This window comes from Peromyscus californicus, unplaced genomic scaffold (genome assembly GCF_007827085.1).
Source record: "Peromyscus californicus insignis strain IS unplaced genomic scaffold, ASM782708v3 Scaffold_9__1_contigs__length_137607984, whole genome shotgun sequence".
Taxonomy (NCBI): domain Eukaryota; kingdom Metazoa; phylum Chordata; class Mammalia; order Rodentia; family Cricetidae; genus Peromyscus; species Peromyscus californicus.
Window position 1 is genome coordinate 37,006,023 of NW_026294617.1, and position 124,453 is coordinate 37,130,475.

Below are 124,453 nucleotides of genomic sequence, written 5' to 3' on the forward strand. Positions count from 1 at the left end.
AAGCAACAAAGTGGCAACACCTGCAACAGCTGGGCAGCCAGCACATCAAGCCACAGAAGTGACTGAGCAGTCTGATGATCGACAGCCGAGGAGGGAGAGCTGAGAGGCAAGAATGGTAAAATGGCTGGTTTCCTAACAGCTGAAGAGGGAGCCGGGCAGTGGTGGCGCACGCCTTTAATCCCAGCACTCGGGAGGCAGAGACAGGAGGATCTCTGTGAGTTCGAGGCCAGCCTGGTCTCCAAAGCGAGTTCCAGGAAAGGCGCAAAGCTACCCTGTCTCGAAAAACAAAACAAACAAACAAACAAAAACCTGAAGAGGGATAGAAGAGTGTAAAGAACCAAACAGAATGGCTGAGTGAGATGGCTCAGTAGGTAAAAGGTGCTTGCAACGAAGGCTGAAGACCAGAGTTCAATCCCTGTGACCCACATGGTAGAAAACTGACTCCTATAAGTTCTTCTCTGACATCTCAAAGCACACTGTGGCACATGTGTTCACACACACATAAACACACTCTCCCCCCCCCTTTTCAGCTCTCCTAATGTAATAAAAATTATTTTTAAAAAGAACCAAAGGGTAGCTGCAGGCCCTGGTTGCTGAAAGAGTTCTTCAGTTCTAGGGAGCCAATTGTCTCCCAGGAGCTGCAAAATTGGCAATCACCAAAGGGTAAGGAACCGGACACCTGCCTACTTAGAATCTTCAGTGCTATTTACTGTCCAAGACGAAGGAATTTTGATTTCCCAGGCCTATAAAAGAGTTGTAATCCTTATAGCATCAAGGATCCTGGTACTGTAGACCTACACCAGATCTGTGAAACTTGTAGAAGTAAAGATTCCACTACCTATTGTTAAATTTCTGAGGCAGCTTAGAGACACAGACAGGAAGAAGAAAAGAGACCAGTGTGACCTCAACAGATGGAACTGTTTATTTCAGTGAGGGGCAAGCACAGCAGGGAAGTAGTGTCTTCAAGAAAAAGAAGGAGAAGGAGAAGGAGGAGGAGGAGGAGGAGGAGGAGGAGGAGGAGGAGGAGGAGGAGGTAGAAGAGGAAGAAGAGGGGAAGAAGAAGAGGAGAAGGAGGAGAAGAAGAGAGAAAAAGAAGAAGAAGAAAAAGAAGAAGAAGAAGAAGAAGAAGAAGAAGAAGAAGAAGAAGAAGAAGAAGAAGAGGAAGAAGAAGGGAATATTTGGGGTTTATATAGAAGATTTGGGGAATGCAACTTCTGGGGCTACATGAAAACCTGTATTTTCTCCCTCCTGGAACTGTTTATCCAGACAAGCCTGGTTTATCTTTAGAAGCTCCCTTGCCTAGGCTATTAGGATACAGGGTCACAGTGAGCAACTGAGTTTGGTAATGCTAGGGAGGGGGATGGGACTGGAGGGTTTTCATTTGTTTTGTTTTTGTGGTTTTTTGAGATAGGATTTCTCTGCATAGCTCTGGCAGTCCTGGAACTTGCCCTGTAGAAAAACTGGCCTCAAACTCAGAGGTCTGCCTGCCTCTGTCTCCTGAGTGCTGGGATCAAAGGCATGCGCCATCATGCCTGGCAACAGACTGGAGTCTAAACATAGGGGCAGGGAATTTCAGCAAGCTTAATGGAGAAAAATTCCTAGAGTCTTGCAATGTTTGTTCAAAGTTTATTCCAACACCTAAGGGCTGCCCAAGGATCATAACACTGGCAAGGCTAGAAGTCTTGATACCGGAGACCTGAACAAGAGTTGTACCAGAGAGGGCTATCTGTAGCAAGTCTTTCTCTGTACTGCCAGCCAGCTCCCAAATAACGACATGGAGACTTCTTATTTATTATGAAAGTTTGGCCTTAGCTTAACCTCGTCCCACTAGCTCTTATAACTTAAATCAACGCATTTATATTAATCTCTATCTTGCCCTGTAGCTTTTTACCTTTCTTTCATTCTGTATATCTGACTCCCTCCATGTCTCCTTGGCACCTAGAATCATCTCCTATTCCGTTCTTTCTGCCCGAAAGTCCCGCCTATACCTCCTGCCTAGCTATTGGACATTCAGCTATTCATTAAACCAATCACAGTAATATATCTTCACACAGTGTACACATAGCCCACAACAGCTCCCACCTGCTACTGAGCCATCTGCTGCTGCCTTCTGCTGTCAAGGGTTACAGAAACTGCCAAAGGTTAGCACTGGAACAATTGCTTCTTGCCCACCTGTGGTTTCTGAGTGCAGCAAAAAGAACTCTGGCCAGCTGCTTGGAAACATTTGAGGTTGTTTGCTAGGCCTTGAAGCAAGTATTAGGGAAGCATGTTGCCGGTGGAAGTGTGAAATTGCAAAGGTACCCTAAGAACTCTTACACAATTTCTTACAGTGATAATTTTGTACTCACTTTATCAACAGATAATTCCGTTCCTAGGTATTTACTTAAAAGAAAGGAAAAACAGATATCTAGAAAACACTTTGATGATAGTGTCCATAAATGCTTTATACATAATATCTCAGAAATAGTGACAGTCTAAATCTCTATGCATTTCAATAGATAATATGATACATCCATAAATAGAACCCTAACTACCAAGGAAGTAATAAAAAACAAACAAACCTAGTACTGGATGGAATGTGGCAACTCATGCCTGTAATTCCTAGCACTTGGGAGGCTGAGGCAGGAGGATTGCCACAGCTTTTAGACTAACTTGGACTACAAAATTAGGTCTAGGTCAGTCAGAACTACATTTTACTCCATGTCTCATAAAACCAAACTAAGCCCAAACAAAAGGGGCAATATAAAATAATCATAAAACATCAGAGCCCATGTGAACAATAGTGTCCCAAACATTTTTCAAATCTTCTTCCTAGAATTTTATGTCAGGACGGCACTGTCTTTCAATGGTTTCGATTTATTCAACCACGTGAAGAAACTTCCTAGAGGTAACTAAGCTGTTCTACATGTTTACTGTGGTACTGTTCACACAGACACGTGCTTGTGAAATCCACTACATGGAAATGTAACATCCATGTAGTTACTTCAGTTTGAAAAAATAGTAGCAAGAAGTTAAAATGATGTCTGAACCTAGCAACTCTTGGTAACTCTTGCAGGGACCTTGTTATACAGAATTTTATTTAAAAGTTATCTTACTATTTCTTCATTTATGTGATGCTTAAACTCCAGAGCATTAAAACAAACCCAGGGGAAAAAAACAAAAGTAAGAAATACAATCAAAATTATAGCTCCTGTTCCTATATCCTCCTTAGTTTCCCAATCCCACAGGCATCTTCGGGTGTCAGCTTTTGTTTTTGTTTGTTTGTTTTCCTGTGAGTTCTTTCTGAGATTCAGAGGTGGGGGGGGGGGCGTGTTCTTAAAATTTGACAGCGCTGTCCTTTAAGGGTTTAAGTGCCACTTGGATGTCTGTATCCCTGATGGCTAACCTTGGATGTCCACTTGACTGGGTCTGGAATTGACTAAGAGATAAGCCTCCAATGTATAACTGTGAGGGGTTATCTAGATAAAGGCTAGCCTCTGAGAATGTGTGTGAGGGGTTATCTGGATAAAGGTGAGCCCCTGAGAAAGTGCGTGAGGGATTATCTGGATAAAGGTGAGCTCCTGATGTGTGTGAGGAGGTTTTTTTGTTTTTGTTTTTTTGATTGGGTTATTTAAAAGTGGGGTAGATCCACCTTAAATGGCATCTAATAGCAGCTGTCATAGTCACTGCTCTATTGCTGTGAAGAGACACCATGACCAAGGCAACTTATGTAAGAAAACATTCAACTGCGTTCGAGCTTACAGTTTCAGGGGTTCAGTCCATTATTATCATGGTGGGGAGCATGGCAGTGTGCAGACAGGTGCTGGAGCAGTAGCTGAGAGCTACATCCTGATCCGTAGGCAGAGAGAGAAACTGGGCCTGGCATAGGCTTTTGAAACCTCAAAACATCCCCAGTAAAACACAAAAAAACCTAAGAATTCAAATATATAAGCCTGGGGGTTTGTGGGGGAGCAGCACTCTTGTTCACACCTCCACAGCAGCCACATGTAAGGAGTTCCTAGGGAAAAGCTTTGCTTCTTGCCTGCTTGCCTTTGTGTCTCAATTTCCCCTGTTGTTGCTGCTGCTGCTGCATTTCTTTCCTGATAGAAAAAAATCCACTTTCTTCTGGCTACTGATGTGAAGACCAGGAATCCTTCCTTCACACCTTCAGCACCAGGGTGGGATTGTGGAACTATCCAGCCTCCTGGGTGAGCAGGTCCCAGTTTCTCCAGTGTGAAGGCAGCCGTTGTTGGACCATCCAAATGACACCATGTAAGCCAACCCTTTTAATGCATACTCATTCTATGGGTTCTGCTTCTCTAGAGAACTTTGAATAATACAGTATCTGAGAAAGCTTGCTGTTAAACATCCAACATCTGTTGGAATCATGTAGCATTAGAACGGTTATTAGATATGTTCATATTAGAATTGGAGATTCTATTTGACCATATCTCTGTCCAAGCCAGAGCTGCTGTGAATTTTCAAAGCATAATTTCTGGAAGGTTTTCACACTTTGCTGGACCTCCTTCGACAGTCAGTTAGAAATGCTCTTTGTGGCCAGGACTCTTGCTATTGCTAATTGCTGTTGCCATCACTTCTCTTTAAAGGCTTTTTGTAAAAAACAAAACACCCAAACAAACAAGAAATGCAAAGACATAATTCACAAGGAGGCCCAATCTCTTCCCTGTACATTGCTGAATATCAAGGGTGGTTTAGTAACTGTTTAGTTTACTTGTCACATAGGTTGGAGGAGAAACAGAAACAACAGTCTTTCTAAAGCCAATGTCTTACAATGAGGCAGGAAAGATATTCTCCCTAGTTAGTGCTAGAAGTTTACAGCCCACCACTAGAAACTGAAAGCCACACAAGGTTGTGTAGTTTTCTGGGTTCTAACATTTTCTATCTGAACTTCCTAGGAAATTCTGTGTAGCACATCCACCCTTACTACTCTTCCTTCCTGACCCGTGTAGGATTCTTAAATTTAAAAACAAGTTTGCTTTTGATAGCCTTTAACTGAAATGCTAGGGAACTACTTTTTTTTTTTTTTTTTTGCTACAGTTGCTCCATCTATACTAAGGAAGACTTGTAGATTTCAATGCAGCTGCTGCCACTTTGTACAATGAAAATGTGATTTATTAAAGAAGGAGCTTACAGACTGGAGAGATGGCTCAGTAGTTCAAAGCACTGGCTACTCTTGCAGAGGACCCTGACTCAATTCCCAGCCCCACATGGCAGCTCACAGCTACCTGTAACTCTAGTTCCAGAGGATCAGATGCCCCACTCTGGTCTCTACAGTAGGAATATTTCTCTCTTATATACTTACAATTTACCATATCTTTTGTGGCCTCCCTAAATTTGTTCCCTTCAAGACACCTTTGTTCTCCTCTCCACCTACAAAGGCAGAAACAAACCCCAGTTCCTTCTTTCTCTGCTCACACAGCATCACACACCATCAGGCCATCACATACCACCAGGCCATCACACAGCATCACACAGCATCACACAGCATCACACAGCATCACACACTATCACACACCATCAGGACAGTACACAGCATCACACACCATCGCACACTATCACACACCACCAGGCCATCGCACAGCATCACACAGCATCACACAGCATCACACACTATCACACACCATCACACACCACCAGGCCATCACACAGCATCACACACCATTGCACACCATCAGGCCACCACACAGCATCAGACACCATCGCACACTATCACACAGCATCACACACTATCGCACACTATCACACACCATCACACACCACCAGGCCATCACACAGCATCACACACCATCACACACTATCACACACCATCACACACCACCAGGCCATCACACAACATCACACAGCATCACACAGCATCACACACCTTCACACACCATCACACACCATCACACATCATCAGGCCATCACACACCATTAGGCCATCACACAGCATCACACACCATCACACACTATCACACAGCATCAGGCCATCGCACACCATCAGGCCATCACACAGCATCACACAGCATCACACACCATCGCACACTATCACACACCATCACACACCACCAGGCCATCACACAACATCACACAGCATCACACAGCATCACACACCTTCACACACCATCACACACCATCACACATCATCAGGCCATCACACACCATTAGGCCATCACACAGCATCACACACTATCACACAGCATCAGGCCATCACACACCATCAGGCCATCACACAGCATCACACAGCATCACACACCATCGCACACTATCACACACCATCACACACCATCAGGCCATCACACACCATTAGGCCATCACACAGCATCACACACCATCACACAGCATCGCACACCATCACACACCATCACACAGCATCGCACACCATCATACGCTATCACACACCATCAGGCCATCACACAGCATCGCACACCATCACACACCATCACACGCCATCAGGCCATCACACAGCATCAGGCCATCACACACCATCAGGCCATCACACAGCATCAGGCCATCACACACCATCACACAGCATCGCACACCATCATACACTATCACACACCATCAGGCCATCACACAGCATCGCACACCATCACACACCATCACACGCCATCAGGCCATCACACAGCATCACACAGCATCACACGGCATCAGTGAGGGGTTTGCAGCCTCTGGCTCAGAAGCATTTCTTCATGGTTGGCAGTCCCTCTTCACTAACTTTTGCTGTTCTCTGTACTGTCTCTTGTTTGTCGCATTGCTGCTTCCTTCCTCTACTGGGGTCTTGCTTTTCACAGCTCTCTACCAGATTTGTCTTTAAAAGCAAACGTTCCTCATTATTCCATTTCTTCCTTGCCTGTTCACAAAGCAATGTAGTCAGCCATGTCATCTACCTCCTTGCCTGGATCCTCCCCTTAATTATTCCTCTAGTCTGGGGAAGTCCTGCAGGCCTTTTTATTGTTATTGGTTTAAAATTGTATTTTATTTTATGTTTCTGAGTGTGGTAGTTTGATTGTTATTGCCCCCCCATAATCTCATAGGGAGTGGCACTATTAGGAGGTGGGGCTTTGTTGGAGTGGGTGTGGGTTTGTTGGAGGAAGTGTGCTACTGTGGGGGTGGGCTTTGAGGTTTCCTATGCTCAGAATACCATCCAGTGTTTCAGTTGACTTCCTGTTGCCTGTAAGATGAGGAACTCTCAGCTCCAGCACCATGTCTGCCTGCACACTGCCATGCTCCCCACCATAATGATAATGGACTGAATTTCTGCAACTATAAGTAAGTGGCTCCAATTAAATGTTTTCTTTATAAGATTTGCTGTGGTCATGGTGTCTCTTCACAGCAATAAGAACCCTAACTAAGACAACGAGTATTTTACTTGCATGTATCTATGAGTACCACATGTATGCTTTGTGCCCCCAGAGGTCAGAAGAGGGCACTGGATTCCCTGGAACTGGAGTGAGAGATGGTTTTAACTGCCACATGGACCCTTGGGTCATCTGCAGGAATGGTAAGTTCTCTTAACCACTGAGCCATGGATCTAGTCCTTCCTTTTAAGTTAAAATGCTGTGTCTATTAGGAGTGGTCCCCAGGTATATGTCTACCAAATTGTGTGTGTGTGTGTGTGTGTGTGTGTGTGTGTGTGTGTGTGTGTGTGTGTGTGTGTCTTGGGCTAACTTCTTGCTTTATCTCAGTGGTTATGTCCCTCTGAACCCTCTAAGTGGATTAACCCATCTATGCTGCCCATAACTCTTAAACCTGGGAACAGCTACTCATACTTAGTTAGCTTTTCCCCATATCCCACCTGACTTAATTTGAGGACCTCTCTCCTTCATTCTGATGCATATCCCCACTCCTCCCCTGTTCAGAGCTCATCCTATTTGTACCCTGGTATCTGAACTCTGGTTCTTCAGCAGTCACTCACAAATTGTGTATTGTGTACCATCTATATACCCAGAACTGTTCTATGCACTGGAGACACAAAATAATGAACAAAACACATAAAGTATGCCTTTTAAAACTACAAACAAAACAGAATAGAGAGCTCTGCTTGCATCCAGAGCACAGAGCCTGTCAGAGTGCACATGTAGGTTGCTGTCTGTTCTTTGTGTGCTCTAACACAGCCTTCTGAACCAGTCTTCCACATTTGAATCATCACTAACCTGGACTTTGGGTCACATGAACCTCATTGGAATCTGTTGATAAGCAACAAGAAGGCTGGTTTTGCCGTAGTCAGAAGGTTTCTCGGGTCCTGCCCAGCTCTGAGGTCAGGATGAATCTCTCCCATCCACATCCCACAGCTGCTTATAAAATAATCACTCAGAGGCTTAATATTATTTACAAACTTATGGCCATGGCCTATGACTCAAGCTTCTTGATAGCTAGCTCTTATAACTAAACCCAGCCCATTTCTATTAGTCTATATGTCACCACATGTTCTGTGGCTTTACCTGTGTACCATTACATGCTGCTCCCTGGATGGCGGGATGGTGTCTCCTCTGCCTCTGCCTTTCTTCTTCCTGTGTATCTGCTTGGATTTCCTGTCTGCATCTAAGCTGCCTTGCCATAGGCCAAACAGCTTTATTTATCAACCAATCAGAGCAACACATATTCACAGCATACAGAAAGACATCCCATAGTACACTACAGACATATAATTTGGCCTGTGTTGATCCTACACTGTCTTCTATGCCAAGGATCAAGATTCCATGATCTCTGGTCTCAGTCACTCTCATCCCTGCAAAAGCCACATGTACTCACAAAATTAATTCATATTAGCACATTTTCTGTGCTTATTGCAGCAATGTGATCTTTAATTCAACTTTAGAAGCTTCATTTTCATTAATTCAAATATAGAGTTTGTTAGTGACAGATGGTCCAACCAGTACTTCTACATGGTGTTAGGTGAGTTGTTTGGAGTCCTGGTTTGTGAGACTAGCTTTCCTATACAAGTGGGAGTGACTAGTGGATAGTTTGGCTGACCTGACCCATGATGGACTGTGAGGTTCTTGCCCAATTTCTACCTATAACAGCAGCTCTGTGTTAGTGAATGCTGCTGGAAAGGAGGTGTCTGCTGCTCACATGTGTGTGTCCTCTTGACCAAGAGCTGCAGTGGTCATTTAGAGATAATTACTCTGAGAGACCCCTAGTGTCTTCATTGACTGGATAATTCAAACAGACCCCAGTACTTCTGTGACTGCCATGAAGCATGTGAACCAGACCAAGAAGCTGGTACAGGTATGAGTGGAAATAGATCCTTTATAAATGTGACAGACATCATGAGACAGAAAATATTGAACAGAGCAGTGCTTGACATGGTTAAGAGAATTAGAGTACCAGGTCCCCATATAAACATATTTCCTTTTCATTATAAATGTCAATTATGGAATGGGAAATATTTATGTTAATACTATGCTAGACCTGTGAAGTAATATTCTAATGATGTAAAAATCTTGATATCAAGGCAGAAACCAGCAGGCCTTAAAACGGTCACAGGGGAGCACAGCAAAAGTCCCCCTAAACAGTACACTGATGGACCTATGTTCTTCAAACAAAGTGACAAGTTGAAAGTTTTCTGTTTTTAGAGTTCTTGGCTTACACATCCTTACCTCATCAGAGTGTTCCAGGGAGGCTCCTGATGCTCCAGGGTGTACAGTCTACTTGGTCCAGAAACACAAGGAGAAATCCAATATAACAGGGCATGCTAAAGCACATTGGCAGGTTTGCTCACATTCATTACCCTTAGTTTCAACTCACATTCGTATTTTCTTCTCATAGGGCATGAGCATCCCTATGACACTATAATGAGAAACATTCAAAATACTGTCAATCGATGATGGGAATCAAGAAATTGCACAGCTTTTCCTGTCCTGCCTGGGCTGTATGTGCAACAACCAGATATACAGGGGCGATTCATCCTAAGGCCCAGAGACCCAGCAAGAAGCCAAAAGCAGAGCAGTGAGTCCCTGACCTTCCTTCAAGTGGCCTTTCTCAATTCCAATTTCTGTTCTGCATAAAATATCAATGCATAGTGTCATTTCTTGCTTGGAAAGGGGCATCGTAAGGCACAAAATAAAAAACCAAACAACATGCCCCGGTTTAGACTCGAGAATTCGAAGTGCTGTGAGACTCAGTTTGTCCATAGTGAGAGCATTTCATTCTTCCAGGCAGATTGTCACTATAAGCTGGTATGCCAAGATACTGCCCACACATAACCATGTGTGCATACACCTTTGGTCCCATTAGAATATGATTTCTAAGACCTGGATCCTCATATGTTCCCCATTATGTGGTTTTATGATCAGAGCAAAACATGGCCTAATCACTGCACTTAGACAAACCTGTAATGAAAGTTACACAGAAAAGTTATATGTATGGAAGGGGAGATCATCTGTTCTGGGCTTGAGTAGAAATGGCCTTAGGATTGGATCCCAGTCTCTAGTCTCATTTCAATTCACAAAACAACTGTGTTTTATGTGTGCCTTTAGATCTGAGTCTGAGCTAGAAATGGACCTAATATTTATATACGGGGCCTTTGAATTTATTTAAATCTTTTTTCAGATTATACTATACTTTCATTATTTTTGCCTTTCCTCTCCTTTCTACAAAACCTCTCATGAATCACTTTGATTGCTTTCGAATTCTTGTCTTTTTAAAAAATTACCAATATACATATATAAACACATGTGCACATGAGCATACACATACTCACTCACTCACACATCTTACTCAATCTGAATGATATTACTTGTGTTTTAAGGTCTGACTATTTGGTATTGGAAAGCCAACCAGTATATTGTACGCTGAAAAAGACTGTTTATTTTGTGTTTTGTTCTGCGACTCCTTTGTTTACTGTTAATGAATTTGTTGTAATTTTTTGGGTTTTTGTTTTGTTTTGTTTTGTTTTGAGATAGGGTTTCTCTGTGTAGTTTTGGTGCCTGTCCTGGATCTTGCTCTGTAGACCAGGCTGGCCTTGAACTCAAAGAGATCTGCCTGGCTCTGCCTCCCAAGTGCTGAGATTAAAGGCGTGTATCACCACTGCCTGGCTGTTGTAGCAACTTTTTAAAGATTTCATTATGGTCCAATATTCTAAAAGCAATCTTAGAAGAAAAAAGAAACTTTGATCTCAGCTGTGAACTAACACACTGGGGGCATGGGCCCAGAGTCTGTCTGACAAACATAGTCATGTACACTTTCTCATGAGGGCATCTGCTGATGAAATTTGACAGTGGTTCTTCCAAAAGCTCAGCAAGAAAGCTCAGAATGGGAAGAGACACACTCTGACATTGGAGCACATCAAGCAGTGAATACCAGTGAGGGTGGCTATGAAAAGGGGTATGACACTGAGGCCTCTGATGGGACATAACTCACGAATCATGTTAACTAGGTATCAAGTACCTCATGATGTAATGTGGGGGTTAAACAGCATTGTGTAGTGAGAATTCCCACAGAAGAACACTCAGATTAGGTCTCCATGATGAACAGTGTAGAGTATAGGGAAGAAGACTATACATATACACACACAACAGGATGAGTAACCAATTTAAGAATGTGGGGAATTTTATATCAGAAATGATAACCTCGTTGTATGCATTATAACATGTACATTATGCAATTGGAAATCTGTGACAAAGGTTGCATAAATTAAACTACTCCATGTAATGATCTCATCTCCTCTTTAGATACAGAGGAGCCAACAGTTAAGATGGCCTTGCATATCTTCGTTGTTCCAAAAGGGCTCTGTGCCCCACCAGGATCAAGTGTGCACAATCTTGCCAGTTGTGAAAACAGGAAAACTCTTTGGAAAAGATCTGACTGCCATTTGTGAGGATGGCAATCTATCCACAGCAATTCTGGTAGGTCTCACATGGTTCTTCTCTGGCTGTCCTAAGGACCAAATCCTGCTTCCAAATACCCCCCTTCGATTCTATCATCAAGTGGAGAAACAAGTGTGCATCAAATCATTGGCTTAAGAATAGAAAGGTAAGCGAGGGCTATTCACCAGAAACCATGTATTGGAAAAGTTGGATTAAATCACTTTACTGTAGTGGAAAATCCAATTATAAATAAACATTGCCTGAGGTTTCAGGGTTAACATTAGGGTGGGATGGGTACAACAGGAGATAGAAACACCAAAACCAGTTCAGGTCCTCTTCATCCATGCTGGCATTGCACCTGTGCACACCATTAGCCTGGTTCTCGAGAAGAAGGAAACCCTGCTCTGTGCTGCAGGTAGAGTGACAGGTGCCTTTCTTTCTTTCTCTCAGGACATGCTATCATTTATTAGTGAAAAGGGGCCAATCACTGAAGGTATCTTCAGAACATCTGCGGATATAAGGTTATTCTGAGCCCTAAAAGAAAGGCTGGATTCCGGGACAGAAGTGAACTTGAACAACGAAAGTGTCCCTGTTGTGGCATCTAAAAGATAGGGAGAGTCCTCTTATCCTCTACACTCAGGATTCCTCTCAATCTGTGTGAGTAGTTTCCCTCATCACATTTACTCTTGAAGGATAGTAGACAGGAATGATAGAAATCTGATAAGCCAAAAGGTCCCTCTGATGCTTACAACACAAGGGTTCAAGCATAAACCAGTCACAGTGAATGGTAATGTAATGAAGCATCTTTTATTTGATTCCTCTGTGTTCCTCATGCAACACAGGTTTCAAGATAATCATAGGGTATGGATGTTTCTCGGGTCCTGCCCCGCCCCCTTAGTCCAGACAAATGTCTCTCACCCTCTGTTCTGCAGTTGCTCAGACCCAAGTAAACACACAGAGGCTTGTATTACTTACAAACTGTATGGCCTATCACTTTAGCTGCTTGCCAGCTAGCTCTTTCATCTTAAATAAACCCTTTTCTATAAATCTATATGTTGCCATGTGGCTGTGGTGTTACCCATCTGCTGACATCTTGTTGCTCCTCATCAGCAGGCAGTGTCTCTCTGCCTCTGCCTTTCTCCTTTCCTGTCTCTCTTCTTGGATTTCCCACCTGCCTCTAAGCTGCCTTGCCATAGGCCAAAGCAGCCCATTTATTAACCAATGGGAACAACATATATTCACAGTGTGCAGAAAGACATCCCCCAGACCTTCCCCTTTTTTATCTAATCAAAAAGGAAAGTTCTAGCTTTAACATAGTAAAATTATATATAACAAACAGTTGTCAAGCAAGAATTACAGTTGCAATATCTAGTCTATGTGTATTTGGGAAAATTAAAGAGATAATCTATCATCTATCCCATATTTGTGAGTCTAAAGTTTCATGTCTAATTTATCTTTTATCATAACCAAGGAGAATTATACCTACTACTATTTAGTCTTCAACTACATCAAAGACCCCAGAAGGATATAATATTACCTAAGTAAATAGGAAGTGTGTTATAAGCAACTTCCAAAAATCTAGAATGACAGAGACAGCCAGCTGCTCGGACAGTCACCCAAAGTTCCTCTGCAATGTTGGGGCATCCATCTTCAGCCAATAGGCCTAGAGCTTTTTAGTCACTTCTCCCCATGTCCTGTAGAATGTCTGGCACTCTCCTCTGTGAAGCAGGAACTTGAAGGACCATCTTGCTTTGTTTTTGCAAAATTTAGTGGTCATTTTTCATAGGTCCTGCATGTCCAGTATATATAACATTTTGTCAATCATTCCAGGCAAGAATAGTTTCTTGTCCAAATGGCAGTTCTACCAAGAAGAAGATAAACTCCATATGGAGTGTCTTCGATGCCCCTCTTCCTCTTTGAAGTAAATTGGTACTACCAGGAGCAGACATGTCTCATTGTTCAGGAAAGTCTAAGTTTTTAAAACATTTAAATGCCATATTCTGTAGGTCTTTAAAGTGTTTGAAGATTACCTACCTAATTGAAATATATCTATGTATACCTAGAAAACTTAACTAGCATGACTATATATTTGATTATCATGGATGACTAATTGTTAATCTGTATACTTTGCAATTTCAAACGAGCTGCACAAACATAATTCTTAAACAAGAACAGAAATATACATACAGTATAACAAAAGTAACTTTAAATTTGTATCAATAAACTAAAATCCATAGTAATGTAAAACATTTTAAACAAGTTGTTGATCTTTATAAGTAGATTCAATAATCTACCCTTTTATCCTATCATATCTATACTATCCCCTTTTCTTTTTTTAGAAAGATTGCAATTATAATTAACCCCATTTAAATAAAAATAAACATTTATAAACAATATTTTGGGAATTTGGGCGTAGCTTCTCATACTACTTCCTGCTGGTTGGGGGTGCTGGCAATCTTATGGGGATTCTGAGAAAATTAAGAATTATGGTCAAGTCCTGACTAGAGTAGTCTGTGAGACTGGATAGTCTGAGCCAGTTTCCTTGAAGCTGATCTGGATGTTGGAACATCTGGCGACCTCTCAGGGGGTCTTCCTTGATCAAACCATCTTAGCTTGGCAGCAATCCATACATTCTCATCTTCTGTGGAAACAAAAGCAGAACCTCTTTTCCAAAGCAATATAGTCTTAGACAAAAATTTTGAAGTCAAGACACCCTTAAATATATATATAGGCTTAATTCAGCAGCCTTTACAATCAAATATCTTTCTGCAGTTAAAAATCCCAAAGACAATATAATCCAGACTCTCTGGGTAATTTCCATCTTTACATGGCTTATTTTTTATATTACTTTTACTGTCTCTTTAAACACTTTATTTTTTAAAACTATCTATTTCTTTATATAACTGTTTATCCTTTTTCCTCTCTCTTCCAAGCCTATGTGCATTTTTACACATAACATAAAGCATTTAGGGGTTTATTCCATCTGAATATGTCTTTTTGTCAATCTATTGCTTTAAACTGCAGCACAGATAAGACTGAAATGGCAGCTTTGGCTGCTGGCTCTGCCCACTTCAGGTTCCCAACATGGTGGAGGTAATTCATCACCAGCTCTGGGAGCCATGCTCTCTGCCAACTCATGGAGGCAGTGGGTCTATGCCTCTATCAAGGAGTGTGTAGCTCAGAACCCCTTTTTTTTTTTTGTCTGCACTAGCAAAACCTAAATCCACCATGCAGTATGCTACATGGCTCAGAGACACCTCTGTGTACTACAGCAGGAATCTGCCATGCTATAGGTCAAGACCACATGCTGCGAACCCGCCATACTGTAGCTCATGGTTTGCCTGAGAGACACAACTAGGAAGCTGCTTTTGGCTCCATTTTAGAACCCTTTTTAAAATTCTCTCAGGGTTTAGGTGGAAACTCCTTGCTCCATGTTGGGCAGCCAAATGTAGCCAGAAGTTTTCTCCAGTCCTGCCTGGTCCCCTGCAGTCCAGACAAATCTCTCTCACCTGTGGTCCTGCAGCCACTCAGAACCAAATAAACACACAGAGGCTTATATTATTTACAAACTATATGGCCCATGGCTTTAGCCACTTGCCAGCTAGCTCTTTCATCTTAAATCAACCCATTTCTATGAATATGTATGTTGCCACGTGGCCGTGGTGTTACCCATCTGCTGACATCTTGTTGCTCCCTCGGCAGCAGGCTTGCGTCCCTCTGCCTTTGCCTTTCTTCTTTCCTGTCTCTCTCCTTAGATTTCCCACCTGCCTCTAAGCTGCCTTGCCATAGGCCAAAGCAGCTTATTTATTAACCATTTGAAATAGGAACAACATATATTCACTGCATATAGAAATATGTAGATGTAACCAACAGTCTTATTAAATAAGAAACACAGAGACAATTCAGAGAAGAAAGCCAAGAGGTCAGAGCTAAGAGCCTCACCCTTCCTGCTTCAGCGATCCTTTTCAGCCAAGAGAGATCTCCGAAAGGGACCTACTTCCTGTGTGTCTTTATAAAAACTTTCGGTTCTGCCTTCTCATTGGTTGTAAACCCATGCCTCATCACTGCCTGTCTGTAAAGACTTCCAGGTCTTATGGTTGGGATTGAGATTAAAGGCATGTGTCTCCAATGCTGGCTGTATCTTTTTACACACAGAGAGCTTCCTAGCTCTGTCTACCAAGTGCTGGGATTAAAGGTGTGCGCCACCACCGCCACACTCTTGCTATGGCTCTAATAGCTCTGACCCCCAGGCAACTTTATTTATTAATATACAATTAAAATCACATTTCAGTACAAATAAAATACCACCATAATATCCCCCAGCATATGGAGGGTCATTTTTTACAGGCATATGAGTGTACACGTTGTGTACATGCCTAATTAGGTCTGTTTTGTACCAGTTTTCATCATTCTCTGTCACTCTCTATGTTTTTTTCTGAGAGGCAGGTTTTCCTTCCTTAGAACATATATCTCCTCCACATATACTTTGGCTAAACATACTCAGTAAGATTGCAAGATCTTCCTGTCTCCTTCTCATCCAAATGCAGGTTCTCATGGCTTTGAAGCAGGCATTCTTAATCATTGAGCCATCTCTTCAGCCCCATAGAATGATACTTTTATGTTACAATTAAAATTAAAATTAAATCACTCATTTCACTCCTTTCCTTTCCTTACTGTAAGTCCTCTTGTTTCCTATCAATTTCCCACTTCCTCTCAAATGCAGGGTCCATTTTTTTTTAATTTTTGTTATTACATACATATATACATATACATCCATAAAAATGTTAAAATCATGTGATGAGTCCACTTATGGTTAGCAGTATATGCACTATTTCTTAGCCACCAGTTGGTATTGGATTACCAATTAGGGGGTTCATCTTTGAGGAAGACTTATTTTTCTACTCTCAGTAGTATTTATGTGTCTATAGTTCTACATCTAGAAATTTGGTTTCATAAGATTTCTGCATTTCAAATTAATGCTACTAAGGATGATATTTTTGTTCAGGTATTGTTTAAGCAACCATATTGTTGCCCAGTTTTGTGATATTTATTTGACAATCAATATAAAAAGACGCACATTCCATTTCCTCCACCACTTACAGGATGTTATGTTGTTGTTTGGTTTTGCTCTTTTGAGGGGCCCACCACCCACCTCCCAAATAAATCACACATGGAGCCTTATTCTTAATTATAAATGCCCAGCCTTAGCTTGGCTTCTTTCTTGCCAGCTTTTCTTATCTTTAAATTATGCCATCTATCTTTTGCCTCTGGGATTTTTCATTTACTTACTTCTGTATATTTACTTTCACTCTTGTTCTGTGGCTTGCTGTGTAGCTGGGTGACTGGCCCCTGGAAACCTCCTCCTTCTCTGGTTCCTTGATCTCCCCCTTCCCAGATTTCTTCTTCTATTTATTCTCTCTGCCTGCCAGCCCCACCTATTTCTCTCTCCTGTCTCAACACTGGCTGTTCAGCTCTTTATTAGACCATCAGGTGTTTTAGACAGGCACAGTAACACAGCTTCACAGAGTTAAACAAATGCAACATAAACAAAAGTAACACATCTTAAAATAATATTCTACAACATTTTCCCCATTTTGCCTGAATAAAAATGAAAGGTTTTAACTTTAACATAGTAAAACTTCATAAAATAAAAACAATTCAAGTAAGAATTACATTTGCAATATTCTGTCCATTTGTAGTTAGCATATTCAGAGAAAATAATGCATTATCTATCCTATCGTAGTAAGTCCAAAGTTTTACACCTAACTTACAATCAAACTAAGGAAAATTGGAACTATAACTACCTAGTCTTTAACTCCATCAAAGACCCAGAAGGATATAATGTTATCTAACAACAGAGACATTTGTCTGCCTGGACAGTCAACTAAAGTTCCTCTGCAATGTTGGAGCATCTATCTTCAGCCTATAGGCTGAGAATATCTGGAAAATTTTTCAATGAAGCAGAAAATTTGAAGGACTGTTCTGCCTTGTATTGGCAAAGTTCATCAATAGTTTTCCTCCATGTCTTGCAAAATATCTGACAGACTTTTCTGTGAAGCAGGAATTTTGAAGGACTGTCCTGCCTTGTTTTGTCAAAGTTGAGTAGTTTTTTTTCCTGTGTGTCTTGCATGTGCAGTCTGCACAGCACATTGTCAGCAGTCAAAGTCAAGAGCAGTTTCTTTGCCCAGTGGCTAACCTTGCCACAATGAAAGCAAACTCTTTAAGGAGTTTCTTCAATGCCCATCATCTCTGAAGTAAATTGGTGCTGGCAAGAGCAGACTTGTCTCATTGTCATAAAAAACCTTAGGTTAACAAAATCTTATAAGTGCCATATTTTGTTTTTGAAGACCATATATCTAAAATATAACTCTATATGATCCTGAAAGCAAACCTAACATATCTACATATTTGATTGTTAAGGATGACTAACTACTAACCTGTGTTTCTTGATTATCCTAAATAGTTCATAATAATAACTTTCAAAAATAGAATGTTACCTTATATTTTAAAAGAACTCCATAGGTACAATACCTTAAACAAGAGTAGAAACATATATACAATATGTTGTAAGAAAAATAACCTTAAATTTGTATCAATATACAAAAATCCTTTAAACAAGACTAGGAACATATAAACAGTTTAACAAAAATGGCCTTAAATTTGTATCAATATACAAGTCTTTTAAACAAGAATAGAAACATATGTACTGTGTGTTGTAACAAAAAATACCTTAAATTTGTATCAATATATAAAAATCCTTGCAAATACAAAATATTTTAAATTAATAGTTGTTTTTTAGTTTATAGTAGACTCAATAATCTATCTTATTATTTAAAGTAGATTCAATAATATATAATTCTATCTTATCATTCCTATATTCCCCTAAATGATAGCAAACATCCATAACCCACCAAAAAACCAAAAGCCTCCCACAACCCATCTTTTGGGAATGTGGACTTCGTTTTCTTCAAACTGCTTCCTGCTGTCTGTGGACGAAGGGATCCCCAGAGGTCCCTGAGAAAAATTTGAGAGAATGACCAAGTCGAGGGAAGACCAGCAGTAACCTTTGCTGATAGATATCACCTGTCAAGGTTCAGGAGGTCTCTCTTGATCAAACCTGATCCACATTAACCTGGGACGAATCCACAGCCTCTCATCTTCTGTGGAAACAAAAGCAAAACCGCTTCTCCAAAGCAATGCATCTTTTAAGTTCCATTATATACATGTGTTTTTTGACTTCTGTTTTAGTTAAGGCATTCTTACAATATCAAGGCTGGTGTGTGTCCTCAGTCCCTCTGTCAATCCATGTCTCTCTTACAATATCAAGGCTGGGGTGTGTCATCAGTCCCTCTTTCAATCCCATGTCTCTCAGTAGCTGTTGTTTGGTTGTCAACATTCAAAAAATTTAAAATCACCACAATACTACACAAGATCCAGACTCCCAGGGTTTTCCCCATCTTACATGGTGGCTTTTTTTTACTTTGTTTTATAAACTATTCATTTTTTATGACTATATCCTTTTTTTCTTTCTGAAGCCTACATATATTGTAAAACACACTGGAACTTGTTTAGCAGTATTTCCATTTTGGACCTCTTTTACTGAGCATCTCTATTCTTATTTGACCTTGTGAGCAAACTTTAGAGCTACTAAGCTGCACCTGAATCCTCTGCAGCATTCCTCAGCTGACTCTGTCCAATTCTTGAGTCATGAAAGCCAAGCCTAGAAAGCCAAAGGCCTGTTTGGAAGGAGATGGCCAAGAACTGCATTCAACCTTCCTGGGTCTCTAGAATGCTGATGCTTGCACTGTGGCAGGCATTTTATACTTAGTGTTTTGTTCCTACTTAACATACTAGCTGCCCAAGGGCTCACCAGCTGGGATAAATTCTTAAAGAAGCTGTATCCTGTTTTGTTTTTTCAAGCATTCTCAGGCCCTATGGAATATCAAGCCTTATATTGGTATGTCAAAATGTTGGTTTTTGTTTTTTCTCTTTTGGGGATTCTGCCACCCAGCTCCCAAATAAATCATACATGAAGGCTTATTCTTAATTATAAATGCCCAGCTAACTCATTCTGTAGAGCATGACACTGTTAATCTCAGGGTCGTGGATTTGAGCCCCACATTGTGCACCAAAATGTTGGTTTTGTTCTTTTGAGGGGCCCAGCTCTCAAATCACACACAGAGGCTTATTCTTAATTATAAATGCCCAGCCTTAGCTTGGCTTCTTTCTTGCCAGCTTTTCTTATCTTTTTATTATCACACCTACCTTTTGCCTCTGAACTTTTTCCTTTTCTTACTTCTGCATATCTTACTTTCACTCTTATTTTGTAGCTTGTTGTGTAGCTGGGTGGCTGGCCCCTGGAGTCTTCCTCCTCCTCTGGCTCCTTGACCTCCCCTTCCCAGATTTCTCGTATTTATTCTCTCTGCCTGACAGCCCCAACTATTTTTCTCTCCTGCCTTGGCACTGGCAGGTTCAGCACTATATTAGACCATCAGGTGTTTTAGACAGGCACAGTAACACAGCTATACAATTAAACAAATGCAACATATACAAAAGTAACACATCTTAATATAATATTCCACAACAATGTTACTAGAAGCATTTTTTCTCAGAACGCAGCACTTGAAAGAAAGTCTTTTGCTTATGAGCACATGGGTCTATGCAGTTAGATCACTTGTTTCAGAGCCATTAGGGTGAAAAGCAAAAAGCCCTTGACTGTGAAGAAATCACCATACCATGTATGTTTGCCATTTAAAAATAGAATTTGAGTGGGCTGGAGAGATGACTGAGAGGTTAAGAGCACTGGCTGCTCTTCCAAAGGTCATGAGTTCAATTCCCAGCAACCACATGGTGGCTCACTACCATCTGTAATGAAATCTGTTGCCCTCTTCTGGCCTGCAGGGATGCGTACAGGCAGAACACTGTACACATAATAAATAAATTAAAAAAAATAGAATTTGAAATGAGGTATTGATCTCTTAAGTGTGTGCTAGATTGCTCTACTCAAAATCTTGTCTTAGGTTTCTAGTTTTGATGGACAAAATTTAATGAATCTACATGTAAGACTAGGTTCTAACTACGGGACAGAGTGGGAACTATGAACAAAGTTTTAACTAAACTGAATTTTACAGTTGAAAGTATTTTTAGCAATTCCTGTAATTATATTTTCTACAAAAAAATGTTTTCTATGGATGGAAGGAGTTTCTTCCATAGTGTGCTGATGTCTAGACTATATGATGAATGGCTTGGTGTCCTTGACCAAGTGTATGAAGAAAACAAAGTAGCTGCAGTGCGGAGGTAATGATTCACTAATTTTTTGAGCAACACCAACAAAAATAGGAATAATGTTTGCTTAGATACATTAGATCATATACCACAGAATCACTTACTAAACCTATTGACTGACAACAAAAGGTTTCAATTGTTCACAAACATAGAAGACATTTTGAAAGGAGAAGTATGACTTGGGGAGTCACAGTGGCCCATGCTTTTAATCTCAGCATTTATGTAACATACATATCAATTATATTTATCCTTTTTCTGACTTTTGGGAGATATTTCAAGCAATATTTATAGGACATATTACTCATTTTATTCTCAGAGGACCATGAATAAGATACAGTTACTCTGTTCCCTTTCTTCATATTTACAATTTCATGAGTAAAATTTATTGTTTTAAAATAACTTGTCTCTGTTTTCAGTCTTTTAGAGCAACTACCCCAACTGAATGTCACTCTTTTGAAACAACTTTTCGGAATATTCTACAAAATTGAGAAAAATTCTGAAGTCAACCATATGACATCTTCTAATTTAGCCATTTGCATAGCCCTGAGTATTTTATGCCTGCCTAGTTCCTGCAACTCAGGATTGACATATAACTCCAAAAAGGTAATAAGGCATATATTTTATTCCTAGAATAAACAAGTCTTCACAATGAGACAGGAATACAAGATTGTCCTGGAGGGGAAAAATCGCTTGTGGATTTTGAGTTACTAGAGTTTAAATGGGTATTTGAGCTCAGTGACTCAGTCCTTTGTCGATTGCAATTTAGAATATTGCTAGACTAACCCACTGAGAGCTAGTATTGTGAAATGATAAGAAAACATGGGTGCTGGGTTAGAAAATCAAGACTGAACCCTTGATGTCATCACTGAGGGATGTGTGAATTTCTACTTGTTTTCAAGGTAGTTTCCCAACTAAACAAAGACAATATGGATTGTTCATCAGATATGTTGTTCTGAGGCCTGGTTAGTGTGATTAAATATATCCTTGGCCTCTTGTTGCTGATTATGGGTGGATTAGAGACACTTTCCTATGGCAGGCACATTTCAAGTACTATAATAAAGCACCAGAATTTATTCAGTATAAAGACCCTAGTATTTGAGTTTCTGATTAACTATTTATTGAGCAATTGCTCTTGGACCTGTAAGAAGTACATCACAGGAAGTTCTGACTCAGGACATCTTTTCCTCATATCATGTAGAATCAACGAATGGAAAAGAAAGCTAGGGTTCCAAACAACCTGTCATTGCAGATCCAGTTCCCTCCAAATAGGCCTCACTTCAAATATCTCCCAATATAATGAACCCATGGGCCAAGCTGTTAACATGGGCTCTGAACTGAGAAATCAGAGACACATGAATGCTGCTGCTCAGTTGCCTTTGCCTGTCTCTTCATTTTTAGTCACCCAATGGGAACTTTCAGTAGGATGGAGCCCATGTTCAGGGGTAGTCTTCCCTCCTTAATTGTACCTTTCCGTAAGCATCTTTACAAACATGCTCAGTCATGTCTCCACAAATGGAACAAAAGTTTTTCATGTTAACAGTATATATTAGCCTTCCCATGGGGAGCACTAGAAATCATCCTCTTACGGAGTATTGCACTGTGATGATCACATTTTATCATCTGATATCAAAAATCTTCTTTCAAATTTCTAACAGAAAACTCCCCTATATTTCATAGAAGCTGACTTTTTCCCTGAATTTTGAACTACACACTTTTAGCCTCAAGGCTCATATATCAAATGTGATTTACAACCATGCAAAATGACAGAGACCTTTTGTGTTTGCCTTGTTTAGTCACAGATTTCTCTTGGCAAATTCCTTATTGAGAATTATCCAAAAATATTTGGAGAAGAGCTCATTTATGAGAGCTCATTGCTTTGCTCTGATGGGGAGAAGGCTTACAATTTCCTGAACACTCCAACCACCAACAGTGTTGAGACAGAGGAAAAGAAACAAGAAGAAGCCCCTGTCCCAGTGGGAGGACATGCCCCACAGGCAATGATGCAGTGCCCAGAAGTCCAACTGCTCCTCTCCACAGTGAGGGAATTATGGGTAAGTATAGATGCTCTATTAGCTTAACCTATGAGTTAGACTCATAGCACCTGAAAACATCATTTACAACAAACAGCCATTGGGAGTGTACTAAAACCATTTGGAAGTGAAACTTCACCTGTACATGATACGTGTTTTCCTGTTGTCAGAAATTGCCTGTGAATTGTCATTCCTTCTTCAGAGTGGTCCTGAATTTATGTAGGAAGTAAATCCTAGCAGTGCCACATATACAATAAATTAAGACTATGTGGAGAAATGTCACTTACTGTTATATTTTGACTCCTGAGTGATTTTTATAATACTCAGAATAGTCACTCAATTTTGCCAGTCAGGGTTTCTCTCTCTTTTTTTTTTTTTTTCATTTTTCGAGGCAGGGTTTCTCTGTGTAGCTTTGCGCCTTTCCTGGGACTCGCTTGGTAGTCCAGGCTGGCCTCGAACTCACAGAGATCCACCTGGCTCTGCCTCCCGAGTGCTGGGATTAAAGGCGTGTGCCACCACCGCCCGGCCGGGTTTCTCTCTTTAACAGTCCTGACTGTCTTAGAACTAGCTTTGTATAGCAGGGTGGTCACAAGCTCAGAGAGATCCTCTTGGCTCTACTTCCTGAGAACTGGGATTAAAGGTGTGCACCACCATGCCTGTCTCTTTTGGAAGTCTTCATATAGTATAATACACCCATAGGGGAGAACTGTGCTGTGATCTCAGATTTGAGCTCGTAGTTCGGGGGGGGGGGGGGGGGCGGAGCTAAAGGCGGTCAGAGAAATGCATCAGGCAAGACCTGTGATGAAGTGCAGATACTGTGGTTACATTATAGCGCCCAATGCTGTTCAGTCAAGAATTCCCACAGGAGGACTCAGATTGTATACTGCATCACTGCTTGACCTAATACCAATATGCATAGTGTCCAAGACAAACACCAGAATTTACTGATTAACCTACAAGTATGGGTCATAAGCCAATAGATATCATGTCCCTCATAATGCAGACTCATATTATAAATGCCATAATATTTGTTATTTTCTGTGTATTATGTTTATGCAGGTGATGTGTAAACTATAAAATTTTAGTGAGTTGAATGACAACATACAGTGATCTCCTTTCTTTTTTTTTACATTCTGAGAAACAAATCAAAACATCATTTTAAATCTGATGATTACACGGAGCTCTGATACCAGCCAAGACAACATGTGCTTAACTCCACCAGTGCCAAAGAAAAACAACCCACTGGAAATTTTCACACCCCACCAGCACCAAACAAGGAAAATCTGGTTGGAAATCCTGACATCTCACCAGCACCAAAAGAAGAAAACCTGGTAGGAAATTCTTATCCCCACCAGCACCAAACAAGGAACACCTCATTGGAAATTCTTACATCCCACCAGTACCAAAGAAGGAAATACTGGTTAGAAATTCTCACAACCCACCAGCACCAAATAAGGATCACCTCCTTGGAAATTCTCAAAACCCACTAGCACCAAACAAGGAACACCTGGTTTGAAAAATCACAAGCACCAGCAACAAAGGAGGAACATCTGGTTGGAAATTCTCACACCTCACCAGCACCAAAAGCAGAAAACCTGGTGGGAAATTCTGATATCCCACCAGCACCAAACAGGAACACTTCTTTAGACATTCTCACACCCATCCAGCAACAAATGAGGAACACCTCATTGGAAATTCTCACACCCCACCAGGACCAAATGATGAACATCTAGTTGGAAATTCTCACAACCCACCAGCACCAAAGGAGCAACATCTGGCTGGAAATTCTTGTACCCCACCAGCACCAAAAGATGAAAACCAGGTGGGAAATTATGACACACCACCTGCACCAAACCAGGACCACCTCATTGGAAATTCTCACACCCACCAGCACCAAAGGAGGAAAATCCTGTTGGAAATTCTCACACTCCACCAGCACCAAACAAGGAACATGGTTGGAAATTCTCACACCCACCAGCACCAAATAAGGAACATGATTGGAAATTCTCACACCCACCAGCACCAAACAAGGAACATGGTTGGAAATTCTCACACCCACCAGCACTAAATGAGGAAAACCTGGTGGGAAATTATGACACCCCACCAGCACCAAAAGAAGAACACCTGGTTGGAAATTCTCACAGCAACCAGCACGAAAAGAAGAAAACCTTGTTAGAAATTCTGAAAACCCACCAGCACCAAACAAGGAACACCTCGTTGGAAATTGTGACACCCACCAGAACCAAAGGAAGAACATCTGGTTGGAAATTGTGACATTCCACCAGCACCAAACAAAGAAATACTGGTTGAGAATTCTCACACCCCACCAGCACCAAACAAGGAACACTTTTATGGAAATTATCACACCCCACCAGCAAAAAATGAGGAACATCTGGTAAGAAACTCTGACACCCCACCAACACCAAAGAGGAAAAACCTGGTAAGAAATTCTGATCACCCACCAGCACCAAAGGAAGAACAACTTGTTGGAAATTCTCACACCCCACCAGCACCCAATGAGGAACTCCTGGTTGGAAATTTTTATTTTTATTTATTTATTTATTTATTTATTGGTTTTTTGAGACAGGGTTTCTCTGTGTAGCTTTGCGCCTTTCCTGGAACTCACTTGGTAGCCCAGGCTGGCCTCGAACTCACAGAGATCCTCCTGGCTCTGCCTCCCGAGTGCTGCAAATAAGGGTGTGTCCCACCACTGCCCAGCTGGTTGGAAATTCTGACACCCCACCAGTACCAAATGAGGACCATTCATTGGAAATTCTGACATCCCTCACCACCAATCAAGAGACAACTCTTCGGGATCTCTCCTGAGTGTGTGTGAGGATGGCAATCTGTTTACTCCAACACTGGTGAGTTTCACTCTGGGTGTCTACAGCTCTCCTTTTCAACATATTTTCTGGGAACCTCTGTCTTCAGTGAATTGTAAAATTGATGACTATTTAGATAATCTGCCCAGAGAGTGAGATCTTTTTAATATAGTGCCTCAAAGAAATTAATAGCACTGAAGTTAGAGTCATATAATTCAAGGAAACTGAAAAAACAAAATAAAACAAACAAAAGCATAATAACAAAAACTTACAATGTTTCCATGTCTTCCACTATTTTCCACAAAGACCCAAACCCACCAGTTTATTAGAGGAAATAGGTCTATGGGTGAGACCCTCTGAGTCCCCAAACCTCAACTCTTCCATCTTCTTTCATGACTGCACATTACTCAGGGGTCTTCCTTAATATCACTGTCTCTGAGATTATTCCATCTTATAATTCAAAATATCTAGAGTGTCATGTTTTGTATTTTAAAGGAATTATATATAAGCAGTTATGTGTTATATATTAACCCTTTCACCCTAGTAGAATGTATTTACAAGCCACCAAATATGGTATGAGCTATTTTAAATATTACTAAATTGCCATTGAAAATACATATTTATTGTGCGGTATCTATTTTTTTTCTGGCTGGGCGGGTGGTGGCACACACCTTTAATCCCACCACTAAGGAGGCAGAGGCAGGTGGATCTCTTTGAGTATGAGGCCAGTCTGGTCTACAAAGTGAGTTCCAGGAAAGGCGCAAAATTACACAGAGAAACCCTGTCTCAAAAAACAAACAAGCAAAAAACAAAAAACAAACAAAAAAAAGGATCAGGGTCTGTATTAGTTAATTTCTGTTGATGTGGTAACATTTCATGACCAAAGTTGAATAAGGAAGAAAGGTCTATCTTGACTTATGGCTCCAGAAGGGATGAGAGTCCATCATGGCAGAGAAGACAGGGCAGCAAGCAGCAGCTATGGAGACAGGAATAGGAAGCTGAAAGCTCACATCTTCAAAGGCAGCCATGAAGCAGAGAGAGCAATCTGGAAATGGGACAAGTCTTCCTACTCTTAAATCCTGCCACTAATAGCATTTTATTCCCAACTAATCTGAAACACCTAAAGCTTCCCACAGAGCATCAACAAATGAATTTTTTAAATATCTGAACCTATGTGGGCATTCTCATTCCAAACACTACAAGGTTTCTATCATCAGTGACTTAGGAAGCAAATGAAGGAAATGGCTAAGTGAAGAGTAGGACAGAGGGCTGTGGTGTGGCTTCTTTAATAACTCAAGACAGCAGAATGTGTAGAAACTCAAGGCATGGAGATAACCCAGAATAGACCTTCTACAGAAGATCTTTAAGCTGAATTTTGAGACTCAGCTGGGTAGGAAGGCTCCATTCTGAAAGAGGGAATACCAGAGGAAAGATAGTAAGGTCACCTTGGTTGTAAAGCAGCATGGCACATGCCCATGAGGAATCAAAAGCATTTGGATGCACTGAACTGTCTGGATGTGAGAAGGCATAGCACCAGCAGCTTTACAAACCATAGAAGTTCCTTTTGTAAATGAAACATAATGAAGTCCAAGAGTAGATATCTCAGTGCTTTTGTAGAAGTTAAAAGAAGAAAGCTTACTGTATTGCATTTTTAGAAAAGTTGAAAATTATGAGCATAACTAAGTGGAAAGAATGCAAACCCTTCATTATCATTGATGTCATGAAAGGCATCTGTTTATCTTTTCTTTATATTCTCTTCACTGTGTACTCACTGGTTGCTGAATAGCAGATTGGTAGTTTCAAAATAAGCTTATATAAAGATTCAAAAAACTATGCAGTCCTTCTAATCTCTCTTCCTCTCCCTTTCTTCCTTCATAAAAAATTTTGCCAAGCAACTCACAGCATTCAAATTTTTATAAAAATGTGTTTAAGCCTCATAATATTTCATCTGGAGCACATTCCAGAGTTCTGTGTCTCTGGGGTCCTGGCATGTTGGCTTGGTGTTTGAAGGTGTCATAACACTCTGTGGAGGATGATGTGACCTGGGAACACTCTGACTCTCAGAGAGCTACACTGGTAAAAATGTCTTTCAGCTTCTTGTAAATTTGCTTTAATTATAGTAGATAAACTCTGACTCAAAAGAAATGTGTGTTGTTCATGGATGTGTGCATCGTAGACACTATGATTTAGGGGCCACAGTCATAATCCACAGACCTGTTTGCAGACATCCTATGGGAATTTTTCTTTTTTTTTTTTTTAACTTTGAATTTTCTTTTTTTTTTTTATTTTGCAATATCATTCAGTTCTACATATCAGCCACGGATTCCCTTGTTCTCCCCCCTCCCGTCCCCCTCACCTTCCCCCCAGCCCCCCCCCCTCCATTCCCATCTCCTCCAGGGCAAAGCCTTCCCCACAGACTGAGGTCAACCTGGTAGACTCAGTCCAGGTAGCTCTAGTCCCCTCCTCCCAGGCCGAGCCAAGCGACCCTGCATAGGCCCCAGGTTTCAAACAGCCAACTCATGCAATGAGCACAGGACCTGGTCCCACTGCCTGGATGCCTCCCAAACAGATCAAGCCAATCACCTGTCTCACCCATTCGGAGGGCCTGATCCAGTGGGGATCCCTCAGCCATTGGTTCATAGTTCATGTGTTTCCATTCATTTGGCTATTTGTCCCTGTGCTTTATCCAACCTTGGTCTCAACAATTCTCGCTCATATAAACCCTCCTCATTCTCGCTAATTGGACTCCCAGAGATCCACCCAGGGCCTAGTCATGGATCTCTGCATCCAGATCCCTCAGTAGTTGGATGAGGTTTCTGGCTCAACAATTAGGGTGTTTGACCATCCCATCACCAGAGTAGGTCAGTTCGGACTGTCTCTCGACCATTGCCAGCAGTCTGTTGTGGGGGTATCTTTGTGGATTTCTGTGGGCCTCTCTAGCACTTTGCTTCTTCCTATTCTCATGTGGTCTTCTGCGGTATCTATTTTAGCACTATACTTAGTTTCAGGAATTTATGCTGCATATGAACAAGTTTATCATGTCAGAGACATGATAATTACTGCCCACACCTTGTGTATTTTACAAAATTTTCTGGTAACCATGATTATGATCATCCCAAATTTGATAATAGAGAAAATATTCAGTAAAGGTTATGTATGGTAGTCATTTTAACATACTGAAAACATGGAAGACAAATTGATATTCCTTTGGGTCCTTGACTGTGACAGCATCTTATGACATTGATAGTTGAAAAGTCACAGATGAAGGAAATGAAAGTCTGTCAAAGGAAGGGTAATAAGATATAGCTTTCTTAAAAACACAGATTTTAAGACTCATAACAGAGTCCAGGACAGACAGGAAGTAATAGCAGCTGGGACACCAGAAGGGAAATATACCAATAGTAACTGAGAATGGCAGGCTTGGGAAAGATATTCATAGAAGAGAAGGCAAAAGTAAGATGGGACCATTCACCAAAATGCTAGGGGAACAGAAGTGTGATTCAATGCCGAGGAATAACTGATTCCAACAAAACCCCAAGGTTTCAAATTAGGAAAAAGTAATTAGGGGAGAAGACATACCTTGAAGCTATAAAAAGAAACAAAAAATGAAAGAAAAATTCAAAATCTTCATTTCTCCCAGGTGTAGCTCTGCACCCGTGCCTGCCCTTGCTCTGGTTCTCAGTAAGAGACACACTGGTGCTTCAAAAGCGCGGATCTATAATAACACAAGCTTTCCTTTACCTCACACAGGACACGTGCTCTATTATTGAGGAAAAGGGGCCATATACAGAGAAAATCTTTAGAACAATAGCCAACAAATCCTTCCAAACTCTTAAAGAAAAGCTTGATGATGGGGAGGAAGTCAGCTTGACTGAGGAATCTGTCCTTGTTGTTGCATCTGTCTTAAAGGTGAAGAAAGTTTAGCATCCTCCACACTCAGCATCCCTCCAGAGATAATTAAGTACTTTCCTTCCTTGAGATAAACTGATGATGATAGTTTCCTTCATACAATGACCTCAGGATAAGAGGCCTGGTAGATAAAAGTCTGATAAGCTAAAGGATTTATCACAAAGACACAGTTGAAGAGCCTTCTGTTAGAAGATAACTTCCCCATATGTTACGTTTGCCTAACATATGCAAAGGACTCCATTGATTCACTTCTGACCACACCATGTGAGGAAATAACAAAACAAACATTAATAGTGGGAAAAGTGTGATTTGCAAATCTCATCTTAAATCCTGCTTACCAAATATATATATGACTAGAACACCAATGACCGGTAACAGGTTCACAAAGAATTGGATGTTGCACTCTGTCAAGTATATACATGAAATTGTTTCCTTCTCTACCAAAAATAAACAAGTACTTTCACATTTACCAGATGTTGCCATCCTAATCCCATGTCACATAATCAAGAATTAGCCTATCCTACTCATGAAGAGTCTACTACATTGAACTTGCCATGGAGCTGTCTATAAGCAGTGGCTCTAGAGCAAACACCATTGGTTTATTTTAACTGGGGTTTGCTCTGAGTTCACCTCTCTGTAGACTCTGGACCTGTGACTCAGACATCAAGGGGAGAGATAATGACCTGAGAGTAGGCAAGCTTAGTAATATCAGGCAAAGGTACCGCTTGATCCCTCCTTCACCCCAGAGATTGCCAGGTGTGACTTGCTCTCATTGCCAGAAAGTTGAGACCACACCATAGGGAAGAAAGTGAAGATCAGTGACTACCAAGGCAGTCCTGTGCACTCAGCCCATTAAAGGTACAAGAAGACTTGGGATTTGTCCATTTTTCTCATTTTTCTATCCTTAGTGCTTCTACCCATGCTTGACCCTTTACAGATCAGGAACATTGAAATGAGTCAACCTTTCCTGAATCATGAACATGAAAGTTGATGGTGGTGTTTCCTGAACTGTTCTTGGCTATTTAGTGAGAAAAGTGGATATGTGCATGTTAAGCTATTTTTAGGTAATTTGATATCTGGCTCTTTTTTTTTTTTTTTTTACCAAAAATATTTAGAGATTCCTCCCATTTTATTTTAGTTTGGTCATTTATTTATTTAGAGATTCATCTGTCTTTGAAACCCACTCTAACCCCTAACCTAAGATCTCACTGCATTATTCTGAGCTCTGAGATTTTAAGTGTGTAATACCATGCCCACCTAAGCCTCACACATCAGTGTACCCAGCCTTTTAAAAGTGAAGTATATACACAATCAAACCCTGGGTTTGGAAGGAATCAGATAAAGGGACTTTGCTGTCCATCACACAAGCTGCTGCTTACAATTTAAAGAGTTGAATTTTTGCACAGTAAAGGGAATGCATGTGAAACTGAGAAATCCTCACATGGGACACAAGGAGGTCAGGTGAGAAAGTTCAGCCCTACTCCAAGTGTGCCTGTAAGCAGAGTTCTACACGCACATTAGAACTTTTCTTACCATGATATGAATTAAAAGCTCTGATTTATCACATTGTAGAATCAGGATGAGGTGTTACTGACCCTGCCCGTTTTTCTGGGTGCTTATATCCAGGAAGAACACTTTTAGCCGAGAGTAGGTTTATTTCATTGCCACCACATCCAGACTCTGCTCCTTTGACTCCAGTCTTAGGTGAGAAAACCCAAGCTCCTGCTACTGGGTTCCACAGTTGAGCTGAGATTCTGGGTAGATGACATGTTGGGAATCCCTTAAGGAAATGGGGTCTAATCCAGTGGTTCTCAACCTTCCTAATTCTCTGACCCTTTAATACAGTTCCTCATGTTGTGGCAACCCTTAGCCATAAAATTATTTTGTTGCTAATTTCTATCTGTAATTTTCTACTGTTATGAATTACAACTTAAATGTCTGATATGCAAACTCCAAAGGATTCAGAACCTACAGATCATGAACCACTGTTCTAAACTGATATTTTTCAACAAAAATGTTTCTCAATAATTTCTCCAATGTATATTGACTATTATGATTCTTGTTTTTCTTTTTTTATACATATAAAGAATGTGTTGGATGTGTACAAGAAAGTTTACTTTGTTCTGACCTATACAAAAAAAATGGCTTGAAGTCCCTGATAAAGGATTTCTGAATCAAAATACTGCTGCTATCCAAAGGTAACAATACATTAATCACTTGGGGGAACAACACAAAAGAGAAGCGATATATTCTTAGAGGTATATTAACTTGTATTTACAAGATTATCCACTGAAATGATGTCCCATGCCAAGAGGTTTCTTTTGCTCACACATGTAGAGTCACTTTATAAACAGATGCATTTCTCAGTCATGTGTGTTGCGTCATGCCTGTAATCTTACCATCTGGGAGGCTGCAACATTATAACTGTCATGGTATGGCAGACAGTCTCGGCTAGATAGTTGGGTCCAGACCAATCTTGAATGCAGTTTTGAGTTCCTGCATAAGACAAATGAAAAGGGTGTGTATGTGAGTGTGTGTGTGTGTGTGTATGTGTGCGTGTGTGTGCATGCCTATGTGTGTGTGATGCCTGTGAGTTTTTTCTGTACTAATATTACTATAAAATATTTAATGATATTTCACATGCTGAATATCTGACATTGATTGGTATATAAAGCGTTCTTGAATTCAATGTTCTCAACTATAGAAAGCTAGAGAAGTCTAGGTCAGGTTCAACTTCAACTTCTTTGAAACATTTTCCTGTACAATACTCCATAGAATGACTTCTTAGGTAACAGAGGAGCTTTGAGCTCCCATTACCAGCCAGGACTCCAGCATCCCAGCCTTATCTGTAGAAGCAGCTTTTATAAGTGCATGGCTTAGTTTCATCAGTCCTATTCAGCTCATCACATTCCAAAATGACAAGCAAGTATTACATGTGTTTGTATTAAGTTACATATTACTTGTGTCTGTCTCCATGGTGTCTGGAGAGGACAGATGGTTCCGTGTTTAATATCTCTGGATGTTTCCATTTCCAGCACCCACATGGCGGTTTGCAACCAGCACACATGTGGTGCACAGATGTACATACATAATTTTCAAAAACTTCCCATGATTCTATACACAGAAGTGATTTGCAGAAAATATTTTAGCTATATTCTTGACTTCTTTTGAATTCTGATAATACCATAAACTAGTCTACAAAAGATTTACCCTTCTTTTTCTTAGTATTTACAGATTCATAAGTAACATTACTTGTAGGACAAACAAACATAACTTCCCCATTTTCCTCTGTTTAGTCTTTTATCACAGATGCCAAAAACTTATTTCATCCTCTTGAGACACCTTGTGAGTGTATTATACAAGATTAAAAGGCATTCTTCCATTAATCACATGGATGCTTATGGATTGTCAGTTCACATAGCCCCTAATCTTCTATGGAGGCTTACTTCTTGCAACTCGGGATTTGGAGATGATCTCTCAAAAAAGGTAAGAGTACTTGTTCTCTGCCTTTGGGAACAAAGTCCCCACTGTGATCCAGTAATTGGGCATAACTCGGACAAGATCATTGCTGTTTAAGGACACCCTTGAACTGCATTCTTGTGAGGTGGAAGGGGAATTGGTCTATTTCAGGGAGCTTTGGGAAGGGAAATTGTTAACGTGGATTGGAAGTGAATCATTCCTTTCTTAATTGAGATTGAGAATCCAATGTGCCTGAACCATAGAGATGAGAGATGAGAAAAGAGATAAGTGCTGAGGCTCAACAAACTAATATTCAGGACCGTGGACAAACATGGAAATTATATAGACTTGGACAAATATTTCAAAGTAGTTTTCTTATCCTTAGGAATGACATTTACTCCCAGCTACTCTGGTCTTCAGTCACATCACTATGGATTGAGCATATGGGCACCAAGGCACTATACAGTGTATTCCATTGGCCGTTTACGGCTCAGTCAGCAAAATCTTGTCTATCAGCTTCTATGCCAGGCAGCTTTTCATTTGGATAACAACATACCTGTAAAGATCCACTTATAAAAGTTAAACATTGGTATTATTAAAGTATTTAAAATTATTTTTGTGTTATTAATGGTCTGATTGAATGTAAGTTTGTATATTCCAACCTTGCCTAGTACCCCTGGATGTCTGAAGAAAGCTTTGGATTCCTTGGAATTAAAGTTACATACAGCTGTGAGCTACCATGAGGTGCTGAGAATCCAACCCGGATCCTCTAGACTTGCAACCAGTGTTCTTATCTACTGAGCCATAATTCTAGCACAAAAATGTTTATTTTAATTTGTATGAAGCATGAATGAAATATTTATTTTTTTACTCTGAAGTAAGTTTTATGCTGCCTACATGTAAGTTTGGGCCCTTGAAAGCAGGATGCCCTTGGAAGCAAGATGACATTGGATCCCATGAAACTGGAGTTCTAGATGGTCGTGATCCAAAATATGGGTGCTGGGAGCAAGAGCTGGGTCCTCTGAGACAGCTGCCAATCGTCACGACTGCTGAGCCAGCGCTCCACACAACAGTTTATGTTAACTTATGTTCCATATTATTGGAACACAATTGATGTTCCAGATTATCATTGATATGCTTTCTTTATATAGAGCCTGAGAGTAATACTTCATGTGTGGGGGAAAATTCCTGAGAACAAACATACTCATCTGATAGGTAAAAAGCAGAAGGAGAGACAGCCAGAGAGAAAGATGGGGTCTTATATTCCCTCTAATGTCACAGCACCATGATCCATTTGCCTCACTGTTTGGCTTATCTATTAAAACTTAATTCCCAGTAGAAGAGCCTGAAAGATTAAGACATTAATATATAAATCTCCTGAGAAAATCTGTAACTAACAAATTGGACATGATGGGTTTAAACAAAGGAAGGGTACAAAGTTCAGTATGAATAGGTTTATGGGAAGAGTTCTGGGAGTTGAATATGATCAAAACATTTTGGACTAAGTTCAAAAAACTGATAAAATCAAAAAATAAACAGTTAAACCCATAATGTACAAATGCAGACTTATATGTCAATTTCTCTTGTTTTGTGTCAAAATGACAGACAAAACTTTTTTAAGGGAACAAGGGTATATTTCAGCTAGTAGATTCCAGGAATAAGGCCCATAGGAAGGAAGTCATGGTCATATGACTCACAATGGGGCAGTATAGCACAAGGAATAGCTTACTCATCTAGGACTCTAGTTGGCTTGGGCTATGTAAATCCATCTCCCCCCTTTAAACTATTCAACTACCAATCTACTGGCAATATAAAATCCAAGCCTATATCAAGCTGCATGTTCAATCCAAATGGAGCAATAAAATGTGTTTTTTTCACTCATAACAATTATTAATGCTTCCTCCATATGGACAATTCTATTCAAATACGTTCCTATGTATGTTCAGGTATGAAAACAGAAAGCAAAACCATTCTGAACTATTTGCATATGAAATACAGCAATCATCTGAGTGTGATCTTCCTGATAATCATTTCTTTCCTATCTTGTGCAAGACTGGTCAAACATAAAATTAGGTGTATCCTGGGAAGGAATATAAGTGATTAGTAAAGTTGACTTAACTCCACCAACTCAATCAAAAGACAATTAATTTTCAGTATTGTTCAACTTAGCAAGTGCCTTACTTTGCGACTATTGCTGTGATGAAACACTAACAAAAATAAGTTTATGGAGGAAAGGATTCCCTTCATGTTAGCAGTCAATTACTTCCAGTGAGCAGTCAATTACTGAGAAATGGCACGGCTCCCACCGAAGCAGAGCAGGACCCTGGAGGCTATAGCTGAAGTAGAAGACAAGCAGGAGTTCTGCTTACTGCCTTGCACCTATTTCTCTTTCTCATATAACCCAGGGTCAATAGCTCAGGGACGGCACCATCCGGGCGATCTACAAATTCATCTGTTAATCAGGACAGTGTCCCATAGACTTCCCAATGCTATAGGCCAATCTATGGAGGCATTTTCTCAATTCAGATTCTCTCTTCTCAGATATCTCTACATGATTTGATACCCCTGGAACCAACTTCTCTTAGTTACTTTCTATTGCTTTGGTATAAAACCATGACTACGGCAACTTCTAGAAGCATGTGTTTATTTGGGGCTTCAAGATTAGAATCCTCACAATCACAGCAGAGGAACATGGCTGCAGGCAGACAGAGCAACTCGAACAGGAAGCTGAGAGCTGAAGGCTCTTGTCTTGGACAGCAAACATGAAGTAGAGAGAGTGCACTGGAAATGCTCAGGGCTTTTGAAACCCTAAATTCCAACCAATGACATACTTCCTCCAGGAACCCAAATCACCCAATCCACCCAACTGGTGTCAAAAAGAGAATATCAAGTTTTGAGATACCTGAAATTAGAGGGGCATCCCATTTAAACCACTACAACAAAACTCCTCCTCCTTTTCATCTCAAAACAAACAAATAAACAAAAACAAGGGATAATCACGATACCTGTAAAGTCACTAATTCAATTCATTCCCAGTTCCTCTTGGCAGCATATTAGTTCTGGAAGGTCTGTTTGCTTTCTAGTAGTTACTTTTTCTTTGCAATATGTATCAAATTTTAACAAAATATTTTAGTAAGATGCAAAGACCCTAGAATTTCCATTCCAGACAGAGACCTTGGAGAACAGCAGTGTGCTTGCAAAAAGAAATGAAAGCTGGTGCTTAGGTGATTTCAGCATTATGTAATCTTTTTGGCCAATCTGGGACATCATCAATGGATTTGGGAAGACTTACCTCACTTAAGGCTGTCTGGAAATACACACAGACATACCTGGAGGTTTTGTGTGTGTATGTGTGTGTGTGTGTGCAAGGTAGATCACAATTTAGTCAGGTTAACAGTCAGAAATTTCCAGGGGGAGAGATACATGTCTCAGGTGTCAATAGGACTCTTGTAGGGGACCTGAGTTGGGTCTCTATCACCCAAGTCTTTGTTGCTCTACAACTGCCTGAAATCTCAGCCTCAAGCCTCTGACCACTTTTTCTAGTTTCCATGGCCACAAGCACTCACAGGGGGCATATAACTACAAACACACACACACATGCACATACAGACTCACACATACACAGGCATGCATGTGCACACACACATACATCCATTAAGAAGGAAAAATAAAATATTAGTCATTGCAATGATATTGAAATTTTTTGAAATATTGAAGCTTTTCCTATTTTATAATAATGTATTGTACTGATTTTATAATTAAATACATGCCCACAATATTCTTAGTTGTTTCATGGGTTCATATCTGTTTGTAGTAACTGCTATTCTCCTTATAATTCTGGCTTTCTAGTTTTTCTTCATTTCAAGACTCTGATGTCAAATTTGATTGTAAACTATGTGGATTGACAGAGGATCCTGTTTTTGCCTTGTGGTGTTACAGATCTCCATTGTAGAAATCCTTATTGAGAATTTTCAAGAGATATTTGGAGAAGATATCATTGTATTTCCTGATGACATCAGAAAGAGTTATGATGACATAGAAATATCTTCAGATTCGATGTATAATGGTGAATCTGACGACTGAAGGATGCCAGTGATGACCACAGTGGCTATCCTGCGAAAGGACCTGTCCTAATGGTAATGATAAAGTATTCAAGAGTCCATCTGCTCCTCCTCAGGAGGACTATCCTGCATGTAAGGGAAAGTTTTAAATTGTCATCAAATGAATGGTAGGATGACACCATTCCCTGATTCCATAAAGTTGTAAATGACATCTTAGCAGCATTGGGGCACATCATGATGTCACAGCATGGGGAAAGTTTTTGAAATGACACTTTAACTGAATTACATACATATATATGCATATATACACATTTATACACACATATAAATACATATGCATACTTATATACACACATAAATGTATGTATATATAAATATGTGACTATGTGACAGATGAATTCCTAATTTAGCCATTGTAAGGACCCCAGAATATTGCTTGCTATATTTTTCACCTTCCTTTACCATGGTCCATGAGTCATGTAGGATATCTTGGATATTGAAATTATTAGTTTTGAAAATATCATTTACAATAATTTGTTTAAAAATCTGTCAAACATTCTAGAAGATAAAGCCCTCTGCTACTGTCTATGAACTGTGCTATCCTTGTGCAAAAACAATATTGTTAGTTTGATTTCATAACAGAGATCAATCTTATCAAATACTTAGCATTGGTGTAAATATTAAATGACACAGAATTCACTATAATAGATATGTGAAGAATGATCAAGAGGCTAAAATTTACCAGAATCAACAGTTACTGCCATTCAAAATCAGGTAGATTGTTAACACAAGTAATTCACTGTGTAGAGTTGAGATGAGGTACATAGTTGATTTTCTTGGCTTGATAATATTTATCTCATTGACTTGAGGAAGTGTACATAAAAACTCATTTTATCTGAATTGATGTGAATCTATAATCTAACAATGTTTGGATCAAGATGACATTTTATGTTTCAATTAGGAATGAACAATGGAACAACTTCTGCATCCAGTACCATCGAAGGTCATAGTGTTCTACAGAACCAACAACTGGAGGATGATGACTGAGTCAGCATCTGGATTGGCCAAGCTATCTTCCTGCCCATGATTTTCTCAGTAACTGGAGACATGAGTCCCCAGAACTCCATTGGGCTACATCCTTTACTTTCTATATTATTCCACTGAAAACTAGTTTTGGAAGCCACTTACAGCATTTAACAGAATTTGTTTGAATCTTCTGGTTTTGTCCAAAAATGAGAATTCCTTTAAAAGATATTGAGCATGACACCATCAACCAGTGGAGAAACCCAAAGTGATGCTTCTAGAGTATGGAGTTTAACCTTGATTAAGAACTTCTCAGGTTCCAACTCATTCCATTTGAGGGTTTCCTTCTACCTCCCACTTACCCATAGTTCAGAAAACCTTATTATATGACATTCCTTCTGTTCTTCTATTTTATCATATTAGTTACAAATTAGCTTCACTTATTACATTTATTTTATACTGTATATTATACATTCTTTATTGTTATAATAACTTGACTGCCTAGACTCCAATGTGTCTTTTTCATGATCCTCCATAGTCTTTGGAAGATGTCATCTGGCAGTCTTCTCCTCTACCTCGTTACTCAGGGACCTGCAGTTATGTGGCGGAGTCACTAGAATCACTTTATTAGTCTTTTCTTCTGAACTCTCATCACATGAAGGTATTTCTGAAAATGTATTTATCTATAATTCCTTCAAGTTTCATACTTAGTTTAGTAGCTTTGACAACACTGTTTGCAAAATATCCTGGTATTTTTTTTTAAAGAATTACTTATTTATTATGTATACAGAAGAGGGTGCCAGATCTCATTACAGATAGTTGTGAGCTACCATGTGGGTGCAGGGAATTGAACTCAGGACCTCTGGACAAGCAGTCAGTGCTCTTAAACTCTGAGCCATCTCTCCAGCCCATATCCTGGTATTTTTAACTGAAGACAATCATATATTTTATGCTTGAATGAGTTCATAATGGAAATATTTCCAGTCTATGAGCTCAATGCTTCAAATATTTAATACAAGTACTTATTTGTATTGTTAGTATCTCCAGCCTCCTTACAACTTCATCAAGTAGGTGTAATTTAATAGTTTTTGAAAGATCACCACTAATTATTTCACAGAATTTACCCTGAGATACTCATCAATACCACTTTTGCCGGATACTTTTTACCTCTTTGAAAGTCAGTGCATGGTGATCACACAAGCGTGAAGATAAATGGAGATGATGGAGCCCGTGGATCTGAAAATTACAAAGCAGACAGCTCAGAGGTTGAACAAGGAGCACATGGCTGTAGAGGTACAAACACAAAGAGTTCTTAGTGTTCTGTTGCCAGCAAAGAGAAATACCATCAACAGGGATTAGAGAGCCAGTGTCTCCAACAGCAAGGAGGGTCCAGCTACTGTTTCCAAGAGCAGGAAATGCTGCAGAATAAGCAGGGTTCTGAAATCTCCAGATATTCAGAGATGTTCTCAGAAGATGAGCCTTGAATTGTTAAATCACGATGCTCATTATCATCACAGTTATCAAAGTCATCATCATCATCATCACCATCATCATCACCACCACCATCATCATCACTATCACCATCATCACCACCACCACCACCACCACCATCATCATCATCATCATCATCACCATTATCACCACCACCACCACCACCACCACCACCACCACCACCACCACCACCATCATCATCATCATCTGCACTCACACTTGTGTCTCACTGCACACTGGCATTTAGTTCTTCCACTGATTACATCTTTTCTCAAGTGTGAGGCCCATTGTTAGGTACTTTTCATAGAACATTTCATTTGGTAAGTTTTTAACCTAATTTTATAGATAGGAAAATTAGCTCTTTTGAGTCATAAGTAACGATCTTCAGCACAACTGGAATTTAAGGTATTGTGTAAATAGCAGTCCATTCAACTTTGTATTTTTTTTCACTAAATACTTGCTTAAAAATGAATAAATACTGGGTTGGGGATTTAGCTCAGTGGTAGAGCGCTTGTCTAGCAAGCACAAGGCCCTGGGTTTGGTCCTCAGCTCCGGAAAATAAAAATTAAAAAAAAATGAATAAATTCTCAGATATTAGCTAATCTCAGAAATTATATTACTGTAAAATTCAAGAATATCTGTTTAACAAAAGAGTATGTATAGAAAAAGTAGGAATGCAGACACTGACCACCCAAATTACAGTTCATTTGTGGTCCAGAGCCTTGACAAACAAATGTAGATTAGACAACTAAATGACCATTCTGATGACTGTCACGTATTATGAGAGATTATTGTCATGACCCTGGATACACTAATCAATAGATAGAACCCTGAGCAGCATTAAAGACAGTACTTGGCAAAGCAGGCTTCTGGCTCCAGAATGAACCAACACAGTGGTCTAGGGGAAGCTCTCAGGCTTCCACTGCTCTGCACCATATACCGTGTTCAAGAACGCTGGTTTTAAATTATGTCTTTTGCTCACCTAGAAATCTGGGGGGGGGGGGGGAAGTCAGGATGAAAGTTTTAATTTATTTGGAGAAATCATTCATGCTCTATTATTTTTTAATGTTTGACGTTACAATTTAATAACAACATTTCTCCCACTTCATTTCTCCAAATCCTCACATATACCCCTCACCACTCACTTTAACATTCATGGCCCTTTTTTTCACTAAGTGTTATTCTATGCATATATGTATACATACATACATATATATATATATATATTCCTAAATATTCACTGTTAAGTCAGAATAGTTATTTGTATATATGCTATCAGGGATGATTGTTTGGTACAGGACAACCAACTGGTGTGTTCTTCCCTAGGGATGACCACCTATCCCCTCTCAGCTTTCCTCAGCTGTCTATGTTTCTTTGTGTAGAGATCGGGCCTCAGGGACTTTTCCCCATTCAGTTTCTCGTGTACATGGGTGTTATCCTTGTTCAGCTAACATGTGGGCAGTCATGTCGATGAGGCTTTATGGGTAAGGCTCAGGGAACATTGCAGAAGAGAGGGAGAAGAGTGTAAAAACCAAAGCATCAGGTAGTGTTCTGTGAGACTTCCTAGTAATAGCAGAAAACTTATGTTTTATTTTGCTGAAAAAGGGTAGAATCAAAAGGATATTTTATAGGCTGTTCATTTTTACTACATTAATCCTACCAATTCTTGAGCATAGGATAATCTTTTCATCTTCTGTTATCTTCTTCAATTTTGTGACAAGATGCTGGTGAATACAGAGGAATGACAAGACACCGTATTAGAGATGGTGCAAAATCTCCCTCTAGACATTCCTCTGACACTACCCCTTGACTCAAGGCCCATGCAACTGTGTGTGTCTCAGAAATGAGTCTTAAAACATGGAGGAGGGTTATGAATACTCAGGATAAAGCATGGAATCAGGGACCAAACACTTGTTTTTATTTCTGTGGAAAGTTTCCTTATTTGTTTTTAGTTCAATTATACGCTTTTAGGAATGACTTCATTTTATCATATTGTATTTATTTCAATGAGTGACTGATTGGGGAGGCAGTGACATGTGTGCCAACATTCCCTTTGTTGGTCAGAGGACAACTTGCAGGAGTCATTTCTGTCCCTCTGCCTAGGGTTCCTAGGGTTAGAACTCAGGGCTGCAGGCCTGGCAGCAGGTGCCTTCATTTGCTAAGCCATCTTGCAAGTCCTAGTTTTGGTGCTGTGTGAATTGACACTGTTCACTGATGGAGACTCCACTGTAACTTAAGAAAATATTTTCAGAATGTTTATAATTTCCCTGTTACATAAAATTAAAAGCTGTGTTGGTTGACATAAGGGAGAATGCAAACAATTTTTCTGTTCCTTTACTGCAGCAAAAATAATATCTAGCATAATATTTAGTTGTCATTTATTTTTAAGATTATAATATAATCCATCAATCGTTACTTCTTCCCTTCCTTTTCTACAAATGCACCAGTAGATCCCTCCTTCTTGCTCTCTTTCAAAGTCATGGCCTCTTTTTTTATTAAATGTTGTCACATCTTTATATATATGCATATAAACATACATATATACATATATTCACAAATATAACCTGCTTGGTTTGCATAAAGTTATTGTATGTATGTTTTCAGGAGATTTATTTTAGGTAAAGAAAATGTTTTCTCCAGGTATGTTCCTGGGCACTCTGGTGTAGTTAATGTCTATTTATCTAATCATCTATTGATACATACTATCCAAATGACTGTACTTTGCAATGAGACCTAGTCCTCAAGTTTGAGATTAGTTTGTGCTGCAAGCACAGAAATATGAGATAGGAATTCAGCTAAAACCTGGTATAGCCAAGGGCCCTGCCAGAGGGAAGCCAAAACTCTGAGTCCTCAATGACCATCCAATTTAAGCTAACTTATACCGTTAACACATGCCTTTTCTTTAATCAGATATAACTTGCCAAAAGGGAACCTCCCCAAAGTTAGTCTTGGGGAAAGGTTTTTGTTTTTATCTTTTAGGAGAATGAAGGCTAAGGAATCTGAAGAACACTGGTCAAATGAGACATCTGAAGAAAAAGGACAAATTATCTAGAAAAAAATGTCCCAAGGAAAAGAGTAAATTGGCCTATTGGTATATCTATCATCTATAAAATTTCGCAAGTCTTCCTAAATGTTTGTTTCTGCTCTTCTCTAAAGACATTTAACACAAATAGTCTTTTTGTAGTCCCAGTTCAGTTAAAAATTAAAGCTGGCTTTGGAGTTGGAGAATGGCTCTCTCCTTCTTTAAACCCAAGCATGTTGTTAAAAGGAAAATGCAAACTCCTTGTATCATGCCAGAAGAAAGAGCCATCTTCTGATATGGGACAGGAGAAAACAAAACAACAACAAAAAAAAATTAAGGGACTATTCTATTACTACTAATCTCAATTCTTTGATTCTATTCTGATTCTTTAAACTTTTCTTAGAGTATGAATTTTATATCAAAATTTACAAGATATATATATTTTAAACTTTTTAAGATATTAATGGTCATATTGAATGCTAGCTAATTCTAGAAAAAAAGACTTCAATAAGCTGCCTATACATGTCTTTGTGTTTGAGTCTTTATCAGTTTTCTGCAGGAAATCATGACCCAGCCTAACATCAAATTAGAAGTCTCCAGAAAGATGATGGGACCCCACAACAATGATTCCATGTGGACAACAATAATAATGCTACTAAACTGACAAACATCATCTACAGATCAACTCTGGACTACAAACTTCTCAGAGCAATTTTGAGATGGCTAGCTGATATGATCCAGTTTCACAGAATACTCGAACAAGGACTTGAGATAAGCCCTGAACTTTGATATTATGCAGAGACTGGACAACAAATGATATAGCTACCTTTCCTAGAATTTGACAATTAACCCAAAATTTTTCTTTTCAGAATAAACATACCTTTGCCCATAATCAGCATGAAGCAATTTTAAGAATATGACATCCACATTCCCAAAAGGTGGGATGGGTGGATTTTGGTCGTTTTGAGTTATGGGTATTGTCATTGTTTATGATGGTTAGTTACAAGTTGTTAATTGTTAATGGTCAGGGAAAAAGCTAAACAAAGAGATTAGATTCAGAGTTTTTGTTTAAAAAAGACAAAGAAAAAAGAGAATATAGATATGAGGTAGATCGTTGAATTACTCTGAGAAAAAAGATAAAGAAATAATAGGATAAATGGGTAGATCATTGAATCTACTCTAAAAAGAAAAAGGGAAAGATATAAAAGTGACAGATTATTGAATCTATTATGAAAAGAAAAAAGAGAGAATATGGATATGATAAAAGGTCAATTATTGAATCTACTTTTAAAAAGGAACTACTTGTTTTAAATAAGTAATGAAAAAAATTTTTTTGGTTTTTTTGAGACAGGGTTTCTCTGTGTAGCTTTGTACCTTTCCTGGAACTCACTCTGTAGCCCAGGCTGGCCTCACATTCACAGAGATCTGCCTGGCTCTGCCTCCCGAGTGCTGGGATTAAAGGCGTGCGCCACCACCGCCCAGCAATGAGAATTTTTTTATCTGAATTTGTCAGATGTTAATAGACTGGACATTGTTAATATATATAATAGAATTTTTTGTCTGAATTTGTCAAATGTTAATGGCCTAGACATTGTTAATGTAATTCTTGACTGTATATATTGTGTATACTTATTGGATATAGTTTTTTTGTATTAGTTGTAAGCTTTATAAATTTTAGACAAAAAGGGGAAATGTGGTGATATTGTGTTCCCCAATATATTATGCATCCTAATAAATTTATCTGGGGTCAGAGAACAGAACAGCCACTAGATATAGAGGCCACACACACACACACACACGTTTAATCCTAGCATTCCAAAGGCAGAGATGCATTTGGATCTCTGTGATTTGAAAGCCACACTGGAAACAGCCAGGCATGGTGACACACGTGCCTTTAATCCCAGGAAGTGATGGCAGGAAGCATGTGTCCTCCCCAAGCAAAGACATGAAATCTCAAGTGCTGGGATTAAAGGTGTGTGTCACCATGCCTGGCTCTGATCCCAGTGAGGCCTTAAATTTACAGAGATCCAGATGGATTTCTGCCTCCCAAATGACAGGATTAAAGGCGTGTGTGCCACCACTGTCTGGTGTAGATGTAACCAACCGTCTTATTAAATTAAGAAACACAGAGCTGATTCAGAGAAGAAAGCCAAGAGGTTAGAGCTAAGAGCCTTACCCTTCCTGCTTCAGCCAAGAGAGCTCTCCAAAAGGGGCCTACTTCCTGTGTGTATGTCTTTATATAGTCTAGCTGTTCTGCCTTCTCATTGGTTGTAAACCCAAACATGTGACTGCCTCGTCACTGCCTGTATGTACAGCCCTGCAGGTCCTCTATGGTATTGAGATTAAAGGCGTGTGTCTCCAATGTTGGCTGTAACCTTGAACACACAGAGATCTACCTAGCTCTGTCTATCAAGTGCTGGGATTAAAGGCATGCGCCACCACTGCCACGCTCTTGCTATGGCTCTAATAGTTCTGACCCCCGGGCAACTTTATTTATTAACATACAATTAAAATCACATTTCAGTACAAATAAAATACCACCATAGTCTGGCATCTATGTCTAATCTAGTGGCTGTTCTGTTCTCTGATCCCCAGATAAATTTGTTAGAGCACAAATAAAATATCACCACAAAGACCCCTTCCCTATAATCAGGCCTTTGTTCTTCTTATTCTAGCATAGACTTAGAGTCTGTCTTTCTGCAATCATCTTCATTAGCAGACATCTGGCCAATGCCATCTCCAGACAAAAGTATTTCAACTGAAACACTTTCCAAACATCTAAGGACAGACCGCAGATAGATGAGCTCTAGTATGCCCTGATTTCATCTCACCTACAGATAAGAGAAGCTAACCTCACTAACCTTAAATCCTTAACTCCTTACCTTCACCCTGGTTTATTAACACAAGACCCTAATTTAGCAGATTTACTGCTTACAATTACCAGGATGGCCATCTGCTAGTTACTGAGATAAGGTAAATACTTCCACTGACCCAATGAGACAACCGCCAAGGCCAGGCAGATGATAGGTGCCAAGCTTTGTTTCTTGTGCAAATTAAGCTTAAATCCTCCTCTTTAATTCCATAGCCCAGGTGTTATCCTTAGTTCTAAAGATTTCACCCTTTAGCCATGACTCAGAGTGAAAATTCTTTTATGAACCAAATGCTACATGTTGTTACACAGGGCACATGCCTAGTAACTGAGAACACATCCCCCGCCATGCCAGAAAATGGTGCTGCCAAGATACCTGACCTAATAGAGGCACCGGAACTAAAAAAAAAAAAAAAGACAATTTTACTTTACTCGTGACTTATATTAACATATAGACTCCTAACCTTTTACCTAGCCACTTCTAAGAATAAAGTCTGAGCACATAAATTCCTCTTTAGATCCGCTAATTAATTTTAGCCTTTAGTTGACCCTGCCAGAGAACTTCCATTAGTCACTCCCCCTTTGGGTTGTAAATGAAAGCTGACAATTACTGCTCTATGTTTGGATCTTATCAACTCTCTCTATGACCCTGAAAACTTCAATCCTCACATTGCATTGCCAAAGAATTACTGCTTGTAAGTGTATACAGACCGGTACCCCCCGTGACACTGGTAGGATTGACTTAGAAGAATAAAGTGAATGGACTAAAAAAGCTCAGTGTATGTAGATTCATTCGATATCCCTCAGATTAGATCCCAGCTGCCTGTAGCATCTCTTTTGGACTTGGGGAAGAAAACCTCACTGGGCAGGTACCCAGGGGTCTTTCAATACATTTGCTTTGTTTCTCCAGTATCACTGTGACTATGTTTGGTTCTTTACATTTGTGCATGCATATGTGCATGTGTACACATACACATACTGATTTTTTAATATTTTCTTTTCGCTTATAGCAGTTCATTAATAAGAACTGCACGGGACATAGAATATTAAGTAGATATCAAAAATTGTTTGTTTTGGAGCTCGAGAGAAGGCTCAGTGATTAAGGGCACTGGCTGTTTTGCAGCAGTCCTGGATTCTATTCCCAGCACCCACACTGTGATGCACAGATATCTACAACTCCAGCTCCAGGGATCTAGTGCCCTCTTTTCTTTTGTAAGAGTCAGTCATGCATGCAGGACACAGACATGCACACAGGCAGAACGTTCATATACATAAAATAAAGATAAAAAAATCTTATAAAAAGGCTTATTTCTGAAAAATGAGTGTCTAGGGAAACTCATGCTGGAGTCCCTTCCAGCTGCAAGAGCTGTCTCCCTGCTTCCCAGTGAAGTCTGCTGCCTTGCCCTTCAACAAAGGAGTCTGGTTTCCACTCTCATGAGGGTTTGCAACTTTGCTGTCCCTGTCTTGATAGAGTTTAAACTCTCGTCCTACCTCATTTCAGAATCATGGAGGGAGACGTTCAATTTTATTTTAATAACTGGAGAAGAAAAGTGCACAAAGGTGGCCTGTGGCCTGCTGCAAAGGCAGGCCCTGGTCTCACCCTAGAGTCTGACGCAGTGATGGACTGGCTGCAGTTACACACTATAAATCCCTCCCCAGGGAATTCAGCCACACACTGACCCTGGCTCTTCTCTGCTCTCGGTGAAGAACCACTGTGAACATGACGGTTACTGGACTTCACCCTCAAGATCTCCATTTGAAAGAGAAAACCCTGACTGCGACTTCTAACACACACACACACACACACACACACACACACACACACACACACACACACACACACACAGAGTTCCTCACCGAAATGTTTTATCCTGTGAGTTGCTCTGGCTTTTTTAGCATGATCTACAGAAGAGCAGCCTCCACCTGCAGTCTTTGGTGACATGTATCTTTGTAAAAGGAATTGTCATGAGCCTGACAATCCGCAGTTAAGTGGTTTCTTTAGAGACATGAAACGAGAAATATTTAATCTCTGAACAAAACTCAAAATACACTCTGAATAGAGCTTATCATAAACACTTGGGACTAGAAATATTTCAGCGTTTGTACTTTTTTCATAATTTAGAATATTTTATACACACACACACACACACCCAAGGCAGTTAGGGGAAAGGGAAGAGTCTAAATGTGAAATCCATGTTTCATTTCCACCTTAGATATACAGAAGGTTATTTTAAAGGTATTCTGTATTTGGGGCATACTCCCCTTCATGACATCATGTTGGTCTTCAAAATTTTGGATTTTGTATCAGGAATGCACAACACAGGGGTCACTGATATGCGCCAGTATAACAAACCCTGAGGGCAATCGGGCAGGCTAAAAACAGACACAGAGCTAGAGGGATGACTCAGTGCCTAAGAGCATACATTGCTCTTCTGTAGGACCTGGGTTCAGATCCTAGCACCAACTTGGGGGTGGACTCTCAAGCTCTGGAGATCTGACATTCTCTTCTAGCCTTTATGGGTGCCCCCCTCACACACACACACAAGAAGAGGGAGGGAGGGAGGGAGGGAAGGAGGGAGAGAGAGAGAGAGAGAGAGAGAGAGAGAGAGAGAGAGAGAGAGAGAGAGAGAGAGAATCTTAAAAAAATAAATTTTTGTTGAGAAAAGTCTGTCTTGATCAAATGATCATCTCTGTATCTTAGAAACAATTCTGAGAAAGCTTACATTGTAAGGTAAGGCCTCACGCGTCCTGTGTACACTTATGCTAATCTTCCATAAATTCAATGAAGTTGAAGGGAAGCTCATTTTTGAGAGAAAACACAGGAACCCGTATCTGACAAGATGTACATGTGTACGTAAAAGGGGGTTAAAGGTTAACAAGCTACTGTCCACGGCAGCTCGGGAAGCCTCACCTGAGCAATCGATTCTTTCTCCAGATGAGCTTGAGACCCACAAGCGATGGCCTTTTGATCCTGAGGAAAAAGCAACACCATCATTCTTTTTAATATTTAAGTATCACACATCAATACATCCATTTTCAATGTGAATGTCTCACCTTTAGAAACACTTTGAAAATAATAATATTTACAAATATGTTACTATAGTATTTGCAAAGTCTATTGAGGGGTTCAGAATATGCATAGCTTGCAGACAGCTAGTCATGCTTATTAAGAGGACACACCTTTAATCCCAGCACTTGGGAGGCAGAGGCAGTTGGATCTCTGTGGGTTCAAGGCCAGCCTGCTCTACATAGTGAGAACCTGTTTCTAAACAAATAGAAAGTTCAACTTTAGGTAAATTCTGACTTCACTTTTGAGCCCTGTGCTCCTGACTGTCCCGTGCAGTGAGTTCTTATACTCACAGGCCTTTTCTAGTTTCTCAACATCTGGAAACTTTGCGGCTCCATCAGCATCAGCCGTGAGGATCTTCTCTCCTCGGGAACTGAATACACCCTGTATTCACAAATTCCAGGAGAAAGAGAGCTGCTTAGAACTAAGTTCAAACTCAATGGCACTTCAGTCCACTCTGTTCTAAGACACCCAAGAGTGAAGTATTAGGAATAATAGGGCAGAGGAGGCCAAAGTTCACAGCTAAGCAGATAGGAAGTCCCCACATGAATCTACTGTCCATTCCATTGTTGCAAATGTTTCAGACTCCTCCTCCTAATGCCCTGGAAAGTATCAAGTCTGAATACAGTCAACTAGGAGGAAGAAAGGAAGTCCTCAGCACTAACACAGAAAGCAGGACACACGTCATACCATCTAAGTGCCCCATGTTAGTGAGTCACAGTGCTCACGTGACTCAAGGCAACTTGAGCAGTACAGGAAAGAACCTGTCCCCAAACAGAAATAACATGCTCTGGGTGTGACTCTGCATCTGTAATCCCCACTTAGGAGGTGGAAGCAGGAGGATTTCCAGTCTGAGGCCTCATATTCTTGAGAAGTGCACAGTGAAACATGAGTTTCCTTTATAATGGGGCCTCAAGTATTTTAAATGAGTTGCTGAACAGGGCAAAGGTGGTGTTACTAACTTCAGGTCCAACACTGTCCATTACTGTCCTTTGGGGCAAATGACACTTGGTAAAATCAGTTTGGTCCTTAGTACAAACCATAACTACACATGCATGTATTTACCAGGACGCTAATTTCCGTGTGTGCCGGAGTGATCCAGCGGCTTTGTCAGCACTCAACACTGACTGCGGAAATGACTCATCCACGTCTGCACAGACTCTCATCATCGACCCTTGGCTAGGGCATCCTCAGGATGCCTCCATCTCCCTCAGACCCACCCCACTGCCTGTGGCATCTCCCCTGCATCCCCCCTTCTCGGTCTTCTCACCCCCATTGTACAAATAAACTAAACCTTACACAACACTACCCTGGAGGAGGACTTTTCTCAAGTCTTACTCTGCGTTAAGTCTAAAGACACCCAGGAAAAAAAGAAAAACTGAAAATAAAGAAAACAGTCCTCGCTCTCTCTAGGAATTGGGAAGGCCTGTGGCACTTTCCTGGCCCCCCAGATGTAACAAGTTATCGGGAAGAAAATTTTGGAAAGTACTTTATAGGGGGCAAAGCAGCCAGCAGCACCTTTCCCCTTCTGTATGACATGTGGAGGTGACAGAAACGCTCCCAGAGTCACTTTGTGTTCCTGAGGAAAAGGAAGTGAAAGGTGAGAGCCAGGGCCTCTGCTGACAACCAGGAGAGCTGAGGAGAGTCCGTACTGCTGACTTGGGGACTCTTTTATAAACCACTAAGTCATCTTAGGGTGTTGTCTGGATTTCCTTCCACACGCACTGGATCTTTGTCCATTTTTCCGTTTAACTCGTTTTTTTACCTCACAGGCCTTGGCCCTGGGCTCGGGCCTTGTAGGCTCCTCCCAGGAGCCTCTCCTCCATCTGTCTAGCCATCTCCACTCCACTGTGCAGAGGCCTGTCTTCCCTGCTGCACAGGGCTCCACGTCAGCAGACCCAGGAGTCACCTGACTTCACCAGGCTCTGTGGTGCCTCCGCAGGGAAAACGCAACACACGAGAGCGTGCTGTCCTCTGTGAGCTGTCACTCCGGCCTCAGCAAAGGTGACAATGACACTCTACACAAACACAACGTTCTCTGTGTGATCTAGTGTGTTACAGACAGAGGATGAAGCTTACACTTTACCAAATCAAATATGTAATTATTAAAGTTGTTGATAACTTCCAACACTGCTATTGATACGAAGCATTATAGGCTGAAAAGGAGGTGATCAGAACACCTTATATTTTAAACAAAAACGAGAATTATTACCATCCTCACAGCGCCACCCTTCCCGCGATTCTGCACCAGCGTTATCACTCGCACTTTGTCACTTCCGTATTTCTGGCAGTATTTTAAAGCGACCTGTTGGTGACATAAAGTCAGAATACAGTTAGCTTGGGGAACTGATGTCATGGATATGAGCTATCCCGATGTGATCAGAACATGTTACATGCATGTACTGAAATGCCACATTGTGCCCCATACACATGTACAATTACATCTGTCAGTCAGGATGCACATCGTCAATATAAACAGAAAGGTGAGCAATAACTCAGATTCCACAATCAGACTCAGGATTTTTTATTTGGGCACAGACACCACCTCTACAGCTCTTGTGATAGCTTGGTTTTGGCACTTCAATGAGGGATTGTGTTGAGTGTTAACTGACATTGGAAGACACAGCCCACTGTGGGTGGCACCATTCTCTAGGCCTGAACACTGTGCGACTGAAGGAAGTTAGCAAGCAGGCAGGCAGTGTGGGTGGACTTGTTTCTCTCTGCCTCTGGCTGTGGATATGATGTGACCAGCTGACTCACGCTCCTGCCTCTGTGACTTCCCTGCAGTGATGAACCCCTTCTCCCTGAAGTTGCTTCTTTGGTCAGGGCATTTTATGAACAACAGAAGTGAAAATGGGACAGGAAGAAGTGAGCACAGCTTTGGATTCCTCCAGCAAGTGGAAATAGCCACATGTCCTAAACGACTCCAAGTCTCCTATCGACCAGCGGTTCTAAAAGCACACATATTTACCTTTGAAGTCTGGTCTCCACTGCCATCATCAACTACTATCACCTCGTAAGTGAACCTAGGGTCCTGTTCCTGCAAGAAGCAAAAGTAACAAATCAAAATTTGGAGAAATTATGATAGAGATTAGTAAAGATATAACAGTATTCTTAAATTGTCTTTAACATTTGTGTATGTATGTGTGTGTGGGGATGACTGTGGTGCATATATGCAGGTCAGAGGACAGCTTGTGGGGGTCGGCTCTCTCCTACCATGTGACTCACAGGGATCAGACTCAGATGGTCAGGCTTGGCAGCAGGGGTCTTTACCCAGTGAGCCACTTGCCAGCCTGTAAAACTGTAATTTAAAAAACACTTTTCTTCTCAAATTGATTTTTAATAGTGGTGTGTGTGTGTGTGTGTGTGTGTGTGTGTGTGTGTGTGTGCACGCATGGAGGTTAGAGGACAACTTGCAGGAGTTTCAGACATGAATCTTTTTTTCCCCCCTTTGGGAAACAGCTTTATTTACAAAACAAGTCTAAAATAAGAACAGGAAACGACAAGCCTAGGGAAGTACAGGGCTAGCTTTGGGGACCCACATATAAAGCCCAGACATACAGACAAAGGGCCAAAAGGAAAGCCAGCTATGTGAGAGGGACCTAAAATTTGAATTCCTTGTATTTCTTGCTGCCCCCACGACTGTCCTGGGGCTGAGCTTTCCGTTTCTTTTGCTTCTGTTTAGCAGCATGCTCGGCCACCATGTCACTGAAATCGTCTTTCTCTACTTGTGCCTGCTGCTCCCGCACACGGTCCTCATACTTCTGGGTCATGGCCATGGGGTCCAGCTCCAACTCCTCAGGTGCCAACGCTACTTCCACACCTTGCAGCTCAGGGGCTGGACCCTTCCGACTCATAACCATTGACATGTCATAAATGTGGGTGGATCCCATCATGGCTCCCCCAACAGTGGCTGTTCTCTTCTCTGGCAATACAGTGAACCACTGAGGTGTCTCACTGCCATCCATTGCTTCCTCAATCTTCTTCTTCCTCAGCTCAATGAGTTCAGGGGTCTCCATTCCAGCTGGCACAGATGAGAATCCTCCAGGAGTGATGAGGCCGCTGTCTGCAGGTATAATAAAGCCAGTCTCATCTGGCTTGTCTTCATCATTTTCGTCCTCTTCCTCTTCTTCTGAGGACTCTTCATCAGATGGTTCCAGTTCTCCCCAAAGGGTCCGATCAATCTCTTCTTCTTCAGTTTTGGTCTGAAACTCAGCAGCATTGGCTCCAAACACATCCCCATAAAGTGGCTTCCCAGTTTCATCTACGGGGGCTTTGCCCCACCCACCAGCATGGTATCCAAAGGAACAGCTCTCAGGGATAGGTGAATTCAGCCCAGGGATTTTCAGGTTCGGGTAGGATGGAGGTGGCCCATATCGCTGCATGGCAATCAGCCACGGCGGAGGGACTTTGTGGGCATTGGGTCCTACTGGCATCCCTAAGGAAATCCTTAATTCATCAGATAGATCTCCGGGCTTCTTCTCCTTCAGCCATGTCTCAGACTCCTTCCCCTCGTAATATAGGTCTCCATGGATGGATGGTCAGCTTTGGTTTGGTCTGCCACTTGAAGAAAGCATAATGCAGTTTCTGGTAGTCAATATCAATCTTCCCCATCTTGGGCCGAACCTTCTCTCTCATTTTTGACTTCACGGTCTTTTGTTCTTCCTTCTCCCGCAGGGCCTCTCGCATCTCCTGAATGCCTGTGAGTTTGATGAAGTCTGGCAGCTCAAAGGGGGGCTTTTCAATGCCTCGTTTGCCTTGCAGGTATTTGCGCTTAAAACACCAGTGGCGTGGCACAGGGACGGAGTTCCGGGTGGCCTTGAGGTGAACCAAGAGCTTAGGGTCCTGTGCCGTCAGTCACATCATGCATCTCCACAACATCAGGCCGAGCCACCAGCTGCTTGAGTTCTGCCACAGTAAAGCGATTCATTTGGCGCAACTTCTTCTTGGACAGCTTAGGGGCTTCTGGCTTCTTTTCCTGTTTATCATCACTGCTGTCATCATCACTGTCCTTGTGCTCCTCCACAAAGCCCTTCTTAGGGACTGCAGCGTTCTCCATTTTGTCAAGTTTTTCTGACTCCTTTTCTTTTTCCTTCTTCACATCATCAGTGAGCTTGAAAGCCTCAAAAATCCTCTTGAAAAAGATGAAGCTGGGCTCATAGATTTTAGGCTCTTCAGTCACATATTCAATCTCGAAATCAGGAGCAGGGGAGTCAGAGCCCCGAGATGGAGCTGAGTCTTTCTCTCGGTCCCCAGAGCTCTCTGAAGATGCTGGCCGCACCCGCTGGGGCCTTTTCTTCTTCTTTCGGTTCCGACGCTTCCGGTTTTTCTCTTTTTTTTTTTTTTTGGATATGGACGCGGTGTCCTCCTCAGTCTCGGATGCTGACTGTCCTAGAGATGAACGAGTGTCTGTCTCCATTTCTTCTTCCTCCTGCTGAGAATTCATCTCTTCCTGACGGCTCTCCTTCAGCTGCAGAATCTTTTCCAAAGCCTGGGGGATCTTGGGGCCCACAGAGGGATCATCCACCTCTCTGTTCTCATCTCCAGGGGGTGGGGGGAGACCCCAAGGGCGAGGAACAGGGGCCCTCAGGAGCAAAACAGTGGGAGTGGGAACCACAGGACCTACTGGAGCAGCTACTCGAGGTCCCAGGGGAGTACAAACACCCAGCTGACCCATATCTTGAGGAGGCCTAGGGATAGCAGTGCCCATCTTGGCAATCTCCTGCTGTCGTTCCTGCTCCATTAACACAGCTGCCTGTTGCTGTGCCAGCTTCAGCCGTTCCTCTTCTGATAACGCCACAAGCTCACCAACACGGAGAGGAGACGGGGGTCCCAAATTTGGTGGGTCAGTCATGGGAAAGCCAAGGCCAAGGCCTGGTGGAGGTGGTGGAGGTGGTTGTAGAGGTGGGAATCCCATTGGTGGTGGTGGCATAGGAATCCCGGACATCTGCGCTGACATAGGAGAAGCGGCTTTGTCCCCATCCTCTCCTCTTAAAACGGGTCGATTCAGCATGATGCCAGTCTGGCGGGTGTAGGTCTGTAACCGCTCAACCAGCTCCTCGCGACTCCCTTGGATCGGAGCTCCTATTTCCGCCAATTTGGCCTGAAGCTCCTGGGCAGCCCAGGCGCCATAGTGGCCTGGAGGTGATGGCGGCTGCAATTGTAGCATGAATCTTAAACAGTCTTATTAATTAAAAACAAACCTGGGCCAGGTATTGGGGTGAATGCTGGAAGATCAGAGAAGCAGAACAAGACACAGCCACCTCACCTTGCCAGTTCCTCAGCTGATCCTGTTTCCTCAGACTGGAAGCCTCTGAGTTCTCATCCAAATTGTTCTCAGTTGAACTGCTGCTAGAAGCCTAAAAGCTTAACAGACTCTAGCTCCTGGTTTTCACGCCTTCTATACCTTTCTGCTTTCTGACATCACTTCCTGGGATTAAAGGTGTGTGTCACCACGCCTGGCTGTTTCCGGTATGGCTCTGAACTCACAGAGATCCAGATGGATCTCTGCCTTTGGAATACTAGGATTAAACGTGTGAGTGCCACCATTTTCTGGCCTCCATATCTAGTGGCTGTTCTGTTCTCTGATCCCAGATAAGTTTATTAGGGTGCACAATATATTGGGGAACACAATATCACCACAGGAGTTGGTTCTCTCCTTCCACTGTGGGGTCTCAGGAATGAACACAGGTCACCAGACTTTACAGCAAGCACCTTCACCTGCTAAGACATCTCCCCAGCCCTAACAAGGTTCTAATTTAAGCAACAGGTGTTCTAGTGTTGCTAGGGACAAATACAGACAGTAGTAACAAACCACATGAAATACAAAAGGCTCAGAAGGAACAGGACAGATGATGGGTAGACATCTGCCCCGTACCACACGAGTGGAGGAAGCATGTATCTGTGATGCTAAGGCAGACTGGGGAGGAGAGCCATGTATAAGAAGTTCCTGAGGTCTAGGGCAGAGGGAAATTCAACATGTGCGCCAATCCTCAGCCTTACAGGAGGAGCCCAGTTCACCTCTGCTTTATCTCACACAAGTTCAAGTCTCTAATAGTCCTTTTCAGTCAAGAAATCTGTCTTACAACCCAAAGCAAAGCAAAGTAATATAAGGAAAGTTCTAGACAGAGATAGAAAGAGATGAGGTATAAAGCTTACTCCATCTTTAACTGTCCCGAGACAACTCCAAAGAGAGATATGAAGTACTGTGTTTCTGAATATAAAAAATGCAAGCGTTTAAAAAATAGACATCTTGCCGGGCGGTGGTGGCGCACGCCTTTAATCCCAGCACTCGGGAGGCAGAGCCAGACGGATCTCTGTGAGTTCGAGGCTGATCTAGAGAGACCCAGGACAGGCACCAAAACTACACAGAGAAACCCTGTCTTGAAAAACAAAAAACAAAAAACCAAAACCAAACCAAACCAAAACAAAACAAAAGACAGCCTAGGATGTTGGAGTGCCTGCACGCAGGTTTGGATGTTACTAAGCTCAATATTGGGATTGTTTTTGAGGGAAGGTTGTACTAAAATATTTTATTTTTGTGTGATTAATTTATAATTAAAAAATTTTAAGACTATAACTTTGTATCATATGGTGATATTTTATTTGTGCTGAAATGTGATTTTATTTGTATGTTAATAAATAAAGTTGCAAGCCATTTAGCAGAAGTCTGGCAGTGGTAGCACACACCCTTAATTCGATCACATGGCAGGCAGAGTCTGTATGTTAATGGACATAGCCAGCTTGGTGACACATGCCTTTAATCCCAGTACCAACCACAGAGACCTGGAGGTCTGTATAGACAGGCAATGACAAGGAAGTCATGTGGTTGGGTTTAGAACCAATGAGAAGGCAGAACAGAAAGGCAATAAAAAGACGGGTCACATACGAGAAGGTCTCTCACGCAGGGGAAGGACGGTAGTGACTAGTAAGCTAAAGGCTATTCGCTAGTGCTCTGACCTCTTGGGCTTTTAACTCTTTATTTGGCTCTGTGTTTCTTATTTAATAAGACTGTTTAGAATTACATCTACATTTACGATGTGATTTCATTTGAGAAACAAAGTTATACAGAGTATGTTATAAAGACTCCAATGGATCTCTATACATGAATATATGCACACACACATATATATCTTTCTAAAGACGTCACAGAAGTGAGCCTGCACACATTCACTGGCACACAATCTACAATATATCACCAGGCAAGAGAGAATTAGGAGGTGGGGGAGGGTACATCAGAGAAATGCCAGCTTCCTGGTTTGTCTGCCTCTGGAGGGAGCATGCTGCATGCTGGGCCTGCCTCCCACAGCGCTCCTAGCTCAGGGTCTACAATTGGTGACCTGCTTTAGTTTTAACTGGAGGTGTGACATTGAAAGTGAAGTGTGATAACTGTCTCTTTTCTAGGTAGTTCAGGGCTTCATCCATCATCACAGGCACTAAAGGGAAAAATATTTTAGAGATTGCTTTTGAATATGAGTTAGCTAGCCCAGCGTACTCCATTCACACAGGGAAGGTGTGCCTGTCACCTACCAAGACCCTCTGGGATGTCACTCAGGCCATTCTCACCCAGAACGTCTCTTGTTCTCATCCTAGGACTTCTCTAGAAAACCTCAATCCTGCAATCTCACTTTCCCTCTTCCCAACCCCAGCTGCCAACCACACACAGTGTGAACACTGCATGATTCCTTTTCTTCCCCAAGGACCCATTAGGAAGCAGAAGTTATACAGTTCAAGTCATGACAGCAGACAGCTGTTTGGTAGGTGAGTCCCAGATGCTGGGTAAAGTTTCCATCTGGCCTTTGGCCTTGAGGAAGAATTTCTCTTTCTTCATGTTGGTGACATGGTAGCATTTTTTGTAGCAATTATAAATGCAGCTATAGGAACCTAAAGGCAGACGTGGAAAGCAAGTTACATTGACCTCTTTTAATATTTGCTGTGCAGATATTATTTAATATTAATATTATTGTGCTGATACCTTAATGTTGGCGGGGCATGGTGTGGAATCGCCCAGCCCTACACAAGAGGCCTTGCTGGCCCAATGCCTCCACCCGCAGCGCCACCCCGCGGCCGTGCCTCGCCACGGCAGGTATCCGAGGCCACCCGCAGTACCTGTGGCTCCACAAAGGATTGGGGGGCAGGTCCTGGAGTGCAAGGCACTGGGCATCTGAGAACTGACAGCGCTACCAGCCTCACACCCATGCCATCTAAGGATGCCGGGAGCCTTGGACTGTTACAGTCTCCCCGTTTATTTCGCGCGTGTATGTGTGTGTGTGCACGTGCGCACAGGCCCGTGGGGGTTCTGAGCCGCACCGACCCGGCCGTCCCCAACAGGCCTGGTCTTAAGCAGGTGCTCGTGGGGCGCTGGAGCTGGAGTTCACGCCGCGTACCCCGGGAACACGGCAGCCTCCACGGAAGGAGGTGCTTCTCTCACCCAGGACTCCTCCAAGTCCCCCGGGCTGGAGACACGCCTGCAGAGGGAAGGGCGCAGGCGCGGCGCAGGCGGGAAGATGGTGGCCGGGTTCAAATGAGTGGCGGCTCGCACAGAAGCGCGGTTGTGGCGCTTGGCATGACTTCAGATGCTGCAAACTCGTGTGTCTGCGAATACATACACCCATACCTGCTGTAACTTTTGGCTGCGTGTAGTTGATGAGGCCGAATATAACCTGTAACTGTGAGAACACACTCCTCCGTGGTCTTAAATTACAGGGACTGCCAATACATCTCACTGCGGGACTTCAGATGCTGCATTCTCTGCCTCAGAACTAGAGTCACATGACTGACACACAAGTTCATCCTCTTCTAAGTGTGGACTCCAGTCCTCTTGACTAGGGCACAGTTAAGGTGACCGATGAAGACTGGTTACTACTATAAGGCCTTTTTATAAATATGGTTAAAACCTGAGCATGTGGAGATTGATGCCTCAGCACCACACTCTTAGGTTCTGGGTTCAGGCTCTAGGATGCACTGACTTACTTTAACATATTTTTTTAAAAACATATTTGAGAACTGTGGAACCACAGGCGATTTCTGGGGAGTAAAGGGTTTTTGATAAAAATGCCATGCTTCGGGCGTAGTTTTTCAATTCATTTTAACTAGTAGAGCTTAATGTGTTTTCCCCTTCATAAGTGAAATACATGTGCAATCTATTTCCTTATAAACATTTAGGAAGAAAACTGCCGTCCCCATGGAAGAGAACTTGGTGAATTCAGAACCACAATTGTCAACATAGGTGAAGATACACTTCATTTCAGCTGGTGGGACACCCCTCTTCCCATCCTGTGTGTGTGTGTGTGTGTGTGTGTGTGTGTGTGTGTGTGTGTGTGTGTGTGTGTGGTGATATTTTAATTGTGCTGAAATGTGATTTTATTTGTATGTTAATAAATAAAGTTTGCCTGGCAATCAGAGGTCACATAGCGAGCTATAAATAGAAGTCAGGCGGTGGTAGCACACGCCCTTAATCTGATCACATGACAGGCAGAGTCTCTGTGTGATCAAGGACACTGCCAAGCATGGTGACATGAGCCTTTAATCCAGTACCAACCATGGAGACCTGGAGGTCTGTATAGACAGGCAGCGATGAGGAAGTGATGTGGCTGGGCTTAGAGCCAATGAGAAGGCAGAACAGGAAGGCAATAAAAGCACATTTTAGACAGGAAGAAGCTTTCTCTCTCTCTGTGAAAGCTACAGCATGGTGGTAAGTTAAGGCTAGTCGTGGCTATTCGCTGTTTCTCTGATATCTTTGGCTATTTCCTCAGTATTTGGCTCTGTGTTTCTTATTTAATAAGACTGTTTAGAAATTCGTCTACATGTGTGCCACTTTTTCCTCCAGCCAGTTCTACTATGCCTAAGGCATTTAAAGATGTTAAGAGATTTTTATCATTACACCAGCTTTGTAGTTGATCAAAACATGATTAGCTCAAATTGGGGGACAGAAGAAAAGAAATTGAGACATTTTTTAGTATTACCATTTGACCTGAACCTGTCAAAAGTTTAGAGGTCACTGCAGCTTGAAAGACCAGCTGTCAGGTCTGCATGCAGGGTAGCAGAAAAGAATGGTTTTCAGAGTAGAGGGGACTGGGAAATTTTTTTTTTATCTATAATAACTTCACACATGAACTGTTTGTCATGCTCTCTTATTCTTCTGCTCTAACTTCAACTTTCCATAGCTTATATACACATACAATGGTAAACTTCGACAATAAAAAAGGTTACAGAATCTTCTTCTCAGGGTCACACAGAGTTCCTTTGTAAGCGACAAGGGGCAGCTGCAGCTGTGGTTGAAAAAATTTACCTTGTAACATTATCTCTTAAGGGGACAGCTACAAGGCTTACAAAGGAGAAAGGCTGAACCATAGGGAAATCAAGGAAGGAATAAAGGAATTATGAACTAACCTACATTTCTAGGGAGAAATTAACATTATAGGCTAACATTTTGTGATCAGCACAACATAAAAGTGCCTGGGAAGTGCAGCCATGGTTGAAAGTTTTCCCCACAACAAACTATGAGTAACCATGGCAACCCTCACAAAGCAAGGGGGAAGTGAACAGTACCAAGTCTTATCAGCACTTTCAACAAAAGCTGGCTGGCGCTAAAAACAAGCCAAGTCTAAAGAAATCTTTTCTCATCCTGCATACAGCCCGGAGCATAAGAGGGGAAGGTGTAACTTTTTTATTCAAGTCTATGGGACCAGATCATTCCCTGCAGTTGTGACCATTTGTGGAGCCTCTCCCATGGGAACTGGGTGTAAAGCTGATTCCCTCAGGACTTGATTAATTGATTAACTGCTTAATTTCCTGCTGTCCACATAAAATCCAGGACATAAACATAAACAGTTAGTTAAGCCTAAAATCTTGTACCATAAATTGAGGTTACAAGTATGTGCAAAGTGTTAATTGCTTAGGGAATTCCACCAGTTGCAGGTTCACATGTTATCAACTGGACCTGGCAGGGGAACGGAGAGCAATTTAGGTCACTTTTGTGCCCCAAAAGACTTTGATTCAACAAAACAGACATCTGCACTTTCGTCCTTGAATAATATTTGTAAAAGTCTGACTTGGGATCCTTACACAGAGACACTCAGTCTGGCTAACTTGCCTTGTCAACTTAGTTAAAGATGGAAAACAGGCTTCAAAGTTTCTCACCATTTTGTGGAACAAAGGCTGAACTATGAGGGCTTGTTTAACTTACCAGAATTACAGTTTTGGAAGAAGTCATCCTTCTGACAATGCACAGGAATAACAGTGCCCTATAAATGAGGAACACACTGCTAATGTTGTAGGACAAGTCCCATAGCTGTTTTGGGAAGGATTATGGTATCACACAAGAGAATTACAGACAGAAGCAGTCAGTATTTATAAGCAATATTTCTCATAGGCCTAGCCCATGAGTTTTCTCCATCAGATAGGTGTTTCTCTGGTGGGTTGGCCTTTTAAATATCAGCTGTCATCTATTGTATATCTTTGCAGACTAAGGCAAGAGACAACTTAAAAGTCTAGCCAGATATCTATAAACACTAAAGCATTTAAATTAATTTGTAGGAAACTTTGTGGTTATTTATTTCCCTTTGCTTTTTTAGGGATTTTGTATAAGTATCGTGTTTCCCTTTGTGGGTTCAATCAGTATGGAGAACAGTTCTGCTCTAGTGAAGCTGGGGAACACCACAGTCATTTGTGGAGTTAAAGCAGTAGGTTCAGTGTATGTCTGTTGATGGCTGAATTCCAAATTAGCTTCATGCTTACAGGGTTGTAATTAATTCGGGGTCATAATTTAGAATTGTAATCCACCACCCAATTTTTTTTTAACCCACGAGTGTAACCTTTTCCAAGGCAAATAACTGAATCTCAGCACCTCATACTTTAAATATTTTAGCAATATTGTTTTTGGAATTGAGATTGTTACTGTGATACCTTTTAGCCATCCACAGTTTTTAACTGTTAGTCACAAAGAAACAGTAGCTATCTGCTGGCTGCCTGCTGTTGGAGCATCTTATTAGGCACTTTCAGAATTACCATTCTCCACCCCCTGCTCAGCCCATGAAGCTCAGTAGCTTCCCAAGGTGTGTATTATATATATATATATATATATATATATATATACTGTTCTCCATGCTTCCACCTCTGGAGTTCCAGGAATATTGACATATACTACTCCATACACTTTCTTAATCACTTCTATTTATAAACAATTGTGAACTAAATTTAATGCCAGATTTAGTCTTTGGGATTCTGTTGACTCTTACTTTTTGTTTTGTTTTGTTTTCTCATGAAGTTTTGAATTCCTTTCCTGATACCTGCAAAATATCTTAAGATTTTGATTAATGTTGTACTGAATATATATAATTTGAGAAAAGTTGCCATCAACAGTTTGGAGTATTCTGTGAAGAGAAAGGATCTCTATGAAAAGAAATAGTGTTTAAATTCTTATATGACATTCATTTCATTGTAAAAGTCAAATACAGCATATTCTACTAGTGAATAATCTGTGTTTTCCCTGTTTTCTAATAAGAAAACTAAAGATACTAGGAAAATTCCTGTACATATTTTGGTGAACACAGACACATATTTGATTGGTTATATGCCAAGAAGAGAATGTGCTGGTTTAATATTATGATATAATAATCTTTACTTCAGGCTGCTAAACATTTTGTAAAATAATAAATGTTCAAATATGTGATTCTAAATATAACTGAGTGTGTCTGTCCTACACTCTCCTCAGTGTTTGTAAGGACTATCTTTTTACTTTTAGCTGTTTTGATGGTTTTGTATTAATAGTTTGTTACACCCTGAAAATTTGCTGATGAAAATACAAATATTCACATTTTTTATTGGTTTTCAAGAGGTTGTTTATTTTCTGGGTATGATTATTTTATCATCAGCATACAAAGAAAATAACTCAAGGCTTATATTTAATATATTATGCTTCAAGTTCTGGTTAATTCTTTTTTCTCTTTTCTTTTGATTCTGTTCTAAGATTAGGAAAACATGCAAGGAAATTACATAGAAACTTAACTGATTATGATCACACATCCAGACTTGTGAATATTTTGAATCACAATTTCTTTTCTTTTTTTTTTTTTACTTTATAAGATAATTGACTCTGATTTTTTTTGTTGAGAGTGTTAACTATTAAATTTATACAGTAAATTGACATTGTTAACTTCTGGAGACTCCACTGTAACTTAGTAAAATATTTTTCAGATACATTTATAATCTCCTTTTACGCATAATCAAAAGCTGTGTTGATTGACATAAGGGAGAATGCAAATATTTTTTCTATTACTTTACTGAAGCAAAAATATATATTAATATCTATTTAATTTTTTATTTGTTTTTTCAAGACAGGGTTTCTCTGTGTAGCCATAGATGTCCTGGAACTTGTTCTGTAGACGAGGCTGACCTTTAAATCACAGAGCTCTGCTTTCCTCTGCCTCCTTAGTGTTGGGATGAAGTCATGCTCTACCAACATCCTGCCATGTATGCCTTTTTAAATGAAGTATTGACAACACTCTGCCCACCTATTGACTGAAATATTTAACCTTAATATTTAGTTGTATGTAGTTTGCTGTCATAAAACACCCACAAATAGACATAGAGTCTAGAATGATCAAAAACCAACAAAATTTAAAACACACAAAGAGATTATGCCTTGAAATGCTGAAATCTCCCTATTTGGAGAGTTTCTGAGCTAAATAATGTGACTTTTGAATTTACAGGTTAAAAACATGTCTCTGTATGATGATAGCATCTTCTAGTTATAAGGAATCACACTCATGATTTCCCACAGTTCCCTTGATTTGCAGGAGAAACACTAATTCAAAGAGGGTGAATAAATTCACAGCAGTGAGATGTAGAACAGGCTCAGTGGACAGGAAATTATGAGAGGACAAGATCATCTGAACAGTTAATCAGTAGCATCTACTCTGAAAAAAGTAATTTAGTTGAGTTATTAAGATCAGGTAATAAGTTTAAGTGTATTCAAGATTTTTTACCTTAAAATACTTAAAACCAATTGAACACCATGTCAATCATTTTTGCAAGACAATCATATAGACATGCCACCAAGCACTTATTGATTAAAAATAGTGATATAAGCAAAATGGGAATTTGTAGTGGGTAGCCATTCCAGCTTTGACCTGGAAGCTCCAACCCCCATTGAGGCTTCTGTAACGGTCACGCCTACAAGGCGGGGCTGAGAGAGGCCACTGAAGACCCTGGCTCCAGATGCATGGGCTCTCTTAGTTCCTGGACCCTGGATGCTGAAGGTAGACCGAGCAGAGTTCTCCAGAGAACACCGCCGGACTGTACCACGCCTTTCCCAGACACTGTAACTATCCCTTGACTTGTAAGTTACCCCACAAAATAAACCTCCCTTTTAACTACATGGAGTGGCCTTAATAATTTCACCAATAGGGACTGTATACATATACAATTTATTAGAGGTTGGAGGTTGTATATCATTTACAATAGATTATGTATTGGAAAAATACATAATCCACAAAGGATTTGGAAGCTACAATTATTTTCTCGTTGGTTGGGTTTGTAAGTAAAATCACTATTAGTGGAATGTTGGTGGGAAGATTGCCTAAGGTGCCTAGTGTGATTGTGTTTTAGACAAATGGACACAGCTTATGTTATATCCACATACATACAAAGAGGATGAGTCCATGCTGTGTCTGAAAGAACTTTCCTCTTAAAAAACCTTGCAATGGAAAGCTCACCAACTGACATGATTGAAATCAATTATGAGAATACAGACATAAGAGATATCATGTTAATTTTCATCTAAGATATTTTCTCTATGTAGCTGGAGTTTTCTGTTTTCTCTCTGGATCCCGCCAAGCCCCAGCAGTCCCTTAGCCAACTTATACAATAAACATACAGACACTTATATTATTGAAACTGCTTGGCCATTAGCTCAGGCCTGTCATTGTCTAGCTCTTACTCTTATATTTAGCCTATTTCTATTAATCTATATTTTGCCGTGGCTTGTGGCTTATTGATACCTTACATCTTCCTTGTCCTGGCGGCGGGTCCAGCAGTCTCTCCCTCTGCCTTCCTGTTCCCTCAATTTTCTTCTCTATTAGTCCCACCTGTACTTCCTGTCTGGCTACTGGCCAATCAGTGTTTATTTATGCAGAGCGATAGCCACAGCACTTCCCCTTTTCTTCTTTTTCAAAAAGGAAGGTTTTAACTTTAACATAATAAAATTACATATAACAAAACAATTATCGAGCAAGAATTACAGTTACAATATTAAAGAAGATATCCTATCTATCTTATATTTGTGAGTTTAAGGTTTTATATCTAACTTATCTTTTATCATAACTAAGGAAAATTGTAAGTATCTAGTCTTCAACCACATCAAAGATCTCAGAAGGATATAATACTACTTGAGAAATGGGAGAAGGATGCAAGCAACTTTCAGGAGTCTTGCAGGGTAGACAGAGATAGCTGGCAGCCTGGACAGTCATGCAAAGTTCTCTTGTAAAGTTGGGGCATCTGTCTTTAGCCCACAGGCCTAGAGTCTCTCAGTCACTTTTCTCTGTGTCCTGCAGAATGTCTGGCAGTTTCCTCTGCAAAGCAGGAACCTGAAGGACCATTTTGTCAAGCAAAGCTCAGTGGTCACCTTCCTATGGGTCCTGCATGTCCAGTTGATCAAGCAGTCTAGGCAAGAACAGTTTCTTGTCCAAATGGCTATTTTTGCCAAGGTGAAGATAAACTCCATATGGAGTGTCTTTGATGTCCATCCTCCTCTCTGAAGTAAATCGGTGCTGCCAGGAGCAGACATGTCTCATTGTCCAGAAAGTCTAAATTTTTAAAACATTTTAAATGCCATATTCTGTAGGTCTTTGAAGTGTTTGAAGATTACCTATCTATCTGAAATATATTTATGCATACCTAGAAGACTTAACTAACATGGCTACAAATATGATTATCAGAGATGACTAATTATTAATCTATTTTTTAATTATCCATTACAATTTTAAATGAGTTACATAAACATAATACCTCAAACAAGAATAGAAATATATATACAGTATAACAAAATTAAGTTTAAACTTGTATCAATAAACTAAAATCCATAGCAATATAAAACATTTTAAACAAGTTGTTACTCTTTAAAAGTAGTTCATTAATCTACCCTTTTATCCTATCATATCTATATCATATCCCCTTTTGTTCTTTAGAAAGACTTTGCATTATAATCAACCTGTTTTAAATAAAAATATTGGTTTTTTTCTGTCCCACACCAGAGGGCTCTTTTGATTTGGGACATAAGAATCTCTTAACCTTTTTTTTTTTTTTTTAGCAATATGCCTGGGTTTAGAGAGAAAGTGAGCCAATTCCATCTCCAAAGCCAGCTTGGTATATTTGGGAATTTGGGTGTAGTTTCTCTTACTACTTCCTGCTGGAAGGGGGTGCTGTATCTTATGGGGACACAAAGAAAATTTTAGGATTATGGAGTAGTCCATGAGGGTGTATCGTCTGAGCCAGTTCCCTTGAAATGGTTCTGGATGTTGGCTCATCTGGGCCATGGTGTCATTGGAGACCTTTCAGGTGGTCTTGGCTGGTCAAACCTGATGTATCTTAATCTGGAACAAATCCATAGCCTCTAGCTTTCTGTGGAAACAAAAGCAGAGCCTCCTTTCCAAAGTGACATATCCTTATATTCAAATTTTGAAGTCAAGGTACCTTTAAAGCATACATTTTGGCATAACTCAACAGCTTTTACAATCAAATGGTTTACTTCAGTTACGAATATCAAAGACAACATAATCCAGATTTTCTGTGTGATAGCCATCTTTACGTGGCTTATTACTTTTACTGTTTCTTTAAAGACTTTATTTTTAAAAACTATTTATTTATATAACTGTATATATTCCTTTTTCTCTCTCTTTCAAGCCTATGTACATTTTTACATTCCATCTGAATCAGTCTTATTGTGAACCTATTGTTTTAAACTGTAGCATTCTAAGACTGAAATGGCGTTGTGGCTGCTGGCTCCACCCACTTCAGCTTTCCAACATGGCGGTGGTATGTTTTCCACCAGCTCTAGGAGCCATCAGTTCTCAGAAATAGTGGGTCTATCAAAGCAGTGTATAGCCCAGAAACCTCTTTTTGTTTTGTACTAGCAAAGGCTAAATCCATCATTTAATGTGCCACTTGTAGAGGCCTCATTCCCACCATACTGCAGGTCAAGCGCGTACGCCAGGAACCCGCCATAGTAGATAGTAGCTCAAACATGCAGGCTGCCGCTAACTTGAAAGAGACAATTTGGAACTGTTTTTAGGTCCGTTTTAGAATCTTTTTACTCAGGTTTTAGGTAGAAACTCTTGCCAACACGTTTCGTGCCATTTATAGCTGGAGCTTTCTCCCCGGGTCCTACCAAGCCCCGGCAGTTCCTTAGCCCACTTATAAAATAAAAATAGAGATGCTTATATTATTTAAACTCCTTGTCCATTAGCTCAGGCCTATAATTGTCTAGCTCTTACTCTTATATTTAGCCCATTTCTATTAATCTATATTTTGCCACGTGGCTCATGGCTTATTGGTACCTTACATCTTCCTTGTCCTGGCTGCGGGTCCAGCAGTCTCTCCCTCTGCCTTTCTGTTCCCTTAATTTTCTTCTCTGTTAGTCCTGCCTATACTTCCTGTCTGGCTACTGGCCAATCAGTGTTTATTTATATAGAGCGATATCCACAGCATCTCTAATTATCTTAGTCCAGTTGAAATATTTCAATATATAAAATATGAACTGTAAATATGAAAGAGAAAAGCAATTATAATACACACACTAGTTATCATCCTTATTGGGGTAGAGTTTAAAAATTAAATTCTCATGCCCTTTAAAAGATTCTTTACAAATGATTTTAACAATTGTATTTCCAAAATGGATGCAACCATGAATCTCTCAATAGTGCAATGATTTAAAAAGAAGTACCATAGGTGTTACTCAGGAATGTCCTTAAACATACTACTTATATGACTGAACCTCCAATAACATGCAAGAATATGAATGATTGAATGAGCCTCCAGTTATGCTAGTTGAAATAAAAGAAAAAATACTGAATATTCCATATATTTCTAAATATATATCTTTCTTTAAAATACAACAAAAACAAGCAAACAAACCAAATAAGAAAAAAATTAAAGAATTTTAAAGTACTTGATTGCCACTTAAAAGATGCTCCACAGGAAGGTATCAACTGGTGTGTCTAGTGAAGAATAATATTAAGGAACCATATTTTAGTGGGAATGTCCCAAGATTGATACAAATCTTCATTGTATGAACCAAGATTCACACCATGGTTCTTTGGTTCAATGTGATTTGGCCCTTATGGGCTTATCTTCTCTAAATTTAGTCTCAAATGTGACAGTGTTGGTAGGTAGTGTCACTTTTAAGAGTCAAAGCCTGCCATTGGAAGTGCTGCCTTCTGAAGAGATTAATGCTGTTCTGGAATCCTTTAGTCCTTGCATCAGGACTATTGCCAGAGAGCAAGACAGCATCCTTGTCACTCTGTCTCAGACCATGTGTTCTCTCCTAAATGCCCCATCCGTGAAGCCATTTGCTATGATGTGACATTATCAGGATGCCATGAGTAAAGGACAAACAGTTGAAACTAGGCCATTTGTCCTTTCAAAACAGTGAGCAACAGAAAATAGTCCTGCATGTCTGATTATGGTAGTACACAAGAGTTTGGGGAGCCACATTGCCATTGTTTTCAATCTCTCTACTATCTTCTATCTATCTATTATCATTGTCTATTTGTCTATCTACCTATCATCTATCTATCATCATCTATCTATCTATCTATCTATCTATCTATCTATCTATCTATATTGCTATCATCTATCAGTCTACCTATCAATCTATGCTTATGAAAATCTGTTGTTCTTTACAAACACTTGTGGTTCAAGAGTTGTTCAAAAATAATTTTTTCAAAGCCAAAAGGTGGAAGGAAATGAATATGTCACTTTGTCAGTTATGGCATGAGCTTTAGAATGTTGACATCAGTGGTCTGTCACCCTGACTACCTAGAGTCCTCAGACTTCGGTAGTTGGTCTCTAACTGCTGTGGCCATCTTTGGTGTTTAGTGCCAAGAAAGGAAAAGATAATTTCAATTTCATTGAAAGGTTCTCCATTCTAGGCTCTACTGTAAAGGTATTTTTTAATTACTAGTTTTGATTCTCATGATAGACTAATTGCATCAGGAAGTATTCTATATGTATTTATCTATTTATCTATTATCTATTTATGTATATATCTATATTTATGTCTGTCTATCATTTATCTATCTGTCTATAATTGTCTGTCAGATCTATCTATGTCTGCCTGTCATCTGTCTATCTATCTATCTATCTATCTATCTATCTATCTATCTATCTATCTATTTATTTCTATCTATCAATCTACCCATCAAACTAAGGTTGTGAAAATCTGTTGTTCCTCACAAACACTTGTGGTTCAAAAATAATTTTTCAAAGCCAAAAGGTGGAAGGAAATGAATATGTCACTTTGTCAGTTATGGCATGAGTCTTAGAATGTTGACATCAGTGATCTGTCACCCTGACTACTACAGAGTGCTCAGACCTCAGTAGTTGGTCTACCAACTGCTGTGGTCATCTTTGGTGCTTAGTGCCAAGAAGGGAAAAGATAATTTCACATTCATTGAAAAGTTCTCCATTCCAGGCTCCACTGTAAAGGTATTTTTAATAAGTAGTTCTGATTTTTCATGATAACTAATATTATGAAGAAGTATTCTGTCTTGATTCCTGCAGATCATGTGAGCCAATTCTTAACTCAGCCATGGCTTCATGAAAAGCTACCCATATTAGTAATATTCACTACCAATCCCCTAAATAAATATGGTTATCATGTCAGGGGAGGTATGCTCTAGGCTACACAGGAGAATAGTATCTGTAAATCTACAAAATTATCTGTCCAAGTTATGAGAGATGGTTATTTTCTGCTCCTTCTAATTGTTTTACCCACTATGACCACAAAGTTTTGTTGGAAATGATCAGATTTCAACCTAAAATATAAAAACTCTCTGCTTTTCAGCAAATTGTTATGTTTTCCAACATATATTGTGATCTTTAGAATCTATTTCCCTATATTTTAACATTGATTCAGATTAGACAGGAATGACTTTGTAAACATGTCATTTACTTTCAAATTTGTTTATCATGAAGCTGAGTTGGTATTATTTTTAACATATCTTTACATGTGTGAGGGCATGTGCTTGACATGTGTGAGGTCAACCATTGGCTGTTTGGTTCTCTCTTTGATGCTTTAATTCACAGGTATCTTAAAGCTAAATGAAAGCTATGGTGTTTCTGTGCATATTCCTTGAAAGATATAGCATATGTGTCTTGGGAAGAGTAATATTCACCTGAAGAACTCTATATTTTGAATATTTAACTGTATGAGCATGGCACAGTAAAGAGACCACTGAAAATGCTGCTCCATAATTACAGGGAAGAATTTTATTGGGGATAAGAGAGAATGTTCAGAGGCATCTGGAAGAGTTCAGAGCAGAAATAAAAAGAAACAGACTTGATGTAACCAAAACAGTCTGTGAGAGAAGGGAGAATAGCAAAAGAGAATAATGGAGATGGCTGGGGCAGGGGGAATACCTCGACTTCATAAAGAGAGCAAGGGGGGTTCTAGAACACTTTGGGAGTTTGCATAGTGCAGGAGGTGGGGTGGTTGTGAAGGGACAGGAAAGTAGATGGGGCTGTGAGATACATAGCAAGTACTTTTGAATAGAGACACGGGGGGCCTGGAAGGCAGCATGGGTATTGATAGCAGTCACTGGAGAGTCGCATGTCCCTCTTGCCAGAGGCAAGGGAAATGACTCTTTTGATGTTCAAGAACCATTTTACAAATTTACAAATGAATGCTATTTTTTTGTTTTTTGTTTGGTTGGTTTTGTTTTGTTTGTTTTCTAAGTACCAGAGATCCTTCTATTGTCCATCTTGTGCTGGACAAAGACTGACATGTCTAGATATGTGTGCTCCCTGAGAACTGACTTGTTTAAATCATTAGGAAACCCCCCCTTTTTTATTTCTTTGACATTTATTTATGACAGCCTACAAAGGAATGGGTTAATTATGGCATTGTAATACACAGATTACTTTCTTGTTTGTTTTCTTTACCACACTCCAATGTATCAGTCATTTTAAAACAGAATTATATACTACATAATGAACTATGAGATTTACACAGCATCTTCCAGGTTGTTTCAGTCACAATCCTTTGTGCCTCTAGGCTTTACTTCTAAGCATGTACCTCTCCTCCATAGTCTCCAAAGCTACCTGACCTACCTGTGCATGCAGCTTTCTGACTGTCTCACCAAGGCACATTTGTCTTTAAATCTCCTGTGATTCTTGCGTCTGTTAGACTCTAAGGTTCACAGTGTTAACGATGTCTGCATGCTGCTTTTATCACACGGACCTTTGATAGACTGAAAGAATTAGGAACTAAGAGATTTTGGGGATAAATCTGCATTTCACAAGGTTTTGCACAAGCATTCCTCCTATTATTGCACACACATTATTGCAGTTAGGGTGAGCAATGACATCCAAGTTGCTGCTCCAATGGCCAATTTTCAGGAGTCGCCTACTTTGGCCCTCATTTAATGTTAGCCGTTGAGCTCGCCTTTCCTGTGAATCCCTCTAGTGTGTGAATATTTCTTCTCTCCAACAGGATACCTTGCAATGTGTTACTACTTTTATTCCTAAATCATGAATAATGTTAATAAATCTGAATTCTTTTTTAAAAAATTGATATTTTTTATTGTTCAATTTTTAAAAATGATTTAAAATGAGATAGAATTACATCACTCAACCCTTTCCTCACTCTAGACTAGTGGTTCTCAACCTGTGGGTGTAGGGAAAAGGGGCTGGCTAAAGAAACCCACCATGACCCTGGAGCCCAGAACTAGGGAAAGATGGCTCAGATCAAGGCAGAAAGAAACACAGTTTGGCTCAGTCAGATCAGAGCCATCTTTGCCCCTGGCCAACTGACTTGTGAAACCAACCTATCACAGAGCAGGATAGTAAAACCCTGGGCCCAGGGTTGACTCCAGGCCCCAAGACTTGCTGTGAAAACTGCCCTGCCTAGTCAGTTAGAAAAAAAGGCTGTTCTCTCCACTCTGGGAAAGGCAGCTACTCTCCTGGACTCCTCCTTCCCAAATAAATCTCTTTCTCAAAAGAGTTTTGGGTTTGAAGACCTTCCTTCACTGGTGCACGGAAGAACCTTGCTGAGACGTCCCATAGTGGATTGATCAAGGGGGAGCTGAACAGAAGAACCCTGCTAAGACATTCCATAGTGGATTGATCAAGGGGGAGCTGAACAGAAGAACCTTGCTAAGACATCCCATAATGAATTGAGCAAGGGGGAGGTGAACAGAAGAATCTTGCTAAGACATCCCATAGAGGATTGAGCAAGGGGGAGCTGAACAGAAGATCCTTGCTGAGATGTCCCTCAGTGGACAGAGCAAAAGAGAGCTGGTAACACTGAGCACTGAAGATTGTGGCTCTCCAGGAGAGGAGCAGGATTGCTATATCCTGCAGGAAGATCATCCCCCCAACACACAAGGTATAGCCTGACTTTCCTGAACAGTCAGGATACCCTTCCCTGCTGAAGCAGTTCCAGGCCTGACTCTCCCAAGAAGTCAGAAAAATTTCCCTTCCAGGTTGGGCTACTTCTTTGCAGTTCCAGCCGTCAGAGCTGTGCTAAACAGTTCCAGGTGTCCGGGACATCTTCAGGGCAGAGCTGTTGTTCTGAGCAGCTCAAGGTGTCCGGGATACCTCACCTTCCAGGGATGAACTGTCTCCTTGCAGTTCCAGCCATCAGAGCTGTCCTAAGCAGCTCAAGGTGTTGCCTGACTCCCCAGGTAGTCAGGACACCAAAGCCACAGAGTTGCAAAACTCACCTTTTGCAACCAATTTACCTACAGTGGGTAGGGATCTCTTTGGGGTCCCTTATCAGATATTCTGCATATCAGATATTCACATTAGGATTCATAACAGTAGCAAAATTATAGTGACAAAGCAGTAATGAAATAATTTTACAGTTGGGTGTCCCCACAACATGAAGAACTGTACTAAAGAGTTGCATCATTAGAAAGGTAGAGAACCACTTCTCTAGACCCTACCAGCTACCCTTGTTCAAACTTTTCCCAGGCCCCTAAGTTGATACCTTCTGAAAGAGGGTCCACTCCTGCAATCTGTTCCCAATGCTTCCTTTCCTAAGCACCCTCTTCTTTTTTTGTTACATTTTAAAACTTGATAACTCAACAGAGTCCTGTTGGAGAACTGAGCCTGTGTTTTAATATCATTCGCCCTTTAAAATTAGGTATCAGTTAACAACCACTGAATACCTGTTCTGTTAGTTGGAGACCTGGACAAGGAGAAGACTTTTTTTCTTACATGGAAACCCTTCAGGAGAAAGCCACAGAAAGGATACTTCAAACCTTGCTGTTCCAAAGCTCCGTGGAACTCAGAAGAGGCTGGAGAAGGAAGAAACAACATCTCTCCTTGTTCAGTGGTGTTTTGATTGCATCTAATAACCTGTGAGTATGTGCATTATGCCTTCCTTTTTTTTTATTAGACCAATCAGGTATTTAGACAGGCCAAGCAACACTGCTTCCTTACTATGAGAGGCTACGCTTTGTTTAGGCCTTAGTGTTCAAAACCACAAAAGTTTTTTTTATTTCTTTTATTTTTTGAGATTATAAATACTTCATTATCATTTCCCCTTTCCCTTTCCACTTGACAAGTCCTCCCATATTCCCCCTCTTGCTCTTTTTGAAAATCATGGCTTCTTTTTTATTAATTGTTGTTCTCTATATATGTACATTAATATATATATATATATATAATACATATGTATTTTTAACTTTACATATATTAGACACTTGTATATATGTTTTCAGGGCTGTCTATATGCTATTGGGTAACCAATTGTTCTGCTGTTTGATCCTGGGGAAAGAATAGCAACAAATTTGAAAAGGAGGCAGGTGTGGTAGCACATGTCAGCAATTCCTGCGTTTCGGAAGCTGATTTAAGAGTATTGCAAATTTGTGGTCTTATGGATACATCTTATCAAAGTAAAATATTAAAAACATGATAATCAGGAGCCCTCTTGCTTGGTGTTTGCAGGTAGATTGTAGAAGCAAGAGGGGAAATCCCAGACTATGATAGTTGCTCATAAGAGGCCACACATGTGAACCTCTGTGAGCTCATAACTTCCAAAGTAGTGTGAAGAGATGAGAAGCAGCTACTATCCCCAAATCAATCAGGGGAAACTGCAGATATCAACTAGGTCCAGCTTGGTGATCATGTGGATGACATAGGAAACTGCTGTGATTGAAGCTTTATCCATGGTGATATTTTGTCACATAGAACCATGGTGGTATTTTCTGGGATCACCTCTCCAGAGGATCATAGCCTTCATATACTCTGAAAGGTATGAAATAGGTACTGGCCTTATCAAGTGAATATTTTAAGGGTATGTTCTCATAAATACATAAGTAGACTGGAGGACAGGCATCAATAGAACAGTTCATTCAGTTTTGGGGGTAAACTTTCTAGTCATCAGTGATTAATATTGCTGAAGATCTACTTCACAAATGGTGAGAAGAATGAAGGGTTCAGGAGAGAGTTCTACTCTATATTCTAGAATTAACCAACTAGGTCATTTTCCTTTCAACCCTGAACAGTCCCCCAAAGTTCCCAGTCTAGACGCTGATGGTCAGTTAGTGTCTGACAGCGGCAAGAATGAAACGATTGAATGGCCTGGCTGTCCACCAACCTGTCCATCTTCCTTGTCATTTCTCCTCAGCACCCCTTCATGCCATGGTTGGAAATCCTCATATTTTAATTTGAAAAGATAGTAATAAACTCATTTGAAATAAATAAAACATACTGATAATTTGCCATGTGAGTGTAGTTTGTGAATGTAAGTGAAATTCACTGTGTTTTTTGAGAATAAATGAAAGTGAAATGGTTGACTTTCCTAAAAGACAAAGTTTTTGTTCCCCTTCTGTTGTGTTACAATGGTAATTAAAACTATTTGAGATTGTCGTTTATATTAAGGAAAGAGGATTATCAAACTTATAAGAGGTGATTTTCATTATTTACATTTTCAAGGCAGATTATCCCTTAACACAAGCATTGGAATTAGAGGTTTCCAATTTAAGCATTTCATATTATATATGTGTATGTATATATACATATATAATTGTGTATTAACATATATGCAATTAGATGTCTTGAGGGTGAAAAGCAAATGGAAATACAGATGTTTTATATATTTGAGACATGTGTGTGTCTGTGAATCCTGAAACAAATATTACATGCTATGCTTGCATTTTGACTAGAGCATGTTCCATTAGATGTGGTGGACAATCTTTCATGGGAGTATCATGTTAGTCTTCAGATGTTTTTGATTTGAGAAGATTTACATGTAGGATTTTTGAACCAGAAGTTATACTTATGACATAGTATCTTCTGAATCTGAGAGAGAGCGAATCATTGTCTTCAGTTATGTAGCCACCTATTAGCTCACTAGTCTACAATGGAGAGAGAGTTCCATGCCCAGGTTCATACAACAAATGCCCCGAGTAAAACACAGTCAATCATAAAAAAAAAAAAAAAATACAAAAAAGTATGGGTGTGGGAAGGAGAGTGGTCAAGAGATAGAAGGGAAAGAAGATAGAGTAATAGATAATAATCAGAACACATTGACTACGCATGTGAAATTATCAAAGAACAAGCTCCATATAAAAAGAGCAAAGAAAGAAAGAAAATTAGTGCTCCCAAGACAGTTGTTTCTCAAGAACACTTTTGACAGCATCAGAATACTTGATAGGAAGGCATATTTGTAACCATTTGACTAGGTTACTGGAGAACAGAATCCTGTTTGTGGTTAGTTGTATGAGGAGCACATCGTGGGTTTACTGAAGGAGCAGTTGTACTGAGCTCAGACTCTCCTGAGCAATTGCTCACATGACTTGCTAGGACAGGGAGAGGGGCAACAGAATATGAATTTTATTAAGTTAGGCAATATTTCTATATTATTTACTTGGAAAAGATCATTAAATGTGATTATTCGAGTAAAATATCAAGCATTTAACTAATTTTCTTGGTACTGAAGCTATGGAAGTAAACAAGCAGAAAAGTTTAGCACTTAACTAAATAAAGGGGAGAAATATTGAAGCACATGATTTTCTAAAAATGCCACGTCTTTAAAATACACAGTATGGTCATTCTAAACACTCATCAATCAGAAAAAAAGACCAGACTATGGCCATTCTTGGCCATTGAAAAGTGTGAGCCTCATAACTTCCTTCAGCACAGGCTTTGCTGAGGTGCATCTACCATGGCATGAGCCCTGCCTGCATGAGAGAAATGGATGAGTCTTCTTCTGCTCTGGGCAGGAAGAACTAGGGCTTACCACAAGTACTTCCAACACAATCAAAAGCAAACTGATTGCCTTGATCCTCTCTCTAGGTGTAAGAGAAACTTTAAGATAAAATATGTCATCCCACTGGGTTATCTGTGGATGGCTGACTATGTGGACATAGTCGGGACAGACAATGTCCCGCTCTGCTTGCAGGTTGACTCTCCTGTTCTGGCCCGTTGGAAATTTTGTGGCTACCTTTCAGTAGGACCTACAGCTTGGACTTGTATTCATAAGAGGCTGGCTGTGGAAATTGTGGGTCAACTTAATGCTGTCCAATTCACAGGGGAAAAAAAAAAACAAATCAATGAACCAGAATGTTTACAGATTAAGAAACCATGTTAGGGGGTTGGGGATTTAGCTCAGTGGTAGAGTCCTTGCCTAGCAAGCTCAAGGCCCTGGGTTCAGTCCTCAGCTCTGACAAAAAAAAAAAAAAAAAGGAAAGAAAGAAACCATGTTAGTCTGATTGTATACTCCCATGATAACCCTAGTTTGTACTTTCCACCACACACATTTCTTCATGTAACTAGACTCCTTAGATTTTTACCTATGATGCTCATCAGGACTCCACAAGATCCTTGGGACAGAAATGAAATGCAATCTGTTCTTTGAAGGATATGGACAGAACAAGGCCTAATTCCATTCCCCACATTCTTCTTTCCAAAATGTTCTGGTATTCTCTGGATTTTAAAAGTACACAAATTGCTGTCACTCCAATGGTATTGTGTAGTATAAATTTGAAAATTACCTCCTACAGTCCTAAGTTAATTTTCTAAAAAAAAATTATAGTATTTAACCATACAGATAAACTCATTAAAAGCTCAGGTTCTTGAACGTTTGTGTAGTGGAAAATCATTGGTGTCTATAGTCAACACATGAGGACCAGTGTCATTAGACCATCAGAGTCAGAGTTAATTTGTGGAATGAAGGTAAATGTCAAATTCACATTCTTATCTTTCATGAGAGAATCTGATCATGGTGTACCAAGAATACCTTGAGTGCAATCGTTGGAATCACAGGGATAGTGTAGCATACACCTGCTGTGGGAAAGCATACATCAGCATTCATCTTTCTTTTCCACATGAAGAATTCATCATATACAACCCCACAATTTGGACTCTCCTCATTCCTCTATCTAAACTTCTAGCCTCATTCCAGAGTTTATTCAACTAATAAACACTTGCAGGTTTTATAAACTTTCTAGGTTCTGTGAGTTTGCTCTTTACCCGAGAAAAACATTTCCACAGAAATCTTTGAGAAAGAAAATCATCTTTGTGTCTTTCTCTAAATACACTCTTTTCCCTTGTTAATATTCCTGAAGATTATCTATAGTTAATACTTAATGTTTCTCCCACATTGAATATGAGAGGAAGTACTGTATTTAGGGATTTATGAAGAGTTTCATGACACCATTGCTATTAAACTTTTCTTTTTATGAAGGAGTGAAATTTGGAATCATATTTAGACTAGTTCACATTCAATTGAATATGTATCAGTGTCTTCAACCATGCCTATCACTAAGTGTCTTTAAAGTTTCCTGCTATGTCACTTTTGCATTTGGTGATATTAGATGATTACATAGACAACAGTCTATGTACATGTGAAGGTTGGGAATCACAGGCATAATCCACCCTTCTCATGAAACTGGTTGCCGGCAGAACATAAAGTGGATGAGCAGGTAATTGTAGAAACATGAAATGTGCTGGTCTCTGGGCAAAAATCAGTCCATAGTTCCATAGGAAGTTACATAGAATTTCCATGTGGCTATGCAGCTCCAAACATGGATGTAGAACCATGGGAAAGGGGAGAAGAAAAGTCTGTGCACAAATGTTCTTCACAGCAAGGATCATTATTTTCAGAATGTGGAAACTACTCACATATTAAACTTATGAATGGAAAAACAATACCTGGTACAGGGTTGTGGGCAAGGGGAAATAAAAATAGTGAAATGCATGGCCAGCCTCCACACTATAGTGAACTTTTTATCATGGAAGATTTCCAGTGAAATAACAGGTCAATCAGAATCCAGTCATGTGGAGAATGCCACCTAACCCTGCATCCTCATTGATGACAACTGGCTTATAATATTTTTATGAAGGATAGTCTTAAAAATTTTAGCGTAAATGTTTCAAGAGTCTAATTTGTTTTTCACTTTTAATATTACAGTTCCATGGAACAGAAAGATCAGTGGTATTTTTATCTCCAAAGGTGTTTTACTAGCATTTGTATTTTAATTCCTTGGTAGTATAGGAATGGTTGTAAAATACCTTTGGAGATAAAATGATATATCTGATATAATCTGACAGATTGTCTCCAAATGTGGTGTTGATTAGATGATGCCTGACTACTGTTTCATTTTCTTCTGTTAATATGCATATTTTGTTTAATTTTGAGAAAGTCCTGCTTGCCATGCTCTTCGTCATCTCCTCTTTAATCTGTATATTGGGATAAACTGTACTTCCAGACTTATTTTAAACTCCCATCAATACAGGTACCTCTACCATCCACATTCAAACCAATCACTACTTCCTAGTTTGCTATCAAGCAGGTTCCTGCCCTTCCCTGTCACACAAAACATTTTGAGGATTGGATATGCTTCCAAAATCACATCTTAGGGCAATGTACTATTACCTATGGGAGGCTAGCTTCCACCTTTTAAAGGGTTCCTGTGAAGAGGAGAAAGGGATAAGAAAATATTAAATAGAAAGATAGCAAAGAGGAGAAAGACAGAAACACAGGATATTTTCTGGAGGACCTGGATCAAAACCCACCAGCCCCTTCTGTCTCTTCAAAAGGGATTTTTATAATGACGTCAAGGGGTAGGGCAAAAGACCTCCTCCTTGCTAGATCAAAGTACACTGCACAGCCAAGTGTAGACCCTTCCAAATACCTGATAACCACACCTGTGGTCAAATCATCCCCTTATGTAGCCCTGCTGGGTAAAGCAAGCTCAAATTCTTGGACTCTGAGTAAGTTCTTACTAGGAAACTATTGGTGAAATTATTAAGGCCACTCCACATAGTTAAAAGGGAGGTTTATTTAGTGGCATAACTTACAAATGAAGGGATAGGTAGGTTGCAGGGTCTGGGGAAGACGTAGCACAGTCCAGCAGTGTTCTCTGGAGAACTCTGCTCGGTCTACCTCTGTGGGTCTCTACTGCTCCCACTTTTTAAAGGGCCCTCAGACCCCTCAGATGGACTGTGCCTGCCTTAGGTCATCCTTCTTTACTAATCTTTACCCATCGTGGAGATACACTTTCTATCAAGCGTACTCTGTCACAGGTTGGCAGCTAGCAAGAACTTTACCCATCCCTGACTACCAGTGTCTGGCAGGGGCAAGTACAGAGCTTACCTCAGCTCTGACTCAGGTCCCTACTAAGAGTAGTTTGAATAATCACAGCAATCCCTATAGCTACCACCTCCCCACCCAGTAAAGGAGTAGAGGATGATCAAGATGGAATGTCCTTTTTGTATGGGTCTAAGATGTCTATAACAGTCTTAGCTGTGCCAAGCCCTTTTTTAAATCAATAAACTCTTGATGTAAAGGCATCAAATAAATCAATAAACTCCTGATGCAACTGCATCAAACCTAAAGACTCCCTTAGATTCAGCAAACCATGGTGCATTAATATTATGGGTGGTTTTGCCATTCTGATAGACGACCCCCCACTTCAGAAGTTCCTTTCTGAGAAGGAGAGACCTGAAGAGCTTCCAGTTTTTGAGAAAGAGGAATTACTAAGTTTTCCAAGCACTTTAGGTCCTCCCTTGTCTAATCCCAAGACTTCTGTTCCTTAAACTGGGCTTCATGGCCAAGAGGGAACTGACCTTGATTGAATGATGTTGTAAAAGCATTCTCATCAACCAGCAGCTCTGGCAGAGCAGAGGGTTTTGTATCTGCCTGTATCTACCTCAGGGAAAATCCTCCCCTGCTGCTCAGGATTTAGATCTAAGCTGGCCTGAATTAATGCCCACAGGCTAAAAGCTTCCACTGGAAATTTTTCCAGCCCATGTTCCTCGTAATATTTTTGCATTTTGACTCCAATTCTTCCCTATGAGTCTGTATCCAGAGTCCCATAGTCAGAAAAGCAAGGACACAGCTCCTCTACGAACTCCAAGAACCTCTGTACTTGTTGCTGTTCTACCTTAACTCCCCTAGTTTTCAAACTCTCTACAAGAGAATATATAAACATCTGCTTACTATTTCCCTGCCCCATAGCAGCTTTTCTTTCTCAGACTGCTAAGTCCACAGTGGCTGCTTGTTCCTGTACACTGTTTTCAGGTCCAGCACTAGGGAAATTCTACTCTTACCCTAAGTTTCTTCCTATACAATATTCCTATACCTAAACCCTACATTTTTTTTCTTAATTTAATAGATAGAAATTGAGAGAGAGAGAGAGAGAGAGAGAGAGAGAGAGAGAGAGAGAGAGAGAGAGAGAGAGAGAGAAAAACCTAGAGAGAGAGAGAGAGATACTTGCTGTGGCCTAACTTTTTTATATACAGGTTTTGCTCCTGAAGAATAAAATATCATCACCTTAACCTTAATACAAAACCGGACATGTCCAACTGCTTCCACGGTACTTCCTCCCCTACTTACTTATTCTGCACCCAAGTTCCTAGTTCTGGCACCAATCTGTGAGCGCCAGCTCCCACCTTTTAAAGGGTTCCTATGAGGAGGAGAGAGGGATAAGAAACTTATAGATAGAAAGATAGCCAAGAGGAGAAAGACAGAATAGCTTCGGGAGGACCTGGATCAAAACCCACCGGCCCCTTCTGCCTCTTCAAAAATGCTTTTTATAACAATACCAATGGTCAGGGCAAAAGACCTCCCCCTTTCTAGATCAAAGCACAACACACAGCCAATTGTAGACCCTTCCAAACATCTGGTAACCATACCCATGGTCAAATCATCCCCTTATGCAGCCCTGCTGGGTAAAGCAAGCTCAGATTCTCAGACACTGCATAAGTTCTTAATAGGAAACCTCTGTGGGTCTCTACAATTACCTAAACATGTCTTTGTTGCTGAATTATTTTTGAACATTCCCTAATCTATAATGCATATTGCTGAACTGATAGTCTTTTATTTAAAAGCAACATGATATTGATAAAATATTAACAATGACTAGTGCAAAATAAGATATCGGCAAATTCATTACTGTATTGTTTGTTTCAATGCATTTGAACAGATCCATTAATGAAGCCACAAAGGGCTACAGGAAGCATGTTAAACTCCCGATATTCACTGAGGACATCCCAAGCTGTGCCAGTGTATGTGAATATAAAACCAAAAATGACATCCCAAGTTCATGACTAGGAGAGAGACAGGTAGTTTGTAGAGCAATGGAAGATGGGGACCTAAGAAGAGCATGGAGGCGGGAGAGAATTTGAGATTTAGGTAGTATTTTGTTGAAAAGGTATATGTGTATGCCATGCATACAAGTCTTTCATATGTGATATGTAGAAAGCAACATGAAGCAAGATTGATCCCCATTAGCTACAGTGCTAAAACAAAAGAAATAATTTTTGGTTAAATGACTGAAGACTGAGTCAGGTAGTTCCAACCACATACATTTCTAAGTATTCCTACTGGAATTAAATTTTTTCCAGTCCTTATTTCTTACATAGAGACTTACATGTTGTTTCTACTATTCCTTATTTATTTTAAAATATTTTGTCTAATCAATAATAATTCTAATCACAGATTATCATATAAAATTTTAAGCAAAATATCAAGAACTTTATTCACTCTCCATACTCGACTGTTTGATCATAATTTAACTCTATGAACCCGTGCCCTGCTCCTTCTCTTTGTCTCTCACTGTGCATTCTCTGACCTGCTTTTGAAGAACAGCTACATCACCATGTGAAACTCAAGGCATAAGGACATCCTTTCATGTAACTTCAGTTTAGAATCCACCTTTAGACACTTAACATTGCTCTGTGTGTGTGTGTGTGTGTGTGTGTGTGTGTGTGTGTGTGTGAGAGAGAGAGAGAGAGAGAGAGAGAGAGAGAGAGAGAGAGAGAGAGAGAGAGAGAGAATGTGTGTAAATAGTCCTTAGGATAAATCTCATGACTTCATACATACTAGACAGTTGTTCTGTCATTGAGCTACACCCATGTCTATTAATATACTTGTTTGTTTTTCTGATTTGTTTTTCTAATTTTTCTATTTTTGTTCCCATTCCACTACTGGATTCACTGAAGATCAGCAATTTAGGTATTACGTAGAATGTTGAGGATTGAAAAAAACCTTTCCTACTATAAAAACAGGATGGAATCCAGCTGAAAATATCTCCACCTTTCTGACTTTTATGTAAAACACATTTAGAGTCAATATTCTAACATATCACTGTTGAAATTGAACTAGAGTAACCAAGGTGTGTCTGATGAAGATAGTTTAGATCACGCAGCAATTGGTTCTGCATACCAGGTCCCCATCATACACAACAGTCCTTAAGGAGTAAAGTGTTGTATAAAAGTAATTTCTAGCCTGTAATGTAAGTCATGAGAACACTCTAGCTAGCTTTTCTGAACCAGATGTGTCTTCAGGGGAGAGCAGAGCAAAATGGCCAGTAGGAAAATGTTCTCTTGCCTCTGCTGGCTTGATTTCAGCCATGGCAAGTGTTCAGTATTATACATGAGAAATCTCCCTGATACCTTAAAACACCGTTGAAAATGAGACTTAATTCTTTTAAAATAAAATTATCTACCAATTTTCATCCAAGAGTCTATTGCTTTTATATTTTATCCTGCAATATTTTATCCAGTACCCTTTTGTGTACTGCAGGTGATTAGCTATAGATATCTTTCAGTTTTCCTCATGTGATAATGTGTTTATTTCCTTCTTATTCTTAAAGAGATATTATCAGAACATAGAACATTATTTTGATTTTTTAGTTCTTAAATATCATCCATCATTTTTCTTTTTCCATGTTTTCCAGTCAGCAATGATCCTTCATACATATTTTTATCCATTTCTTTGAAGGTTTTCTTTGATTTTCTATTTATAACTTGGCCTTTTGAGGTTCTTTGAATTGTCTTTACACTTAAAATAAACCTGTAATTTTTTTCTTTGTACAAATTGGGGAAATTTTTTTTAGCTATTCTTACTTTAGGACTATTTTGCCTCCTAATTTTCTCATTTAAATTCTTAAGATTGAACATAGATCCCTCAAACTGTTTATAATTTTAAACACATAGATGCAGATGATTTCTGAAATTATCTTTCATAATTTCATACAAGAGTACAAATCCACTGCCAACTTACCTACACCACTCCCAAGATACTCCCCAAATCTCTCTCTCTTTCTCTCACTGTCCTATTGACTTCAATTACACATGTAGAAAATATTGACTTTTTAAACTTAAACTTGTGCAGATAATAATTAACTGTGCTGTCCTCAAGAGTCAATGGCTATGCTATGGCTGGAAGAAAGCATTTCACTGCATGACTATATGATTTTAAATAATATGATTTGAAATTTATACCTTGTTAGTGATATCAATCATATTTTTAACCTGATCACTGTTTTGTATTTAGTTTTCTTAATGTATAATTTCAATATTATTATACTTTCTATTTCTACCTGAGGCTATTGTTATTTTTAACATTAAACATAATTCTTATATATCATTAAACATAATTATAAGAACTTACTATTCCTCATAATTTTGACGCATGAGCTACTGTGAGGTTGGTCTTCACTCTTGAGAATTATTTACATATCCATGGTTCTTTATGTGTCAAGTCATATTTTAACATACACAAGAAAATTGTGTTATATTTTCATTTTTAATTCTCCAATAAACCTTATTTTCAGAAATATTTTCTTTATATAGACTCTGTCTCATGAAATGTTTCTGTTTTATGAACAAAATCACCATCAGGAAGGAATGTACACATCCCTGCAATCATTATTTAGATCTTTTTTGTTTGTTTGTTTGTTTTTGAGACAGCGTTTCTCTGTGTAGCTTTGTGCCTTTCCTGGAACTCACTCTGTAGCCCAGGCTGGCCTCGAACTCACAGAGATCTGCCTGGCTCTGCCTCCCGAGTGCTGGGATTAAAGGAGTGCGCCACTACCACCTGGCTCATTATTTAGATCTTAAAATGTTTCAAATGCTTTGAAAATACAATATCTTACAGTCATGTGAATTAATACACTATTAGCCTATCACATTTTTTTCTGTAAAATATACTTCACTGTTTTAAAATTAAAGAGAAAAGTTTTTACACATTCAACAAAATATCAGGAGCTTTTCTTATTGTTAAAGGTATTACCCTTTCTCTCTCTCTCTCTCTCTCTCTCTCTCTCTCTCTATATATATATATATATATATATATATACACACACACACACACACACACACACACACACACTGTGTGTGTGTGTGTGTGTGTGTGTGTGGTGTTCTAGTGTGTGCATGTGTGTTAAAGTACCTATGTTGAGTTAAGAAGAAATCTTGCAGGAGTTGGTTGTCCAGTTCCTTCCATCATGGATGCTTTGTGAGCCCTGTTCTATCCTTCTGGCCAGAGATGATTAACTCCACATTCTGAGCAAAAACACATTGGCTCCTTCCTAGTTATATTAGTACCATAAGATCAGAGCCTTGTTTTCAGATTTTTCACATGCTTTTCCATAATTCTTAGCCTATGGTAAGTAAGATGTGAAATCAGTAGTGTAAGATGTCCTTGTTCATAAAATTCAATTAACCTGGCATGTTATGGTAGGGTCTGGCATCAATCTTCAGCACTGTGTGTACACTTATTTTCAAGTTAGTCAGTTATGCCTAGCAGTTAAAGGATAATAAATAAAATTGTCTCAAAAGAGGTGGCTTATGGAGTGGTTTCCTTTTACCTTGCTTCAATGATGTTGTTAAGGACAGAGAAAGGGCACGCATGCTGTTTCTTTCCTTTAAAGGACAGTTTCCTAGAGTCTTACAGCCCTTATTGCAGGTACATCTGATATTATAGAAACCATGTGAATAAAACTATACCTATCTACTCATTGTCATATTCTATGGTGACATATTAGATTTCTGATATTTCAGTGGCACCAACTCAGATTCCTATCAACTGGTTTCATGCTATTTCCTACATACTGTCTTCCTAGATCTCTGGAGCAGATTCTAAATGTGAAAGGTAGTAAAGAGGCAATAGTATGAGTAGCTTGTATGGTGATATTTTATTTGTGCTGAAATGGGATTTTATTTGTATGTTAATAAAGTTTGCCTGGAGATCAGAGGTCATAGCGAGCCAGGAACAGCAGTCAGGCAGGTGGTGGCCCACGCCCTTAATCTGATCATGAGGCAGGCAGAGTCTCTGTGTAGTCAAGGACACAGCCAAGCATGGTGGCACATGCCTTTAATCCCAGTACCAACCATAGAGACTTGGAAGTCTGTATAGATAGGTAGTGACAAGGAAGTCAGGTGGTTGGGTTTAGAGTTAGTGAGAAGGCAGAACAGAAAGGCAATAGAAACATAAGTCAGGCAGGAAGAAACTCTATCCTCTGTGGAAGCAATGGCAAGGTGGTAAGATAAGGTAGTTGTGACTCACTGATCTTTTTGGCTATTTACCTCTTTATTTGGTTCTGTGTTTCTTATTTACTAAGACTGTTTAGAATTTTGTCTACAAGCATGTTTGTTTTTGAGTATTAAGAGATGGGGTTTCATTTCTAAAATCTTCATTTTTGGATTCCTAGATCTATCAACTCAACAGATTTCTACACTGAGTATCATCTATTTACAAAGCCTGGTATGGAGAAAGTGCTCATCCATATTGGTATTTCCACAAAAACAAAACAGAAAAAATGCAGCCAGTTCTTATCCTGATTTTCCTAGACCTGGGGTGGAAGGAAAGGCTTCACCTCTCTGTTTAACTCCCCATAAGGAAAGAAAATTCAGAATGCTGAGCTCCAGCACCCATGGCTCCATGGAGTCTCCCTTTATCACGCACAACCAGTGACCTGCTGTGTTTGGGTACCCAGTACCAAAGTACTTAAATTGAAGATAAATATGCTGGACTGACAGTCTTCTAGGGTTATGGTATATAAAGGGAAGAAAACAAGATATTTATTCTACATTAGAGTTGTCATTACAGCCCATAGATTGTAAGTGAAGATTAGACAATAACTAATTCTGTAATTATGTGCTTTCAAGTTATTTTATAGCATTTTCTCTGCACTTTTTATATCCTTTATATGTAACAACAACAGACCTGGAGATGGTGAATGATATTATCTATCAGTTAGTACCTCTGATAGGAATGCCTGTAAGTTACTTTCAAGCTACTTTGACTTAAATTTGAGTTTTGTTTTTGAGATCCACATATGTGCAAATGTGCATATAAATATATACAGGAGACACTTGATCATGATAAATTTACAAATAATATTTACAAATCAATCTCTTTTTGGAACTGAAGAATCTAAGATATAATGACATATTTTAGAAGGATATTTTTTCTTGAATATTTGTCTAAGGTTCATGTGAAATGAAACTTGAGTTATACTTTTAGTATACTTGAGGTATACTTTTAGTCACCCTAGAAAATTTACATTTTCTATTGTAAAAAAATAATTGAGAATATTTGGTCATATGTACACACCAGATTTAAAGATTGCCAGTCTTAGAGGGAATGAGGTTCTTTTTTCTTTTTTTTTTTGATTATATTGTGCTTCATATTTCATATATAATTCATTCTCCTCTCCCATTCCTTCTTTTTCCACTTCTGTGTGTGTGGAGGTATAGATGTATGTGTTTGGGTATGTTCTTTTTTCTCTCTCTCTATTCAAACCTTTATGTGTATGTGTCTATTTCTGTCTCTGTTCTTATTCTTTGCATATATATCTATGCCTAACTTTGTCTTTTTGTGTGTAAATATCCATGTGTCTCCGTGTATTTGTCTCTCTTTGTTGTATATGTTTCTCTGTATGTGTATATATCCCTCTCTATCACTTTCTCTGAGTTTGTATGATTTCTCTGTCTGTCTCTCTTTCTCTGTCTCGGTGTCCATATTCCTCTCTCTTTCTCTCTCTCCCACTGTGTCTGTGGGAGGCGGGGGGGGGGGGGGGGGGTGGTGAGTCTGCTTGAGTGTGCAATAACATGCCTTAGGGCTGGAGAGATGGCTTAGAGGTTAAGAGCACCGACTGTTCTTCCAGAAGTTCTGAGTTCAATTCCCAGCACCCACATGATGGCTCACAACCATCTGTGAGATCTGGTGCCCTCTTCTGTATACATAATAAATAAATAAATCTTAAAAAAAAAAAAAGAATCCACTGTGAAAGATTATCTGTGATGGTTGGTTCTTTTTGCCCCCCACAGTGCTCAAGGTTACCAACTGTGGTTCTGTCATGGCTACCAAGAAGCCCCAAGCCTACTCCAAGGTAAGTAACACAGAAATCTAAAGAAGAGCTAAACCAAGTTCAGTGTTTACACCCTGAATTCTCAATGTTTTCATCATTCAGTCTTAAAGTTAAATGCACATTAAGAACAAAATAACTTAAACATTATTTCATTCATTTAATTCATAATTATCAACTATTTGATATAACCCAGTCATATGATACCATGTCTTTATGCAACAGTCTGTCATCAGATGAAAAAAAAAAACTGGTATTTTCCTGTGCATTCCCCCCCCCCCCCCGACAAACAGAATTTTCACAAAAAGACAGACAATACAAGACTTTGGATTTCTTGTTTCTGAAGAAAGAAATTTAAAATTTCCTTCTCTACCTTGAATTGACTATTTGACAGTTCCAATCTTTATGACGTACAGCTGCAAAAAAACCCTCAGCATAACAGAGAAAACTGATCAGAAGTATTGATGAAAGCCAACCACAAACTTATCCTATTACCCATTCATTCCTAGATACAGAGCAAGAGAAACAAATGCTGATCTCACCAAAGGACTTACACAAAAATAGCCATGTATTTTAATTCAAAACAGTCCTCTAAGTTAACCCAGATTTCTACCAATAAAAGTGGGTAAATACATTAGGATATGGGATATTATGAAGAGTTGGAATATGAAGGAGTAAGGAAAATCAATACACACAAAATATAAATTAGTTTTGTAGGTGATATGTAGAGCAAAACAGCCAGGTGGAGAAAGGAAAGAACAAGATAAATCTTGAGTAAGAAGAATGGTTGTCTCTGGAAGGATTTACTGTTATTTTTTCAAAACATTTTTTACACAAGTGGAAACAGAATCTGCCTTGATGTTCACTAGATTGATCAACATAATGTCTTTCCACTGAACTAGTGTCTCTATATTAGAACTTAGTTTAGAAAATGCAAGAAAAATATAGAAAGTGAATAGTCTTCACTGGACTCAGTTTAAAAGAGGCTCAGATCATAGGCATGAGCAACCACACTGAAATCTACTGAATTTTGTTTTAATTCTTAAATTTTTAAAAATTGACTTTTGAAGTTGGATCTTAAATTTTGAATTTTACAGCCTAAATTACTCTCACCACTAGGTGGCAGCAAGTTAGGGGGGAAAAAAACAAAACAAAACAAAACCTGTACAGAAAGGAAAGCTAAACGATGTAGCCTTGTTTTACATTTCTTTAGAAAACCACTCACACATCTATACTTCTAGGTACCCAGCTATGCCTTACATGTAAAGTAGAACATAAATGACTTCATGGGAAAGTTTTGTTTTCAGTGATGGATGTGAATGTTCTGAAAGCCCACGTGATAGATACACTTCTGTGTCCTCTAACCATGATAGCCCATCACCTTAAATAGCAATGCCAATCCTACCGTCCGACCTAGGACAGGTAGCCTCCTTAAGCCTTTATGATTCAATTTGTTTTTTAATTTGTTCTTTTCTCCCCTTCTACTTTCATGGCTGCTCAGTCTTTGGGGCCAGTTTTGATGACACGCTCCCATATTTTAAATTTCTTTGTCCTGTGTCCCTTCCTGGGTGCTTGAGGAGTGAGTGACACATAGACTGGGCAATAGCACCAGCTGAGTTTTTCCTTAGCTGTAAGGCTGAGACGAGAGCCTTTTATTGTTACGATTTTGATGGCCTTACTATGAATGCCAGGCTTGAAATACCTCGGCCTCCAAAATGCTGGGATTAGAGGCAAGTGCCAGTGGGGCTCGGTGAGACAAAGTCCTTGATGCTAATTAAGCAATGAAGTGTTAAAACGACTTGTGGTACTCAGTATGCCATAGTAGGCCTTCATGAACATTGCTTTGTCCTAGACCTGCCTTGTTCAACACGCCCTTGCATGTTTAAAGAGAAAACATTGCCTTGCCACAGCTCAGCAGTAGATGGCATTCTCTCCTGGAGTCCTCCCACTGTGCTCTGAGAAAGGTGTGGAGAAGGGCCTTATTCAGCACCCGGTGGAGTGCAGGTGCAACAGTGGGTGTGAATACTCCACTCTTGAAACTGGAGGGAGCAGGACCTGCGGGAGATAGGCATTTTTTATGTGCTTTTCTTTCCTCCCCGCCGCCGGAGCAGTTTTATTTTTCTGGCTTTCTCGTTGATGACTTTGTAGTTCTGAGCACTTGTTTGTAGTTACTGAGGGTGGGAATGCGATTTGTTTGCTGGTGTCCCTTTGCGAAAGTACTAAAGAATCGACAGGTTTCCTGCCTGACTGTTGCTTGCAAGGTGCCAGTTTGCTCCGAGTGCTTTGCCACTTGTCCCCAGCCTTGTGGCAGTTCTTGGATGTTATTTTTGGCTTAGTGAAACCATCCACCACCACAGTGTCTCCAACCTTTGCCCCAGAGACCCTTCCTCTGCCAAGTTGGCTTCGATGGCACCTACGACTCTGAGCTCTGAGGAGCCACTGCTTTATTTTAATATAAATCCTCACTGGGACTGAAAGTTTTAGAAAAGAAACTGTGGACCGCATTTTACCCAGTAAGTATAACATACAGTCTTTATGCTGGCGTTTTGCTGCAATGGCTAGGGGAGTCTGTCCTGCTGTGTTTTTACATTCCAGGCACAGGACGCTGCAGATGACAAAGGCCTTCAGAATTAACAGTTGGCCAGCTTCTGCAGCTGTGTGAATAGGGCAATGACAGACATCTGTGTGAAGGGCTTCGTGGCACCAGGCTGGATAAGGGTGAACACCAACCACCTCGTGGGGCTGCACGCCCTGCTTCAGAGCCCATTCAGTGAGTTCAGTGTGTCCATGAAAAGCAGCGATGTACAGGGCTACCCTCTTCTGGTACCTGCATGAGTGGAACAAGTTTGGCAGAAAGGGTTAGTAAGTCAGCAAACAGACAAAAATATTCCTTATGATGCTCATTTAACTGTGAACATATTTTTGAGGGGCTAGGATATTGGTGCAGTGGATAAAAGTTCTGCCAGGTGAACCTGTAACCCAGTGCTATGAGGGCAGAAACACAATTGCTAGGACTGGCTGCCCACTGGCCTGCTTCAGAGAGAGACCCTGTCTCAAAAGAACATGGTAAAGAGTGATATTGCGGTGACCTGACATCCTCCTCTGGCTTTCATGCATGAGCTCACACACATGTGCACATGCACCACAGAGTGTACCACACAGACACACACACACACACACACACACACACACACACACACACACACACACACACATACACTCCACAGTCAGTTTTTGGTTTTTTGAGACAGGATCTCTTATAGACCACACTGGTCTTGGACTCACTATGTAGCCAAATCTGGCCTCGAACTCCTGATTCTACCTCTACCTTCTTGAGTACTGGCATTGTAGGCATGTGCTACCACACCCAGCATGAGCTATAGTTTTTAAAGTAGATCACATCTTGGACCTTACTACCCCACCACTCCCAATATCTTCCCCAAACTTGAAAGATAAGTCAAAATTCACTCATATTTCTCCATGAAGAGGCCTCTGTCTAGTAACTGCCTCATTCCTCATGGGTCATCCAGTTCCTTGAAGCTACTGTCTTGTCCTAGGGTCTTTGCATATAGTTCTGGAATATCTACTTCAACACATTATTTTTTTTCCTTCTCCTTACCACCTACCTGAACACAAATCCTTAGTTCTCAACTCATATTTATCTCTCTTCGTGAACTCTTCTCAGTGTTCCCATGGTGTGTGATGTTGTTCTGTCTGCCCTGTGCCCTGTCACAACCCCTTTCATACTGAATAGTAGTAGTAGCAAAGTTTGGCTTTACATCCTGCTTTCTATGTGCCAAACATCTTTATGATTATTGACTCTTTGATCTCTAAAAAGTGCTCTGAGACAGATGTCCAAGTGTCCCTAGCTAAATAGTGAAGGAGTCGGGCTTCAAACCAAGGCAAATGGGACTTGGAGTTCACAGTCCCAAATATTTTGCATTTCTGCTTCTCCAGGAATTGGTCACTTGCTCCCCCCACCCCCACCCATACTGTAAGTTTACAGAGTACGGTAGCCCTCTTTTTTCGTACTGAATTCTTAGGATCTTGTACAGTACATAGTAAGTACTCACTATGTGCTGATTAGTGTTAGAATTCCTGGCCACTCCCCCAGCTACATGACTGCACATGCCCTGTTCAGTAGCCAAGCAAGGGGCCTTACATCCTACATAATCCGTGCACTGCGTGATCGCTCAATTGCATGCTTGGTGTAGCTCCATAAACCCATATTCAAATGTGCAGGGGAATCCATAAAAAGTGGGTCACAGACTCCCCCCGACTCGCTCCCTGCACATATCTTCCATAGGCCTAAGCACATTCTCTTCTGTTCTTCCTTCCCTAATAAGCTCTGATAGTGGGTTTTGTCGTGCCTCGTGGCTTTTCACACACAGTAACAACACAGCTTAATGAATAACATTGCGCTGCCACATAAAACCAACAATTAGGTGGAGAGGAATAAAGAGAGCACTTAAGTCTGATCATGTACATCTTTGAAATATTAGTTTCCTCACCTGTCAAACAAAGTGAGGAGTGTCCACTATGAAATTATTGTACGTGTGAATGAGATATACATTATACAGTGCTTGATCTCAGGCAGTACAGTTGCTACATAGTATTAAAAGTAACACAGAGCCGGGTGGTGGTGGTGCATGCCTTTTATTCCAGCACTTGGGAGGCAGAGGCCGGCGGATCTTTGTGAGTTCAAGGCCAGCCTGGTCTACAGAGCAAGATCCAGGAAAAGTGCAAAGCTACACAGAGAAACCTTGTCTCGAATAAACCAAAGAGAGAGAGAGAGAGAGAGAGAGAGAGAGAGAGAGAGAGAGAGAAGTAACACAGATGTTTGTTCTGATCCAGAATATGAAACAGGATTACAACTATCCCTAAATAGAAACTGTTGGGAAATTTTGACTATTTCATGCTTGTAAGAACTCTGTCTCCTGTCTTTCATTTTAAGGAGCCCTTGGAGCTCCTGGTAGTGTCTGCATTTGGTAAAATGTGTTCAAATCAACCAAAAGAGGGCACTGTTCTGAAACACCCTACCACTACCAGTTATTTCAACTTTGGGAAGTTGCCCACTGTAGTAACACAGTAAAATAACCACCGCTTCTCCAAGCCAGCCACGTTCAACAGTCCCAGACACATTACCCTTCACGTAAAGCAAAAGAGGGAACTGTTGTTGCAGCGAGAGGACAGCTTTTTATTCCGATCTCAGCAAACTCATTCATTCACGCGGAGTGCAGCGAGGTGCCCTGTGTGGGCCGTCCCGAGAGTCGGTCACTGTGTGTGAAGGGCTGGGTGGAGGTGATGACAGGTGGTTAAGGCAGTTTGTCAAAAAGGACTCTAAAGGAGAAGTCGGACTCGCCGTTTCTAAGCTCTGATACAACCTAACATTTGAAACTGAACAACAGCTTGTGGTTTGGGGACAATGTCAGTTGTTAAACCCTGGCATTTCAGTTAAAAAGCCAATTATAGTCATAACTGAATGCAAGGTTCAAGGTTGAATGGAGGCTTAAAACAAAGTGACTTAAATCCATCTAATGTCTGCTTTAGTTTTCATACTCGAGTACTGGTCCTTTTTTTGATAAGTATCGTTGGACTTTAGGTGTTTGCCCAAGAAGACATCCCACGAGAAATTCCTTCCATTCATCCCAGACATCCAAACAAAGTGTTGTGTCTGTGGATAGAGAGACAGTTTATGGTCCAATCTGTCACTGTGGTTCAGCAATACATTAAGCTTTAATGATAGCTTTCTCCAAACATAGCAAGAGCATAGTGATGAAACCTCAGATGAGGAGGAGGCAGGGATGTATGCTATTTTTCCTTTAAGCCTTTATTGGCTGGGAAAAGCCCTTTAACATCATGCAGTATTGGGTGAACAGGTATATCAAATAAGTATACACATCAGACATTTACTTATAATCAATCACGAAGAATTTATTTTAGGAGCCAACAGGATGGCTCAGTCAGTGAAGGTGCTTGATGCCAAGCCTGCCTACCTGAGTTTGATCCCAGGACCCACATGGTGGAAGGAAAGAACTGACTCCTGCAAGTTGTCCTCTGACCTCCATGTATGTTGTGGCACAAAATAAATGTTTAAAAAATTTCCAGGGCTGGAAAGATGACTTCATGGTAACAGGTGTGTACTGCCCTTGCAGAGGATCTGGGTTTGCGTCCTAGCACCAATGTGAAGTGGCTCAGAGCCATTTGTAATTCCAGATCCAGGGGTTCTGATACTCCTGGCTTCCTTGTGCACCTGCACGTATGTGCACATACCACCCACTCACACACACACACACACACACACACACACACACACACACACACATTCAAACAGGCACACACAGACACACAAACACACACAGAGTTTAAAATAAAAATGAAAGTTTGAAATATTCTAGTTGAAAGCAATTCTTTGGTATATGTATAATTTTATCATTTATCAAAGACCAAAGAAAATTTGCACACTAGTGAGATGGATATACTTGTTTACTTTGGCAGAAAGTATTAAATCTTGGTGCTAGAGAGATGGCTCAGCAGTTAAGAACACTTTTGGCTCTCGCATAGAACCCGAGTTTGGTTCCCAGCACCCATATGGTGGCTCAGAATTGCCTATAACTCCAGCTTCAAGGAACTTGGTACCCTCTTCTGGCCTCTGTGGACACACACACATACACACAGATTTTAAAAAGTTGTGGTTTTTGTTTGTTTGTTTGTTTGGTTTTTGAGACAGGGTTTCTCTGTGTAGCACTGGGTGTCCTGGAACTCACTCTATAGCCCAGGCTGGCCTCAAACTCAGAGATCCACCTGCCTCTGCCTCCTGAGTTCTGGGATTAAAGGTGTGCACCACGACCACCCCGCCGATAAATATTTTTTTTAAAGAATTAAATACTGGCTGAAGATTTGATACAGATGTAGATCATGTTCAATATTTTTCAGAGTTAACTGATATTTTAACTTTATAGTTGTCACTGCTGAGAGTGTTGCTTCCTATAACTATACAGCATAAACGCTGAAGGATGTTCAGTGCCATTTCAGAATCATTGGAAATTCTGCCCTAATCTCAAGCCAAAATTCATTTAACAGTGTGAATGGGCAGGTGTGTGTGTATAGAGGCTAGAAGTCATTGTTGAGGGCCTTTCATTTTTCTTTATCTATTCATTATATATGTTATTTACATTTTTAAAATTGTATGTGCATTGGTGTTTTGCCTGCATGTTGTCTATTCCTTTACACGGTGTGGAGATAATTCACTATGATTGGTTTAATAAAAAAGCTAAATGGCCAAGAGCTAGGCAGGATTTTCAAGACAGAGAGAATGCTGGGAAGAAGGGCAGAGTCTCAAGGAATTGCCAGCCAGACATGGAGGACACAGGAAAGCAACATGGGCAGAGTAAAGGTAATAAAGCCATATGACAGAACGTAAATTAATAGAAATGGGTTATAAGAGCTAGTTAGAAACAAGCCTAAGCTATTGACTGATCTTTCATAATTAATAAGAAGTCTCCACATAGTTATTTGGGAGCTGGCAGGCAGGACAGAAAAATCTGCCTACACCTACATGTATGTCTGTGTGAGGGTGTCAGATCTTGGAGTTATAAACAGTTGTGAGCAGCCATGCAGAGCTGGGATTTGAACCCAGGTGCTCTTAACTATTGAGCCATCTTCCATCCCTCCCCTCCCCCCAAGGCCTTTCTTAATCTACTTTCTACCTTATTTTTAGAGACAGGGTCTCTTCCTTGATCTAAACCTCAGCAATTCAACCAGACGACCTGGCCAGCAAGCACCACAGAGCCCTCTGTCTGTGCCCACTAAAGCTGGGGCTGTGGGCATGTGCCATTGTACCTGGCTTCTGTGTGGGTAGTAGAGATGAAACCTGGGTCCTCCTGTGAGCATGGCAAGCATTTTGTCAACTGAGCCGTCTCCTTAAATTTAATTTTTTTTTTTTCATTTAGAGATGGGGCAGTCACTCATTCCCTATGTAGCTCTAGCCAACTTGGAACTTGCCACACAGACCAGGGGGACCTCAAATTTGTAGTGATCCTCCTGTCTGTGCCTCTTGAGTGCTAGGATCATAGGTATTTACAACCATGGTTGGTTCATTGTACTGTACTTCCCTGTGTTGTTCAGGGAAACTCTTTCAGTTTACAGTCTCTTCTTCTCAGCCCCTCCTTGGGATTAGTGTGTTCACAAGCCTGTTGCTTGAATTTTTTTTTCCTAGCCTGGAAGGCCAGAATGCCTTCAGTTCTTCCTCTCAGACCACCCATAGCATCCCATGTGCTCTAGCCCACATTCTCCTGAATGACACCTTGTGATCTTATCGGCCTACACCGACCTGTTCTGTTGGATTATAACTGAGGATATGTCCATGGCTCACATCCTTCATTTTACTGTTAAATGCCTAGTGTACAGAGGCAGCTTTGTACATTTCTGTATGAGCAGGTATATATGCTGACTCATTGAGAAACTTAAATCTTTGGTTTTTCAACCTGGACTTGATTACATTTCCAAATCTTTATTTTCCACTCCTTTTGGAGAATGATTCAGAGTTCATCTTTAAATAGCAGCAAGGCTGAGAATGCTGGCCAGGATTCCTCTAGTTAAAGCAAAGGGGTTGGCTACCTAGGGAATGCTGGTTATGCCTTAGGGATGGTGAGAAGCAGGCCAAAGTCTTACCCCATCTCCTACCCTTCATTTGAGCCTTTCTTCCAATGTCCTGTGTTCTCCAGGTAGCCACGAGATCTACCTGAATGGTTCCTGGGCTCTGGACTTTGTGTCTGAAATCCTCTCTCTCAACACCATCTCATCCTTTCAAATGCTTATTTTAAGGGATTCTTTGCTTCAACATACCTTGAGTGAATCATTCAGAAACTTTGACTTTTTTTTTTTTAATCTGAGAAAGGTGGATTTGGACCAAGTAATTTTTAAATTCTTTCCAGCTTTAAAATATTGCAACCCAAGAAGTATGGGAGTGAAAGAACACCCTCCAGAAACCATTCTAGTTTTGTTTTCTCTTTTGATCTTTAAAGAATGAGATTATCAGTTGCTTGAGTACAAATGCCAGTGTGAGCCCTACGTTCCAGGCTGTGTGAGCCTCAAGCAAGTCCTCAGAACTAGAGTAGCACTATGGGGACAGATCCCACAACTTTGCTTTCTCTGATCAAAAACAGAGACAATAACTAAATTTTTAGATCCTCAGCTCCAGACAACACAAAAGTAGATTGCTACACAAAATAAGAGCCTGGAGAAATATCAGTAAGTGTAGATTTAGCAGTGACAGAAAGAAAAACTATTTAGCTCAAGCATGCCTGCAGAGCCCGGTGGGTGTGTTAGGATAACTGACAGTCCCTTACAGTAAATGTTATAGCATACTCTCACTCTGAGATGGACTGATCTTCAGCAAGGACTCATTCACCTTCAATAATAATCCAAGGTTTTTAGTCACTTTCTAGTAAGACAAATCCAGTACTTTTTCTTGTTGGTGTTTGGCCAAGAAGATATGACCTGAATATATGGTATTGAAGTTATGGTATTATAGAATTGGTTGTAACCTTTCTGTTGGGTAATTCCAGTCAGCTGAGGTAGCTCCTCATCCTGCACAGCACTGCTGTTAAGAAGGGTGTTTTAATAAAACTGGCAACAGTTAAAAATGAGATTATACAAAGTGGGTTTCAGAACGTTGTATTGTAATGAACCTGAACTCCTATATGTGCTTGAAATACACTTTAAAAGACAAAGATGATATCCTTCTGCCCTGATATTAGCAAATGCTAAATTAGGATATTAGCAAAATGCTGCTTTATTAAGAATTAGCAGAGCTATGGTGTGCACTCAAGATGAGACATATTAAAGGGGTGGTGGGAATGAAAAAAAAGAAGGAGGAGGAAGAGGAAGAGGAAGAAGGAGAAGGAGAAGGAGAAGGAGAAGGAGAAGGAGAAGGAGAAGAAGAAGAAGAAGAAGAAGAAGAAGAAGAAGAAGAAGAAGAAGAAGAAGAAGAAGAAGAAGAAGAAGAAGAAGAAGAAGCAGAGCAGAGCTGGAGAGATGGCTCAGCAGTTAAGGACATGAGGGCTGCTCTTGCAGAGCACCTGGAGTTCAGTTCCCAGCATTTATATTAAGTGGCTCATAACCATCTGTAACTCCAACGCTGGGGGATCTGACTCTCTCTTCTGGCCTCCAAAGGTACTTGTACATATATGTACACATACATATATTCACATATACATATGCACACATACAAATAAACATTTTTAAATGAAATATAGGAATAAGCAGAGCTATGAGATCTTAATTTCTTACTCTGCAGACTCGGATGAAAGAGCAAAGAGTTGATCATTTATAACCTCGGTGTGTCTACTGAGGTTTCAATTTGCAACAGCTCCATTTGTGGTGACTTAATTTGTGATTTGAAATCTTGATAACAATCATGGTTTCCTGTAGGGAGGGAACTGAGAGTTTAGAGGCCAGGAGGCCAAGGAGAGTTATCCCTATACATCTTTCTATTCTGATAGTTAAACCATGTAAGGTATTAACTATTTTAGGGTAAATAAAATACAGTCAGCATATAAGAAGCTAGGTTCCCTTTTCTCTTGAAAAGCTACAAAATCTGCTATCAGAGAGTGCTGGTGCTAAGTGGCAGCTGACATGAAATGTGGTGGGTAGTACCAGTATCAATCTGGTAGTCCTTGAGGGTGTTGCAGTCATATATCTCCAGTCCCGTTGGTGTCCGGAGACAGTAGACACTCACGGGAAAGCCACATCTCAGAGTTACCAGCATTCTCAGGTCAGACACCTTTTTACCCAGAATAGACACATTCTCCATTATTGGCATCATCTCCTGGGTCACAGCATTAAACACATAGAGGGCTGGCTTGTCTTCTTTCTGCAGGGAGAAAAGAGGGGACACTCACTGTCTGAAGGTTGTGTTAGGGACCCCGGAGTCTGAGCACCTCCACCTCCTATGACATGTGTGCGAATGGGGGAGATAAAGCCAGTTTTCTTCTGGAACTTTGTCTCACTCTTCTTCCTGAGGACATACATGTCCCCACTTTGAGTGACGGGATGAAGATTGCAGGGCTCTAACCCTCACGCTGCAGATCCAGATACGGAAGCCGAGCGCTGCCAGTGCGTTTCCTGTGCTTACCGAGGAAACGGTGCCGAGAGCACGCCTCACTGTTGTTTAATGTGGAGTGACTGTGGGCTCGGAATCTCTGTCCCTTTTCTGAGTTCACTCTGGAGGTTGGTTCCAAGCAAGAGCATGAGGGACAACGTTCTCACTATTGTGTTCTCTTCCTTGTCTGTGTAGTTTGCCTTTTTATAAAATACACTTCTATTTACTTTTGCTGTTTAAATAGGGAAATAATAAATGTAGTTTTTTTCCCCCTTTGTTCCTTTTATTTTAGAGTCCACATAGGAGAGAAAGCAAGTAGAACTGAGACACCCCAAGTGCATGCAGATGGAAAGTTTGGGGAAATGTTAATCCTGGCAGCAACAGTTGAACCAAGCAAGGCCAGGAGGGGAAAGGGGAAGATGAATACCTTTCCTCCAGTCTAGAGAAGTGAAACTGGCCTTACTTCCTCTTCAGTGGTTGTGGGACTGTAACAGTTTTCTTCAGTGGCCTGCTGCTGGCTGGGTACGTGCAAGTGCATGGCACTGTCCCCAGAGTGTCCCCATCATGGAGGCTTTCTTAGAAGTGAAGGCCCAGCTTCCAGGTCGTTCATGCACCCTTCAGCCAATCCAGCCACTTACCACATCTTGCCTGTAGTCATAGGACTTGAGAGATTGGGAGGTAGAGGCAGGAAGATCAGGAGTTCAAGACCAGCCTCATCCACATAGAAAGTTTCTATATAACCGTCTCAAAGGACAAAAACTCAAACCAAAGCTAACTTCTTCTCTGGTTCCTCCTGGAGCCTGTTCCTGCTACAAAGTAAGTGTATGTTGAATTCATTCCCCTCTTCCCAGATAGCATTGCCATAATATAAGCAATATACATGTCTCGAAAATTCTTGGAGGAATGATGTTACTCATGCAATATGAGTTTCCAATGTTTTGATGGAGGGCCCATTACAGAGACTCAAATTAGTAGACAAGTTCAGTCTTTCTTCTGTTACCCATGAAGCCAGCCCAAGAAGCTGAGATGCTGTCTGTGGCCAGCAGGCTAAGTGTTCTGAGTGTAGATTGTAATAATCTCACTCAACCAGGATACACCTGTTTCCCTTGGGCTCCCTCAGGTAAGCATCTGCCAAACTTATTCCCAAAATATTTATAGGCAGGCAGAAATTACTGTAAGGCAGTGGAGAAGGACTGGAAAGATGGCTCAGTGGTTAAGAGCACTTGCTGCTTTTTTTTTTTTTAGATTTTTATTTTTTTCTTTTTTATGTATGTATGTATGTATGTATGTATTTTTTAATGCTGAATGCTGTTTATTGAAGGAGGGAAGAGGTCTTAAATACAGGCTTACAGCACAATGGGAGAACCCCGGAGGGCCGAAGTTCACTACCAATGTTTTACAAGCTTGCACTAAGCTGTTAACGCCCATTACCCATTACGCAGGATACACAGACAAGGAACTTCCCTTAAGCATTCAGGAGGGTGGAAACTGGCAGGGAATTAGCATAGTGAGGATATCAAGGTCAAGGTCAGCAAGAAAGGCAACAGTTACCCAAAATGGGGGCCAGGGTACTTGCTGCTTTTCCAGAGGACCCAAGTCCTCTGTTTCCAGCATGTTCGGTTCCCAGCAGGCAAATCAGCATACCTGGCCACTCACAATACTTGTAAATCCAGTTCAGGGGCTCTGATGCCCCCTCATGGTCTCTGTGGGCACCTGCACATATGTGGTGTGTGTGTACAGACACACATATACATAAATTTTTCAAAGGTAATAGAGAAGAAAGGAAAATTATAATTTACACAACAGTGGTCTCTTATTTATTTAGACTCCCCAATTTGTCTTTATCCCTCTCTATATTTATCAATAAATGCAAACAGATGACAAATGAATTACAAATGACAATAGGCAAACAAAACCATTGAGGCTTCAGTTAATCTTAACCATTGACTAAGTTGATCTCAACAGCAAACTACTATCTATAATGTTAGATAAGTGTGGTTAAAAGCATGCCAGAATATGAATTACCCTATGTTTATAAAGGAAAATTTCTCTAGTCTCCCACACATATAGGTAACTCCAGAGCAAATCACAAGGGGGAGTTAAAAAAATAGCTTGCAGCTTTAGATGAAAATCAGAAGTGACACAAAAAATGCTATCTCTGAAGCTAGGTTCTTAGGTCTCCAAAAACACCTTCAAGTCTGTTCTTTTTTTTTTTTAAAGCACTAGAATTTTGTATCAATAAACACAGATGATATCCTGAGTTCAAGTCATTTGTAATGTAGGGGAAAATAGTTTCATTGTGCTATTGTAACCACATGTACAGCATTTTATAATCTTTGTTTTCAGATGCAATGACATTTGAATTGTAGTTTGAATTGTAATGAGGTGCACAGTGGAAGACAGTTCTGTCTCTGATTGTATGGGAAAAGGAGCACATAGATACCTATGGGAGATGCAGAGGTCCTTGTGCTCACAGATCAGCACTAGGAGAACCAGGAATATTAAACACACAGAGTTGTCCCTTCAGAGGGAGGAACGAACCTGTTTTCCACCCAGAAGGCTGCAAGTACATGTGGTTGATAGCCTGGTGACCTTTGTGTTATCTGTGTGGCGGAGACCACACTGAATCCTCCCCAGACCATCTCAGGCATATCAATCTATAGAACCTATCTTTATGGAAGGTGTCACATGTAGTCAATCTAGAGAACCTGTCTTTATGGAAGATATCCCATGTATTTTACCATGTAGTTATGTCTTCAGTTTTTTGTGCTCATGGAATTGAGCTATTTTTCACCAAAAAAAAAAAAAAAAAGAAATTTTTTTCACTAAATTGTACTGTGCTTAAATATGCCTAAAATAAACTACTCAGGGTCACAGTCTCCAAGTTTGAACCAACACCTGCTACTTAGTGGTGCTCAACTGAACTACCCTCTTGTTTCCTGCAGCTGCAGAGATACTTCCCCACCTCCACAGGTGCCAATTAATAGCAACTTGCTAATGAAATGATACAATAGAAAGCATCATAAAACAAAGCATCCCTCTGTAAGATAAGGTATCTGTGGGCCAACAGGATGGCTACGTGGGTAAACACACTTACCACCCACTCTGATGACCTGAGTTCAATACCTGGGACACACATGATGGGAGGAGAAAACCAAATCCCTCAACTTGTATTCTGACCTCTTCACGAACACTATAGCATTTGTGTATGTGTGTACCCACATGTGTACACACAAAAATACACATAAGCAAATTTTTTAAAGAGAGGGTGTCTGTAAGAGAAGGCATCTCCCTGCCTACATACATGATACTCCTCTCCAAGCATTATGAATTAAGACAGGTCGTTCAGTTACACCCAAGTATGTCAGATGCTATTAGATAAACAACACCATAAACAAATCATGGCTGGACACATTTAAGATTAGATTTTTCCCTTTAGAAACAAACAAAAACAAAAACAAAACAAAACAAACAAAAAAAACACCCAAACCAACATACCATGGTAGAGGACAAACTCAAAATATCTTACTCTTCAGTACAAAAAATGTCTATTTCAAAATCATAATTCCTTTTTTGTCTTCAAAAAATAGATGCGAACCCACTGGAAATAATATATGTACATTAGCAATGAGAAGTAAAATGTTCTTATTAGAAACAGACAACACAAATTGAGGTTGATGTAAATCCAAATTCTGGCTCAAAAATTTGCAGACACCAAATAAGCAGAAATCTGTCCCACCTGTTCCATAGTGAAAAAAAGGAGAAGTAATGTCTGGTTTTATTAAATGGTGTGAATTCCACTTGAGAAATCAAATGAACTTCCTTTTTTTTTTTTTTTTTTAGCAGCTGTCCAGGAAAAGATTGGAAACTGGGTTAACCAAATTATTTATCTAACTTTGTTATGGCCTCATGTCTATGACACAGAAAGGTACTCTACAGGTTACCAAAAGAGAAAAGTAAACAAAACTACAAAACCCTTGACCTACAATCTGCCCAGCCTGCAAAATATACTAGGTCATGGTGGCACAGACCTTGTGGGAGTAACCAACCTGATGTCTGATTTGACTTAAGGCCCACTCCATGAGATAGAACCTGACACTGCTTGGGTGACCAAGAACCAGAATCTAGATAGCTCAGAAATCTAAGGTTAACCAAATACTTCTGTTCTAAAAAGAAAAAAAAAAAGGCAACAATAAAACGATTCCTAATGGTATTCTGCAATACTCATAGATCAGTGCCTTAGTCAGCCATTATCAGAGAAGAGAGGCTTCCTCCTGCAGCAGATGGGAACAAATACAGAGATCTACAGCCAGACATTATGCACAGTGTGTGTGGGGGACCTTGAAACACACAGCTATAAATGAGATGTCACCATCGAATCCCTCCCCTCAGAGCTCAGGGAACCCTGCAGACGGGGAGGCAGAGGAGTTGGGGAGAAAGAAAGGATGGAGGACACCAGCAGAACAAGGCCCTCTCGAACAACTGAGCAAAGCTCATATGACCTCACAGAGACCAAGGCAGCATGCACATGGCCTACATGAATCTTCTCATCAGACAGTGCTTGGAGATTGTAAGGAGTTGATTCCGTGTAGCTGTGTGGTGCCTGAACATAATATAGAAGCCCATGTAAAGCCGTAAGGAGAAGCTGTTAAGACATGGCAGGGAAGAAGGATGTAGTGGTGCACACTTGTAATCCTAACATCTTGAATCCAAAGTTGGAGGCCAGCCTGGGATACGTAACAAGACACTCTCAGACAAAGAAAAGAAATATAATTTAGTTTGCTTTAAAAGGATTTTCTGAGTATTAGAGAAAAAATTGGAGAACTCATAGTCATTTTAATTTTACTTTTTGGTAGTTAAACATTCTTCAGAAATATAAGGAATACATGAATAATAAATGCTCAGAAAACATTAAAATTATATAAATGGAGTCATGCAGTACTTACCATTTTGTGACATGTCTTTAGTACTTAATATAGGAGAGCATCTTTTAAAACATCTTAGGCCGGGCGGTGGTGGCGCACGCCTTTAATCCCAGCACTTGGGAGGCAGAGCCAGGTGGATCTCTGTGAGTTCGAGGCCAGCCTGGGCTACCAAGTGAGTTCCAGGAAAGGCGCAAAGCTACACAGGGAAACCCTGTCTCGAAAAACCAAAAAAAAAAAAAAAAAAAACAAAAAAACATCTTAGCTGTGTAAGTATATTTAGAGTTAATTCTGAGTATCATAAACATTTTTGCTGCTAAATATAAGAAAATAAGTATCACATTTAAAGGGGATGAGAACTCATGCTTTCAGAAGTAAGAAGAGAGCGTAAAGGACTGTTTCTACCCCAGTATAAACAACGGCTCTTAACTGGGTCACTTATCCATTAAAAACTGATTTCAAGTTAGAGATATGAGCTCAGGAAATCCCAAAGTACATAGTTTTGTATATCTTAGGGTTAGGGTTCTGGAAAGTTCTTAATGAACGCTGAGCCCAGGGTCCCTAGTTATGCACCGTAAATTAAGGGCGCCCTAAAAATGGTAAAGACATTTCTCCGGCATATACTTAGTTCTGATGGCTGCTTTGTCTGAACTTGGATATAGTCATTGTCCTGGGGTTTCTATTGTGATAAAACACAATGGCCAAAATCGAGTTGGGGAGGAAAGAGTTTGTTTCAGCTTATATTTCCACATCATAGTCCATCACTGAAGGATGTATGGGCAGGCACTGAAGCAGGGCAGGAATCTGGAGACTGGAGCTGATACAGAGGCCATGGAAGAATTCTGTTCACTAGCTTGCTCCCCATGGCTTTCTCTAGCCCAGGTGTGGTACCTCCAACATCAATCATCAATCAAGAACATACCTCACAGGCTTGTCCACAGGACAGTCTGGTAGGGATGTTTTCTCAATTGAGGTTCCCTCTCTGGATAACTCTAGCTTGTGTCAAGCTGACATAAAACTAGCCAGCACAGACACTGCCCAGTCATTCATCCTGTTAGTGAAAATTTCCTCTTTGTCATGCCACTGTCCCTCATCCATATGACCAGGGAAGTGACCTCATCTGCTTCACTCTGTACAGATATCTCAGAGCCATCCCTTAGACTATGATCTATGGGGAGTCCTGTATGATGTGATGGGGCAGATGGCAAAGGATGAGGCAAGAAAGAGAGATGGAACAAGGGGAATGCTGTGTCCGTATCTTACTACCCTTCACAGGCATGAAACATGCATGAGACCACGAGTACCAATGGAAGAGAACGCAAGACAAGAAGGGCTGGGGAGTTGGTTCAGTGGTGAAGAGTGTGTACTACTCCTGCAGAGGACTTAGGTTTGGTTCTCAGAACTCGTGCCTGGCAGCTCACAACTGTCTCTAACTCTGGCTCTGGGGCAATCTAGTGGCTCCAGCCTCTTCTGGTACCTGTACTCATGTGCATGTACACACATACACACGATTAAAAATAAATCTTTGTGGGACTAGAAAGATAACTCAGGGGTTTATAGAAGGTACTGCTCTTACAGCTAGCCTGAGTTTGAGTCCCAGAACCCATATCCAGTGGCTCACAGTCACCTGTAACTGTAGTACCAGGGTATCCAACATCCTTTTCCTGGCCTCCTCACTCACCAGCCATGCACTCATACAATAGAATAAAATAAATGAACCTAAATTCTAAAAAAATCTTTAAAAAAAAGGAAAGGAAAGGAAGCTCTATTTTATTCTTTTTGGTAGGATCTTGTTATACAGCCTAAGCTGCCCTCAAACTGATGATCCTCTTACCTGGGCCTCAGAAGCTCTGTGATTATAGGTATGTATCAACCACATCAGCCTGTGCAAAGCTTTTTCTAAGTTGTGCGACTACTTAGTTGAGCTATCCACCACTTACCTCAAAATGAGAGAGGCATCTCAGGCAAATGTTATTCTGTCATACCTTACCGAAGCATTTGAGAGTTGAGCAGGAAGATAATTCCGACATCCGACAGACTTCAACTGTTCCTGAGGGCAGCTCCAGCATACTTCAACTCTAGCTACCACCTGCCTTGTTGGTCTTCAGAAAGAGGACTGTGGAAATCATCCTTAAAGAGCAGTGACCTCTTATGAAAACAGTCTCTGTATTAGCAGAGCAGAAATACCGTGCTCCCCTCACCCCTTCCTTCCCTCTTTCCCTCCTCTCCCTTCCTCCCTCTCTTCCCTCTGCTTTCTTCCTCCCTCCTCCCCTCCCTTCCCAATGGCGTTGTAATTGTCTTAGAACAAAGAGAAGGAAGATCGGGTAGGGTTCTTAACTTGGACCCTATTGCTCCCCAAAAGTTTATAAATAGATTTTAGTTGGGGGAAAAAAACTACACCTTCATTTTAAACTTTTTATTATTTTTATTTTATGTGTGTGAGTGCTTTGCTTATGTATATCTGTGTCCCACATGTGTGCCTGGAGCCCGGGAATGCTAGAAGAGGGCAATGGAGCCCTTGGCAATGGAATAACAGATGGTAGTGAGCTGCCATGTGAGTACTGGGAACTGAACCTAGGTCCTCTGAAAGAATAGCCATTGCTCTTAACCACTGAATCATCTCTCCAGTTTCTACAGCTTTATTTTTGCTAACTCTAAGTGAAATTGAGATTTTTCTCCTTTTTAATTATATTAAATCATCTGTACCTATGGCTTTGTCACCATTTAAAAATCACATTCATTTCCATATCACATTACCGCTGCTACAGATATTTCAGAATCTTATGTATGCTTATCACTTATTTGAAAGTATACTAGTTAAGTGCACTTCTAGGACCTGTTAGTTAATGTTAATAAAATCCCATGTCACTGTGTCATCAATGTGATTTTTATTATTTGAAGGTTATATTTAAATTCAATTCACTTCTTTCTTGTTTTCGTGGAGAGAGTCTCTTACTCTGCAGCCTAGGCTGGCCCCAGTCTCTTATCTCTCCTGCCCTAGCAGCCAGAGTACTAGGATTATAAGCATGCATCACCATGACCTCTGTGGTTCTCTTTGTATTTTAGGTATTTTATGCATTTAACAACATTCTGAGAGGGAGTTCATCTGCTTTATCAGACTTCAAACAGATCCATGACACATAATGTGTATTATCTCCTGTGCTAGATCTAGATTGCAATAATCTACCCAATACTAACAATCCTCAGGAACTGCTCAATATGGCTGGATGTGGTGGCATACATCTTTAATCCCAGCTCTTGGGAGGCAGGGGCAGGTACTCTGAGTGTGAGGCCAGCCTAGTCTACAGCCAGAACTACAGAGTGGGACCTCATCTCAAAAAAAAAAAAAAAGAAATCACTAATAATAATAATAATAATAATAATAATAATAATAATAATAAATGAAAATGACCACCTCTAAATTAAATATTTCATGACTGTCTCTTATTCTGGCAGTGTGGTCTTAGGTAAGATGCCCTCCCTAAGCCTCAATTTTCTCTGAATACAAAATAAAATTGAAGCCCACAAGTTTAAAATTGAAGCCACACGTTCACTACTGTCTTCTCTGTCTCCTAAGTCCTTGGATTCGTCATATCTGCTTGCTCACCAAGCAAGACATTAGTCAGACAACTGGCACTCTCTTTGCATGTACTGAAGTTAGTGTTGTGTTTTCTCCTTTTGTGAATAATTGCAGTAAGCTATTTGGTACAGGCACAACCCATGAACTCACTAGAGAGAATTGAAACTTGACAATTGCTCCTTCCAGAATTTATTGGCTCGGTTTGTTTTCTTATATAAGATCTCCAAATATACCATATTCTTATCAATATAGCACTCAAATAGTGATATTTTTCAAAGCCTCTTTGTTTCTTGTGTTAAAATTGTACCTAATAGTGTCTCTATCCTATGCATATTTTAGACTGTAAGGCATAATTAAACTCAAATACACCGTAGTGACCCTTGACTAAATATATGCCTTTACCATCTGTTTGATGGCTTCCAGAGTCATGTGCTGAAACATCAAATGCCTCAAAAGATCCTTTAAAAGCCACAAAAATCCTCATCATGCAATTCCCTTCTCAGAAACAAGACAAACAAAACCAAACAAAAAATCCTGTTTTCAGAGATAGCTGGAAAAATTTTCAATTCCCAATTAAAGACAAAAATCGATGGCCAGCGGCGGCTGTCACTGTCTCCTCTCCATGGTGATTGGAAGCACGTAGAGGGACACAGCCACAGTATCCCAGCATGGGACAGCATGGACTGTGGCTCTGTTGGAGGAAATGTTTCTCTCAGAAGACAGTCACAACAGCCACTTTGTTCTCAGATTACAGAAACCAGGACACCAGACAATGGCTGAGGCAAACGAGAGCAAGCTTCTGACATGTAATGCCAAGATCCTACACACAAGTCACACTTCTGCGAAGTAATCGTCATCCCCTGAGTCTGAAATTTGTATTTACTCGAGGACAGCTGATCCAAGAACCCGTAAGAACACAGCCTTCATTAGGGTGCACTGGCATATGGCGAGGCAAATGGAATTGATTTCGCTGAGTAAGATAGTCCTGAAAGTTCTCTGTGACTATCTGTGTGGAAGCACTCAGTTTCCCTAACAACTTTGTGTACTTGTTCTCTGGCAGTGTGTCTAGTTCTGCCATGGGGTACAGAACAATACCCACACACGCCAAGAAAACGAACGTGGCTTTCCCTTCCCATCCTTGCATAATGAAATCTGCTGCATAGCAACACAGTATAATTGATATCTCTTTTAGTCTTTGTGTTACTCAGGACAATCTGCCATTGTGATCTCTTTCTACCCCACTTGACGTCAGTGGGCTTCTTTCTTTCTTTCTTTCTTTCTTTCTTTCTTTCTTTCTTTCTTTCTTTCTTTCTTTCTTATAGATTCTTTTCTCACATAATACATCCCGACCATACTTTCTCCTCTCTCCACTCCTTTCATCTCCTCCCTGAATGATAAAAAGAAATAAAAAGGAAAGGATATGACTGCTCCTAGGTATGATGGAGAAGAAAGTTTATTGTAGATAAAAGGGAGAGCATAGGCTGGGAGGTGGTGGCGCACGCCTTTAATCCCAGCACTTGGGAGGCAGAGGCAGGCAGATCTCTGTGAGTTCGAGGCCAGCCTGGACTACAAAGCGAGTTCCAGGAAAGGGGCAAAGCTACACAGAGAAACCCTGTCTTGGGGGGTAAACAGGGAGAGCATAGACAGAGACAGGGATGTCTGGGAGAGTTCAGAGTGGACATGACCCTGACTGAGCTGGGCCATTTGGGGAGAGGGAGAGGAGAAGGGGGAGGAGAGGAAACCAGGTGTAGCAATCAAGAGGGCAAAGGTACAAAAGGGGCAGGCAACCAACATGGCTGGACTCTACAGGGAAAAACCTCTTGAGGAAGGGCAGCCCAGACCCTGGGCTGGAGAGTTTGGGATAAGGGGCAAAGGATGCCAGTCATACCCTGTAGGGACTAAGGGATACTGGGAGAACCTGGCAGCCAGATCTGCTTCAGTATGTTAAACAGGCACATATCAGCCATTTGTCCCAAGGTTTTAGACTTAAAACCCCCCACCCGCCCTCTCCCCCAGATCCACTCCCATTTTGTTTCCTCTTCAGAAAAGAGCAGGCCTCCAAGAGATGACAGCCAAACAGGGTAAAACAAGACACAATAAGGCAAGCCAAAAGCCCTCATATTGTCTGGACAAGGCAACCCAATAGGTGGAAAAGAGTCTCAAGAGTAGGCAAAAGAGTCAGAGACACACTGTCTGTCATTGTTAGGGTTTCTGTTGTTGTGAAAAGACGCCATGACCATGGCAGCTCTTATAAAGAAAAACATGTAATTGGGGTGGATCATGTACAGTTCAGAGGTTTAGTCCATTATTGTCATGTCAGGAAGCAAGGCAGCGTGCAGGCAGACGTGGCGCTAAAGAAGGAGCTGAAGAGTCCTTAATCTCGACTCATAGGCAACAGGAAGTGGTCTGTCTCATTGTGTGTGGCGTGAGCATATATGAGACCTCAAAGCCCACCTCCACTGTGACACATTTCCTCCAACAAGGCCACACCTACTCCAACAAAGCCACATCCCATAATAGTGCCTCTCACTTTGAGGACCATTTTCTTTCAAACCACCAAAGAGTCCCACAAAAACACCAAGCTATTAGTCATAACATATACACAGAGGACCTGGTGCAGACCTGTGTAGGCTCTGTGCTTGCCACTTCAGTCTCTGTGAGCCCATATGAGGCCTGCTTAGTTGACTCAGTGGGCCATGTTCTCCTGGTATCCTCCATCCCTTCTGACTCCTACAATCTTTCCTCCTCCTCTTCGGCGGTTTCCTGATCTCTGAGGGGAAGGACCCAATAGAAACCTCCATTTTAGACTCTCTCTCTGCATAATGTCTGCTGTGGGTCTCTGCACCAGCTCCCATCTGCTTCTGAGGAAGCCTCTGATGACAGCGGGACCGGGCACTCTTCTATGAGTATAGTAGAATATCATTAGAAATCATTTCTTTTTTTTTTTTTTTTTTGCCAGTTATGTTTGGTTCTACCCTAGGTCTCAAGGCTAACCAATCTGGTACCCTCAGAGTCCAGAAGAGGGCATAAAGTACCCTGAGATTCGAGTTGCAGACAGTTGTGAGCTGCCATGTGGATGCTGGAAGTTGAACTCAGGTCCTCTGGAAGAGCAACCAGTGCTTTTAAGTGCTGAGCCATCTCTCCAGCACCCTTATCCTGTGTTTTGAGAATTAAATTTTGAAAGGAATGTAACTTCTTGTCAGTATTCTTTGTGTATTCATATTATTCTTTTATGATTTAGTTTTATTTATTTGTTTTTTTAAAGTAACATATTGGCTGGTATAAATAGTCAAATCTCTGTGAGTTTGAGGCCAGCCTGATCTACATAGTAAGTTCCAGAACAGCCCGGGCTATTTAGAGAGAACCTATCTCAAAAAAAAAAAAAAAGAAAAAGGAAAAAAAATAACTTATTAATTGTTATGTTAAGTGGAAAAACAACCATGCAGATTTGTGCAATTAACACCTAGATACATTGTTATAAATATAGTAAGCCTTTGCAAAAGGCCAGCAGAGAATAAGGGATTTTTCCCCCTCAAATAAAGAAGTAACTGAAAAACTAAAATGTAATTCCTTGAATTTGCTGCTGGGCAAAGAGAAAAGCAGGAGAGGAGCCAATATATCAGCATTTCCACCTACAGCAGGAATGGTGATGAAGAAGTGCACTCAGGGGATGGAGCATTTGTCGACAGTGAGTTCAGTTTTCAGCACCTACCTGGTGGCTCACACCCATCCAAAGCTCCAGATTGAGGGGTGTGACTGATCCACAGGGTGTTCTTACGTGAATACAGGCGAAATATTCATACACATATAGTAAAAATAAATAACAAGAGAAGTTGATTCAGGATACTTAGTGTACCGATTTTCTCAAGTGTTGCTGCTTATAAAGTTTGAAAAATGATTGTGTGCATAATGCTGTAGTTCAGCAGTACCAATAAGACTTTCCTTGACCACAGAGTCTTCTCACCTATTATTTTATTATAATTTTTCATTTTCACTGAAGGTACTGTGGCTTCTGAAGCTAACTGTAATGAGGCAAATTCTCTTTTTTATCTCTTTGAAATTTTTTCTAAATGGAAGGAGAGCTGTGGTCATGCAAGACTAATAAATTTCACATGTTGGAGTCAGATTGATGGGTTTGAATAATGTGTGTAATTAGAGAGGGCAGTCATGCATCGATAAAATGTGATCACATCAAAACTCAAGAAATTGCATTATTTGCCCCAGATTACACAGGCGTTATTTGGCTCAGACTCAAAGCTCTCTTTCTCATATCACAATGGCTCTCCTGAATCATTTGGATTCAGAGCTCAGGCTGGAATTTAGAACCCAATTCCAAGCTGAATATGGTGGCGAATGCCTTTAATCCAGGCACTCAGGAGGCAGAGGCAGGCCTGGTCTACAGAGCGAATTCCAGGACAGCCAGGGCTGTTTCACAGAGAATTCTTGTCTCAAAAAGCAAACAAGAAGAAGAAGAAGAAGGAGAAGGAGAAGAAGAAGGAGGAGGAGGAGGAGGAGGAGGAGGAGGAGGAGGAGGAGGAGGAGGAGGAGGAGGAGGAGAAGAAGAAGAAGAAGAAGAAGAAGAAGAAGAAGAAGAAGAAGAAGAAGAAGAAGAAGAAGAAGAAGAAGAAGCAAAAAACCAAGAAGAAGCAAAAAAACAATTCCATAGCCCAGGATATTTGCTCCATTTCTCATGAGCTGTGTGAGTAACTTCTTTGAACCATAGCATCCTTACCAGAAAAACCGCAATGGAATTGAGGCTGTTATCAGACCTAGTGCAGAACTTAGAACAATGTTGCCATCGAAGCTACTTTGGTTACTGAAGAAAACTGAAGCACTGGCAAATATGGAAAGACTTCAAGGGCACTGGTCTCCTACAGTAAGAGATAGAAAAGAAGAGCTTTGAAAATAAAAATGGGAAATGCTTAAGATAAACTTTGCCTAGCTACAATTCTTTACTTGGCACTGAACACAAATAGAGAAAATGAATAAAAAGCAGTATCATTGCGAAGTAGCCGTGAGAGAGGCGTGACTAAGTCAACTAGAAAAGGTTAGAAATTGTGGTCAGCTCTCAAATGACCAGTCAGTGGATGCGGATTTCCTGTTCTTTGATTATGGCCTCTACTGTCTTAACATACCCTGTAGCTTTAACTTGTTCATCTAAACACATGATAAATGTAACTCAATCATTCCCTCCTGCCTTTGTTTTAGAAATATATAAATCAGAGGCAGATATACCTAAAAAATTGCCAAGGTTGGTAGGACTTCACTATGGGGGCTGGACAGGTGGCTCAGTGGTTAAGAGCACTGGGTGCTCTTGCAGAGGACCCAAGTTTGGTTCCTAGCACCCACATGTTTGATTCCCAGCTCACACTCTCTGTATCCCAGTTCAGAGGGTCTGACACACTCTTCTGTCCTCCATGAGCACCAGGCATGCATATGATGTACCTGGACGCATGTAGACAAAACACTCATATACATACAATAAAAATAAGTAAATAAGAGCTTAAAAAAACAAAACAAAAGACTTTACTATAATCAGGATGGAAGCTAGGAGAATGTCCAGGCCATGAAGCTCATTACCAGATGCAGATTCTTTCAAGGAAGTAAAATTGTACATTTGATAGTTGAGATATGTTCATGTTTAATGCAGGAAATCACAAGCTGTGGACAGAAGAGAAATCTACAAATAGAGAAACAAGCAGTATTGAAGAAAATAGCAGTTATAAAATACAGCTCACTGTCAACCAAAGTAAAACAAACAATAGACTAACTGGAGTACAAAGCATCATAGCATTGTTGGAATGTTTTATAGCTATAAAGAATTGGTAAATTAAATTGATTTTTACCACTGTCCTGTTTAGTAAAATTAAGCATCATCAGGCTTAGTGGCCTCTCCCCTTCTGTTCTCATGTTCTATTATCTTAATCGTCTCCCAAATTGTGGAGAAAACTCTCACATGTTCACCAGATCCTTAAAGATTAGGATATTTTCTGCACTCTCATCATTTTATTTAGTACTATGTAATCTGTGGGTGTTCCTTCTATATTTGAAATGTATTTGATCTTATAATCTGTATGGCAAGAGAACTAATAAAATATTTTCAATAATTGACCATGAAATAAATTTCTTAGATCTATTTTCTTTTTTAAAAAAATTTTAAAAATATCTATTTAATTTATTTTATTTTTTGTGTATGAATGTTTTGCCTTCGTGTGTGTGTGTGTGTGTGTGTGTGTGTGTGTGTGTGTGTGTCTGTGTGTGTACACCATAAGTGTGTCCAATGCCCACAGAGGTTAGGAGAGAGCATCAGATCCCCCGGAACTGGTGTTACAGGTGGCTGTGAGCTACCATACAGGTGCTGGGAACTGATCCAGGCCTTCCTCGGGAGCCACGAGTGCTCTCAACCTCTAAGCCCTCTCTCTAGCTTCTTGCCTTCTTTCTCAACCCAAACAAAATAATCAATGTAAAGAATTCAGATATTATAAGGGGTTCATGTGGGGAAAAAAATTGGGGGAAGGACCAAAGATCCTCAAAACAGTGTGCAGGAAGCTACCTGCAGGCACTAAACAAAGCCTGGCTCTAAATGTATTTGATTTAATTCAATGGTTTCGTAAATATTCTGCAAAGGAGGCTGCTTGTTAATGACTTCATATACTCCAGCACATCTAGTGAGGTCTCCTGGACATCTCCATTTGGAAGTTTCAGGGTTTTGTTTATTTGTTTGTTTTTCTGAGACAGGGTTTCTCTGTGTAGCCCTGGCCATCCTGGAACTCACTCTGTAGACCTGGATGGCCTTCAGCTCAGAGATCTACCTGTCTCTGCCTCCAAGATGCTGGATTTGGAAGTCTCAGTCTTAGTCTTAATGTATAAAAGTAGACTTGTGCTTTTTCAGCATCAAAATTTCCTCTTACATCATCACCCAGCTTTCTTCATCTCATAACTGGTGCAAGTTTGTTAGCTGCTCAAATCAGAAATCTGAGAGTCATCCTTAATTCTTGTGTTTTCCCTCAACGTCACAGCCATCAGTAAACCAATTTGAACTTGCAGATACCTTTTGGGGGAGAGGACTCCCTTTTCCACTGTGTGGTGCTTGTAATAAGGTTTGCCTGTGATTATTTTCATCAGGCTTGGCGCAGGAACCTTGACCTGCTGAGCTATCTCACCAGCCACAAATATTTATTTTATTTTTAATTTTTGTTGTTGTTGTTTTTTTCGAGACAGGGTTTCTCTGTGTAGCTTTGGAGCCTGTCCTGGAACTCATTCTGTAGCCCAGGCTGGCCTTTAACTCACAGAGATCTCCCTGGCTCTGCCTCCCCGAGTGCTGGGATTAAAGGTGTGCGCCACCACCGCCCAGCCCAGTCACAAATAGTTAACTGACCATTTCTTCCCACTGTTACTGCCCTTGCTTCAGTCCAGGTCATCATAGTCTTCAGTTGTTTCAACAGTCTCCTTTTCAGTCTCATTATTTTCACTCGTGTCTTTCTTCAATCTATATTCTCAACAAATTTAATTATGTCACCCCTCTATTTGAAGTCCTTAATGGTCTTTAAAATACAGCTTGAACTTTTATTGTTGTCTTAAAGACTTTCAGTAACTTCCGGGAAGATCACCAGGAGAGTGGGTTAAAAATGGATTCCTGTCTCTGACTCCTGGGGAACGGATACGTAGCCTGGACCAAAATGGGATTGTCTAACATGCTTCTAGATGAGGCTGATGTGCTCAGTCAGGGACCACACTTTGAACAATACCAATCCAAACCGTTAAATCATCATATTCCAGCCCATCAGCCTGTTTTCTGATAGCATCCAAGATCATTTACCTAGGAGTGACTCTAGTTTGTGTGAAGGTGATGTAAAACTAGCCTGCACAGGATAAATTCCCTGAAGTAAATTGCTCTATCAGGAAAAAAAAAAGTTTTTAGTTTTCTTACATAATGTGAAGTTGTGTCCCAAAATTTTCACTACTATGAGCACACATTACATCATATGAATTTGACTGCCTATTTTATTTTATCATTTTCAACTTCTTTGTTTGGATGCCCTAAATAAGTAATTCTGAAGTTGAAATTGTGTGTCAGTCATCTTAGATATGATAAATGTGAGAATTTTTTTTCTTATCAAAAGTAGCCAACCTGCCAAGGCCCAATATTCCGTAAATCTCTCTCACTTTGTAAAACTTCTATGTAAATTATTTAATCTCCTCTACTAGGTAAAACTTTTATTCACACAAAGACCCCACTGCATCCCCAGAATTTGATGGCCTGGAATAGCTAACGCCTTCCTTCATTTTCTTTGCTTTGGTCCTTTTAAGACGAGCTCATTGAGAAAGTGTATGAGGTCAGACCCCAGCAAACAGAGAAAAGATATAGTCACCTTGTGAACTTCCTGTCTTGGGGTGCTTCCTAGCCTGGTTTGGGTTCTGTGGGGTGGGACAACCCACCCCCACATTTCCCCAGAATACTCTTGAGTAGAAGCAGCAGGAATATTAGTTAGAAGGATAGAGGGGAGAGAAAAAGATAGAAAATACAGGACAGCCTTGAGAGGGCCTAGATGCTAATCCATTGGGCCCTGACTGTCTCTGCCCTAGGATTTTTAAAGGAATGCCAAGGGGTGGAGCAAAAAACCTCCCCCCAGCACAGCCAAGTGCAGACCATCTCAGACACCTGGTACTCAGGCCTGTGATCCAATCATCCTCTTTATGCAGACCTGCTGGGTAAAGCCACTAGGAAACCTAGGTTCTGGAGCACCCTATTTGTAAAAGGAAGTTGCCTTGGCCAACAACCCTCACTTTGTTTCCATGTCCCTTTGTGTGACACAGATTTTTTTTCTTCTTCTTCTTTTAAACATGAAGTAAGCAACTCATATGTCCTAGAACAATGACTAGATCATATTTTTAGGCCTTAGGCTTAAAAAGACTCATATTTGTGTGATCATTCTCAACTTGAAAAAAAACTTTGTGGAAAATCCCTTTTGATATGTTTCCTTCTGTTTTAAACTTTTCACTGTCCACCTCACAAAGTTATTGATTTGAATCCTGAGCTAATTCTCTAAAGCATTTTTTAAAATAACTTCTGTTGGTACTTTTTCAAGTTCCACTACTCCAGATATATATGGTTCTTTGTGGAGTCTATTCTTTATGAGTAACTGGCTTCATCATCTATGTTCCTGAATATCTCAGTGGGAAAAGTGACTGCTTACATTCTTTGTAGTATTCAGTAAGGATTACTTCGATCCTGTCTTAGACATGTACTTTGGTATCTGATCCTGCTGTGGAGATTCTGCAAAGATTGCGTTTTCACGCTATCCGTGCTTGCTGGAAGAACGACCACCGACAGCTACTAAGCCTGAAAAAATCTCACTTCCTTTTATTTTTTAGTTTTAATTATTTTGAGGTAGACTCTTACCACATAGGTCATGCCATGCTCAATTTGCTTAGCTGCCACTTGGAATTACCAGCATGCGTCACTTTTATATGCTGTATTAGTCAGGGTTCTCTAGAGAAACAGAACTTATAGAATGAATCTCTCTCTCTATATATAAAGACTGGAGATTTATTAGAATGACTTAACAGGTTGTGGTCTAGCTAATCCAATAATGGCTGGCTAGGAACAGAAAGTTCAAGAACCCAGTTGTCTCAGCTGGTCTTCAGTATATGCTGTTATTCCTAAGTAGGCTCTAACACCAGTGAAAGTGACGGACTTGTTAGCAAGGCAAGGGCAAGCAGGCAAAGAGCAAAAACTTCCTTTTTTTCACGTCCTTAAATAGGCTTCCAGCAGAAGGGGTGGCTCAGACTAGGGTTAGATTTTCCCAGCTCAAAAGATCTGGATTAAAGGTGCGTCTTCCCACATCAAAGATCCAGATTAGAAGTGGATCTTCTCACTTCAAATTAAGCAAAATCCCTCAGAAGTGTACCTTCCATCTTGGGGTTTTAGTTAATTCCAGATATAGTCAAGTTGACTGTCCCTGTTAGAGCTTCTATTGCTGTGATGAAACACCATGACCAAAAATCAAGTTGGGAAGGAAAGGGTTTATTGGGTTTATACTTCAGCATTGCTGAAGGAAGTCAGGACAGGAACAAAAATGGCAAGATCTGATGCAGAGGCAATGGATGGGAGTTGCTTACTGGCTTACTTCCCGTGGCTTGCTCAACCCACCTTATTATAGAACCCAGGACCAGCAGCTCAGGGATGGCACCACCCATCATGGGCTGACCCCTCCCCCACTGGTTACTAAATGAAAAAGTGTCTTACAGCTGGATCTCAAGGAAGCATTTCCTCAGCTGAGGCTCCTTCCTCTGATGACTCTAGCTTGTGTCAAGTTGACACACAAAACCACCCAATACAACCACCAAGAATAGCCATCACATAAGGCTGTAATAGCTTGAATAGAAATGGCCCCTATAGGCCCATAGGGAGTGGAACTATTAGGAGGTGTGACCTTTTTGGAGGAAGTGTGTCCCTGCCTTTGAGGTTTCAGAAGCTTAAGTCAGACCTAGTGGCTCATTGGTTCTTCCAGCTGTCTGCCGGTCTGGATGTAGAACTCTCAGCTACCACTCCAGCACCATGTCTTCCTGCATACCACCATGCATCCTCCCATGCTTCCTGACTTGAAAATGGACTAAACCTCTGAACTGTAAGACAGGCCCAATTAAATGCTTTCCTTTATAAGAGTTGTGGTGCATCTGACAGAGGACTGATCTCCAAAGTATATAAAGAACTCAAGAAACTAGACAACAAAATACTGAACAATCCAATTTAAAAATAGGCTACAGAGCTAAACAGAATTCTCAAAAGAAGAATCTCAAATGGCTGAAAGACATTTAAGAAAATGCTCAACATCCTAGGTCATCAGAGAAATGCAAATCAAAATGACTCTGAGATACCATTTCACACATGTCAGAATGGCTATGATCAAAAACACATCCTCTCCAACAGTCTATGTTGGAGAGGATGCAGAGCAAGGGGAACACTCCTCCACTGTTGGTGGGAGTGCAAACTTGTACAACCACTGTGGAAATCAGTATGGCAGTTTCTCAGAAAATTGGGAATTGATCTTCCTCAAGACCCAGCCATACTACTCTTGGGCATATACCCAAGGAATGCTCAATCATACCACAAAGATACATGCTCAACCATGTTCATAGAAGCATTATTCATAGTAGCCAGAACCTGGAAACAACCTAGTCAACTGAAGAATGGATAAAGAAAATGTGGTACATATACACAATGGAGTACTACTCAGCAGAGAAAAACAATGACAGCATGAAATTTGCAGGCAAATGGATGGAACTAGAAAATATCATCCTGAGTGAGGTAACCCAGACCCAGAAGGACAAACATGGTATGTACTCACTTATAAGTGGATACGAGATATAAAACAAAGCACAATCAGACTGCAAACCACAGATCCAGGTAGGCTACATAGAAGGGGGGACCCTAGGATGACTGTGAGTTCGAGGCCAGCCTGGTCTACAGAGTGAGTTCCAAGAAAGACACAAAGCTACACAGAGAAACCCTATCTCGAAAAACAAATAAACAAACAAAAAATGTCTGCTGTAAATCAAACAGTGAAGGGAAATTTGAACAGGAATCTCACTTACACAACTTAAGTAAAATGTAGCTCTCTGAACCAGATGAAGACAGGTTTCTTCTGTACCCCAGAATCTAACCAATATTTATATGTATAATTTAGCTATTATTTGGCTTAAAAGGGCTTATTGGGAAATGTTATCATTTTTACTATTTTCTACAGAGAAAATATTTTCCAGTTTCAAATATCCCTGGACTTTTGAATTATAACCTGTTTTTATGTTCCAAAAAAAAAAAAAAAAAAGAGTTATAGTGGTCGTGGTGTCTCATGGTGCCTCTAACTAAGACATAAGCCTTTTATCTTTTTATTACACATTTATATTTAATTTCATTTTGGCACATAGTCTCTGTGGTGCTTTGAATGAGAATGGCCCCTGTAAACTCACATGTTTGAATGTTTGGGCCTCAGTTAGTGGAAGCATTTGGGAAGGATTAAGAGGCATGGCCTTATTGGACGGCTTTGAGGTTTCAAAAGACTCATCCCATCCCCAGTGTTTTCTATGCTTCCTGCTTTCAGATCAAGATGCGAGCTCTCAGCTTTCAAGGAGCCTAACCCTCTGTAATGGCTATTCTTGGCTGATAACTTGACTATATCTGAAATTAATAAAGACCCCCAAATAGGGCATACCTATGAGGAATTTTTGCTTAATTTGAAGTGAGAAGATCCACTTCTGATCTGGATTTTTGAGGTGGGAAGACACACCTTTAATCCAGGTCTTTTGAGATGAGAAAACCCACCTCTAATCTGAACCATACTTTATGCTGGCAGCCTATATAAGGACATAGAAGGAGGAATCGTTTGCTCTTCACCTGTTTGCTCTCACCTTGCTAGCAAGTCCATTCCTTCATGGGCATTAGAGCCTACTTAGGAATTCCAGCATATACTGAACACCAGCTGAAACTACTGGGTTTTTTGGGCTTTCTATTCTGAGCCAGCCATTATTGGATTGGCTAGACCACAGCCTGTTAAGTCATTCTAATGTTGTGTGACATTTTGATTGTGTTCTGACAAATAAAGTTAGCTTCCAGTCAGAGGGTGGAACTAGCCACTAGCTGACCATAGAGGTTTAGAGGAGTATAGACAGAGAGGAGACAAGAAGTGGTAAGGCAGGGCTGAGAGAGGATCTTGGTTCTTTTGGATGGAGGAATGGTAGGAGGTAGGAAGCTTCTGGTGGCTGCTCCTGCTTCTCTGCTCTTTCAGGTTCTTACCCCAATATTTGACTCCCAATTTTTTATTGTTAAAGATTAATTAGATTAACACTTCATTTTAATAAACTCCCTTTCTATGTGTGTGTTTGTGTGTGTGTATATATATATATATATATATATATATATATATATATATATATATATATATATTCATTCGGTAATTTCTGTTACTATAGAGAACCCTGGCTAATATCCCCTCTGAAATGAAAACCCAATATAACACCTTCTTCTATAAGTTACCTTGGTCATGGTATTTTGCAACAGTAACTAAGATAGTCTTATGTTTCTTAGGCTGGCTTTGAACTTGCTATAAAACTGAAGAGGGCTTTAACTTCTTGTGGTGGTTTGAATAGGAATGGCCCCCATAGACTCATGTGTTTGAATGCTTGGCCCATTGGCAGTGGCACTATTAGGAGGTGTGTCCTTGTTGGAGGAAGTGTGTCACTGTGGGGGCAGGCTTTGAGGTCTCATGTGCTTAAGCTATGCCTAGTATGGCACACAGTCTCTTCTGCTGCCTGTGTATCAAGATGTAGAACTCTCAACTCCTTCTCCAGCACCATGTCTACATGCACACTGCCATGCTTCCACCACAAAGATAATGAACTAAACCTCTGAAACTGTAAGCCAGCCCCAAGGTTTTCCTGTATAAGAGTTGCCATGGTCATAGTGTATCTTACAGCAATAGAAACTCTAAGACAGTCAGACACAGGTAACTCTAGGTTTCTAAGACAGGCACACACATGCACCCTCCTCAACCTCCCCTTTGGTGCTCTGTTCAGTGTCTGCTTGTTGCAAGGAGTCCCTGGACTACAGTGGCAGCTAGTGACTCACCCTTTGGGAACATGGTTCTAGAAGCTCTGGGCTACTTAGCTCAATGAGAGTGGGTCATAAGGGGCTCCGTCTGAATCCAATGGTAAAGTCCTCCTGTGGCTCCATAGGCTGATATGGTTCCTATTGGTGTAGCCCTAGGGTGGGCAGTCAGAGAGTGACAGGACTCATGGAGGGTACCTGGAAGACCCCATAAGTCCTAGGGATAAGGGCTTGTGGTATGATGGGAATGGCTTCCTCCACCTGGAAAATTCATACCTAACAATGACTCTGGTGCCCGAATGTGCCTCTGCTTTCTCTTCTGCCCACTTCAGGTCCTCTGAACTTTTCTACACTCCATTGTTCCATGTATACTCTGTTTCATGTCCTATTTAAACCTCTGTGCACTGCAGGGATACTGACTGCCTGGTACTTCATGCCTGCCAGATGCTGTGCCTTTACCTTGGTAGAGCGAGGAGTTACAGCAGCAACATCCCACCACGTGTGGGCTCTGCCAGCACAGCTCCACCCCCACTACTGACCACCAAGTCACCCTTTGGGAACCAAAGCCAAGTTCTTCCAATGTTTCCATGCCAAACTCAAAACCTGTTACACACCGTCCCTCCCACCATCTGGCAAGAGCCTCCCCAATCATCCATGTTCCTCACTTATCTCAATTTCAAAACCTACCTAGACACCCCAGAAAAGACTATTCTGATGTAATGGAAGCCTCTTAAATTATATTCTCTCCAACACAACCAGACCCTCCTTTCAGATAATAGTTGTTCCCTAGTTAACCTTATAAAGCCAATCTGAATTTCTCTGGTACCTCTCAAAACTCAAATGGACTCCAGATAAGTTTTCCTGCCTACTTCCTAGTTCTAAAGGTGGGATCTCTCTCCTTTCCCTGGTCTTAGGATTCCTCTTTCCAACTACCAGGACCCTAGGCCTAGAAGTTTCAAATGTACATCCAAGATAAAACATTTTCCCTAAACTCCTTAACTTTACCTCTGTCTCTAGTCTATCTCTTCAAACAGATTTCAAATCAGCTACAGGTTGCTCTAGCAACTCCAGCATCAGCTCCAATTGTTTCCTTGGAATCCACATCCTAGACAGTTCCAAAGCGGCTGGCCCAGACAGTCCAGCCTCGCAGACTGTTCCAACTTGGCCTCCACTTCCATGTGGTATACCAAGTGAAACAACCTGCTCTTCCTGGCCTTAGCCAACAACCCAGCTTCCCTGGGTCCCGTAACAATGACGCCCCAATGTCAGCATGGAGCAGCCAGAGAGAACAACACCCACTTACCCAACACCCAGTGACCCAATAATAAAACAGAAAGGTGGGAATGGAGAGCCTCTGGCAGGCCCAAGAATGGAAAACATGGCTCTGGCAGGCCTTCCCCTTCCCCTATTCCCTCTGCCTTGCTAAAAACCAGTACATTACATTCCTAAAGCTAGCCACCAAGGTCTATTCCCTTAGTCGGCCGCTTCTTCCTCCTGAGGTTGACTACCAAGGTCTAGCTATCAAAGTTTTGAAGTCCAGCAATCTAAAGTCCCCTTTTGGCCACCCTAATTAACTTGCCTAATCAATACAAACCAACTCATCCTAACATGAAATTTCCCCCTTTACCTTTATAAAGAGCCATTTGCCTGTGGGCCACATCTGCCTCTTTTCTATCCAGAGGAATTCCTTTGTCCTCCAGGAGCAAATATCCCTTCCCCTTCTCCCTTGTTCTTTCCCCCTTCTCCCTCATCATCTATCTCCTCTCTTTGTCTTGTGGAGGGCCCCAAAACAGCCTGACCACACCATGAAAGGCTTAGAGGCCCAGACACAGCTTCTGTGACAGGCTTACTGGCAGGCAGATCCAGGAAAAGCCTTAAGCTGATACCACCCAGGGATCCACCCAGGGGTGAGGACCTGACATCCCAAACATTTCAACCGTTAGACAAGGTGGCCAGATGTCCTGGAGTCTAGCACACACCTATTTTTTGTTTTACAGATACCCCTAGACAACTGTCAGCCAATCAGGGTCCTGAGTTCTGGAAATCCCCTCACCCCAACCTCTGCTATGATAAAAACCCCATCCCACCTGAGCTTGGGGCTCTCTGCTCTCACCACTGTGTCGAAGAGAGGGACCAAGCTCTGGAGCTTGAAATAAGGGCTCTTTGCTTTTATATGCGGGATTCGTTCTCCGTGGTGGTCTTTTGGGGGTCCCCAAGATCTGGGCATAACAGTCTTTTATTCCCTGCCCTTTGTCCCTCTGAGGCAAATAAATCTTTGTGCTGAGAACTTGGTCTTGGGGTGTCATGAGCAGATACTGGTCATTTCAGTCATCATTACCCCATTAAACTCTTCATACTCTTGAAAAACCACAATTAAAAATACTGTTTTCCATTATGTCTTCTAATTTGTCTTCATTCAATACAAGGGGAATGTATTTATAAACTAAAACATTAGTCTGCCCAAGTGCAACACAGATATAGTCCCTTGTTTATTTCTGAGAGAACTATATATTTACCATGGTCTACAGAAGTGACTGATAACAGAAGCAAAATGTTCCTTCCTTAAGAGACTTTCTTTAAGGAATTAACAGCTGGTTTTTGTGCTTTAAAAAAACTTTTTCATATTATTCCTAGAAATTGGATTTAATATATAAAACCATTTGAGAGAATTTAGTGAAAAATATATATAAAGAATAGCAAATCTATTTATATTAATTACTGTAGCCCTCAAAACAATTTTCCCAATCCTGATCTTTATGACTTTCATCAAAGTAAAACTATGTAGCATTGGATATCTTCTCAGTGAATGAGGATACATTGACTATACAGTTGTGGACTACACAGATGAAAATGTTTTTGATGGTCTTTTTTTTTTTTTTTTTCAAATTTGATTCTTTTGTGTCCCCTCCCTTTTCCATAACCCAGAGCCTTGTGCTTGCTAGGCAAATGCTCTGCCACTGAACTAAATCTTCAGCACTTCAGATTTGGTTTTTAAATTGCTTGTGTGGTATTTAGAGTACGTTCTAATTAAAACGGCACAAGGAGAAAGAACAGGAAATCTTTTTATTCCCGTTCCCCACCTACTTAGGCTCTTGAAACAAATGAGGTTATAAACTACTGATATCCCTTGTTATAACGCCCCGCCCCCCAACATTAAAGGATTTGATGACAGCATGGCCCTTATTAAAAATTATTATTATTTCAAGCTACAGTAGGACCAGTAGGGCATGTTCGGATCCTGCAATCTTTGCATCAAACCGCATTTAAAACAAACAGCAGTGGTTTACGTGCTGTTAAAGTCGATGCCTCAAAAGGTCATTTAAATCTAAGTAGTTGGTTGTAAGATTTAGACTAGGGGGAGAAAAGGTATAAGAGCCTTAGGGGAGGAGAGTTTCATTCCTCAGAAGGTGACAAGGTTTCTGAAAGGCTGTTTTGAGGACTGAATCATATGGTTTGGACTTTTGCTAGTCAAGCAGTGTGCGGATCAGAGCGGCTCCCTGCCAGGCCTCAGGGGTTCCAGCCCAGACCTCAGGCGGCTCGCTCCAACCCGACCTGGATTCCAAAGCAAGGCGTCGCCCGCCGTTCTCCGCCC

At 40.6% G+C, this 124,453-nt stretch overlaps 2 protein-coding genes across 2 annotated transcripts; both read right to left on the reverse strand.

Annotated features, from left to right (window-relative positions):
- Window positions 1-4,513: 4,513 nt before the first annotated feature.
- Ankub1 (ankyrin repeat and ubiquitin domain containing 1) lies at window positions 4,514-107,739 on the reverse strand. The gene is given in 8 exon segments (XM_052731731.1): window positions 4,514-4,587; window positions 89,545-90,476; window positions 93,209-93,323; window positions 98,309-98,525; window positions 105,661-105,687; window positions 105,689-105,821; window positions 107,222-107,244; window positions 107,689-107,739. Coding segments are annotated over 8 exon segments (1,572 nt in total).
- LOC128105836 (splicing factor 3B subunit 2-like) lies at window positions 52,351-54,996 on the reverse strand. The gene is given in 3 exon segments (XM_052731158.1): window positions 52,351-53,362; window positions 53,364-53,681; window positions 53,683-54,996. Coding segments are annotated over 3 exon segments (2,565 nt in total). The 3' UTR covers window positions 52,351-52,429.
- Window positions 107,740-124,453: the final 16,714 nt, after the last annotated feature.